The sequence below is a fragment of the Solanum lycopersicum genome, chromosome 12, assembly GCF_036512215.1.
Source record: "Solanum lycopersicum chromosome 12, SLM_r2.1".
Lineage (NCBI taxonomy): Eukaryota > Viridiplantae > Streptophyta > Magnoliopsida > Solanales > Solanaceae > Solanum > Solanum lycopersicum.
The window spans coordinates 26,913,592-27,057,770 of record NC_090811.1 but is presented as its reverse complement, the minus strand read 5'-3'; the positions used below and the strand labels follow the sequence as shown (position 1 = coordinate 27,057,770).

At 35.2% G+C, this 144,179-nt stretch overlaps 3 protein-coding genes across 3 annotated transcripts; 1 reads left to right on the top strand and 2 right to left on the bottom strand.

The window, feature by feature from the left end:
- Positions 1 to 47,513: 47,513 nt before the first annotated feature.
- Positions 47,514 to 48,381, bottom strand: LOC138340288 (uncharacterized). The gene is made up of 3 exons (XM_069292001.1): positions 48,044 to 48,381; positions 47,928 to 47,988; positions 47,514 to 47,753 (listed from the first exon to the last, which is right to left on the bottom strand). The coding sequence occupies exons 1-3, from the start codon at positions 48,379 to 48,381 to the stop codon at positions 47,514 to 47,516; spliced, it is 639 nt and encodes a 212-aa protein (XP_069148102.1).
- A 138-nt stretch (positions 48,382 to 48,519) lies between these two features.
- On the bottom strand, positions 48,520 to 113,388 carry LOC138340287 (uncharacterized). The gene is made up of 4 exons (XM_069292000.1): positions 113,308 to 113,388; positions 110,489 to 110,646; positions 49,049 to 49,438; positions 48,520 to 48,838 (listed from the first exon to the last, which is right to left on the bottom strand). Exons 1-4 carry the CDS (start codon positions 113,386 to 113,388, stop codon positions 48,520 to 48,522), a joined length of 948 nt encoding a protein of 315 aa, XP_069148101.1.
- Positions 113,389 to 119,215: 5,827 nt separating this feature from the next.
- Positions 119,216 to 124,978, top strand: LOC138340286 (uncharacterized). The gene is made up of 6 exons (XM_069291999.1): positions 119,216 to 119,794; positions 119,922 to 120,014; positions 120,637 to 121,491; positions 123,655 to 123,836; positions 124,171 to 124,252; positions 124,637 to 124,978. The coding sequence occupies exons 1-6, from the start codon at positions 119,216 to 119,218 to the stop codon at positions 124,976 to 124,978; spliced, it is 2,133 nt and encodes a 710-aa protein (XP_069148100.1).
- The last annotated feature ends 19,201 nt before the right edge of the window (positions 124,979 to 144,179 follow it).

Below are 144,179 nucleotides of genomic sequence, written 5' to 3'. Positions count from 1 at the left end.
TCTTACGAATTACCTTTCTTCCTTAAGTCAAGACATGAATGGACCCATAGGTGTTAAGCTACTACCTTTCCATTCTAAGATTGGTTCGTATGGAAACTAAAAACGAATAATCTTGGTTCTTCAATCAACTGAAGCATAACATAATGTAACCAATCCATGCCTATAATGTCATCAAAGTCTACAATTTCTAACTTTACAAGATATGTTCAGGTGACTTTGTGAGAGACTGTGAAAGGGTATTTTCTATATACTCGTCTTGCAATACTCACCTATTAGAGTAGAGACTGGGAAGGGTTCTGAGAGATTTGTTGGGTTGATATTTAGTTTGGCCTCTATATGAGGAGTTACAAAATACAAAGTAGCCTCTGGATATAGTAATTCATAAACATAAAGATCAAAGACTCGTAATGTACCACTAACTACATGAGGACAATCTTCCTTATCCTGGCGAGTCTATAGAGCGTACAACCTGTTTTGGCACTGACTGCCACCTGTACTATGTGAGTTATCCGACTGAGTGTGGTGTGTTAGCTGGTGCTGCTGAAGTTATTGATTGAGCTCTACAATTGTTAACTCCATGACCTTTCTTAGAAGTATAATTCTTCATCTTTTGAAAATACTAGCCACACCCAAAGCATTTTTCCTTTCTTGCAAGACACTCGCTCGGATGGTTCTTACCACACTTAGGTAAAGTTGGGTAGGTTTTGGTGCCATAAGCACGACCTTGCGTCTTAGATATTAATGCCCTTTCTTTCTGATCATTACAGTACTTGGAAGATGGAACGCTAAGTGATAAAGGTGCTGGATTTGAAGACTTCTCCTGAAATTGTGAGTAATTTCAACAAACCAATTTTCGTTGAGAATAGTCATAGTTGAATGTCCTAGATTTCTTATTCCCATTGGCTTGTTCCCTATTATTATCACCCTCAACCTGTTGAGAAAGAGTCATGAGCCTAGAGATGTTCATATCTTCAAGTAACATGGCAGTCCTTCGCTATGTTTTCACAAGATTGGACACCCCGTATATGAACTTGTTCATTTGAGCGCTGGAGTCACATGTGAGGAGAATGCGTGGATAGTTGGGTGAACTTGAATTCATACTCTTGGACTTTCATATAACTCTTCCTCAAATTCATAAAATTCTAAGTTTTTGCCTCTCTCAACTCTCTTAGGAAAAACTTGTTTAGAAATGTCTCATTAAAGCAATCCCAAGTGATAGGAGTTGTATTTGTACACCTATTTTACTTCTATTGAGTATCACAAATATGAGATACATACTTAATTTTGTAAGATGCTAACTCAACCCTATCATTTCCAGTAACCTGCATCACTCCAATTATCTTCTTCACCTAATCAATGAAGCTTTGGGGATCCTCACCTATTTGCTATCCTATGAACTTAGGTGTATTCATTCTAACAAAATCTTGAACTCTAGTTGCAGTTGCCTAACATTAGAATTCATATGAACTGGGGCATGCTCATTATTCTGGTTGGTCACACTCTGGGCAAACAACTGGATAGGATTTCAAAATTCAGCATTTGAAACTTCCTGATCTAGGACTTGAGGAGATGCTTTTACATTTCTCGCATACACATTCCTTCCATACACTTTATGAGGAGGCATGATCTTAAAGCGCACAATGAAGGATAAGCACGGGGAATTACATCATATTTCATGCACAATAAGAGTAACAAAGAACTTGATGTTTTTCCTATAATACTTTGTAGCCTCTCTCGCATTAGATGTGTTGCACTTCACATCTATGAATATGACTACTTAGTTTGATTTTCAGACATCCTACGACTCCAAAACCTAATGCTCTAACACCATATTTGTCAGGCCCCAAGGCTACCCCCTGGACGCAGATACAAGACCTAGGGTCACGAGTGACCCCAAGATAACCCTTCTAGCATAATCATAAGCATACTAAAGATAAACCGAGCATTTAAAACTGAACAAAATCTATATCGTATGAAAATATGAATTGATGAGGGATACCCAATTCATTGTATAAATATAAAAAACTCCAATACAAGATAGAAAAACAAAATGTATGACTAAAACTCAAAGTATGTCTGAAATAAAGCCTATACTAACTAGAAATGCTAGGACATGCCCCAACTAGGTCTAGAAAAACTAAAATTAATACTAAAAGCAATAAATATAGTCATGTCACTTGTCCTCGGAGAATGAGGACTCACAATTGATGCTACTGAAATGAACATGGAGAACCAATCTATGGGTGATCTAACAACTGAGGACATAAACCTACATCACGAGAATATGCAGCATAGAGTATGCATCAGTACTTGAAAGGTACTAAGCATGCAAGATTGAGTAAAGCTAAACAATAACATAACTGAAAAATAAACATACATCTGAACAAAGACATGACATAAGCATAGTACAACTAAAAATACTAAATTCAATGATCAAGTTTATCACATGCATGGACTAATTTCAGAACTAAACTAATAACATGGTCAATGCAATAGAATCTAACTGAACTGTAACTTAGCTTGTAATAACAAACATAAAACCACATGAGATAATTATAGAGTCCAATGTATACGTCCCATCGAAAGGACCCAATATACATGATCAAAGGTATAGAGCTGGCGTGACCACTAAAATTATGCCCACAGAGGAGACTTACTACCTACAAGGCACGTAGTTCTGGGACTTGGGGGTTTCTAACCATAGTTCACTTGGAATTAAGATTCCCATATGATTATGTAATTTAACACATTATAACTGAAATACTCTACAAATGGATAGCTCATAACTGACACACAAGATTAGAATGTCACATTTATATACTAATAATAATGCATTCAAAATCTGAGGTATGTGTATACATAAGTAAGTTTAATAACCTATCATGTATAATTCACAAACTAAAGGAACTATATAGCTAGGGTTCTTAATTTATGCATGAATCTACGCAAAATAATATAATGGAAATATAGTACGATTTAGATCATTCTAACAGATGAAACCCAATAATTTTAAAATTCAAGAAAGCCTAAGTCTAGATAATAATAAGTGATTCAAGAATCATATTGAAAACTAGGGACCTAATGTGTTAAAACAACCCACTAGTGAAATCCACATACATGGTGACGAACTGGTGGAACCTTTCTGCGTTCTGGAACTAGGGTTTGGTAGTCTCTTTTATCTTTCTACTCTCTATGTTTCTAACTTTTGATTAATGATTTGACTTATGTTGCATTAGTTATGCTTCTAGGATAAAATGATGAAAACCACGTAGTTCAGGGTTTAAATGACCAATTTTAGGGGTCCCACGAATAAGGAAAAAATCAAAATACCCATGGGTTAAAATTTGTCAGGGTCACTGATGACGTGATCGATGGGCTATCAATTGACTGATGGTCTGTGCTGGTCGAACTTCAGTCGGGTAAGAAAGCAGGTTCTAGGAAGGTGATCCATGAACAAGAACCAGAGGTCCATGACCTGACCTATAGATCGTGGTTCTGATTCTGGGTCAACACCTTGCAAAATTTTTAGGCTAAGTTATGAAAGAGGTTGCTGACACAAACAATAGACCTCTAGTGTAACATTACGGAAAAATTACATGTCAAATAAAGAGCCCAGTAAGTATGTAAGAATGCATATTGGGGATACATAGGAATTCCAATGCCCATTGTTGAGAAATATTGGGCATAGTATAGAAAATTGACTAAGGAGTATTAGCCAATTTCTATAAATACCCAAATAAGAAAAAATATTGGGCATATTAGAAAATATTGGCTTAAAGGGCGTTAGCAAATTTTTCTAAGTATTAATAATCTTTTTTTAGGAAATATACCTGCAATGAAGACCCAAAGCTGAAAAAAATACATTTCATCCAACTCACAAAAAGGTATGAGGCATCCAAGTGTCAAGCCTAGATACCATGGAACATGATCAATAAAAATGATCATGTAGATTAAGTAGTGCCTAAGAACATAGTGAGGATCCTTGGAAAATAAGTAAGAATTACCAAATGAACCATAAATTATAGTTAGTTAGGATAGTACAATCAATCCATATTCAAGTACATGTGCAAGACATGTGAAGAAGCGGCCAAAGGAGGGGACCACCCTAACCGAATTCGGTTAGGGTAGTTAGGGGGAATAACATACACAAGGGACCACTCCATGTGGGGCCTAACTTAATAACAAATTCTAGAATCTAACCTACTTCCCTATGTACTAAATAACCTAGGACCAAACGAAATAAACTAATTAGTGCACCCAACAACCTAGGACTAAACCGGGTTGCACTAACCTAGTACTAGTTGAAGAGACAACCTAGTACCTAATCTAGGATTGTCTAAAGAGTTAGTTAAGGTCCTAAAAACCTAGGGATACTTTATTAATTACCCTAGGCTACTTAATTAAATAATTTATCAACTTAATTAATTAATTTAAATGGGAAAAATAGAGATCACAAAGCAATTACCAGATTTCGGTTAAAACAAAAAAAGACAACCTAGTACCTAACCTAGGATGGTTCAAAGGATTGGTTATAATCCTAACGACTTAATGATACTTTAGTAATTATATTAGGTTACCTAATAAATTATATTAGAAATTTAATTTATTATTTTAAATGGTCACAACGAAATTCTCACAATAACCTAGTATAATTCAAGAAATATCCTAGTACTTAACCTAGAATGCTCTTAAAGGGTTGATTTTTGTTCCAAAGACATAGGGGTACTTTAGTACTTACCCTAGGTCCATAAATTATTTAAATTAAGGATTTAATTAATTAATATAAAGTCAAAAATGTTGACAAAAACCATAGTCAACACCAATTTCTAGACTTTCGAATAAGTCAACATTATCCTATGTTTAGTCAACTTAGGAGGGGCGTTTTGATAATTCATTAGTTAGTTATTAAATTAACTTATTAAACCTTAGTTGTATAATTAAATATCAGTTCCTAAACCTTAAAATCAAGATAAAAAAGGTTGATAATCACGACGCTAAAGCAGTAGGAGACAAACCGCAAGAAAATGTAGAATGCTAAAGTTATCTTAGGCAAATTCAAGGTTTTGTTCAAGGTTTCGTGCAAGGTGATCTTCGTACATTAAATTATACATAAGGTATGGGTTTCTCTCCGGGACTTCTTTCTCCAATAGAACTTTCTTTCCAACGATTCAAAGATATTGAAAACTAGGGTTGTTCGCGTGTTCTCGTCAAACTCCCTTGTCCCTAGTATCCTTTTCAACTCAATGTTGAATAGGTTAGAGATCAGGTTGTTTGTATGTGGTGCTAACTTTTCTTGACATGTATTGTTCTTGAATGATGAATATCGGCTAACTTATGAATTTGTAGTGGTGTGAAGTCAACGTTATAACATAAGTAAAGAATGGATGATGTGTTAGTTACGTCCGTAAATGTTAAGTGGTTGATGTGATTATACAGATGTTGATTTGCTGTTATTATGATGTTATGAAGGTGCTAAATTCTTCAAACGTTAATATTATGCTGTCCAATATGTCTTAAAAACGTTATCATTTAAGCCACAAACTAAGATTGGCTTAAAAAGACATCTATGAAATCACATCTTGAATCAGCCAACAAATTTTGCTAACACTATTTGATCAAAACGAATGCATGCTAATGGCTAGGAGCTTATGTAATTGATTGAAAGATTGGCTAATGGTTCATACATATTCAATTTAAATATGAACGTACGTAAAATTTGCTTATGCAAACAAAAAAGGTTATCTAGTAATATCCCAAATGATGAGGCCAATACTAATCATATGTCAATCTTGTGTAGTAAGACTATCAAATATATTATAAGCACTTTAAAAGTAATTCAATGAATCCATAACTAAGGTCATGCCATTCATTGGGAAAACTCCCAACATGCTCTAAAAGAATTAAATATGAACATATGTAACTGATTGAAAGAACTCCTCATCGTCCATAAACAATTAAACGAAGCTACTACAGTAAAGTAAAGAAGTAACATGATTTATACAATAATTAAAGGGGTCTAAATTAATTAAGTGACCAGAATGGGGTGTTAAAGGAAGTGAGACATTCTTACTTACACCTAAGCTACTATGTTAAAAAAATACTCACGATGAAGGAGTTAGAACGTGTTAGAAAAGTCTCATTAACACCAAATATGTAATGTAAGGACAATTCACATTTCATTAATGTAAGGAAAGGGATAACAACTCATGAATAGAGTAAGTAAATCTCAATATAGAAGCAAGCTTCCATAATGTTTGAGTCAACTCCAAATGATAAGAAGATAATGAAAGTGAGCAAAGCACTGATAGACTAGTTATGAGCATGTGCTTTCACATGTAAGTCTCATGAGACGAGGCTACCACTGAGGTGTATATGTAGTCTAATTAAGTCCCTAGTCATCGAAGTATGTCTAGCCAACATAGGAACTAGCTAGTGGTTTCCACCTAAGAGAGCTAGGTATGTTTCGGTTTCACTTTGGCCATTGATTCTACCTCTTTTCGGTGTGGGGAAGACACCGAATTTCATGTTTATCGCACATGATCTATGTCGTATAATGCTCACAACATGTTCTAGGTTCACTATAGCCATGAGCCACTATTTTCAGTGTTGAGTGAACACTTGAGATGGATTCGCCTTAGTCGGGAATCACCCTTTTTTGGTGTGGGGTAGACACTGGATTTCATGAGTAGCTCACATGATCTAGATTCATATTAACTAGTGAATCGCCTCTTTTCACTGTGGGGAAGACACTTGATTTCATGTTAAGCTCGCATGATATTATTCCTGATGATGTCAATTGAAAGTGAGAATGAATGATTATGATGATGGAACGTATGTTCAAAGTGAGGAATGATGAAGAGCTTAAGAATGTCAATTGCTAATATCACACTCATCAAGTATCAGCAAATAATGGGCAAAGCCAAATAAGATTGGTCTATAATGACTTTTTATATGATGCCAATAAAGGGAAGTAGAAACATAATGTAAACTAAATACCTCATACCTTCCCTAAGATGAGGTAATGAAATAGATGGAAAAGCCAATAGAGAATTGCTTATGAAATGTTAATGAATACATATTGTAAAGAATGACTCATTATAAGGTAGGGAAATCATTCCTTAATTCTTGGATTACTTACATCGATTCATTGTGGGTATGGGTCTAAAATGAATCATTGCACTTGTAAGTAAAACATAGACTAAAAGCATTATTGAACTACACAACAAGAGGAAGAAAAAGATTGAAAATAAAACTAAGTATAAAGAGGTGAGCTCTCGGGTTAGGAAGAGCAATTTTTCAAATCTTCGCCATAGTGGTTCTAAAATTAAGTTGATGATTCTAATGTATTGTAATCATATAGAAAATTAGTTGTGTGATTTTAATGAATTAAAATGAATCATATTCATACCATATTTCACAATTAACGAATTAGGAATGTCCAATGACTAGACTTTCCAGAAATGGCATGTTGATACGGAAGAGCTTTCATTGATCATGCATAGTTTTATGTGTATGTGTGAATACACCCATGCTTAGTACAAGTGGTGTACTAACCCTATACAATTTACTATTTTATAGGTGCAAGTCAGAGGACAGATTGAAGACTCTTGCAGTGGTTTGGAAATCAGCGTTCTCCAAACCATTTGGTAGGTCATCTTGATTTCGAGGATGCTACAGTTTTAGTCTAGCCTTAGTGTTAGATATAGCTAGTGGATTTGTCCCTAGAGTTTCTTTCGTATTTTCATTTCAAATCTTTGTAATAACACCATGTTTGGCAAACTATTTATGATATATTCATCTTCTATTTCGAATTGATTCTTATGATAGATGGTTGTTTCATTTTCGTAGAGCTTAGTATATGATGGAATTAAGTATTAACTATATGAAGTCTATGTAAACTTCATACTTATAAAAAGTTTTAAATTTTCCACTAAAATTAACCTTATAGATATGATGAATGCAAGAAGAGGCTTGTCTGCGACCTCTGAGAGGTCAACGACATCGATTGCGATCCAGATTCCAGAATCCGGGTCGTGACATGTAGGACGTACTGTGGGTCCTCCTAATGTTAATGGGTCCTCCTATGGTCCATGGATTTTTATCATAGGTGCCACCTGCAATACCAGATATTTGTTATCTTTTCTGTTTTTCACTATACAATTTTAGGCCTACAGTCACCCCACTAAAGTATAGCCTAAACTAGCAAAAAGTGTGGCCTTTAATAAAAGACTACAATTTTGGACTTTATGCAACAAATTTTAGGGGGTGTCCTAAAGAAGCGTAGCCTTTGACATTAGGCAACACTTTTTGAGTATCGCCATCTTTGGCTACCCTTATAAAGCGTAGCCAAAGAGGTATAAGTCCACGCATTGTTGTGATTCATTAGCGACACCTATTTTTTATTATACTACACCTAAAAGTGTTGCCTTTGCACTATTATTGGTAACACTTAAAAGTGTTTCCTTTTATAGGTCAATTACATCAACACTTATAAAGTGTAACTTTATATCTCATCTAGAGTAACACTTATTAAGTGTAAAGTTATATCTCATCTAGACCAACACATATAAAGTGTAACTTTATATCTCATCTAGAGCAACACTTATAAGTCTAACTTTAACACTACGTCGTACAACACTTTCAATTAGCATATATTAAATATATAATCAACAATTTAAATGTACAAGTGACCTAAAGCATAAAATTACCTAATAATAAAATCGAAGCTATATATTTTAAATAAAATTCGAGAAATGTCTTGTACAACAAATACTCAAAAAGTGATTACTTCAACATCTCTAATATAGATAAATTCCACAAAACCAAATCCATTCAAACATATATGACAATAGTACAAAAACTAATCATCCATCACTACAATAGATCGAGTATACTTATGGCCACAATTCGAATTCAATTGCCGGCATTTTCCTGCACATTCAAAATAAAATTATTAGTTAATGAAATAAATCATGCCTTCAATATGCTTAAATTCACAGTAAGCCAAAGGAATTCATAAAAATAAAGTTGTGGGTGCACAAAGGAGCTATGGCAGTTGAACAAGAGACTGAGGGCTGTGTTTGGACCAATTATAGTGTAATTGATGTTAGTTCCTTACTCTGATCATTTGATCTCTCCATTGCTACCTACATCGAGTGCTTGCACTCCATGTTCCTCACTTTCTTTATCCATTTCCTTTCTCTTAATTTCAGCCAACAACATAGATGTTGTGATTTCCTTGTCTTTTACTTCGAGTTTAGACACAAGGTTCTGAGACTTTTACTGTATTCATCACCCAATTAACATTTAAGAGTCAATAAAATTTAGTATTACTAAAAATATCACGACTCCTACAACGACGTGCATATCCTATATTACTATGAATTCCTCTACTTCCTCACAAATTAAACATAATTAAGCCCCACCTCTCCCTTTGTCCTACACCCTAACAAGAAATAACAACTCATAGAACCATAGAGGGGATATAGTGCATTTTTTATGGATTATACTAGAGAAATCATAAATGATTGAGTTTGGTTTCTCAAATGTGAGTAACAACATAATAAGAAATTATGGAAGTGTGAGTTGCATATACTTCCACATGCAAGGCAATAACATTCATATTCGAATACCTTAATTTTATCCATGCAATCTGAATTGACTATCATTAATTGTTTCTTGTGCATTTCCCGCTACAGAAACAGAACATGAAGTATAATTACCAAAAGGGTAAGTATTAATTTGGAACCATTATACAACCAATACTTTTTGACCAATCAACTTCAAACAAGTATTTAAAATTTATTGATACCAGTCCACTTTATATATTTGGTAAACTTAAGTAGTCTATAAATGATAGTTTTTTAAAGAAGTATTACATAGCATAAAGCATAGCATAGAGAATAATATGTCCCAGAAAACTTGCTCTATCACTGGTTCTGGACAAGAATACCGAGGTGGGTGATGATGTATATGTGTGATATGAAGAACTATTGCTTTGGAAGAAGAAATGCAAAATTAAGCTACAACTAATTGAATGCAAAATTAAGCTACAGCTAGTTAAATGCCAAATAAAGCTAGACAAACTTAAGAGGATACAATAATTAAAGCCAAAAAATGATCGTCGAGCTAATGAATTACCTCTTAAGTAGTTGAGGTGTATCACAAGGAAGTACATGAGAACGACCTTCTGGACCTAGAGGTGGGGAAGCTCGAGAGGGGTGAGGCTCCAGGGAAAAACCAAGAGCATCAAAATTGTCATCATGTGAAATTCCAGCGTGAAATAAGGTCTTGTTGTCATCTCTAACCTTATTAATCTGAAATACTACACAAATCCACAACCCACCATCAAGTATTTCTTTCTTTGCTTCCATTACGGTCCTCTATAGAGTATTAGAAGCATAAAGAGTGAATATTTTTGAATCTGAAAGTGAGAAACAATGATTCAGCAGCAGTACTGCTGTAAGAACATTATTTAGATGAACAGAATATAGCATTTAGAATTAACACTTTCACATGCCTTTAAATAACAAACAATTGCATTTTCCGGAATCTAAACAAAAAGTTGAGGAAATTAAAAGAAAACAGAGTACTAATTCAACTTGATTAGCAGAATGAAAACGAAGTACAAATTAAAGACTTTCAGAGGTAGAATGATGATGTCAAAAGCAGTAATTCTATAGATAGGCACTAGTGAAATATAAAGAAGTCGCCAAGAAGATGACTAAATTAATAGAGATAAGCAGCATTGGTGTCTCTAAAGATTCACAAATCCGAGCTACTAAAATCCTTGATGTTATTGCTAATGCCTACAAGCACACAGGGAAATTTAACAAGTCTACACTCTTCTTCCATTATGTCTACAATGTAATGGCAAAGCGATGGAGAAAATTAAGTTATACAGTCTGCAAAGGCAAAACTTTTAGTTTACCTAACTTACCTATCAAAAAATGTAACTTCAGTTGTTAGAGATTTGGAACACAACCTAGTAATTTTAGTTTACTTATTGAGATTTGACGTTAGATGATGTTGTTGGATCAGTTGATTCGGTGGAAGCCATTAATGTTGAACCTAATAGGCAATCAGTCTAATTATGTGATGTTGTTAGACCATGTGGTCCAGTTTTGAGTGTTGATGTTTAACCTAATAAGCAATAACTCCAATTAATATATGAAACAGTTTCTTGGCAAAGCAAAATTTAAATAAAATTGTAATAACAACAAACCAATTTTGAATACAAAGAAAAGTTCATGTATATTATTTCCTTTATCGAAGCTCGTCGATGGGTTGTGACGCGAGATGTATCTGCTACTTCAGGATGGAAAGTTAATTAACATTAACAATGCACATATAAGTAAAATGGCAAATACAATACATTCTATGTAGTTTTTTTAGTATCTTACCTTAGCTTTTTTGGTAACAGAAGACTCCTTTATCGTCAGAGCTTTTAGTGTGGGCAATTCCACACCAAATAAAGAACAGTATGCTTCTTTGGCATGCTCAGTCAAGCGACCAAAACCAACTGATCTCGACATTTTTACTTGTAGTCGTGATGAAAGCATCTCTTTTTCCTCAAGTGACAATTGAGTATGCAGATTATGTCTTCTAAGCTTGATTTTAGCAGCTCTTTCCGTTGGGTAATAAAGCTTCCTTAATTTGTAAAAATGACATAAACATTAACAACTTAGAAGAGAATATCTTATTCTAAACTTCTCTTAATACTCTATTATTGTAGAATTCAGCACAATATATCAATTTTTTTTATTTGCTATGTCTACTTGTTATCAAACATGTCGTGCGCCCAATAAAATGTACATCAATTACACTTTAACTTGTATTTAGGAACTAGTTTCCGGGCACGCGTTTTGCGCGTGTAACTCATGACTGTATTATTTCTTAAAAGATAATATTACTTAATAATAAAATATGTCTAATTGAGATTTCTTACTTTGTTTTACTACTAATTGTGACACTCCAATTTTCTGACCTCCAAGTGAATGCATCGAGATAATAATAATATGAGAAACTCAAAAAATAAACCATGTTTATAATTCAAAAAATAAGTTTGCAAGCTAAAAGGAAAAATAACAACTATCTAAATTAAATTTCTCGATAGTTCCATTTTATTGGTAGATTAATGCTAAAAGAAATAGTGTATGATTAACTTTGAGTGAAGGAAAACAAAATCTTTCAACTTTTTTAATGAATGTGTTTAAAGTATTGTATTAAATTTTTATCCACAAATGCTTTTAACTAATTAGTTAACTATAAATATTTAAAACAAAGATGTAAAAAGTTTTATTATTTATATTTTGAAAATCAAGATATTTATGAATAACTACTATTTTTATATAAAATTTAATTTTGTCATACATAACTTATCCACCATTAATCTAATATTATATGTTTCACCTTTTTTTTCGACAAAAAGAAAATAACAGAGTAAACATCCTATTTTATCACATTCATTCTTAAAGATTAAAATTAATGTATATGTAAAATTACAAGTACGAAGAAAAGAAAAAGAAAAGGTACACATGAGCAAGATAATTAGGCATTTCATTTTGTTTTTGTCTCTATAGTGAAACTGAAAATTTGAACATACAAAATACAAATATGAATTAGAGCAACTTGCTAATAAAACAAGAATTCAACTATATGAAGAGAGATAAAAAAAGTCTTATTATAATTCTTACTACAAATAAGTATAAAACTAACACATCAAGCTTCGATGCTTCAGAAGTTGAATTCTTGTCTATTCTCGTGACTTCATAAGGGAATCTCACAACTTTCACCTCAAATTGTGACATTATTTCATATGTTTAGAGTTCCTACACACAAGAATTATAAGAGTGGTGAATAAAAGTTCTTTTTGAAAAATTTAATTTATAGAACAAAATTATGTGAACATGAAAAGTCACATGAATGATTGTTAAAATAAATATAAAAAAGATATAGATAAAATTTAATTTTAAAGATACATGAATCTACTTTAATTTCTTGATAATTACTCATTTTTATTTTTATTTACATTTGTGTAAAAAATTTTAAAGGTCGAGATTATGAAATGAGAATAAGAAGATTATATATATATATATATATATATATATATATATATATATATATATATAAAATTTATTAGATGGACAAAATGGTAATTCAACTTTTATGTTTTCAGTTTCCTACTTATAATAATATATGATTATCTTGGAAAACAAAAGGAGAATAACAACTTAGTGATTCCGATTTTTGTCTGTTCGTGCTCTTCCCAATTGAATGTTCACACAACTTGTATTTACTACCTAACAAAGTCTTAAAAAGGAAACAAAACCTTCAATCATAGAGCAAAATGAAAATAATTAGATCTATATTTATCTATGGAGCAAAGTAAAAGGTCACTCTCAGTTAGTGATGTAAATTCACTAACACGTAAAATTGACCATTTAATGCTAAACAAAACACAAAATCTTTGGTTAAAGAAGAACAATAGATACAAAATGTAATTTTATGTTCTGATCTTACAACTCTGTTTAGAGTTACACCAACAACTATTTTAAGGTTTTGACACGTATTACAAATTTTTACGTGAAATGTCCATTGGTCAGTAATCGTGGCAAGACAACCGACAGGTGCTTGTCAAGACACATATATGTAGAAAATGGGGCTAAAATTACATATTGTGTTTGCAACATGTAGTTCCAAATAAAAATTCATGTGCATAAACAAATGGTTACATGTACAAAGCGGTTGCGCTCTCTCTTAACAATTGTAGAACCTGTTAATTTCGGATGTAGAGAAAATGTTTCCTATATCGGCAGTAGGTTGTCAATATCCAAACGAAATTGTATCTCAGTGGATATCATGGTAGTTGTAATTTGGAAAGAACAACTTTCTATTGTGATACTCTCAATCTTTTAAATGTGAAGTTCCTCATGTGCTCACCACACTCAATTGGTGTGAAAATAGACAATTTTAAAGATATACAAGCTTTTAGAAAAGTATTTTAATATTGGCTTGCTCCTCATGTCCATGCTACCTCAAACTAAAAGACAACGATAGATATATGCCTTCACTTAACAAGTAATGGACCAGGTCCCTTACTACACTAATGAATAAAATTATAAAGTTAAATGCAGTAAAATCAACACGATGATTTTACGTGGAAACCTCCTTGCTTAAGGAAGTAAAACCACGACCTGTCTCACAGGTTTTTCAATCATTTTCACTAATCTTCAAAAGTAAAAGTAAAATACGATTACAGCAAATGTGAGAAAGAGTTATCAATCTCACAGTTAAGCAATAGTCCCTATTGCTTAACAAGCCTAAGTAGAAAACTATCTACCCACTAAGTTATCCCACTTGTACAACCTAGACTTTTAACACTACACAACAATTCCTTTATCGATTGAGGAATAGTTTACAGTTTACGAACAAGAGAATGTATCCCTAAACAACTATTACGAAAAGCTCCAGAGATTGATGTTGTGGTTGGAATACTTCTTCCTTTTGTTTTCTAGCAGCCATAGCAAATGTTCTTGAAGAGGTTTCTCTCAAGTTGCAAAAACTGCCCAAAAAGGTTTAGGAATGTGCCTTTTATATAGACAGGTCACTTTCCTAAACCTCTTTGCCATTGGCTGGAAAAGTCAAACTTTCTGATGCCGTCGGGAAGTGTGCACCTATTTTCTGTACCATCTCCAGCTGGCAGTCGACTGGCTCGTCATCATGAGAACCTGGTATCTCTACTAGGTCCCTGGGTTTGTTTTATCTGTAAACTTAAGTAAGAACCTGCAAAACTCAAGTAAGAAATTGGTACCCTTACAAGGTCCCTAAGTTTGTCAAATCATCAAAACTACAAATAACATTTTCCCCCTTTTTGATGATGACAAACAACGATCTAAGATCTTCTCCAACTTTCTTCCCCCTTTTTATACTCCCCCTCACTGTACATTCCCCCTCACTGTATTTTCCTCGTCACTGAATTATCATTTAGCTACACACAGTTTTACTTCCCCCTTTTGGCATCATAAAAAAGATATGCAGTAAACCAGTGAGGTCAACATAAACACTGAACTAGATCAAAGCTATCAAGCAATCAATCAGTAAGGAAAAAGTATGCACAAAAGAAGATAATTAGAACAGCAAAGGAATAAATTAACCCTCATGCCATAATAACATTAATACATTAAAAACAAACTGAATATCCATCAACACAGTGATAAGCCACACAAAAAAATTGACACAGAGGGGGTGGTTCAACAGGCTAGGAAGAGGGGGGAGGATGAGATAGGGAGTGGATAACAAGAGTGAGTCGTGCATTGGCAACATTATTGTCCTTGATGGCCTTTTCCTGCATGGTAGTTATCTTTGCCTTCAACTCAACATTATCTTTCTCCAGAGCTTGAACCACTGAAGAACAAGGTCCCTCACTCTGTGCAGTAAGCAGTTCTGCTTTGAGTATAGCAATCTCTGCCTCTCTACCACTTAACCGCACAGTAAGATCCTCAACCTCGTGCTTAAGCTGATCTTGATCAGCAATAAGTTGGGCCATCTTGCTCTTGGGATAGCCTCTTCTTTCAATGCATTCGCACTTAACCAAGGTACTTTGGGAGATAGTCTGCTTACTGTCTTCATTTTTCCCACACTGAGAGGAATTTGAAAATGCTTGAATACCTCCGTGAGAAAGTATCCATAACCCATTCCGTGAACACCTTTTCTCTCAATGATAGTTTTGTGGATATGCTCAAGCATTAGACCAGGGAGGTTCAAGGCCTCGAAGGTGCACAACATTTCCATCACAAACAAATCAGCAGCAGTTGCTACTGTCCTCTTTTCAGTGCGAGGAAGGAGAACTTTGTTGATGAACTCAATGACCAAGTGGTACTCACTCTTCATAATTTTCTTTTAAATTCCAGCAACCTTGGTTGTGGTGTCTTAGAAATCACAGCAGCAAACTCAGGAGAGAAAGTTCTCCCCAGTACAGACCGGGTCCCCTCTCTAGGCATCCTTAGAATTTTGCTCAACACAACCTCATCTAAACATACAACAATGTTATTTACTCGTGTGAGGATGCTCCCATCATCCTTGAATTGAATATTATAGTAAAATTCGTGCACTTCTTCTTCATAGAGGATGGGGGATTTCCTGTTGATTAAGTGTAACTTAGATTGGAACTCTACCACATCGTGAAGAGACTCCATGCCAGGAAGGGTTATGATCCCCATATCAAAAATTCTTCCTGCCAAGACAGCTTGGTTTCTCAGGCTGTCAACAACTTCCTGCATGTTGACACCTTCATCTGTCCTGGCTTGGGCACCAGGTCCCACTGACCTCTTCCTTTTTCCCTCAGAACTCTTCTTTTTCTACTTTGTTTTTTCCACCCGCTTTGAAACTTTTTCCTTTTTCTTTTCTGATGCGTTTTTCTTAGTATTCTTTTCCACTTCTTCACCAGACAACTAAACCACATTAGCCTCAGGTATTCTAAAATTTGATACCTTGAACGTTCTTACACTTCTAACTACAGCAGTAGAACGTGCACTAGCTTTCAAGGCATCTGCCATCAACTTTTGGGCAGCGACCTAGTAGTAGGTCGTCTCCTAGGGGCCTCCTCTACTACCTTCTCCTTCCCTTTTCTAGATTTCTCCGCTTCTCTTCTCTGAACTATCCATTTTAAGGATTCCTCCTCGCTTTCAGAGTCAGAGGAAGAGGAAGAAGAGTACCTTCCTATATCAGGGGTTTTATCAAAAATAGGTTGAGTGGTTCTTACCTCTTCCCTCTCCAATACTTCTGTTTGTTCCGCCATTGCTTCTTCCCGCATCATAGCAAAGCTTTCAATCACCAACTCTTCACTCGCTGCCAATATGTTGGACTCAGAGGCTTTGTGCTTGGGTAGATCCCCTTCAAACATATTATCAGGCAACATGTCTTGAAACGGAACAGGTCCGGTAGGCACTGCTGAACTGTTCAGATCTATTGCATAGAAGGGATTATACGGAGGGTCTTGTTGCAATCTGGAAGGGGGATTGAGTCTGACCTGTGTAGTGGTCGGAGAGTAGAAGGCAAGAGGCTCTATTTCACTAAGAGCATCTAGCATTTATTTGGAGGAAGATGGAGGGGAAGACATGTTTTTCATACAAGAGAAAAGAAAGGTATCTTTGAAAAGTGAGGAGAAGAAGAAGAAAACAAAATTTTGCCTTTTTAGCTTTTTGCTAAAACCCTTAGTGCACAAGGAGAAAGTTAAGAGCTAGATGAGGATTTCAAAAGAAGTAAATTGGATTTTTAAAAGGCGTGAAAAGGTGTCAAGTCCGTGATTGGATGTGTCGTTTGAGAGAGAAACGATGGGACAAACGGTCAAAGTAACCGATGACTGACACGTGGCATTATCAACGGTCATAATTTTCAGTTTCAATTTAATGTATAGATGCTAACCTGGACAGGCACCAGGTACCATAACACAATTAAATTTCATTTCTCAGTTTTTCTGGTTTCTTCCCTTGCTAAGCAGGTCCTTACTGAGAGTATACCTACAAAAGGCACAAAAATGATCTTTGTTCAATATTTAAATATTCACACAAAGGATACCTGCACTGCAATTTTAGCCATCAAGGGAGTTCAACTGTTGGAAGCTAAGAGCATAACTTGGAGATCAACATGCCCAACTTCAACCAATTTCTCTCAAAATGATCCTTGCTGAGAGCCTTGGTGAAGATATCTGCAATTTGCTCCTCCTTTTGACAATATGTAATTAGAATATTTCCCTTCTCAACATTATCTCTCAAAAAATGATGTCTAACATCAATATGCTTTGTTCTCTTATAGTGGGCTGAATTCTTTCTCATACTAACAGCACTAGTATTATCACACATAAGAGGAATTGCTTTGATATGAATCCCAAAATCTTCTAAGTGTTGCCTAATCCACAGCAACTGAGAACAACAAGCTGCAGCAGCTACATATTCAGCTTCATCAGTTGAAAGAGCCACAGAGTTCTGCTTCTTGGTACCCCAAGAGATAAGTGATTATCCAAGAAAATGAGCCATTCCAGAGGTACTCTTCCTATCAACTTGATAACAAGCAAAATTAGCATTTGCAAAACCAACCAGATCAAAATTGTCACCTGCAGGATAGAAGAGAACCAGGTCCCCTATTTTCTTCAAGTATCTGAGAATACGTTTTGCAGCCTTCAGGTGTGAATCACGAGGACATGCTTGAAACCTGGCACACATAACAACACTATACGCAATATCAGGCCTGCTAGTAGTCAGATATAACAAGGATCCAACAATTCCCCTGTACATTGACTGATTCACAAGAGGATCAGATTCTTTTACTATCATCTTGGAATTTGTTCCCATAAGAGTATCAATAGGTTTAGAATCAAACATATTGAATTTCTTCAGCAGCTCCTTAATGTACTTCTCCTGGCATTTTCAAATCCCATTTGATGATTGCTTGATTTGCAGACCCAGGAAGAATGTCAATTCACCCATCATGCTCATTTCAAACTCCTTTCCCAATAAACATGAGAATTCTTCACACAAATGTTCTGAAGTAGCTCCAAAAATTATGTCATCCACATAAACTTGAATGATAAGAAATTCTTGTTGTCTTTTAAATAAGAACAAAATATTGTCTATATTGCCTCGTTTGAAACCATTCTTAAGCAGAGACTTTGACAACCTTTCATACCATGCTCTTGGAGCTTGTTTCAGACCATATAGTGCCTTATTCAATCTGAACACATGATTTGGTAGCTCTACATCTTCAAAACTAGGAGGTTGCTTTAAAAACACCTCCTCTTTGAGATCTCCAGTCAAAAATGCACTCTTCACATCCATTTGATACAGCTTGAACCCCATAAATGCAGCAAAAGCTATTAAAATTCTAATATCTTCCCTTCTGGCAACAGGTGCAAAAGTGTCATCATAGTCTATTCCTTCTTTTTGATTGTATCCTTGCACTACCAACCTGGATTTATTTCTAGTAATCACTCCATTTTCATCAAGCTTGTTTCTGAAAAACCCATCTAGTTCCTATTACTGTTCTGCCCTCAGGTTGAGGAACCAGGTACCATACCTTGCTTCTTTCAAATAGATGAAGTTCTTCTTGAATAGAATTAATCCAGTCAGAATCACCTAATGATTCTTTCACATTCTTTGGCTCAATAGATGATATGAATGCTGAGAATGCAACTAGAATTCTTGTTTTTGATCTAGTATGAATTCCAAAATTCAAAGGAGAAATGAGATTTGCAAGAGGATGTGATGAACTATGCTTCCATCCTGACCTTGGAGCAGACTGATTGAGCTGATCAGCATGTTCTTCTTCTTCAAGAGTGACATCATTTTCTAGGGAGTCTGATGTACTCTGGCTTGAATTTTGAGTTGTACCAGGTACCATATCATCCTTTTCAACCTTAGCATCCTCTTCCGGTAGACTATGATTCTCATCATCACAGTAATTTTTCAATTGTTGATCTGCATCAGCTTCACCTTCTTTAGTCTTCTTTGATTTGAACATTTTCATCACATCATTATCATCATTTGATCCATCATTATTCAAGCTTCCATCTTCATCAAATACAACATGAATGCTTTATTCAATGCATTGAATTCGTTTGTTGAATATTCTGTAAGCTTTGCTGGATTAAGAATATCCAACAAACACTCGTTCATCACTTCTAGGGTCAAATTTTCCCAGATTATCCTTTCCATTATTCAGCACGAAGCATCTGCATCCAAATGCTCTAAGGTAGCTCAGCATTGGCTTTCTGTTGTCGAGCAGCTCATATGGGGTCTTATTTAAAACACCTCTTATTAGACACCTGTTTGTAACATGACATGCTGTGTTAACAGCTTCAGCCCAGAAATTTTGAGGAAGATTTGAATCAATAATCATTGTTCTGGCAATGTTCACCAAGGTTCTGTTTTTTCTTTCCAGTAATCCATTTTGTTGAGTAGTTCTTGGAGCAGAAAAATTATGGCTCGTACCATTCTCCATGCAGAATTTATCCAGTGTTGAGTTCTCGAACTCAATAACATGATCAGAACGAATGCTGCAAATAACTTGATTCAATTTGGTTTGAATCATTTTGAAAAATATCACCAACTCTTCAGCTGTGTTTGCCTTTGACCTCAAAAATCTTGTCCAAGTGTATCTCGAGTAATCATCAACAATCACGAAAATGTACTACTTGCCATTTCTGCTTTGAACCTTTAAGGGTCCACACAAGTCCATATGGAGCAGCTCTAGTGTTCTTGATGATGTTACTTGCTTTTTGGGCTTCAAAGATGATCTGATTTTCTTTCTTTTAACACAAGATTCACAGATTTTCTTTTCAGCAAACTTCAGCTTGCCACATACATATTTTTACTTCTGTGTGCAGTGAGAATTACCTTGTTTGTAGTTAGACTCACCACAGTGCATTTCTCAGAAGTAAATTTGACCTCATTTCCTTTGTCACAGATTTGTGACACACTAAACAAGCTATACTTCAACCTATCCACATGATACACATTGTCAATTGAATCTTCAAGAGATTTTCCTACTTTGCCGACTCCAAAAATGTACCCCTTCTTTCCGTCACCAAAAGAGACACCTACTCCTTTAAGTGTATTGAGTGAGAGGAAGTTTTTTACATCACCAGTCATATGCTTTGAGCATCCACTGTCCATATACTAACATTGACTGCTGCTCCTCTCACTCACCTGCACCAAGAATCACTTGTTTAGCTTGGGAACCCATTTCAGCTTGAGTTCCCAGTAGGCAGGCAAAGGAGTTATTAGATTGTATTTAGTCCAATATGGTAGATTTTGAAGCTTTCTAACAAAGGACATAGGAGCAGGGACAGATTTTTTTCTTTGAAAATATGTAAGTTGATACATGCTTTGAAGGACCAGGTCTCTCTTTTTGTACATTTTGCCTTTCAGCATAATTAGAGAGCCTTTCACAGGAGTTTCTCCAGCTAGAACACTCACCCTTCAAATGTCCATTCTTACCACAGTGAAGACATAGCACATTGTCAGATACAATCACATACTTACTGTGAGGATTATAAGGAGGAGTGATGTTCAAACTTCCTAGTCCTTTCTTATTGAAATTACTCTGATTTGTTGCATTTGATAGTAACTTTGAGAATTTTGTCGACTTAAGGGATTTTTCAAGTTCTTCCTTAAGTTTGACAATATCCTGTTCTAGTTTGGTACTCTTTACAAGTGACAGAACAAGTTTTTTCTCAGAGTTTTTCAATTTTTCTTGAATTTCAGCTTGCAAACAATTTGATATTCCATTCAGTTTTTCAGCTTCTTCAGTAATCTGGTTCAACTAGTTCTTAAGTTCAGAGTTATTTGACTCTAGAGACACCATTCTTGAAATTTTCTCTTCAAGTTTAACTTTGTTTTAAGTCAAACTGTCAAGTTCAGCATTCATGGTGTCTCTTTTAGATGTTAACTCTATCTCAGAATTAATCATGACTTTTGCCAAAGTTCTCAATTTTTTAAGAGACTATTTATCCAAGTCCTTTTTCATACCTAGAAGAGTTACCTTATTGTCCTCTTCTTCATTTTCTTGTGTGAGCCATGAGAGCAAACATTTCATTGAATACAGTTTCCTCCTCATGTACAACAACCATGGACAGATCTTTTAGCTCATCAGAGTCTTCTGAATCACTTGAGGAATCACCCGATGCAGCAAGAGCCTTTTTGACAACCAAATGTGCAGCAACTTTTCGATCTCTCTTGCCGAGTACCAGGTCCCTTCTATTGTCTTTATCACTTCTTGGTTTTTGATGTTCCATACTTTCATTCTTGAGCAAAGGACACTCTCGTATAAAGTGCCCAGCTTTTCCACACTTGTAGCAAGTATCATCTTGAGTAGCATTTCAAGTACCATTTGTTCCTCTTTTATAAACTTTGTTTTCCTCACAATTTTTTGAAATCTGCTGACGAGATATGCCATATCATCATCACTGGAATCTTCATCTTATTTGTACTTCAGCATCAATGACTTGTCCTTCTTGGCTTCTTTCTTTGACAAATTGTAATTTCGATTCATCTCATGTGTCTTCAGATTACCAATCAAAGCATCCATAGTCAGCACCTTCAAATCCTTGGCTTCTGTAATGGGATCAACCTTGCTTTCCCAAGACTTTGGAAGAATCCGAAGAACTTTTCTGACTTGTTTGGTCATGCTTATAGGTTCACCCAGACTTCGCAGCTCATTTGTAATGGAGGACAACTTGGTGAACATGTCATGTATTGTTTCTTTTTTCTTCATTTTGAAGTTCTCATACCGTGAGGTAAGCATGTCAATCTTAGATTCCTTGACTTGTTCAGTTCCTTCATGTGCATTCTTCAAACAGTCCCAAATTTCCTTAGAGGACTCACAAGCTGACACTCTGTTGTACTCATCAGGTCCTATCCCACAGACAAGAAGAGTTTTAGCTTTGAAACCATTTTCAATCCTTTTCCTGTCAGTTTCGTCATATTTCTGTCTAGGCTTTGGAACATGAATAGTCTTCTCTCCATCCTTTTCTTCTATCGTTGGAACGAACGGTCCATCTAGTACAATATCTCATAACTCATTGTCTTCAGCCATGAGGTAATCGTGCATTTTAACTTTCCACCAACTATAGAGATGTCCATTGAAACGGGGAGGTCTTGTTGACGACTGACCTTATTCGAGGTTAAGTGGAGCTGTCATGCTAGAGCAAATATCACTTCATTGGTGTTAACCAAATAGATAGTGTCTGCTCTGATACCACTTGATAGAATATATGCCTTCACTTAACAAGTAATGGACCAGGTCCCTTACAACACTTATGAATAAAACCAGAAAGTTAAATGCAGTAAAATCAACACGATGATTTTACGTGGAAACCTCCTTGCTTAAGCGAGTAAAACCATGACCTGTCATATAGGATTTTCAATTGTTTTCACTAATCTTCAAAAGCAAAAGTAAAACACGATTACACCAAATGTGAGAAAGAGTTACCAATCTCACAGTTAACCAATAGTCCCTATTGCTTAACAAGCCTAAGTAGAAAACTATCTACCCACTAAGTTATCCGTTTTGGACAACCTAGACTTTTAACACTACACAACAATTCCTTTATAGATTGAAAAATAGTTTACAATTTATGAACAAGAGAATGTATTCCTAAACAACTATTACGAAAAGCTCCAGAGATTGCTGTTGTTGTTGGAATACTTCTGCCTTTTGTTTTCTAGCAGCCTTTGCAAATGTTCTTGAAGAGGTTTCTCTCAAGTTGCAAAAACTTGCCCAAAAATGTTTAGAAAAGTGTCTTTTATATGGACAGATCACTTTCCTAAACCTCTTTGCCATTGGCTGGAAAAGTCACACTTTCTGACGCCATCGGGAAGTGTGCATCTACTTTCTGTACCGTCTCCAGCTGGCAGCCGACTGGCTCGTCATCATGAGAGCCTGGTACCTCTACTAGGTCCCTGAGTTTTTTTTATCTTTAATACTTAAGTAAGAACCTGCAAAACTCAAGTAAGAAACTGTTACCTTTACAAGGTCCCTAAGTTTGTCAAATCATCAAAACTACAAATAACAGACAACTTCCTCACACATTTCAAACCTCAATTTACAAGACAACTCCAGAAAAACTGGCCATTTTAAATTGACAACAAGCTTAAACTATATGTAATATAATGAAATTGAAATTCTGAAAAATATGAAGGCGTAGAAGAAGAGAAATGTACAGTGACAACAAGATCTATCGAAAGAAGAACATGATTATAGACGAGCCCATAAATATTGACCACTGACTGTTGCAACGCAGTACCAGATCTTTTGAGCAACTGTAAGTCCTGGTCCCTCTAATCCAGTCCTCACTATTATAACATACATGGAAAAGGAGAAAAAACTAAAATCGAAATTATAGCAGTTGATGCAAGAAAAAATTAAACTACATTAAGTTGTCAATCTTCACATTTCAAACACAAAGTAAGACAATTGAGATTTTCAAAGACAACTCTTCCATGACAAATTGATTCTACACCATTGCTATTTTAGACTTACCAAACTATAAGACTACTACTGAAATTGTAGCAGTTAATGCAAGAAGGAAGAAATGTGATTACATCATCCTGCCAGCCATAAACACATTTACCATATAAAAAATAAATAAAAAGTCAAAATGACAACTTCTTCATTCAAACACAAATACAAAGTAAGACCAACGAGATTTTACAAGTTAATTCCAATGGGCCCTTCATCATAAACTTATGTTTATACACATGCCAACTTTAGATTTGTTGTAGTATTTGAAACTTTACTGGCTCTAGTAGCCTAGCTAATCTATTAATAATTTAAAAGATTAAGACCAAAGAGAATGATATCACTCACAGCTAGAGATCCTATCAATAAACATAAAAAATAAAAATAAAAATAATAAATGGATTACTAATCAATAATTTCAAGATTAGTTGCCATGTTATTTCAGAAAAATAATGTATTGGAGTAGACAAATGAAGATCAATTAAAAGAATAAGTCAATGTGAGGAGATGACGTTATTTGCCCACAAAATGGCTTACAACTTACTAAAGAAAGGATAAGGGGAACGAGTACAAAGTACAAGCATCTTAGATTCAGAAAAAATACAGTTTGACGCCACAAAACCAAACATGAATACTTAAAAAGGATATCTAAACTAGTATTTTGAATGTCCCTAAAGTAGAACTTAGAACCATCAAATGTATCCATAGCTTCAAACACAATCTGATACTACTACTTTCTAACATCACTGAGATACAGAAAAGGTTGGTACAATCTACTTACAGAAAAGGAGAAACAAGATTAAGCAAAGAAGGTTATCTAAACTTTTCCTCTAATGTCACTTGCACGTTCATCTCTGTATCTGAGATTCACGTGAGAATCTCCAGGAGTAGGCTTATAAACTCAGATAGAAAATCGTCAGATTAGAAATTGAACGAAAGCAACAAATTTTATTTCATATTGAAATAACATTCTTGGCTAATCCGAAACAACAGAAACAAATATCCAAACTTCTGTCAGCTAACATAATAACTAATGAATTTGATAATAGAACAAAAAGTTACACGATAGGTACATTCATTAGAGAATAGACCTTAACCAGCTGCTCTTTTACCATAACTGAAATTAGGAGGAGACGGCAATAGGGTTTTGTGCACGGTGAGTTGGGGCAAAACGTTCTTTTGAAATAGAGATTTTTCTTTTTTTATGAATTCTTTTTCAGACCAATTAGAAATTGGAGGGAAGGTTAGACATATTTGAGAGGATACAATATTTGAGTGATAATTTAAAAAAAAATTATATTTCTACACTTGTAAAGTGTTGTTTTAAGAATTACAAAAATAGCACACTTTAGAAGAATAGTCACATGTGTGAATAAGTATAACCAATTATACCATGATATGGTAACACTTATAAATATAGCATATACAACTAAAGAGCATGCTTTCAAAGTGGTTCTAATGTAATCGTTGCCAAAAAGTAAAAATTAAGGCTACGCTTGAAGAGCGTACCCAAAATATTTTAAGCAACAATTTACAAGTATTGTCCAGATTTAGTGTTTCTTTAGGCCTAAAATGGTGTAGTGTTTAGATACGGGGTGTTACATCTGTTGTACAAACATTTTCTTACTCATTTTCTCCTTGGTCCAACTAGTAGGAATGAGGCAAATTCTAACGTGCACACAGCTAGAATGAATTCTAAACGAAGTATTAACAATACATGCTTATACTATTCTGAAATTACTTATTTATTATTCATACATTATTAATTATTCATATTTTCAATATCCCTAGTTGTGAATTTAGCTACTTTTTCTTGAGAATGCACAAATCATATTATGGTTATTTCGATAAACTATGAACTTACAATTTGAAAGATGAATACCATAATCGTGAATTGAAAATCAAAAGCAAATTGCATTAATGATCTTCAAGAATTAAATTGCTAAATTGTTTGCAAAGTAATCCCAAAAGCTAAGATAAATAGTTTCCAAAAATGTCTAACCCTTAAAAACGTAAATTACTGTCATGACCGGGGAACACTCCCAGGTCATAACACAACGTACTCAAACTCTTATAGGTCTTATATAAGCCCTTACACATTATATATATATATATATATATATATATATATATAAGCAGTGTGAAATTAAAAAATTTCACAACAATAGTTCAAATCTCTTTTATAGAAAACATAATAAAGAATAAGTCTCTTGTAGTCATCTTAGACACATGAATATCTTTAGGGTCAAAGCCCATACATCATTTAAAAGGAAATACTAAAGTCTATTACAATGTTTTTTTAAAAGGAAAGCTAAAACAAAACTATGTCCTCGAATCATGTGAGGACATACCAAGATGTGCTTGAGAGAAGACTATTCCCATACTTCGCTTCTAAGATCCTCCTCACTTGCCACCTACACTTGTATAAGTAACAACTTAGGGAATTAGCACGTTTAATCTACTAAGTAGGTGAACATGCAAGAAACCCATGCCATCTTTTTTATGCTTTTTTGATCAAAACCTCATAAGAAAAGTATACGAAACACTTCCAATTCAATCTTCACATATAAGACATATTCAAGTAATCTACAATATAAAACTATCATCTTCACATATAAGACATATTCAAGTAATCCACAATATAAAACTATCATCACTTAGAAATCATATAAGCATATAAACCTCATACCAAAGGGTCTTAAGATCCCACATCTAAGTGTGGATTAATGGCCCTCATCGACAGGCGTAGTTAGGATGAAGGGACGTAGTCTTAGGGTCGTCGATTGGACTGTCTTAGGCAGTGTCAAGCCAATGTTTTGGTCCTCCTCAAGGACCCTTAAGGTTGTCCTTTGGGATTCGTGCTCAAATGTTTTAATGCTAAACACGTTATCAAGATGTTAAGAACCTCTCCTATCAATTAACTATAAACAACAGACAAACCATGCAAAGACACACTAGAACACACAAGCACGTCTAAAGGCTAACTTTCGAATGACTTGGACGTTTCACTTCCAAACTCTTCCAAATTCAGTCCTAAACCAAGTAGGAAATGAAAATAATGAAAAATCCATTTTGGCAGTTTTTGATCGACGATGGCCGACATCCGACCGTGGATCAGCCAAGGATCTGTGGGTTACCTTTGTTGTTCTGCAGTTGGCAAAATTCTCAGTCTTCACATCGACGATTTCCCCCTACGATTCATAGGTCCATTAATGCTCCATTCTGCACGTTTGTGGTTCAAGTATTGGAACTCAAATTTCTAAATCAAATGAAGGCGCTCCCATCGACAGTTTTTCACGTAATCTACTAGGCATCGGTTTTCTTCGTAGTTCCACACATACGTTAGACTTCCTTGAACCATTCACCCATGACTTTCACCTACGGCTCGTCAGATGACTGAAAGCTCCTGGTTGAGCTCGTAGGTTGCCAAGCTTTTATGGTTTCATCTACATTCAATGTCAACTGGTTCAAACTAATTTCCTGCAAAAATGAGACCAAACATCATCACATCTAATAACAAAATGGACTTAGACACACACTTCAAGTATAATCCATCATAAATACTGTAAACTCAAGGTACATCATGCCAGGATTTGATAACTAGGTAATGATGGCACTAAAATTGTCCCATCAAAATCAATATTACACGCACAATTTTATTTTAAGTGATTTTAATATGTTTTATCATTTATCACTATTTCTCAAGGAACCTTGCTTCATTACTTTCAGTATATATTATCAAAACCTACTCTTTTATCACGATTTACTAAAAAAATTACTCATTAAACATATATAAATCTAGTCGAGATCATTTATACAACAATTATTCTTAATGAAAAAAAAAACATATTACGATTGTGGAGAACATTCTTCTATTGCATGAAAAATTTAAACTATGAAAAAAACATATCATCTATTGAATACTTTTAATTTTCTTATGGAAGAGGGTTTACAAATACTTTTGGGATGAACAGACCAAAAAAGAGAACGGGTGAAAATTGTTCTAAAGTTTTGTGGTTGTATGAGGTTATATTTTATTCAGTTCAACCAATCATTGTTGTCATGTAATTCATTTATTTTTTCTAAATTATTTTCGTACGAATTGAATTGATTTGTTTGTTGATAATTTATCATCACATTGAAAATATTAATGACATATTTAATATACTGAAATTTGAACTTATTTGTAAGTCAAAACTCATAACTAAATTTCTAAACTTGTTGGATTTTTTCCTTCATGCTCCTTAACTATGTCATTTTCCTAATCATTGAACCACTCATATTTTGCTCCTTTTAAACACTGTTGGATGATTTTGATCGGCTATTGTAATTTAAATGACTTCAATTGTGTTCATATTGTAATAATTTTGATTGAAGCAATGAAAACCAATTGTGTTATAGTCTCATTTATTTTCTAATGTGTTCAAGTGACTTAGAGTAAAACACAACTATTGTTGAACATTTTCATTATCAATTGAACTACTGAGTTTTGGAACTACACATGTATCATCTATCATTACCCCTCACAAAATCTGATTCCACATCAGCCAAAAGCGTTTAAAAGAAACAAATTATGGGTGGTTCAATAATCCAATTTAAAAATATCATAGGTGAAGTACCTAAGGAAAAAACCAAACAAGTTTAGGAATCTATGTATGTATTTGGCCTATTAGAAATGTTAAAAATAAAGCTACTGCATTAGTCAAAACAAAATATTATTAAGATCGAAATATTTAGAACTAAAAGTTAATATTATTAAGCACTAACAATATATGAAGTACTAAATGATTCTTAAGTATCACCATGATAGTTTTTTTTTAGAAAATCCTTTATTTTACTTAGATTAAGTTTATATAGCGGCATTTAATTAGCATAAAATCATGCCATGTGAAATTATAAAACAAATAAAGACAAATAAAGACAAAATGAATATAAAAAGTGTTATGAATCCACTGAATGAGTTGATAGTCTATAAAGTAAGTACATGAACAACGATCCATATTCACTAGGTTTCATGAACCTTTTTAAACAATTCCGTATCTATTTAATATGATACTTAATATGATGACTTTTTGAGTGATTTCTCAACCTATAAATAGGGTTGTTCATTCACTATTGTATGATATACAGATGAGACTTACATACACTTGAATAAGAAGAAAATTCCCCTTCTTCTATCTACTTCTCTTGTCTTCTTCTCTTTATAATTATATTCTTATAGTTTGATTTTATAACACGTTATCAGCACAAGTCTCTAGCCAATTGAGAGTGAGTTTTAGTTTTTCTTTAACTCATGTTTTGGTTGATCTCGTTATGACATGAAAGGTATTATTTGCATAAAATTAGGTATGTATTTTCTAAAATATTTTTATGATTTAGAATAAAATAGTATTCAGTTACTAAAAATTATCAGGAATCGAAGACATATACTACTATTGGTTGAATATGACAGGCTATACAAAATTTCTTAAATAGAAGAAGGTATTAAATTTTAATAGCATGAGTTTGAATATTATTTTGATTGTTTTAAAAGACTCAAAGGGTAAATCATGTTGTACTTTTGTCTATTAAAGCGTTGGTTAAGGGTAAGACGATGAATTCAAGTTTCACCGCACCATAAAGGGTAATACTTCAGGTTAAAGTCCGGATGCACCATAATGAAAAATATTTGAGGATAAGACGATAGATTCAAGTTCTATCGCACCAAAAGGATAACACATCAATTTGAGTTTTGATGCACCATCAATTTGAGTTAAGATTTCCATATGATTATGTAATTTAACACATTATAACTGAAATACTCTACAACTTGATTGCTCATAGCTGACACACAAGATTAGAATGTCACATTTATATACTAATAATAATGCCTTCAAAATTTGAGGTATGTGTATACATAAGTAAGTTTAATAACCTATCACGTCTAATTCATAAACTAAAGGAACTATATAGCCAGGGTTCTTATTTTATGCATGAATCTACGGAAAATAATACAATGGAAATATAGTACGATTTCGATCATTCTAACAGATGAAACCCAATAATTCTAAAATTCAAGAAATCCTAAGTCTATATAATAATAAGTGATTCAAGAATCATATTGAAAACTGGGGACCTAATGTGTTAAAGGAACCCACTCGTGAAATCCACATACATGGTGACGAACTGGTGGAACCTTTCTGCGTTCTTAAACTAGGGTTTGGTAGCCTCTTTTATCTTTCTACTCTATATGTTTCTAGGTTTTGATTAATGATTTAACTTATGTTGCTTTAGTTATGCTTCTAGGATAAAAATGATCAAAACCATGTAGTCTAGGGTTTAAACGACCAAGTTTAGGGGTCCCATGAATAAGGAAAAAATCAAAATACCCATGAGTTAAAAGTTATCAGGGTCACAGATGACGTGATCGATGGGCTATCAATTGACTGACGGTCTTTGCAGGTCGAACTTCAGTCAGGTAAGAAAGAAGGTTCTAGGGTGGTGATCCATGAACAAGAACCAAAGGTCCGTGACCTGACCTATAGATCATGGGTCTGGCTGTGGGTCAACACCTAGCAAAATTTTTAGGCTAAGTTATTAAAGAGGTTGCTGAAACAAACCATAGACCTCTAGTGTAACATTACAGAAAAATTACATGTCTAATGAAGAGCCCAGTAAGTATGTAAGAATGCATATTGGGGATACATAGGAATTCCAATGCGCAATGTTGAGAAATATTGGGCATAATATAGAAAATTGACTAAGGAGTATTAGCCAATTTCTATAAATACCCAAATAAGAAAAAAATATTGGGCATATTAGAAAATATTCGCTTAAAGGGTGTTAGCAAATTTTTCTAAGTATTAATAATCTTGTTTAGGAAATATACCTGCAATGAAGACCCAAAGCTAAAAAAAATACATTTCATTCAACTCACAAAAAGGTATGAGGCATCCAAGTGTCAAGCCTAGATACCATGGAACATGATCAGTAAAAATGATCATGTAGATTAAGTAGTGCCTAAGGACACTTAGTGAGGATCCTTGGACAATAAGTAAGAATTCCCAAATGAACCATAAATAATAGTTAGTTAGGATAGTAGAATCAATCCATATTCAAGTACATGTGCAAGACATGTGAAGAAGCGGCCAAAAGAGGGGACCACCCTAACCGAATTCGGTAAGGGTAGTTAGGGGGAATAACATACACAAGGGACCACTCCATGTGGGGCCTAACTTAATAACCAATTCTAGACTCTAACCTACTTCCCTAAGTACTAAATAACCTAAGACCCAAAGAAATAAACTAATTAGTGCACCCAATAACCTAGGACTAAACCGGGTTGCACTAACCTAGTACTAGTTGAAGAGACAACCTAGTACCTAATCTAGAATGGTCTAAAGAGTTAGTTAAGGTCCTAAAAACCTAGGTATACTTTAGTAATTACCCTAGTCTACTTAATTAATTAATTTATGAACTTAATTAATAAATTTAAATAGGAAAAACCGAGATCACAAAGGAATTACAATATTTCGGTTCAAACAAAAAAGACAACCTAGTACCAGACCTAGGATGGTTCAAAGGATTGGTTATAATCCTAAAGACTTAAGGATACTTTAGTAATTATATTAGGTTACCTAATAAATTAAATTAGAAATTAAATTTATTATTTTAAATGGTAACAACGAAATTCTAACACTAACCTAGTATAATTAAAAAAATATCCTAGTACTTAACCTAGGATGGTCTTAAAGGGTTGATTTTGGTTCCAAAGACATAGGGGTTCTTTAGTACTTACCCTAGGTCCCTAAATTATTTAAATTAAGGTTTTAATTAATTAATATAAAGTCAAACCGTTGACCAAAACTATAGTCAACACCAATTTCTAGACTTTTGAATAAGTCAACATTATCCTATTTTTAGTCAACTTAGGAGGGGCATTTTGATAATTCATTAATTATTTTATTAAAATAACTAGTAAACCTAAGCTGTATAATTAAAGATCAGTTCCTAAACCTTAAAATCAAGATAAAAAACGTTGATAATCACGACGCTAAAGCAGTAGAAGACAGACCGCAAGAAAATGTAGAATGATAAAGTTATCTTAGGCGAATTCAAGGTTTTGTTCAAGGTTTCGTGCAAGGTGATCTTCGTAGATTAAATTCTACATAAGGTATGGGTTTCTCTCCTGGAATTCTTTCTCCAATAGAAATTTCTTTCCAACGATTCAAAGATATTGAAAACTAGGGTTGTTCGCGTGTTCTCGTTGAACTCCCTTGTCCCTAGTATCCTTTTCAACTCAATGTTGAATAGGTTAGAGATCAGGTTGTTTTTATGTGGTGCTAACTTTTCTTGACGTGTATTGTTCTTGAATGATGAATATCGGCTAACTTATGAATTTGTAGTCGTGTGAAGTCAACGTCATAAGTAAGGAATGGATGATGTGTTTGTTACGTCCGTAAATGTTAAGTGGTTGATGTGATTATACAAATGTTGATTTTCTGTTATTATTATGTTATGAAGGTGCTAAATTCTTCAAACGTTAATATTATGCTGTCCAATATGTCTTAAAAACGTTATCAATTAAGCCACAAACTATGATTGTCTTAAAAAGACATCTATGAAATCACATCTTGAATAAGCCAACAAATTGGCTAACACTACTTGATCAAAACGAATGCATGCTAATGGCTAGGAGCTTATGTAATTGATTGAAAGATTGGATAATGGTTCATACATATTCAATTTAAATATGAACATAAGTACAATTTGCTTATGCAAACAAAAATGGTTATGTAGTAATATCCCAAATGATGAGGCCAATACTAATCATATGTCAATCTTGTGTAGTAAGAGTATCAAATATATTATAAGCACTTTAAAATAATTCAATGAATCCATAACTTAGGGCATGCCATTCATTGAGACAACTCCCAACATGCTCTAAAAGAATTAACTATGAACATATGTAACCGATTGAAAGAACTCCTCATCGTCCATAAACAATGAAACGAAGCTACTACAGTAAAGTAAAGAAGTAACATGATTTATAAAATAATTAAAGGGGTCTAAATTAATTAAGTCACCAGAATGGGGTGTTAAAGGAAATGAGACATTCTTACTTACACCTAAGCTATTACGCTAAAAGAATACTCACGATGAAGGTGTTAGAACGTGTTAAAAAAGTCTCATTAACACCAAATATGTTATGTAAGGAAAATTCACATTTCATTAATGTAAGGAAAGGGATAAAAAGTCATCAATAGAGTAATTAAATCTCAATATAGAAGCAAGCTTCCATAATGTTTGAGTCAACTCCAAAAGACAAGAAGATAATGAAAGTGAGCAAAGCACTGATAGACTAGTTATGAGCATGTGCTTTCACATGTAAGTCTCATGAGACGAGGCTACCACCGAGGTGGATATGTAGTCTAATTAAGTCCCTAGTCATCGAAGTATGTCTAGCCAACATAGGAACTAGCCAGTGGTTTCCACCTAAGAGAGCTAGGTATGTTTCGGTTTCACTTTGGCCAGTGATTCCACCTCTTTTTGGTGTGGGGAAGACACTGAATTTCATGTTTCGCTTACATTATCTATGTCATATAATGCTCACGACATGTTCTAGGTTCACTATAGCCATGAGCCACTATTTTCAGTGTTGAGTGAACACTTGAGATGGATTCGCCTTAGTCGTGAATCACCCTTTTTCGGTGTGGGGTAGACAGTGGATTTCATTAGTAGCTCACATGATCTAGATTCATATTAACTGGTGAATCTCCTCTTTTTACTGTGGGGAAGACACCTGATTTCATGTTAAGCTCGCATGATCTTATTCCTAATGATGTCAATTGAAAGTGAGAACGAATGATGATGATGATGGAACGTATGTTCAAAGTGAGCAATGATGAAGAGCTTAAGAATGTCAATTGCTAATATCACACTCATCAAGTTTCAGCAAATAATGGGCAAAGCCAAATAAGATTGGTCTATAATGACTTCTTATATGATGCCAATAAAGGGAAATATAAACATAATGTAAACTAAATACCTCATACCTTCCCTAATATGAGGTAATGAAATAGATGAAAAAGCCAATAGAGAATGGCTTGTGAAATGTAAATGAATAAATAGTTCAAAGAATGACTCATTATAAGGTAGGAAAATCATTCCTTAATCCTTGGATTACTTACATCGATTCATTGTGGGTATGGGACTACAATAAATCATTGCACTTGTAAGTAAAACATAGACTAAAAGAATTATTGAACTACAAAACAAGAGGAAGAAAAAGATTGAAAATAAAACTAAGTATAAAGAGGTGAGCTCTCGGGTTAGGAAGAGCAATTTTTCAAATCTTCGCCATAGTGGTTATAAAATTAAGTTGATGATTCTAATGTATTGTAATCATATATAAAATGAGTTGTGTGATTTGAATGAATTAAAATGAATCATATTCATACCACAATTCACAACTAACGAATTAGGAAAGTCCAATGACTAGACTTTCCATAAATGGCATGTTGATACGGAAGAGCTTTCATTGATCATGCATAGTTTTATGTGTATGTGTGAATACACCCATGCTTAGTACAAGTGGTGTACTAACCCTATACAATTTACTATTTAATAGGTGCAAGTCAGAGGACAGATTGAAGACTCTTGCAGTGGTTTGGACATCAGCGTTCTCCAAACCATTTGGTAGGTCATCTTGATTTCGAGGATGCTAAAGTTTTAGTCTAGCCTTAGTTTTAGATATAACTAGTGGATTTGTCCCTAGAGTTTCTTTCGTATTTTCATTTCAAAGCTTTGTAATAACGCCATGTTTGACAAACTATTTATGATATATTCATCTTCTATTTCGAATTGATTCTTATGATAGATGGTTGTTTCATTTACGTAGAGCTTAGTATATGATGCAATTAAGTATTAACTATATGAAGTCCATGTAAATTTCATACTTATAAAAAGTTTAAATTTTTCCACAAAAATTATCCTTATAGATATGATGAATGCAAGAAGAGTCTGCGACCTCTGAGAGGTCAACGACACCGATTGCGATCCAGATTCCAGAATCCGGGTTGTGACATGTAGGACGTACTATGGGTCCTCCTAATGTTAATGGGTCCTCCTATGGTCCATGGATTTTTCTCGTGGGTGCCACCTGCAATACAAGATATTTGTTATCTTTTCTGTTTTTCACTATACAATTTTATGCCTATAGTCACCCCACTAAAGTGTAGCCTAAACTAGCAAAAAGTGTGGCCTTTAATAAAAGACTACACTTTTGGACTTTATGCAACAAATTTTAGGGGGTGTCCTAAAGAAGCGTAGCCTTTGACATTAGGCAACACTTTTTGAGTATCGCCATCTTTGGCTACCCTTATAAAGCATAGCAAGAGAGGTATAAGGCCACGCATTGTTCTGATTCATAAGCGACACCTATTTTTTATTATAATACACCTAAAAGTGTTGCATTTGCACTATAATTGGTAACACTTAAAAGTGTTGCCTTTTATAGGTCAATTACATCAACACTTATAAAGTGTAACTTTATATCTCATCTAGAGTAACACTTATTAAGTGTAATGTTTTATCTCATCCAGACCAACACATATAAAGTGTAACTTTATATCTCATCAAGAACAACATTTATAAGTGTAACTTTAAAACTACGTCGTACAACACTTTCAATTAGCATATATTAAATATATAATCAACAATTCAAATATACAAGCGACCTAAAGCACAAAATTACCTAATAATTAAATCGAAGCTATATATTTTAAATAAAATTCGAGAAATGTCTTGTACAACCAATACTCAAAAAGTGATTACTTCAACATCTCTAATATCAATAAATTCCACAAAACCAAATCCATTCAAACATATATGACAATAGTACAAAAACTAATCATCCATCACTACAATAGATTGAGTTTACTTATGGCCACAATTCGAATTCGATTGTCGGCATTTTCCTGCACATTCAAAATAAAATTACTAGTTAATGAAATAAATCATGCCTTCAATATGCTTAAATTCACAGTAAGCCAAAGGAATTCATAAAAATAAAGTTGTGGGTGCACAAAGGAGCTATGGCAGTAGAACAAGAGACTGAGGGCTGTGTTTTGACCAATTATAGTGTAATTGATGTTAGTTCCTTACTCTGATCATTTGATCTCTCCATTACTACTTACATCTAGTGCTTGCACTCTATGTTCCTCACTTTCTTTTTCCATTTCCTTTCTCTTAACTTCAGCCAACAACATAGATGTTGTGATTGACTTGTCTTTTACTTCGAGTTTAGACACAAGGTTCTGAGACTTTTACTATATTCATCACCCAATTGACATTTAACAGTCAATAAAATTTAGTAGTACTAAAAATATCACGACTCCTACAACGACGTGCATATCCTATATTACTATGAATTCCTCTACTTCCTCTCAAATTAAACATAATTAAGCCCCACCTCTCCCTTTTTCCTACACCCTAACAAGAATTAACAACTCATAGAACCATAGAGGGGATATAGTGCATTTTTTATGGATTATACTAGAGAAATCAGAAATGATTGAGGTTGGTTTCTCAAATGTGAGTTACAACATAATAAGAAATTATGGAAGTGTGAGTTGCATCTAATTCCACATGCCAGGCAATAACATTCATATTCGAATACCTCAATTTTATCCATGCAATCTGAATTGACTATCATTAATTGTTTCTTGTGCGTTTCCCGCCACTGAAACAGAACATGAAGTATAATTACCAAAAGGGTAAGTATTAATTTGGAACCATTATACAACCAATACTTTTTGACAAATCAACTTCAAACAAGTATTTAAAATTTATTGATACCAGTCCACTTTATATATTTGGTCAACTTAAGTAGTCTCTAAATGATATATTTTTTAAAGAAGTATTACATAGCATAAAGCATAGCATAGAGAATAATATGTCAAGGAAAACATGCTCTATCACACGTTCTGGACAAGAATATCGAGGTGGGTGATGATGTATATGTGCAATATGAAGAACTATTGCTTTGGAAGCAGAAATGCAAAATTAAGCTACAACTAATTGAATGAAAAATTAAGCTATAGGTAGTTAAATGCCAAATAAAGCTAGAGAAACTTAAGAGGATACAATAATTAAAGCCAAAAAATGATTGTCGAGCTAATGAATTACCTCGTAAGTGGTTGAGGTGTCTCACAAGGAAGTACATGAGAACGACCTTGTGGACCTAGAGGTGGGGAAACTCGAGAGGGCTGAGGCTTCAGGGAAAAACCAAGAGCATCAAAATTGTCATCATGTGAAATTCCAGCGTGTAATAAGGTCTTGTTGTCATCTCTAACCTTATTACTCTGAAATACTACACAAATCCACAACCCACCATCAAGTATTTCAGTCTTTGCTTCCATTACGGTCCTCAATAGAGTATTAGAATCATAAAGAGCGAATATGTTTGAATCTGAAAGTGAGAAACAATGATTCAGCAGCAGTACTGCTGTAAGAACATTATTTAGATGAACAGGATATAGCATTTAGAATTAACACTTTCACATGCCTTTAAATAGCAAATAGTTGCATTTTTCGTAATCTAAACAAAAAGTTCAGGAAATTAAAAGAAAACAAAGTACTAATTCAACTTGATAAGCAGAATGAAAACGAAGTACAAATTAAAGACTTTCAGAGGTAGAATGATGATGTCAAAAGCAGTAATTCTATAGATAGGCACTAGTGAAATATAAAGAAGTCCCCAAGAAGATGACTAAATTTATAGAGATAAGCAGCATTGGTGTCTCTAAAGATTCACAGATCCGAGCTACTAAAATCCTTGATGTTATTGCTAATACCTACAAGCACACAGGGAAATTTAACAAGTCTACACTCTTCTTCCATTATGTCTACAATGTAATGGCAAAGCGATGGAGAAAATTAAGTTATACAGTCTGCAAAGGCCAAACTTTTAGTTTACCTAACTTACCTACCGAAAAATGTAACTCCAGTTGTTATAGATTTGGAAAACAACCTAGTAATTTTAGTTTACTTATTGAGATTTGACGTTAGATGATGTTGTTGGATCAGTCGATTCAGTGGAAGCCATCAATGTTGAACCTAATAGGCAATCAGTCTAATTATGTGATGTTGTTAGACCATGTGGTCCAGTTTTGAGTGTTGATGTTTAACCTAAAAAGCATTAACTCCAATTAATATATGAAACAGTTTCTTCGCAAAGCAAAATTTAAATAAAATTGTAATAATAACAAACAAATTTTGAATACAAAGAAAAGTTCATGTATATTATTTCCTTTATCCAAGCTCGTCGGTGGGTTGTTGACGCGAGATGTATCTGCTACTTCAGGATGGAAAGCTAATTAACATTAACAATGCATATATAAGTAAAATGGCAAATACAATACATTCTAAGTAGTTTTTTTAGTATCTTAGCTTAGCTTTTTCGGTAACAGAAGACTCCTTTATCGTTAGAGCTTTTAGTGTGGCCAATTCCACACCAAAACAAGAACAGTATGCTTCTTTGGCAAGCTCAGTCAAGCGACAAAAACTGACTGATCTCGACATTTTTACTTGTAGTCGTGATGAAAGCATCTCTTTTTCCTCAAGTGACAATTGAGTATGCAGATCATGTCTTCTAAGCTAGATTTTAGCAGCTCTTTCTGTTGGGTAATAAAGCTTCCTTAATTTGTAACAATGACATAAAGATTAACAACTTAGAAGAGAATATCTTATTCTAAACTTCTCTTAATACTCTATTATAGTAGAAGTCAGCACAATATATCAATATTTTTTTATTTGCTATGTCTACTTGTTATCAGACATGTCGTGCGCCCAATAAAATGTACAGTAATTACACTTTAATGTGTATTTAGTAACTAGTTTCCGGGCACGCGCTTTGCGCGTGTAACTCATGAGTGTATTATTTCTTAAAAGATAATATTACGTAATAATAAAATATGTCTAATTGAGATTTCTTACTTTGTTTTACTACTAATTGTGACACTCCAATTTTCTGACCTCCAAGTGAATGCATCGAGATAATAATAATATGAGAAACTCAAAAAATAAACCATGTTTATAATTCAAAAAATAATTTTGCAAGCTAAAAGAAAAAATAACAACTATCTAAATTAAATTTCTCGATGGTTCCATTTTATTGGTAGATTAATGCTAAAAGAAATAGTGTATGATTAACTTTGAGTGAAGGAAAACAAAACCTTTCAACTTTTTTAATGAATGTGTTCAAAGTATTGTATTAAATTTTTATCCACAAATGCATTTAACTAATTAGTTAACTATAAATATTTAAAACTAAGATGTAAAAAGGTTTATTATTTATATTTTGAAAATCAGGATATTTATGAATAACTACTATTTTTATATAAAATTTAATTCTGTCATACATAACTTATCCACCATTAATCTAATATTATATGTTTCACCTTTTTTTTTCGACAAAAAGAAAAGAAAAGAGTAAACATCCTATTTTATCACATTCATTCTTAAAGATTAAAATTAATATATATGTAAAATTACAAGTACGAAGAAAAGAAAAAGAAAAGGTACACATGAGCAAGATAATTAGGCATTTCATTTTGTTTTTGTCTCTATAGTGAAACTGAACATTTGAGCATACAAAATACAAATATGAATTTAGAGCAACTTGCTAATAAAACAAGAATTCAACTATATGAAGAGAGATAAAAAAAAGTCTTATTATAATTCTTACTACAAATAAGTATAAAACTAACACATCAAGCTCCGATGCTTCAGTAATTGAATTCTTGTCTATTCTCGTGACTGCATAAGGGAATCTCACAAGTTTCACCTCAAATTGTAACATTATTTCACATGTTTAGAGTTCCTACACACAAGAATTGTAGGAGTGGTGAATAAAAGTTTTTCTTGAAAGAGTTAAATTTATAGAATAAAATTATGAGAACATGAAAAGTCACATGAATTATTGTTAAAATAAATATAAAAATGATAGAGATGAAATTCAATTTTAAAGATACATGAATCTACTTAAATTTCTTGATAATTACTCATTTTTATTTTTATTTACATTTGTGTTAAAAATTTGAAAGGTCCAGATTATGAAATGAGTATAAGAAGATTATATATATATATATATATATATATATATATATATATATATATATATATATATATATATATATATATATATATATATATATCTTAGAGGGACAAAATGGTAATTCAACTTTTAAGTTTTGAGTTTCCTACTTATAATAATATATGATTATCTTGGAAAACAAAAGGAGAATAAAAACTTAGTGATTCCGATTTTGTCTGTTCGTGCTCTTCCCAATTGAATCTTCAAACAACTTGTATTTACTCCCTAACAGTCTTAAAAAGGAAACAAAACCTTCAATCATAGAGCAAAATGAAAATAATTAGATCTATGTTTATCCATGGAGCAAAGTAAAAGGTCACTCTCAGTTAGTGATCTAAATTCACTAACACGTAAAATTGACCATTTAATGCTAAACAAAATACAAAAGCTTTGGTTAAAGAAGAACAATAGATACAAAATGCAATTTTATGTTCTGATCTTACAACTCTATTTAGAGTTACACCAACAACTATTTTAAGGTTTTGACACGTATTACAAATTTTTACATGAAATGTCCATTAGTCGGCAATTGTGGAAAGACAACCGAGAGGTGCTTGTCAAGACACATATATGTAGAAACTGGGGCTAAAATTACACATTGTGTTTGCAACATGTAGTTCCAAATAAAAATTCATGTGCATAAACAAATGGTTACATAAACAAAGCAGTTTTGCTCTCTCTTAACAATTGTAGAACCTGTTAATTTCGGATGTAGAGAAAATGTTTCCTATATCGGCAGAAGGTTGTCAATATCCATACGACATTGTATCTTAGTGGAGATCATAGGAGTTGTAATTTGGAAAGAACAAATTTCTAGTGTGATACTCACAATCTTTGAAAAGTGAAGTTCCTCATGTGCTCACCTCACTCAATTGGTGTGAAAATAGACAATTTTAAAGATATACAAGCTTTTAGATAAGTATTTCAATATTGGCTGGCTCCTCATGTCCATGCTACCTCAAACTAATAGACAATGATAGAATATATGCCTTCACTTAACAAGTAATGAACCAGGTCCCTTACTACACTAATGAATAAAACCAGAAAGTTAAATGCAGTAAAATCAATACGATGATTTTACGTGGAAATCTTCTTGCTTTAAAAAGTAAAACTGCGACCTGTCTCACAGGATTTTCAATCGTTTTCACTAATCTTCAAAAGTAAAAGTAAAATACGATTACATCAAATGTGAGAAAGAGTTATCAATCTCATAGTTAAGCAATATTCCCTATTGCTTAACAAGCCTAAGTAGAAAACTATCTACCCACTAAGTTATCCTACTTGGACAACCTAGACTTTTAACACTACACAACAATTCCTTTATAGATTGAGGAATATTTTACAGTTTACGAACAAGAGAATGTATTCCTAAACAACTATTACGAAAAGCTTCAGAGATTGAAGTTGTTGTTGGAATACTTCTTCCTTTTGTTTTCTAGCAGCCTTTGCAAATGTTCTAGAAGAGGTTTCTCTCAAGTTGCAAAAACTGCCCAAAAATGTTTAGGAAAGTGCCTTTTATATGGACAGGTCACTTTCCTAAACCTCTTTGCCATTGGCTAGAAAAGTCACACTTTCTGATGCCATCGGGAAGTGTGCACCTACTTTGTGTACCGTCTCCAGCTGGCAGTCGACTGGCTCGTCATCATGAGAGCCTGGTACCTCTACTAGGTCCCTGGGTTTGTTTTATCTGTAATACTCAAGTAAGAACCTGCAAAACTCAAGTAAGAAATTTGTACCTTTACAAGGTCCCTATGTTTGTCAAATCATCAAAACTACAAACAACATTTTCCCCCTTTTTGATGATGACAAACAACGATCTAAGATCTTCTCCAACTTTGTTCCCCCTTTTTATATTCCCCCTTACTGTACATTCCCCCTCACTGTATATTCCCCGTCAGTGAATTATCATTTAGCTACACACAGTTTTACTTCCCTCTTTTGGTATCATAAAAAAGATATGCACTAAACCAGTGAGGTCAACATAAACACTGAACAAGATCAAAGCTATCAAGCAATCAACCAGTAAGGAAAATGTATGCACAAAAGAAGATAATTAGAACTGCAAAGGAATAAATTAACCCTCATGCCATAATAACATTAATACATTAAAAACAGACTGAATATCCATCAACACAGTGATAAGCCACACAAAAAAATTGACACAGAGGGGGTGGTTCAACAGGCTAGGAAGAGGGGGGAGGATGAGATAGGGAGTGGATAACAAGAGTGAGTCGTGCATTGGCAGCATCATTGTCCTTGATGGCCTTTTCCTGCAGGGCAGTTATCTTCGCCTTCAACTCAGCATTCTCTTTCTCCAGAGCTTGAACCACTAAAGAACAAGGTCCCTCACTTTGTCCAGTAAGCAGTTCTGCTTTGAGTATACCAATCTCTGCCTCTCTACCACTTAAACGCAAAGTAAGCTCCTCAACCTTGTGCCTAAGCTGATCTTGATCATCAATAAGTTGGGCCATCTTGCTCTTGGGATAGCCTCTTCCTTCAATTCATTCGCACTCAACCAAGGTTCTTCTGGAGATAGTCTGCTTACTGTCCCCATTTTTCCCACACTGAGAGGAATTTGAAAATGCTTGAATACCTCCGTGAGAAAGTATCCATATCCCATTCCGTGAACACCTTTTCTCTCAATGACAGTTTTGTGGATATGCTCAAGCATTAGACTAGTGAGGTTCAGGGCCTCGAAGGTGCACAACATCTCTTTCACAAACAAATCAGTAGCAGTTTCTACAGTCCTCTTTTAAGTGCGGGGAAGGATAACTTTGTTGATGAACTCAAAGACCAACTGGTACTCACTCTTCATAATTTTCTTATAAATCCCAGCAACCTTGGTTCTGGTGTCCTAGAAATCACAGCAGCAAACTCAGGAGAGCAAGTTCTCCCCAGTACATATCGGGTCCCCTCTCTAGGCACCCTGAGGATGCTCCCATCGTCCTTGAATTGAATATTATAGCAAAATTCGCGCACTTTTTCTTCATGGAGGATGGGGGATTTCCTGTTGAACAAGTGTAACCAAGATTGTACCATATCGTGAAGAGAGTCCATGCAAGGAAGAGTTATGATCTCCATATAAAAAATTCTTCCTGCCAAGACAGCTTGGTTTCTCAAGTTGTCAACAATTTCCTGCATGTTGACACCTTCATCTTTCCTGGCTTGGGCACCAGGTCCCTGTGACCTCTTCCTTTTTCCCTCAGAACTCTTCTTTTTCTACGTTGTTTTTTCCACCCGCTTTGAAACTTTTTCCTTTTTCTTTTCTGATCTCTTTTTCTTAGTATTCTTTTCCACTTCTTCACCAGAAAACTCAACCACATTAGCCTCAGGTATTCTAAAATTTGATACCTTGAACGTTCTTGCACTTCTAACTGCAGCAGTAAAACGTGCACTAGCTTTCAAGGCATCTACCATCAACTTCTGGGCAGCGACCTAGTAGTAGGTCGTCTCCTAGGGGCCTCCTTTACTACCTTCTCCTTCCCTTTTCTAGATTTCTCCGCTTCTCTTCTCTCAACTGTCCATTTTAAGGATTCCTCCTCGCTTTCAGAGTCAAAGGAAGAGGAAGAAGAGTACCTTCCTATATCAGGGGTTTTATCAAAAATAGGTTGAGTGGTTCTTACCTCTTCCCTCTCCAATACTTCAGTTTGTTCCGCCATTGCTTCTTCCCGCATCATAGCCAAGCTTTCAATCACCAACTCTTCACTCGCTGCCAATATGTTGGACTCAGACGCTTTATGCTTGGGTAGATCCCCTTCAAATATATTGTCAGGCAACATGTCTTGAAACGGACCAAGTCCGATAGGCACTGCTGAACTGTTCAGGTCTATTGCATAGAAGGGATTATCAGGAGGGTCTTGTTGAGAACTGGAAGGGGGATTGAGTCTGGCCTATGTAGTGGTCGGAGAGTAGAAGGCAAGAGGCTCTATTTCACTAAGAGCATCTAGCATTTTTTTGGAGGAAGATGGAGGGGAAGACATGTTTTTCGTACGAGAGAAAAGAACGGTTTCTTTGAAAAGTGAGGAGAAGAAGAAAAAAACAAAATTTTGCCTTTTTAGCTTTTTGCTAAAACCCTTCGTGAACAAGAAGAAAGTTAAGAGACAGATGAAGATTTCAAAAGAAGTAAATTGGATTTTTAAAAGGCGTGAAAAGGTGTAAGGTCCGTGATTGGATGTGTCGTTTGAAAGAGAAACAATGGGACAAACGGTGAAAGTAACCGATGACTGACACGTGGCATTATCAACGGTCATAATTTTCAGTTTCAATTTAATGTATAGATGCTAACCTGGACTGGCACCAGGTACCATAACACAATTAAATTTCATTCCTCGGTTGTTCTAGTTGCTTCCCTTGCTAAGCAGGTCCTTACTAAGAGTATACCTACAAAAGGCACAAATATGATCTTTGTTCAATATTTAAATATTCACACAAAGGATACCTGCACTGCAATGTTAGCCATCAAGGAAGTTCAACTGTTGGAAGCTAAGAGCATCACTTGGAGATCAACATGCCCAACTTCAACCGATTTCTCTCAAAATGATCCTTGATGAGATCCTTGGTGAAGACATCTTCAATTTGCTCCTCCGTTTGACAATATGCAAGTAGAATATTTCCCTTCTCAACATTATCTCTCAAAAAATGATGTCTAACATCAATATGCTTTGTTCTCTTATAGTGGACAGAATTCTTTCTCATACTAACAGCACTAGTATTGTCACACATAAGAGGAATTGCCACAGAGTTCTGCTTCTTGTTACCCCAAGAGATAAGTGATTATCCAAGATAATGAGCCATTCAAGAGGTACTCTTCCTGTCAACTTGATAACCAGCAAAATCATCATCTGCAAAACCAACCAGATCAAAAGTGTCACCTGCAGGATAGAAGAGAACTAGGTCCCCTGTTTTCTTCAAGTATCTGAGAATACGTTTTGCAGACTTCAGGTGTGAATCACGAGGACATGCTTGAAACCTGGCACACATAACAACACTATACACAATATCAGGCCTTCTAGCAGTGAGATATAACAAGGATCCAATTATTCCCCTGTACATTGTCTGATTCACAAGAGGATCAGATTCTTCTACTATCATCTTGGAATTTGTTCCCATAGGAGTATCAATAGGTTTAGGATCAAACATATTGAATTTCTTCAGCAGCTCTTTAATGTACTTCTCCTGGCATATTGAAATACCATTTGATGATTGCATGATTTGCAGACCCAGGAAGAATGTCAATTCACCCATCATGCTCATTTCAAACTCCTTTCCCATTAAAGATGAGAATTCTTCACATAAATGTTCTGAAGTAGCTCCAAAAATTATGTCATCCACATAAACTTGAATGATAAAAAATTCTTGTTCTCTTTTTAATAAGAACAAAATATTGTCTATCTTGCCTTGTTTGAAACCATTTTTCAGCAGAAACTTTGACAATCTTTCATACCATGCTCTTGGAGCTTACTTCAGACCATATTGTGCCTTATTCAATCTGAACACATGATTTGGTAGCTCTACATCTTCAAAACAAGGAGGTTGCTTGACAAACACCTCCTCTTTGAGATCTCCAGTCAGAAATGCACTCTTCACATCCATTTGATACAGCTTGAACCCCATAAATGCAGCAAAAGCTATTAAAATTCTAATAGTTTCCATTCTGGCAACAGGTGCAAAAGTGTCATCATAGTCTATTCCTTCTTTTTTATTGTATCCTTGCACCACCAACCTGGATTTATTTCTAGTAATAACTCCATTTTCATCAATATTATTTCTTAAAACCCATCTAGTTCCTATTACTGTTCTGCCTTCAGGTCGAGGAACCAGGTACCATACCTTGCTTTTTTCAAACAGATGAAGTTCTTCTTGCATAGAATTAATCCAGTCTGCATCAACTAATTCTTCTTTCAAATTCTTTGGCTCAATAGATGATATGAATGCTAAGAATGCAACTAGAATTCTTGTTTTTGATCTGGTATGAATTCCAGAATTCAAAGGAGAAATGAGATTATCAAGAGGATGTGATAAACTATGCTTCCATCCTGACCTTGGAGCTGACTGATTGAGCTGATCAGCATGTTCTTCTTCTTCAAGAGTGACATCATTTTCTGGGGAGTCTTATGTACTCTGGCTTGAATTTTGAGTAGTACCAGGTACCATATCATCCTTTTCAACCTCAGCAGCCTCTTCCGGTAGACTATGATTCTGATCATCAAAGTCATTTTTCAATTGTTGATCTGCATCAGCTTCACCTCTTCAGTCTTATTTGATTTTAACATTTTCATCACATCATCATCATCATTTGATCCATCATTCTTCAAGCTTCCATCTTCATCAAATACAACATGAATGCTTTCTTCAATGCATTGAGTTTGTTTGTTGAATATTCTGTAAGCTTTGCTGGATGAAGAATATCCAACAAACACTCCTCCATCGCTTCTAGGGTCAAATATTCCCAGATCATCCTTTCCATTATTCAGCACGAAGCATCTGCATCCAAATGCTCTAAGGTATCTCAGCATCGGCTTTCTGTTGTTGAGCAGCTCATAAAGGGTTTTATTTAAAACAACTCTTATTAGACACCTGTTGGTAACATGGCATGCTGTGTTAACAGCTTCAGCCCAGAAATTTTGAGGAAGATTTGATTCAATAATCATTGTTCTAAAAATGTTCACTAAGGTTCTATTTTTTCTTTCCACTACTCCATTTTTTTGAGGAGTTCTTGGAGCAGAAAAATTATGGCTCGTACCATTCTCCATGCAGAATTTATCCAGTGTTGAGTTCTCGAACTCAGTAACATGATCAGATCGAATGCTGCAAATAACTTGATTCAATTTGGTTTGAATCATTTGAAAAATATCACCAACTCTTTAGCTGTGTCTGCTTTTGATCTCAAAAATCTTGTCCAAGTGTATCTCGAGTAATCATCAACAATCACCAAAATGTACTTCTTGCCATTTCTGCTTTGAACCTTTAAGGGTCCACACAAGTCCATATGGAGCAGCTCTAGTGTTCTTGATGATGTTACTTGCTTTTTGGGCTTCAAGGATGATCTGATTTGCTTTTCTTTAACACAAGCTTCACATATTTTATTTTCAGCAAACTTCAGCTTGGGCAGACCTCGAACCAGGTCCTTAGAAATCAATTTGTTCAATAAAGATGAGCTTACATGCCCCAACCTACGATGCCAGAGATCAGCATTCTCATTCTGAGCACTAAGACATGTTAGGTCATCTCCATGAGACGTTTCTAAGTTTGCCATATACATATTTTTACTTCTGTGTGCAGTGAGAATTACCTTGTTTGTAGTTAGACTCACCACAGTGCATTTCTCAGAAGTAAATTTGACCTCATTTCCTTTGTCACAGATTTATGACACACTAAACAAGCTGTACTTCAACCTATCCACATGATACACATTGTCAATTGAATCTTCAAGAGATTTTCCTACTTTGTCAACTCCCAAAATGTACCCCTTCTTTCCGTCACCAAAAGAGACACCTCGTCCTTGAAGTGTCTTGAGTGAGAGGAAGTTTTTTACATCACCAGTTATATGCTTAGAGCATCCACTGTCCATATACCAACATTGACTGCTGCTCCTCTCACTCACCTGCACCAAGAATCACTTGTTTAGCTTGGGAACCCATTTCAGCTTGGGTTCCCAATAGGCAGATAAAGGAGTGATTAGATTGTATTTCATCCAATATGGTAGATTTTGAAGATTTATAACAAAGGACATAGGAGCAGGGACCGATTTTTTCTTTGAAAATTTGTGAGTTTATACATGCTTTGAAGGACCAGGTCTCTCCTTTGGTACATTTTGCCTTTCAGCACAATTAGAGAGCCTTTCACAGAAGTTTCTCTAGCTAGAACACTCACCCTTCAAATGTCCATTCTTACCACAGTGAAGACTTACTGTGAGGATTATAAGGAGGAGTGATGTTCAAACTTCCTAGTCCTTTCTTATTGAAATTACTCTGATTTGTTGCATTTGACAGTAACTTTGAGAATTTTTTCCACTTAATAGATTTTTCAAGTTCTTCCTTAAGTTTGACAATATCCTGTTCTAGTTTGTTACTCTTTTCAAGCGACATACCAAGTTTCTTCTCATAGTTTTTCAATTTTTCTTGAATTTCAGCTTGCAAACCATTTGACATTCCATTCAATTTTTCAGCTTCTTCATTAATCTGGTTCAACTGGTTCTTAAGTTCAGAGTTATTTGACTCTAGAGAAACCATTCTTGACATTTTCTCTTCAAGTTTAACTTTGTTTTAAGTCAAACTGTCAAGTTCAGCATTCATGGTGTCTATTTCAGATGTTAACTCTATCACAGAATCAATTATGACTTTTGCCAAAGTTCTCAATTTTTTAAGAGACTATTTATCCAAGTCCTTTTTCATATCTAGAAGAGTTACCTGATTGTCTTCTTCTTCATCTTCTGTGTGAGCCATGAGGGCAAACATTTCATTGAATACAGTTTTCTCCTCATGTACAGCAACCATGGACACATCTTTTGGCTCATCAGGGTCTTTTGAATCACTTGAGGAATCACCCCATGCAGCAAGAGCCTTTTTGACAACCAAATCTGCAGCAGCTTTTCGATCTCTCTTGCCGAGTACCAGGTCCCTTCTATTGTCTTTATCACTTCTTGGTTTTTGATGTTCCTTGCTTTCATTCTTTAGCAAAGGACACTCTCTGATAAAGTGCCCAGATTTTCCACACTTGTATCAAGTATCATCTTGAGCAACATTTCGAGTACCATTTGTTCGTCTTTTATAAACTTTGTTTTTCCTCACAATTTTTTGAAATCTGCTGATGAGATATGCCATATCATCATCACTGGAATGTTCATCTGATTTGTACTTCAGCATCAATGTCTTGTCCTTCTTGGCTTCCTTCTTTTACAAATTGTAATTTTGATTCATCTCATGTGTCTTCAGATTACCAATCAAAGCATCCATAGTCAGCACCTTCAAATCCTTTGCTTCTGTAATGGCATCAACCTTGCTTTCCCAAGACTTTGGAAGAATCCGAAGCACTTTTCTGACTTGTTTGGTCATGCTTATAGGTTCACCCATACTTCGCAGCTCATTTGTAATGGAGGACAACTTGGTGAACATGTCATGTATTGTTTCTTCTTCCTTCATTTTGAAGTTCTCATACCGTGAGGTAAGCATGTCAATCTTAGATTCATTGACTTGTTTATTTCCTTCATGTGCAGTCTTCACACAGTCCCAAATTTCCTTAGCGGACTCACAAGCTGACACTCTATTGTACTCATCAGGTCCTATACCACTGACAAGAAGAGTTTTAGCTTTGAAACCTTTTTCAATTCGTTTTCATGTCATCTTCGTCATATTTCTGTCTAGGCTTTGGTACAAGAATAGTCTTCTCTCCATCCTTTTCTTCTATCTTTGGAACGAAGGGTCCATCTAGTACAATATCTTGTAACTCACTGTCTTCTGCCATGAGGTAATCGTGCATTTTAAATATCCACCAACTATAGAGATGTCCATTGAAACAGGGAGGTCTTGTTGACGACTGACCTTATTCGAGGTTAAGTGGAGCTGTCATTCTAGAGCAAATATCACTTCATTGGTGTTAACCAAATAGATAATGTCTGCTCTGATACCACTTGATAGAATATATGCCTTCACTTAACAAGTAATGGACCAGGTCCCTTACAATACTAATGAATAAAACCAGAAAGTTAAATGCAGTAAAATCAACACGATGATTTTACATGGAAACCTCCTTGATTAAGAGAGTAAAACCACGACCTGTCTCACAGGATTTTCAAATGTTTTCACTAATCTTCAAAAGCAAAAGTAAAACACGATTACACCAAATGTGAGAAAGAGTTACCAATCTCACTGTTAAGCAATAGTCTCTATTGCATAACAAGCCTAAGTAGAAAACTATCTACCCACAAAGTTATCCTATTCGGACAACCTAGACTTTTAACACTACACAACAATTCCTTTATAGATTGATGAATAGTTTACAGTTTACGAACAAGAGAATGTATTCCTAAACAACTATTACGAAAAGCTCCAGAGATTGATGTTGTTGTTGGAATACTTCTGCCTTTTGGTTTCTAGCAGCCTTTGCAAATGTTCTTGAAGAGGTTTCTCTCAAGTTGGAAAAAGTGCAAAAAAAATGTTTAGAAAAGTGTCTTTTATATGGACAGGTCACTTTTCTAAACCTCTTTGCCATTGGCTGGAAAAGTCACACTTTCTGACGCTATCGGGAAGTGTGCATCTACTTTCTGTACCGTCTCCAGCTGGCAGCCGACTGGCTCATCATCATGAGAGCCTGGTACCTCTACTAGGTCCCTGAGTTTGTTTTATCTGTAATACTTAAGTAAGAACCTGCAAAACTCAAGTAAGAAACTGTTACCTTTACAAGGTCCCTAAGTTTGTCAAATCATCAAAACTACAAATAACAGAAAACTTCCTCACACATTTGAAACCTCAATTTACAAGACCACTCTAGAAAACCTGGCCAACTTAAATTGACAACAAGCTTAAACTATATGTAATATCATGAAATTGAAATTGTGAAAAATATGAAGAAGTAGAAGAAGAGAAATGTACAGTGACAACAAGATCTAGCGAAAGAAGAACATGATTATAAACGAGCCCATATAAATTGACCACTGACTGTTGCAATGCTGTACCATATCTTTTGAGCAACTGTAAGTCCTGGTCCCTCTAATCCAGTCCTCACTATTATAACATACATGGAAAAGGAGAAAAAACTAAAATCGAAATTATAGCAGTTGATGCAACAAAAAATTAAACTACATTAAGTTTTCAATCTTCGCATTTCAAACACAAAGTAAGACAAATGAGATTTTCAAAGACAATTCTTCCATGACAAATTGATTCTACACCATTTCTATTTTAGACTTACAAAACTATAAGACTACTACTGAAATTGTAGCAGTTAATGCAAGAAGGAAGAAATGTGATTACATCATCTTGCCAGCCATAAACACATTTACCATATAAAAAATAAATAAAAAGTAAAACTGACAACCTCTTCATTCAAACACAAATACAAAGTAAGACCAACGAGATTTTACAAGTCAATTCCAATGGTCCCTTCATCACAAACTGATGTTTATACACATGCCAACTTTAGATTTGTTGTAGTATTTGAAACTTTACTGGCTCTAGTAGCTTAGCTAATCTATTAATAATTTAAAAGATTAAGACCAAAGAGAATAATATCACTCACAGCCAGAGATCCTATCAATAAACATAAAAGATAAAAATAAAAAGAATAAATGGATTACTAATCAATAATTTCAAGATTAGTTGCCAAGTTGATTCAGAAAAATAATGTATTGGAGTAGACAAAGGAAGCTCAATTAAAAGAATAAGTCAATGTGACGAGATGACGTTATTTGCCCACAAAATGGCTTACAACTTACTTATGAAAGGATAAGGGGAACGAGTACAAAGTACAAGCATCTTAGATTTAGAAAAAATACAGTTTGACGCCACAAAACCAAACATGAATACTTAAAAAGGATATCTAAACTAGTATTTTGAAAGTCCCTAAAGTAGAACTTAGAACCATCAAATGTATCCATAGCTTGAAACACAATCTGATAATACTACTTTCTAACATCACTGAGATACAGAAAAGGTTGGTACAATCTACTTACAGAAAAGGAGAAACAAGATTAAGTAAAGAAGTTTATCTAAACTTTTCCTCTAATCTCACTTGCACGTTCATCTCTGTATCTCAGATTCATGTGAGAATCTCCAGGAGTAGGATTATAAACTCAGATAGAAAATCGTCAGATTAGAAATTGAACGAAAGAAACAAATTTTATTTCATATTGAAATAACATTCTTGGCTAATCCGAAACAAGAGAAACAGATATCCAAACTTTTGTCAGCTAACATAATAACTGATGAATTTGATAATAGAACAAAAAGTTACATGGTAGGTACCTTCATTAGAGAAAAGACCTTAACCAGCTGCTCTTTTACCATGGCTGAAATTAGGAGGAGACGGAAATAGAGTTTCGTGTACGGTGAGTTGGGGCAAAACATTTTTTTGAAATAGAGATTTTTCTTTTTTTATGAACTCTTTTTCGGACCAATTAGAAACCGGAGGGAAAGTTAGATATATTTGAGAGGATACAATATTTGAGCGATAATTTTTAAAAAAATTATATTGCTACACTTGTAAAGTGTTGTTTTAAGAATTATAAAAATAGCACACTTTAGAAGAATAGTCACATGTGTGAATAAGTATAACCAATTATACCATGATATGGTAACACTTATAAATATAGAATATACAACTAAAGAGCATGTTTTCAAAGTGTTGCTAATGTAATCGTTGCCAAAAAGTAAAAATTAAGGCTACGCTTGAAGAGCGTACAAAAAAATATTTTAAGCAACAATTTACAAGTATTGTCTAGATTTAGTGTTGCTTTAGGCCTAAAATGGTGTAGTGTTCAGATACGGGGTGTTACATCTGTTGTACAAACATTTTCTTACTCATTTTCTCCTTGATCCTACAATTAGGAATAAGGCAAATTCTAACGTGCACACAACTAGAATGAATTCTAAACGAAGTATTAACAATACATGCTTATACTATTCTGAAATTACTTATTTATTATTTATACATTATTTATTATTCATGTTTTCAAAATCTCTAGTTGTGAATTTAGTTACTTATTCTTGAGAATGCACAAATCATATTATGGTTATTTTGATAAACTATGAACTTACAATTTGAAAGATAAATACCATAATCTTGAATTGAAAATCAAAAGCAAATTGCATTAATGAGCTTCAAGAATTAAATTGCTAAATTGTTTGCAAAGTAATCCCAAAAGCTAAGAAAAATAGTTTCCAAAAATGTCTAACCCTTAAAAACGTAAATTACTGTCATGACCGGGGAACAATCCCAGGAAGTAACACAACGTACTCAAACTCTTATAGGTCTTATACAAGCCCTTACACATTATATATATATATATATATATATTTATTTATAAGAAGAGCGAAATTAAAAAATTTCACAACAATAGTTCAAATCTCTTTTATAGAAAAAATAATAAAGAATAAGTCTCTTGTAGTCATCTTAGACACATGAATATCTTTAGGGTCAAAGCCCATACATCATCTAAAAGGAAATACTAAAGTCTATTACAATGTTTGTTTAAAAGGAAAGCTAAAACAAAACTATGTCCTCGAATCATGTGAGGACATACCAAGATGTGCTTGAGAGAAGAATATTCCCATACTTCGCTTCTAAGATCCTCCTCACTTGCCACCTACACTTGTATAAGTAACAACATAGGGAATTAGCACATTTAATCTACTAAATAGGTGAACATGCAAGAAACCCATGCCATGCTTTTTATGCTTTTTTTTATCAAAACCTCATAAGAAAAGTATAAGAAACACTTCCAATTCAATCTTCACATATAAGACATATTAAAGTAATCCACAATATAAAACTATCATCACTTAGAAATCATATAAGCATATAAACCTCATACCAAAGGTTATCCTAGGCTCCTCGCTTAAACCTTTCTCCTGGCCTCAATGAAGTCTAGAGAGTTCTATTTTGGGTCTTCATTTATGATTTTGAATAATGAACTCTAATCTAGGCTATAGTCTTATAAAGTAACTTAAAATATCCAAAAACACATAAAATAACTGCCCGATTTTATTTGAATGCTAGGTGAATTTTCCATTATACCCTCCACTTGGCCGAGAAAGTTGCAAGTGTCAGTCGACAGACCCATCAACAAGCCGTAGACAAGACAACAGGCCATCTTGGCAGGCCGTCTTTTTTGATAGAGGCCGGTCTTTAGGGGCTTAAGATCCCACATCTAAGTGTGGATTGATGGCCCTCATCGACGGGAGTAGGTAGTATGAAGGGACGTAGTCTTAGGGTCGTCGATTGGACTGTCTTAGGCAGTTTCAAGCCAATGTTTTGGTCCTCCTCAAGGACCCTTAAGGTTGTCCTTGGGAATTCGTGCTCAAATGTTTCAATTCTAAACACGTTATCAAGATGTTAAGAACCTCTCCTATCAATTAACTCGTAACAACAGACAAACCATGCAAAGACTCACTAGAACACACAAGCACGTCTAAAGGCTAACTTTCGAACGACTTGGACGTTTCACTTCCAAACTCTTCCAAATTCAACACACTGACTTCCAACACTATAATTCATTATTTTAAGACCATATAAACTCATTACACACAAGTTAGGATCTATTTTAACCTAGTTTGTTCTTAGGGTCGTTACAATTACATCTTGCATTTATAGTTCTTCAGTCCTAAACCAAGTAGGAAATGGAAATAATGAAAAATCCATTTTGGCAGTTTTTGATCGACGATGGCCGACATCCGACCGTGGATCAGCCAAGGATTTGTGGGTCACTTTTGTTTTTCCGCAGTTGGCAAAATTCTCAGTATTCACATCGATGATTTCCACCTACGATTCATAGGTCCATTCATGCTCCATTCTGCACGTTTGTGGTTCAAGTATTGGAACTCAAATTTCTAAATCAAATGAAGGCGCTCCCATCGATAGTTTGTCATGTAATCTACTAGGTATCAGATTTCTTCGTAGTTCCACACTTACGTTAGACTTTCTTGAACCATTCACCCATGACTTTCACCTACGACTCGTCAGATGAATGAGAGCTCCTAGTTGAGCTCGTAGGTTGCCAAGCTTTTATTGTTTCATCTACATTCAAAGTCAACTGGTTCAAACCAATTTCGTGCAAAAACGAGACCAAACATCAGCACATCTAATAACAAAATGGACTTAGACACACACTTCAAGTATAATCCATCATAAATACTGTAAACTCAAGGTACATCATGCCACGGTGTGATAACTAGGTAATGAGGGTATCAAAATTGTCCCATCGAAATCAATATTACACACACAATTTTATTTTAAGTGATTTTAATATGTTTTATCATTTATCACTATTTCTCAAGGAACCTTGCTTCATTACTTTCAGTATATATTATCAAAACCTACTCTTTTATCACGATTTACTAAAAAAAATTACTCATTAAACATATTTAAATCTAGTCGAGATCTTTTATACAATAAGTGTTCTTAATGAAAAAAAACATATTACGATTGTGGAGAACATTCTTCCATTGCATGAAAAGTTTATACTATGAAAAAAACATATCATCTATTGAATACTTTTAATTTTCTTATGGAAGAGGGTTTACAAGTACTTTTGGGATGAACAGAACAAGAAAGATAAGGGGTTAAAATTGTTCTGATGTTTGGTGGTTGTATGAGGTTATACTTTATTCAGTTCAACCAACCATTGTTGTCATGTGATTCATTTATTTTTTCAAAATAATTTTCGTACGAATTGAATTGATTTTTTTGTTGTTAATTTATCATCACATTGAAAATATTAATGACATATTTCATATACTGAAATTTGAACTTATTTGTAAGGCAAAACTCATAACTAAATTTCTAAACTTGTTGGATTTTTTCCTTCATGCTCCTTAACTATGTCATTTTCCTATTCAATCATTGAACCACTCACATTTTGCTCCTTTTAAACACTGTTGGATGATTTTGATCGGCTTTTGTATTTTAAATGACTTCAATTGTGTTCATATTGTAATTATTTTGATTGAAGGAATGAAAAAAAATTGTGTTATAGTCTCGTTTATTTTTTAATGTGTTCAAGTGACTTGGAGTAAAACACAACTATTGTTGAACATTTTCACTATCAATTGAACTACTGAGTTCTGGAACTACACATGTATCATCTATCATTACCCCTCACAAAATCTGATTCCACATCAGCCAAAAGCATTTAAAAGAAACAAATTATGGGTGGTTCAATAATCCAATTGAAAAATATCATAGTTGAAGTACCTAAGGAAAATACCAAACAAGTTTAGGAATCTATTTATGTATTTGGCCTATTAGAAATGTTAAAAATAAAGCTACTGCATTAGTCAAAACAGAATTATTATTAAGATCTAAATATTTAGAACTAAAAGTTAATATTATTAAGCTCAAACAATATATGAAGTACTAGTTGATTCTTAAGTATCACCATGATAGTTTTTTTTAAAAAAAAATCCGTTATTTTACTTAAATTAAGTTTATATAGCGGCATTTAATTAGCATAAAATCATGCCACATGAAATTATAAATGAAATAAAGACAAATAAAGACTAAATGAATATAAAAAGTGTTATAAATCCACTGAATGAGTGGATAGTCTATAAAGTAAGTACATGAACAACGATCCATATTCACTAGGTTTCATGAACCTTTTTGGATAATACCGTATCTATTTATTATGATACTTAATATGATGACTTTTGGAGTGATTTTTCAACCTATAAATAGGGTTGTTCATTCACTATTATATGATATACAGATGAGACTTAAATACACTTGAATAAGAAGAAAATTCCACTTCTTCTATCTACTTCTCTTGTCTTCTTCTCCTTATAATTATATTCTTATAGTTTGATTTTATAACACGTTATCAGCACGAGTCTCTAGCCAATTGAGAGTGAGTTTTAGTTTTTCTTTAACTCATGTTTTGGTTGATCTCGTTATGAGATGAAAGGTATTATTTGCATAAAATTAGGTATGTATTTTCTAAAATATTTTTATGATTTACACTAAAATAGTATTCAGTTACTAACAATTATCAGGAATCGAAGACATATACTACTATTGGTTGAATATGACAAGCTATACAAAATTTCTTAAATAGAAGAAGGTATTAAATTTTAATAGCATGAGTTTGAATATTATTTTGATTTTTCTGAAAGACTCAAAGGGTAAATCATGTTGTACTTTGGTCTATTATACCGTTGGTTAAGGGTAAGACGATGAATTCAAGTTTCATCGCACCAAAAAGGGTAAGACATCAGGTTAAAGTCCTGATGCACCATAATGAAAAATATTTGAGGATAAGACGATAGATTCAAGTTCTATCGCACCAAAAGGATAACACATCAATTTAAGTTTTGATGCACCATAATTGGGTTCAAGTCCTATAGAATTATTGCGCAACACGCCATATATGGGTAAGGCATTCAGTTTTATCTAATGCACCATAGCGATGATAAAATGATAACTAAGAAAAATAATATATTTTTTATGAAAATCCTTGAAGTTTTTCCCATTGAATTTTCTCCATTCCTTGAAAAGAATGTGGTAGTAACATATGAAAACTTTGAAATCTGATGTTGACTTGCTCCATTCTACGTATGTATGTGGTAGCAGTAAATAATTAGTCTGAAAAATGACAAATGATTAACGATATGAAAAAGGGCATGAAGAGACGGAACTATAATAGTCATCATTGTGGTAATTATAAAAGGATGAACACTATGGGTTTTCCAAATAGTCCTTCGAAATATGAAGGCAATTTTCATTATCAAAATGGTATTAAAGGACATTGGACTTGTGAATGTTGTCGACCCAATAATTTGAAAAGTTTATAAATCCTTCAACAAAAGACAAGAAGATAAAGTGATGGTACATTTGATCCTTCAAAGTGATGTTGAGGTGTATCATGGAAAAATGATGAATTTTAAAGCCATGACAATGTGCTTATAATGCAAATTTATGAAGTACATATAAATGATTAGTCCATTCTTTGAAGAGAATGTGACTTGTGATGAGTATCGTGCATGCTCGATCATTCTATAAGAGATTGTGTCAAGATGTGATAAGATCATTATGGATTGGATATATGCCACAACTCACCTCTATGGAAGGTTTGAGAAAAAATGATATATGTCAAAACTCACCTCTACGAGAGGTTTGAAAGGAAATTAATTTTATTTGGCAGAAACGGATAATCATATTGTACGTTTATATGTCACTATGGTATGTTTATTATGAACTACCGAAAGGAAAAAAGAAAGAAATAGTTCTTGCCTATAATGGTTGTGGTCATTATTGTGTGGCAATACAAATTTGTCATTGGTTATGTACCTATGGTACAACAAAAATAAAGCAAGAAAGACGTCTTGCTCATAATGATTTTGACCATGACAATAATAATATAATTTCCTCCTTGAAGGAGATGTTCACTATAGAAATGGTGTCATGCAATATGTGATAGTACAAAAAATTAATTGCAAGCTCTAACGAGTTGTGCTATTATCAGAGGAATATATTGGGGTTGTAGTAAGTCTCAAAAGAAACTTTTAAAGTTTCGGATGAATTGAAAATAAATATCGAGACTATAAATCACTACAAACGAAGAGGGTTATAGATATTTATGCAAAAGATTACCCACTTTTCCTCTTGTGTGTTGCAGACAAACATGAACATGTTGATGAAATCAGATTCGAAAGTAAATTATAAGTGTATTGAAATAAAGATTAGTTGGCATGACCGGTTGACCATTCTTCTTTAAGTGTGATACAAATGTAATTGATAATTCATGTGGATTACATGATGATGAAATAAAAGATTCTTCAAGAATTCTCATGTGTTTCTTGTTCTCTTTATAAAATGATCATTGTACCAGTTAAGATTGAGATTGTAATTCCCTAAAATTTTTGGAACATATAAAAAGGAGAATATGGGCCCGTTCACTTGCATGTGGATCATTTGCAACTCTATGATCGATGCATCTATGCGATGGTCACATGTATTTTGTTGTCAACTTACAAATTGGTTTTTTTAAGGTTGTTTGCTCGAATTGTTAAAATTCAGATCACAGTTTCAAACTATGAAATTATATTGATAATGCTGGTTGATTTAACAAAAATTGTATGCCTCCAATTATAGCTAAATCATGGTTATGAGAATAAAAATTCCAAATGAGTTTTGGTATGAGATAAGTAACATGTATCAACACATGTATGCATCAAGCCAACAAGGTTTCCTCATTAAAATTGGTTCAGGTTCAGGAACCAAATATGTTTTTTGATAAATGGTTAAATGTGTGGTTATGATCTAATTTCTCCACCATGCACAAAGATGAATTCCCAAATAAGGTTGGGATGAAGGTTAGATTTGATAACATTAGGGGGAGAGCTGATAGACAAGTGAAAATTATTTGTCAGGTTAATTATGAATCATCTAGATTCTCGCTAAATAAATATGTGAACTCAAAGTTCAAAGGATAATTCATTTGCATAATGTTGCTAATTAATTGCCAGATAAATGTATTGACCCTATGAAATAATTCAGCTGCAAATGCTCCAATGTGATGGCGGTGACTCCTGCTGCTAGGGCGTGACTCCTCCACCGACTGAGGAAGTAGTAAGACAGGGTGAGGAAGGGGAGAATGAACAAGTGCAAAATGAGGAATTGCCACCCCAACCTACCCCAGAGATGATCAATCAGGTTCTCGCTTGTCTTAGTGGGTTGTCTGATCAGTGTCAGGCACCTCTAGTGTTTTCTGCACCAACACCTCCGGTTTAAGAGGTACAACATGCAACCACTATGGCTCCTCGTATGGATGCCTCATTGGACATAGGCACGTTTCCACGTCTGACTACTGGGCCTATAATGACAAATGATTAGCATGAACTTTTCAGTAAGTTCTTGAAATTGAAACCTCCAGTCTTCAAGGGTGCTGAATCTGAGGATGCTTACGATTTTCTGGTTGACTATCATGAGCTACTACACAAGATGGGTATAGTAGAACGGTTTGGTGTTGAGTTCGTGAGTTATCAGTTTCAAGGGAACGCCAAAATGTGGTGGGGGTCACATGTTGAGTGTCAACCAACACAGGCACCACCTATTACTTGGGCCTCATTCTCTAGCTTTTTTATGGAGAAGTATATCCCCCGGACTTTGAGGGATAGGAAAAGGGATGAGTTCTTGAGCCTAGAGCAAGGTAGGATGTCGGTCAATGCATATGAGGCTAAGTTTCGTGCACTATCCAGATATGTCATCCAACTTTGTTTCAGTCCACAAGAGCGGATTCTTTGTTTTGTGAAGGGGTTGAGGTCAGAGTTGCGGATTTCAGCCTTACAGGTAGCGGCTACGGCAAAATCCTTCCAAGAAGTGGTAGATTTCGTGGTAGAGGTAGAAGGAGTGAAGCCAGATGAATTCACCATGGCATCGACATCAAAGAGATTTCGAAAGGGAGGTGAGTTTAATGGTTCTTACTCTAGAGGACAGGGTTCCGGAGGTTACTCAGTTCGACCCATTCAGTCTTCACTACAGACTGTAGTTGGGGGTCCACCTCAGACCAGTCAACACTTCTCTAAGAGACCTATGCTTGACTCTAGAGAGTGTTATGGATGTGGGGAGACTGGACATATTAGGAGGAATTGTCCCAAAAGGAGTTATAGACCCCTAATAGCTAGAGGTACAGGTGGTCATGGTAGAGGTTGTTATTCTGGAGGACGTGGTGGTCGAGGTAATGGTGGTAACCAAAACGGCCAGGGTGATGGGCAAACTGGAGCCACTACATCACAACATGGTATGGGCAAAACAAACGAAAGGGCCCATTGTTATTCTTTCCTTGGGAGATCGGAGGCGGAGACATCTGATGCTGTCATCACAGGTAATCTTCTGGTTTGTGATTGCATGGCTTCTGTATTGTTTGATCCTGGATCCACATTATCTTACGTATCTTCCTCATTTGCTAATGGTCTAAATTTACATTGTGAATTACTTGATATGCCTATTCGTGTTTCTACTCGCCCCATTTCTATACCCCCTTATAGAATGGCTCCCGCGAAGTTAAGAGAGTTAAAAGCCCAACTTCAAGAGTTGTTGAGCAAAGGCTTCATTAGACCAAGTGCATCTCCTTGGGGTGCTACGGTTTTGTTTGTAAAGAAGAAGGATGGGAGTTTTTGGATGTGCATAGACTACCGGCAGTTGAACAAGGTAACCATAAAGAACAAGTATCCTCTTCCTCGCATTGATGACTTGTTCGATCAGTTACAAGGTGCTTGTGTCTTCTCTAAGATTGACTTGATATCCGGTTATCATCAATTTAAAATACGGGCAACGGATGTGCCAAAGACTGCTTTTAGAACCAGGTATGGGCACTACGAATTTGTAGTGATGTCTTTTGGTCTTACGAATTCCCCTGGTGCGTTCATGATTCTGATGAACGAGATTTTTAAGCCATATTTGGATCTCTTTGTGATCGTATTTATTGATGATATACTGATATACTCTAAAAGTACGGAGGAACATGAGGAGCATTTGAGAATTGTATTGGAAATGTTGAGGGAGAAAAAGCATTATGCCAAGTTCTCTAAGTGTGAGTTTTGGCTAGATGCAGTGTCCTTCTTGGGGCACGTGGTTTCTAAGGATGGAGTCATGGTGGATCCTTCAAAGATGGACACAGTGAAGAATTGGGTAAGACCTACTAATGTGTCAGAAATAAGGAGCTTTGTTGGGTTAGCTAGCTACTACCGCCGATTTGTCAAGGGATTCTCTTCTATTGCTTCCCAACTGACGAACTTGACTAAGCAAAATGTTCCATTTGTATGGTCGGATGAGTGTGAGGAAAGCTTTCAGAAGCTCAAGACTCTGTTGACTACTGCACCAATTCTCACCTTGCCTGTGGAAGGTAAGAATTTCATTGTCTATTGTGATGCATCCTATTCGGGTTTGGGTGCAGTGCTAATGCAAGAGAAGAATATGATTGCTTATACTTCAAGACAATTAAAAGTGCATGAACATAATGTAATGACCTGTTTAGTCGTTTCAAGCAACAGATTTTATTTCTGGAAAAACATACTGAGGCGACGAACCCAACGACGGACCGTCATGGGCACGACGGACCGTCGTAGGGTCTCGTTTCAAAACACTTAGAAAATCTGAAATTGGGTACTGAAAATCGACTCTCTGAACTTCGTAACGGACTGGCAGGACGGACCGTCACAGATTATTCATTGGAAATTGAGTCTCTGACCCTTGCGACGACCTGCAGGACGGACCGTTGCAGGCACGACGGGCCGTCGCAGGTTGCGCAATCCCAGTCTGGGTCGGATTTCTTGATACGTTTTAAGGGACGTTTTTTACTATTCTTGCCTTAATTATAAAGTTAGTGGGTTAATGTTACTAAGTCTAATTACTTGGGGGTTAAAAGAGGTAACCTTAAGTTAATTAGTGGGTTATTATTGCCATCATTTATTCTTAATTATATACTAATTAGGGTAAAAGAAAGAGGGTTTGAATAAAGAAAATAGAAAGAACAAGAGAACGAGAGAGAGGATCGAACGAGAGGAAAAACACAAAGCTTGGGAAATTGCTTGCTTGATCACGAATCTTCGGTCGAGGTAGGTTATGGTTTTCATGCTATTCGTAGTAAACTCTTAATAGCGAATGATATGTGTTAGTAGTATTGTAAACCTTCTATATGCTTAATTGTATGCTTGCATGAATGATGAGATTATGTAATTGTGAATAAATAAGCATGATGAAGCTATTGAATCCCAAATCATGAAAAGAAACCCTAATCTACTTTGTTAATGATGATGCCTTGGTATAAAAGAAGGCTTGATGAAAGTGGTGAGATTAGGGGATCGGGTGCCACGTTCCGGTACCAGGATAGAATATATGGATCGGGTGTCACGTTCCGACACCAAGATAGTATATGGATCGGGTGCCACGTTCCGGTACCAGGATTGTATATGAGTATCGGAGTGTCACGTTCCGACACCAGGATAGTATATGGATCGGGTGCCACGTTCCGGTACCGGGATAGTATATGAGGATCAGAGTGTCACGTTCCGACACCAGGATAGTATATGGATCGGGTGCCACATTCCGGTACCAGGATAGAATATGGATCGGGTGTCATGTTCCGACACCAGGATAGTATATTGAGGAGCGGAGTGTCACGTACCGACACGAGGGGAATAAAGATAATGAGTCTTGAAAGATGATAATATATTCAAATCTAATGAACCTAATTCCCAAAGGAGTATGATGAGGAGGCGTGAGTCCTCATTGATGTGCTTGGTGTTGTAACCAAGGGTTATGGTAACTGTAAATGCTGCATGCTAAGGATATTAGTTGATTTTATGATATTATCTGGTATATACTGTTTTCTATTTTGAGTTGGCCGATGATATCTACTCAGTACCCGTGTTTTGTACTGACCCCTACTTTTATGTTTTCTTCTTGTTTATTTGTGGAGTGCAGCAAACGTGTCGTCGCCTTCGACTCAACAGTAATTCAAGCCAGTCTTACTACATCGGAAATTCAGGGTGAGCTAATGCTTCTAGCTTGGACTGGATCTTCTTCTTCAAGTCTTGATGCCTTGAACTTCCGGCACGGACTAGCTTCTTATGTATTTTTAGCTTTTAGAATACTCTTAGATTAGTCATTTGATCGTAGATGTTCTTTTGGTGATGACTTCCAGATTTTGGGGATAATAATAGTTATTGATTTTATTAATGAGTTTAAGTCTTCCGCATTACTTTATGTTGATATTATATTGAAATGTTAAGGTTTAGATTGGTTGGTTCGCTCACATAGGAGGGTAAGTGTGGGTGCCAGTCGTGGCCCGGATTTGGGTCGTGACAAACTTGGTATCAGAGCATTAGGTTCGTTGGTCTCATCTCACAAGAACAGGTCTAGTAGAGTCTTAAGGAACGGTAGGGGGACGCCTTTATTTTTCCTTGAGAGGCTATAAGACTTTAGGAAAATTTCACTCTTTCATTCTTTCTTTCGTGCTACTACTTGAGTCCAATTGGTATCTAGGTGATACGAATTGGTATCTGACCATCTTCACTCTCTTTCGCAGATGGCTAGAACTAGAGCAACGACTACGCCAACACCAACACCGGCCAGACAAGAAACAACTGAGCCAGCCACTGGGGCTGTGGCTCGAGGGAGAACAGTGGCAAGGGGCCGTGGAAGAGGTCGTGGGAGGACGTCCTCTAGGGGAAGAGGACGAGCACCTAGCCAATCTGATACTAGGGCAGTGACTCCTCCACCGACAGAGGAAGTAATAAGAGAAGGGGAGGATGGGGAAACTGAACAAGTGCAGAATGAGGGATTGCCACCCCAACCTACCCCGAAGATGATCAATCAGGTTCTCGCCTATCTCAGTGGGTTGTCTGATCAGGGTCAGGCCCCTCCAGTGTTTTCTGCACCAACACCTCCGGTTTCAGAGGTACAACATGCAGCCACTATGGCTCCTCGTATGGATGCCTCATTGGACATAGGCACATTTCCACGACTGACTACTGGGCCTATAATGACAAATGATCAGCATGAACTTTTCAGTAAGTTCTTGAAATTGAAACCTCCAGTCTTCAAAGGTGCTGAATCGGAGGATGCTTATGATTTTCTGGTTGACTGTCACGAGCTACTACACAATATGGGTATAGTAGAACGGTTTGGTGTGGAGTTTGTGACTTATCAGTTCAAGGGAACGCCAAAATGTGGTGGCGGTCACATATTGAGTGTCAACCAACAGAGGCACCACCTATGACTTGGGCCTCATTCTCTAGCTTGTTTATGGAGAAGTATATCCCCCGAACTTTGAGGGATAGGAAAAGAGATGAGTTCTTGAGCCTAGAGCAAAGTAGGATGTCGGTCAATGCATATGAGGATAAGTTTCGTGCATTATCCCGGTATGCCACCCAACTATGTTTCAGTCCACAAGAGCGGATTCGCCATTTTGTGAAGGGGTTGAGGTCAAGTTGTGGATTTCAGCCTTACAGGTAGCGGCTACGGCAAAATCCTTCCAAGAGGTTGTAGACTTCGTGATAGAGGTGGAAGGAGTGAAGCCAGATGACTTCACCACGACATCGACATCAAAAAGGTTTCAAAAGGGAGGCGAGTTTAATGGTTCTTACTCTAGAGGAAAGGGTTCGGGAAGTTACTCAGTCCGACCAATTCAGTCTTCACTACAGACTGTAGTTGGGGGTCCACCTCCGACCGGTCAACACTTCTCTAAGAGACCTATGCATGAACCCAGAGAGTGCTATGGATGTGGGGAGATTGGACATATTAAGAGATATTGTCCAAAACAGAGTTACAGACCTCCAAATGTTAGAGGTACAGGTGGTCATGGCAGAGGCCGTTATTCTGGAGGACGTGGTGGTCGAGGAATTGGTGGTCACCAAAATGGCCGAGGTGATGGGAAAACTGGAGCCACTACATCACAACATCATAGGGGCAACTGACAGATGAACGATAGGGCCCATTGTTACGCTTTCCCTGGGCGGTTTGAAGCGGAGGCGTCTGATGTTGTCATCACAGGTAATCTTCTGGTTTGTGATTGCATGGCCTCTGTATTGTTTGATCCTGGATCCACATTTTCTTATGTATCTTCCTCATTTGCTAATGGTCTAAATTTACATTGTGAATTACTTGATATGCCTATCCGTGTTTCTACTCCGGTGGGTGAGTCTGTGGTAGTTGAAAAGGTATATAGGTCTTGTTTGGTGAAATTTGTGGGGAGCAACACTTATGTAGATTTGGTTATCTTAGAAATGGATGATTTTGATGTAATTCTGGGTATGACTTGGCTTTCATCGCAATTTGCGATTTTTGATTGTAATGCTAAAACGGTGACGTTAGCCAAGCCTGGGACAGATCCGTTAGTTTGGGAGGGTGACTACACTTCCAATCCGGTGCGTATTATCTCCTTTCTTCGTGCTAAGAAAATGGTTAGTAAAGGGTGTTTAGCTTTCTTGGCACATCTCAAGGATGACACTACCCAAGTGCCTTCGATTGAGTCGGTTTTGGTAGTCAGCGAGTTTTTGGATGTGCTCCCTGCAGATCTTCCTGGTATGCCACCAGATAGGGATATTGAATTCTGTATCGATCTTGAACCAGGCACACACCCCATTTCTATACCCCCTTATAGAATGGCTCCCGCAGATTTAAGAGAGTTAAAGGCACAACTTCAAGAGTTATTGAACAAAGGCTTTATTAGACCAAGTGCATCTCCTTGGGGTGCTCCGGTTTTGTTTGTTAAGAAGAAGGATAGGAGTTTTCGAATGTGTATAGACTACAGACAACTAAACTAGGTAACCATAAAGAACAAGTATCCTCTTCCCCGCATTGATGACTTGTTCGATAAGTTACAAGGTGCTTGTGTCTTCTCTAAGATTGACTTGAGATCCGGTTATCATCAATTGAAAATACGGGCAACGGATGTGCCAAAGACTGCTTTTTGAACGAGGTATGGGCATTACGAATTTGTAGTGATGTCTTTTGGTCTAACGAATGCCCCTGCTGCGTTCATGAGCTTGATGAACGGGATTTTTAAGCCATATTTGGATCTCTTCGTGATCGTATTTATTGATGATATATTAGTATACTCAAAGAGCAAGAAGGAACATGAAGAGCATTTGAGAATGGTATTGGAAATGTTGAGGGAGAAAAAGATTTATGCCAAGTTCTCTAAGTGTGAGTTTTAGCTAGATGCAGTGTCCTTCTTGGGGCACGTGGTTTCTAAGGATGGAGTGATGGTGGATCCTTCTAAGATTGAGACAGTGAAGAATTGGGTAAGACCTACTAATGTGTCAGAAATAAGGATCTTTGTTGGATTAGCTAGCTACTACCGTCGATTTGTCAAGGGATTCTCTTCTATTGCTTCCCAATTGACGAACTTGACTAAGCAGAATGTTCCATTTGTATGGTCGGACGAATGTGATGAAAGCTTTAAGAAGCTCAAGACTTTGTTAACTACCGCACCTATCCTTACCTTGCCAATAGAGGGTAAGAACTTCATTGTTTATTGTGATGCATCCTGTTCTGGTTTGGGTGCAGTACTAATGCAAGAGAAGAGTGTGATTGCTTATGCTTCAAGGCAACTAAAGGTGCATGAACGTAACTATTCGACCCACGATTTGGAATTGGCTGCGGTGGTGTTTGCATTAAAGCAATGGAGACACTATTTATGTGGGGTTAAGTGTGTGATCTATACGGATCATCGTAGCCTACAGTATGTCTTTACTCAGAAGGATTTGAACTTGAGATAGAGGAGATGGATGGAACTACTAAAGGACTACGACATCACTATTTTGTATCATCTGAGGAAGGCGAATGTTGTAGCAGATGCTTTAAGTAGAAAGGTGGGAAGCATGGGAAGTCTAGCTCACTTGCAAGCTTCTAGACGCCCTTTGGCTAGAGAGGTTCAGACTCTAGCTAATGACTTGATGAGATTAGAAGTAAATGAGAAGGGAGGATTGTTGGCTAGTGTGGAGTCAAGATCTTCTTTTCTTGACAAGATTAAGGGAAAACAGTTTGATGACGAGAAACTAAGAAGAATCCAAGATAAGGTATTGCGAGGAGAGGCTAAGGAAGCACAAATCGATGAGGAAGGTGTTTTGAAAATAAAGGGAAGGGTATGTGTACCCCGCGTCGATGATTTTATCAACACTATTCTGACAGAGGCTCGTAGTTCAAGGTATTCTATACATCCGGGTGCAACCAAGATGTATCGTGACCTAAAACAACACTTTTGGTGGAGTAGAATGAAACGTGATATTGTTGACTTTATTGCCAAGTGTCCAAACTGTCAACAAGTAAAGTATGAACACCAAAGGCCCGGAGGAACACTTCAGAGAATGCCCATTCCGGAATGGAAGTGGGAAAGAATTGCAATGGACTTTGTAGTTGGTTTTCCAAAGACAATGGGGAAGTATGACTCCATTAGGGTGATTGTTGATAGGTTAACTAAATCTGTTCATTTCATTCCGGTAAAGGTGACTTACAATGCAGAGAAGTTAGCCAAGATCTATATCTCAAAAATCGTTCGATTACATGGGGTTCCAGTATCCATCATATAAGATAGAGGTACGCATTTTACTTCTAAGTTTTGGAAAACATTGCATGCGGAGTTGGGTACTAGGTTGGACCTTAGTACTGCGTTCCATCCTCAGACCGATGGTCAGTCTGAAAGGACGATTCAAGTGTTGGAGGATGTGCTTCGTGCATGTGTGATAGAGTTTGGTGGCCATTGAGATAGCTTCCTACCCTTAGCGGAGTTTTCATACAATAATAGCTATCACTCAAGTATTGATATGGCCCCATTTGAAGCATTGTATGGGAGGAGATGTAGATCTCCCATTGGTTGGTTTGATGCATTCGAGGTTAGACCTTGGGGTACTGACCTTTTGAGGGATTCGATAGAGAAAGTGAAGTCTATTCAAGAAAAGCTTCTAGCGGCGCAAAGTAGACAAAAAGAATATGCAGATCGAAAGGTTAGAGACTTAGAGTTCATGGAAGGTGAACAAGTCTTGTTGAAGGTTTCGCCAATGAAAGGGGTTATGCGATTTGGTAAGCGAGGTAAACTTAGCCCAAGGTATATTGGTCCATTTGAAGTACTTAAGCGAGTAGGGGAGGTGGCTTATGAGTTAGCCTTGCCTCCAGGACTGTCCGGAGTGCATCCGGTATTCCATGTGTCTATGTTGAAAAGATATCATGGGGATGGAAATTACATTATCCGTTGGGATTCAGTTTTGCTTGGTGAGAATTTGTCTTATGAGGAGGATCCTGTTGCTATTTTAGATCGAGAAGTTCGCAAGTTGAGGTCAAGAGAGATTGCATCCATCAAAGTTCAATGGAAGAATCGACCGGTTGAAGAAGCCACTTGGGAGAAGGAGGCGGATATGCGAGAAAAATACCCACATCTGTTTACAGATTCGGGTACTCCTTTTCGCCCTTGTTTTCCTTCTTGTGATCGTTCGGGGACGAACGATGGGTAAATTGGTATCTATTGTAACAACCAGTTTAGTCGTTTCGAGCAGCAGATTTTATTTCTGGAAAAATAGGCTGAGGCGACGAACCCAACGACGGACTGTCATGGGCACGACGGACCGTCGCAGTGTCTCGTTTCAAAACACTTAGAAAATCTGAAATTGGGTACTGAAAATCGACTCTCTGAACTTCGTAACTGACTGGCAGGACGGACCGTCACAGGTGTGACGGACCATCACAGATTATTCAGTGGAAATTGAGTCTCTGACCCTTGCGATGACCTGCAGGACGGACCGTCGCAGGCACGACGGGCCGTCGCAGGTTGCGCAATCCCAGTCTGGGTCGGATTTCATAATACGTTTTAAGGGACGTTTTTGACTATTCTTTACTTAATTATAAAGTTAGTGGGTTAATGTTACTAAGTCTAATTACTTGGGGTTAAAAGAGGTAACCTTAAGTTAATTAGTGGGTTATTATTGCCATCTTTTATTCTTAATTATATACTAATTAGGGTAAAAGAAAGAGGGTTTGAATAAAGAAAATCAGAAAGAACAAGAGAACGAGAGAGAGGATCGAACGAGAGGAAAAACACAAAGCTTGGGAAATTGCTTTATTGATCACGAATCTTCGGTGGAGGTAGGTTATGGTTTTCATGCTATTCGTAGTAAACTCTTAATAGCGAATGATATGTGTTAGTAGTATTGTAAACCTTCTATATTATTAATTGTATGCTTGCATGAATGATGAGATTATGTAATTGTGAATAAATAAGCATGATGAAGCTATTGAATCCCAAATCTTGAAAAGAAACCCTAATCTACTTTGTTAATGATGATGCCTTGGTATAAAAAAAGAAGGCTTGATGAACGAAAGTGGTGAGATTAGGGGATCGGGTGCCACGTTCCGGTACCAGGATAGAATATATGGATCGGGTGTCACGTTCCAACACCAGGATAGTATATGGATCGGGTGCCACGTTCCGGTACCAGGATAGTATATGAGGATCAGAGTGTCACGTTGCAACACCAGGATAGTATATGGATCGGGTGCCACGTTCCGGTACAAGGATAGTATATGAGGATCGGAGTGTCACGTTCCGACACCAGGATAGTATATGGATCGGGTGCCACGTTTCGGTACCAGGATAGAATATGGATCGGGTGTCACGTTCTGACACCAGGATAGTATATTGAGGAGCGGAGTGTCACGTACCGACACGAGGGGAATAAAGATAATGAGTCTTGAAAGATGATAATATATTCAAATCTAATGAACCTAATTCCCAAATGAGTATGATGAGGAGGCGTGAGTCCTCATTGATGTGCTTGGTGTTGTAAACAAGGGTTATGGTAACTGTAAATGCTGCATGCTAAGGATATTAGTTGATTTTATGATATTATCTGGTATATACTGTTTTCTATTTTGAGTTGGCCGATGATATCTACTCAGTACCCGTGTTTTGTACTGACCCCTACTTTTATGTTTTCTTCTTGTTTATTTGTGGAGTGCAGCAAACGTGTCGTCGCCTTCGACTCAACTGTAATTCAAGCCAGTCTTACTACACTAGAAATTCAAGGTGAGCTAATGCTTCTAGCTTGGACAGGATCTTCTTCTTCAAGTCTTGATGCCTTGAACTTCCAGCATGGACTAGCTTCTTATGTTTTTTTAGCTTTTAGAATACTCTTAGTTTAGTCATTTGATCGTAGATGTTCTTGTGGTGATGACTTCCAGATTTTGGGGATAATAATAGTTATTGATTTTATTAATGAGTTTAAGTCTTCCGCATTACTTTATGTTGATATTATATTGAAATGTTAAGGTTTAGATTGGTTGGTTCGCTCACATAGGAGGGTAAGTGTGGGTGCCAGTCGCGGCCCAGATTTGGGTCGTGACACGTAACTATCCAACTTATGATTTGGAATTGGCCGCGGTAGTGTTTGCATTAAAGCAATGGAGACACTATTTTATATGGGGTTAAGTGTGAGGTCTATACGGATCATCGTAGCCTACAGTATGTCTTTAATCAGAAAGATTTGAACTTGAGACAGAGGAGATGGATGGAACTACTGAAGGACTACGACATCACTATTTTGTATCATCCGGGGAAGGCGAATGTTGTAGCGGATGCTTTAAGTAGAAAGGCGGGAAGCATGTGAAGTCTAGCTCACTTGCAAGCTTCTAGACGCCCATTGTCTATAGAAGTTCAGATTCTGGCTAACGACCTTATGAGATTAGAAGTAAATGAGAAGGGAGGATTTTTAGCTTGTGTGGAGGCAAGATCTTCCTTCCTTGACAAGATTAAGGGAAAGCATTTTAATGATGAAAAATTTATCCGGATCTGAGATAAAGTGTTGCAAGGAGAGGTTAAAGAAGCGACAATCGATGAGGAAGGTGTTTTGAGGATTAAGGGAAGGGTATGTGTACCCCGCGTCGATGATTTGATCAACACTATTCTGATAGAGGCTCATAGTTCAAGGTATTCGATACATCTGGATGCAACCAAGATGTACCGTGACCTAATGCAACACTTTTGGTGGAGTAGAATGAAGCGTGATATTGTGGATTTTATTACCAAATATTCAAACTGTCAACAAGTAAAGTATGAACAACAAAGGCCCGAAGGAACACTTCAGAGAATGCCCATTTCTGAATGGAAGTGGGAAAGGATTGCAATGGATTTCGTGGTTGGTCTTCCAAAGACATTGGGAAAGTTTGATTCCATTTGGGTAATTGTTGATAGGTTAACTAAGTCTGCTCACTTTATTTCGGTCAAGGTGACTTACAATGCAGAGAAGTTAGCTAAACTTTACATCTTGGAAGTGGTGTGATTGCATGGGGTTCCACTCTCCATTATATCAGATAGAGGTACGCAGTTTACTTCTAAGTTTTGGAACACATTGCATGCAGAATTGGGTACTAGGTTGGACCTTAGTACTGCGTTCCATCCTAAGACCGATGGTCAGTCTGAGAGAACGATTCAAGTGTTGGAGGATATGCTTCGTGCATGTGTGATAGAGTTTGGTGGCCATTGGGATAGCTTCTTACCCTTAGCAGAGTTCTCCTACAACAATAGCTATCACTCAAGTATTGATGTGGCCCCATTTGAAGCATTGTATAGTAGGATATGTAGGTCCCCCATTGGTTGGTTTGATGCATTTGAGGTTAGACCTTGGGGTACAGACCTTTTGAGGGATTCTTTAGAGAAAGTTAAATCTATTCAAGAAACGCTTTTGGCGGCGCAAAGCCGGCAAAAAAAATATGCAGATCTAAAGGTTAGAGACTTAGAGTTCATGGAGGGTGAACAAGTCTTGTTGAAGGTTTCGCCCATGAAAGGGGTGATGCGGTTCGGTAAAAGAGGTAAACTAAGCCCAAGGTATATTGGTCCCTTTGAAGTGCTTAAGTGAGTAGGGGAGGTGGCTTACGAATTAGCCTTGCCTCCAGGGCTGTCCGGAGTACATTCGGTGTTTCATGTGTCTATGTTGAAAGGATACCATGGCGATGGAAACCACATTATCCGTTGGGATTCAGTTTTGTTTGATGAGAATTTGTCTTATGAGGAGGAACCTATTGCCATTCTAGATAGAGAAATTCGCAAGTTGAGATCAACGGAGATTGCATCCATCAAAGTTCAATGGAAGAATCGACCCGTTGAAGAAGCCACTTGGGAGAAGGAGGCAGATATGCGAGAAAGATACCCACATCTGTTTAAAGATTCAGGTACTCCTTTTTGCCACTTGTTTTCCTTCTTGTGATTGTTCGGGGACGAACGATGGGTAAATTGGTATCTATTGTAATGACCTGCTTAGTCGTTTTGAGCAGCAGATTTTATTTCTGGAAAAACACGCTGAGGCGACGGACCCCACGATGAACCGTCATGGGAACGACAGACCGTCGCAGGGTCTCGTTTCAAAACACTTAGAAAATCTGAAATTGGGTACTGAAAATCGACTCTCTGAACTTCTTAACGAAATGGCAGGACGGACCGTCACATGTGTGACAGACCGTCTCAGACTCTTTGTTGGAAATTGAGTCTCTGAACCTTGCGACGACCTGCAGGACGGATCGTCGCAGGCACGATGGGCCGTCGCAGGTTGCGTAATCCCAGTCTTGGTCAGATTTCTTATACGTTTTAGGGGACGTTTTTTACTATTCCTGCTTTAATTATAAAGTTAGTGGGTTAATGTTAATAAGTCTAATTACTTTGGGGTTAAAAGAGGTAACCTTAAGTTAATTAGTGGGTTATTATTGCAATCTTTTATTCTTAACTATATACTAATTAGGGTAAAAGAAACAGGGTTTGAATAAAGAAAATAGAAAGAACAAAGAGAAGGAAAGAGAAACGATAGAGAGAGGATCGAACGAGAGGAAAAACACAAAGTTTGGGAAATCGCTTGCTTGATCACGAATCTTCGGTGGAGGTAGGTTATGGTTTCTCTTACGATATTCGTAGTAAACTCTTAATAGAGAATGATATGTATTGATAATAATGTAAACCCTGCTATGTGCTTAATTGTATGCTTGCATGAATGTAATTATATAATTGTGATTATATAAGCATGATGAAGTTATTGAATCCCAAACCTTGCAAACCCTAATCTCTTTGTTATTTATGATGCCTTGGTATAAAAGAGGGCGTGATGAACTAAAATAATGAGATTGATGATGCCTTGGTAAGAAAGAAGGCTTGATGAATTGATAGAAGGAGATTAGGGGATCGGGTGTCACGAACCGAAACGTAGATTTAGGGGATCGGGTGTCACGAACCGACACGTAGATTTAGGGGATCCGGTGTCATGAATCGACACGTAGATTTAGGGGATCGGGTGTCATGAACCGACACGTAGATTTAGGGGATCGGGTGTCACGAACCGACACATAGATTTAGGGGATCGGGTGTCACGAACCGACACGTAGATTTAGGGGATCGGAGTGTCACGTTCCGACACATAGTAGTAGGGGATCGGAGTGTCACGTACCAACACAAGAGGATTAATGAATATGAGGGAGCGGAGTGTCACGTACCGACACAAGAGAAATAAAGATAATGAATCTTGAAAGATGTTAATATACTGAATCTAATGAACATAATTCCCAAATGAGTATGGTATGGAGGCTTGAGTACTCATGTGTGAACTTAACGGTAATTGTTAATGATATAGTACTTGCTGTTGCTACATGTTGAGTATCATAGTTGATTTTATGATATTACATAGTATATATTGATTTCTATTTTGAGTTGGCCGATGATATCTACTCAGTACCCGTGTTTTGTACTGACCCATACTTTTATGTTTTTTTCTTCTTGTTTATTTGTGGAGTGCAGCAAACGTGCCGTCATCTTCGACTCAACAGTAACTCTAGCAAGTCTTCATTACTCCGGATATCAGGGTGAGCTAATGTTTCTAGCTTGGACTGGATCTTCCTCTTCATGTCTTGATGGCTTGAAGTTCCGGCATGGACTATCTTTTGTGTATTTTTAGCTTCTTAGAAACTCTTAGATTTAGTAGTTTGAAGTAGATGTTCTTGTGATGATGACTTCCAGATTTTGGGAAATAATAGTTATTGAATTGGTTTTTATTAATGAGTTTAAGTCTTCCGCATTACATTATGTTGATATTACATTGAAATGTTAAGGTTTAGATTGGTTGGTTCGCTCACATAGGAGGGTAAGTGTGGGTGCCAGTCGTGACCCAATTTGGGTCGTGACAAACTTGGTATCAGAGCATTAGGTTCGTTGGTCTCATCACACAAGAACGAGTCTAGTAGAGTCTTGAGGAACGGTAGGGGGACGCCTTTACTTTTCTTTGAGAGGCTACAAGACTTTAGGAAAATTCCATTCTTTCTTTCTTTCGTGCTATTACTTGGATCTAATCGGTTTTGGGTCGTGACAACATGATTGCATATCCTCGAAGAACTATAGTTATGGGTTTATATAATTCCGAGGAATCCAAAATAAAATTGAATGGTTATGCAGATGTAGAATATTTATCTGATTCGCATAAAGCTCTATCTCAAGCACGCTATGTGTTTGCATGTGGAGGCATAATAATATCCTGACGATTAATGAAGCAAATGTTGCTATGCAGAAATAAAAGCCTCCATGAAGCAAGTAGAAATTGCGTCTGGTTGAGATAACTGACACACCATATTCAGGAAATGTGTGATTTTTCTTTGAAAAAGAATATATCAACCACAATGTACGAAGATTGGAGACATCATAACAAGAAATTAAGTGATGTTTTAATCTGGGGAGTAAATACGCGTTGCACTCTTTTTCCCTTGATTGAGTTTTTTTCCACTGGGTTTTCCTGGCAAGGTTTTTAATCATGCAACAAATAGTGCGTATCAAAAGATATGTGTACTCTTTTTCCTTCACTAGAATTTTTTCCCATAGGGTTTTTCCTAGTAAGGTTTTAAAGAGGCACAATATCTATGGACATCGAAGGGGGAGTGTTATAAATCCATTGAATGAGTGGATAATCCATAAAGTAAGTACATGAACAACGATCTATATTCACTAGGTTTCATGAACCTTTTTGGATAAGACCGTATCTATTTATTATGATACTTAATATGGTGACTTTTGGAGTGATTTCTCACCCTATGAATAGGGTTGTTCTTTCACTATTGTATGATATACAGATGAGACTTACATACACTTGAATAAGAAGAAAATTCCTCTTCTTCTATCTACTTCTCTTGTCTTCTTCTCTTTATAATTATATTCTTATAGTTTGATTTTATAACAAAAAGATAGATATTCTTTCCATAGATAATGAAATTATTTGATCACAAACTCGTAAAATTCAATTTATGGTCTTTAACAAATTCTTATTCATAGAAATTTTATGGGCTTCAATATATGTATTGTATGAAGAATCGTTGTTTGTTAGTTTATATCCTAAAAAGTTTAACCCGTGTTAAAGTGATATTCAAAGATTTAAAGTTTATGGGTCGAAACGACACCTTACAAACTATGTGCTCTTATTAACAGATATTCAAATGTAAATTCTTGTGTAACAATGAGTTAAATTAGAGTTACCTAAATTTGTACCTATTATAAATAAGGGTTAATGATCCCCAAATTATTTAGGGTTTTCTTTCTCACATATCATCATTAGAAAGGACAGAACAATATACCTCTTGATTTGGAAGGATCATAATCAAAAGATGGTGAATCAATATGGAGTTTATAGATTCATGTATACTTTGTATCTAGTATTATTTCCTTGATAATTTAACATGATAGATTTTGAGAAAAGATGATGGTATGTGTCTCCTAAAGTTTAATTCTACTAATTCGTATCAAGAATTTATATCACATTAAATCCTTAAGTTTATTTTTGTTATGGCATAACAAGAATTTTCTTTATTATTTTGTAATGTTTTTATGCAGTGTGCATTTTTATTAAGTGGGTTTATTAATTCTCCCAAGCTTGTTGTATGTTTTCAAAATAGGGTACTAGAGTTGAACATTCATACAATTAATATTAATTGAAGATTTTTTCATGAAGGCCATTCTACGACATAAGTTGTCATAAAAATTACATTCATTTCTTGTTAGTATTTAGTATATATATATATATATATATAAAGTTGGATCAAGAATTTTTTTGGAAAAGGATTTTTCATCCTTAAGGTGTGGTTTTAGGTTAAGGCTTATTTTAAGGAAAGTCTTTTAATGTGAAGGTTACAAAAAGACATAAATTAATGGTCTTCCTACGCCCTAATTTTATGAATACCCATCTCACATTCACTTATAATCATAGAGTCATTAGAATTCCTCAGAAGAAATTTGAAGTTTTATTGTATCAGCCCCTTGTGTAACAAATACCATACCATACTCAGGCTAAGAACCTAAGAAAGATCAGTATTAAATATCATTGATGGTTCAAGCATAACCATAATAACTATTATACATGTTAATACATTAATACCTGAGCTCAGACCATATTCTAAAAGCATTTGAAAAGACAAGTCTTGCAAAAGAAATATTTTGCATAAATGTATGCCATAGAATTGAAATCCCTTACAAAGGACAAAAGACCTAAACTGAAGTATAACTATTTGCCTATCTGTAAAGCCCTTAAGAATAATTGAGTACTGTCTATCAAGAAAGGTCCCCTCGTATTCCTTAAACGTAAGGATAAAGTACAAGAAAGTTGTAGACTTAGCCTCTGGAAATAGAGATGGGCTAACCAATAGCAGAAAATACAGAACCTAGCTAGCCCTGATCATGTCTTTGTACTAAAGCATTGTTCAAAAAAGTTGAATGGTCACCGATTGAAGGGACATAAGCACTTGCGGAATAATATTGTCTATTAAATGATAGAATGAAAAATAACAAACATATCAATATCAATAGTAGCAACCATTATAATCATAATAATGACATATGAAGTTGAAGAGATGAGGTCTTTTTGATTGCCTTAAAAGGATATTTTTTGCATCATATTTCATTTATGTATAGGATTCTAATAAACAATCATGTCAGCTGATAGAGTCTGATCTCGGCACGACTATTTGATAGATTCTATTTGATTGACAATGTGATATGAAAAATGTAAGTCAACCTTGTTAGTAGTTACACTACTTCAACAATTTGAATTTGTAGTAAGATCACTTTTAAATAAGAGAAGTGTGAAATAATCAAGAAATACATGATACTTTTGGGATAAATTTACAAAAATACACGTGTTAATTGAAGAGTTGGAGTTTTACTACAACATAAACAATTAACGATTTTAATTTCAAAAAAGAAGCTAAAGGGGCATGTAATTTGAATTAAACAAAAGAGCCTCACTTGAAGTAGAGCTTTAATTCAAGAGATTTTTAGACAATGTGGAGTTTGAAGTTAAGAAAAAATCTGTGTAGAATTATGCTTAAATAGAAAGAAAGTCATTTAGAATATTTTTGCACTTGCACAACATAAAGTACAATCGAAAAATTGAGTTTCCAAGTGCTACTAGCAGACTTAAAGATCAAATTGAAGAACAATTACAGAGTTCATACACGTTGAATATTAACTTTAAAATTTTTATGTTTTTACCGCAAACGTTTTATTTAAATATATTTAGGGAACTAGTTAGGTCTTTTAATTAGGAGTAAATTCTATTTGAGTTTTGATTAAAAATTATTTCATTAACTTTAGGAGTTTGATATATTGAGCAGACCTTTTCACTTAATTTATGGTTTAGAAGTTATTAGTTTTATTATAACTTGATTCATAGCCCGAAGCGAAATAATAATCAATCATTCAACTTTAGTTCATACGCTTTCTTTCTTTTTATCCTTTTATGCAAATTCTTTTATTTCAAAACAAATAATTGATATCTAGAGTTATTTTTCTTAAGGGACCTGTGAGTAAAGAGATGGATTCTTAAGATAGTTTTTCACGAATTTCTCCATCTGTTTTTGATAGTGAAAAATATCATTTATGAGCTATGAGAATGGAAACTTACTTGGAGACTCTTGATCTTTGGATGGTTATGAAAAAGGATTACGAAATTTATTTGCCGCCAAATATTTTCACCATAGGTCAAATCAATAGCCTTAAGGAAAAGAAAACCATAAAGTCTAAAGAGAAGGAAACTCCATTTTCTATGGTTTCAACAACTATATTAACAAGAAATATGTCTCTCACATCACCTAAAGAAATTTGAGATTACCTAAAATAGGATTATAGCATAGATAAAAGAATTCAAAGAATGCAAAAATTTAATCTAATAACAGAGTTTGAGTTGTAGAGAGTTAAAGACTCTAAGATAGTTAAAGGATACTCGGACTAATTGCTTGACATTGTTAACACGGTAAGATTACTAAGCGCTGAATTTAAAGATGCAAGAGTTGTTGAGAAAATTCATACTACAGATGTCTGTAAGATATGAAACATGTATGAATACCTTATAAAATACATAACATTTGTCCAAGATTACCATGGAAGAGTTGTTAATTTCTTTTGAGACACAAGAATAAAAACTCTTGTGAAATTATTTTTTGACAAACTCGTAAAAATTTGTATGTTTTTCAACTTATGGTCTTTGACAAGTTGTAGTTCATAGAAATTTTATGGTCTTCCATATATATGTTATGAAGAATAATTATATGTTGATTTCTATCCTTAAAAGTTTGACCAAGGTTAATGTGATATGTGAAGATTTAAAGTTAATGAATCTAAACGACACCTTACAATGTATATACTCTGATGTACATATGTTCTGATGTAATTTCAAATTTAATGATGAGTTAAACTAAAATGATCTAAAATTTTCGCTATAATAAATAAGGGTTTATGATCCCCACATCTTTAGTATTTTCTTTCTTGCATCCCATCATTAGAAAGGACATATACATCTTTCTTTGGAAGACTCACAATTAAAAGATGGAGAGTCGTTGTGGGGTTTATGAATTCATAAACATTTTGTATCTAGTTTTATGTCCTTGATGATTTGACATGATAGATATAGAGTAAAGATGATGGTTTGCGTTTTTTAAAATTCAATTCTAATAATTAATTTCAAGAGCTTATATCTAGTTAAATATTTGAGTTTATTTCAGTATGAAATAGCAAGAACGTTCGTTATAACTTACGATTTATGTGGTGTGAATGTTTATTTAGTAGGGCTATTAATTATCCTAATTATGATACATGTTTTCATAAGAGAGAACTAAAGTTGATCAATCATAAAATTTAGTATTAATTCAACATGTCATATATTAAGACCATTCTATTGCCCAAGTTGTTGTCATCAAAATTATATTCTTTTTTTGATAGTTTATAATATTAAAAAAAGTTGAATGAAGAAACTTTTTAAAAAAAGGTTTTTTCAACATTAAGGTGTAATTTTTGGTTAACGCTTTTGGAATCCCAAAGCTACAAAACAGCCTAAAAAGTGGCCTTCCTAGGAATTCAATGAAGTTCTATCCCTAGTTTTATTAATACCCATCTCACATTAACTTATGATCATAGTGTAATTTGAATTCCTCCAATGAAATTTCGAATTCTATTCTCCCAACTCCTTGTGTAATAAATTCCACACTACGCCCAAGCCAAGAACCCATGTGAGATCAATATTCAATTTCATTGATGGTACGAGCATATCCTTGGCATATAAATACACATGAAAATACATCTAAATATGAGTGCAAACCATAGTTTAAGTCATTTGAAAAGAAAAGCCTTACAAACGATTTCATAAATATAAGCCTTATAATTGAAATCGGTTGACAAAGGATACAAAGGTTTAAACTAAAACATAACTATTTGTTTATCTTATTCTATATATGAATCCTCTAAGAATAAATGAGTAATGCCAATCAAGAAAATTCCCGTGGTATACCTTAAAAACATAAGGATAAACTACAAGAAAATTATACAATAAGCCTGTAGAAACAAACAAGGGTTCATCAATAGCAGAAGATATAGAACATAGTTAGTACCTTGACATGTCAGTGTACCATAGACTACATCAATAAAAAGCGGCATGGTCCTGACAAAAGGGACGCAAGTACATGTGGAATAATATTGTATCAAAATGGAAGAATGAAACATGAAAAACATATCCATCCATATATTAATAGAAGAAACTAAAAACCATAATTATCATATATAAAGGTTAGAGATGAGGTCATTTTGAATATCTTAAGGATATTTCTTGCATCATATTTCATTTTATTATCGGAGTCTCATAATATATTTCACAGAAACCATCATGTGAGTAGATAGATTCTTATTTCTGTCAGATCAACTAAGGTGAATGCTTCTATGATGTTTTGATAACTAACAAATTTACATGAAGCATGTAAATCAATCTGGTTCAAAGATACACTGTTTGAAAAAGCAGAATTTTTAGCAAGATCACTAAAGAATTTAGAGAAGTGTAATTAAATAATAAATGCATGATACTTTTGTGATAAACTTATGACAACAAACATGTATTGATTGAATAGTTTGAGTTCGGTTACAACATAAAAGGATCAATGAGTTTGATTTGAGAAAGGAGTGTAAAGTGGCAATGAAATTGAATCAAAGAAGGAGTCTAACTTCAAATACAACTCTAAGTCAAGAGATTTAAGTCTTTGTGGAGTTTTAAGTGAAAAAAATACTCTATAAAGAGTTATGCTTAAATAGTAGCCAAGTCATTTAGAATACTCGTGCACATACAGAGCAAAAAGGGAAATAAAAAAATTGACGTTGCAAGTGCTACAAGCAGATTGAAGAAACATATTGAAAAATGAGGTATTAGGAGTTTTTCATTAAGTTGTAATGTTGATCCATAGCTAGCCCTTAACAGATGAATTAAAGAAGGATTTTCCCTAATCAATGTCATGATTCTTAACCCATGTCGACTAATATAGTTACAAGTGCTCATTATTTATACTTGTGCCTCCTTAGTACCATTTAGATCTCTTATGCTCATGCGTTCATGGATATGCCAAAGGGCTCATTTTCATAAATTTTGAGGACCGTAGTTCATAGTTCATGTCATTATGTCATAAGGTTGCATATCATCTATCATAGTTTTGCATTTATGCGAGACATATATCATATCATAATATTGTACTCAAAGAAACATATAATAGCATCATAAAACTTATATACGGAGAATTTCATAGTTCATAATTCTAGGGTTTATAACCTTCAAATTTTCAAGAATTCTTTGAGAAAACATGAAGTAACCATTGAGAATTCATTAAGATACTATTGGACTTAGTTTTCATGATAAAAATAGTTATTTTCATATTCATTCATAATTTCATGGAGGAAACTTCGTAAAACTCACGAGGGTAAGAATTTCATGAAAATAAGATACTTTTATGTTGCGACCTAAACCGTCATGGTTCAAGGATACCTCGTGCAGGATCCCAAAAACTCTTGAAATATATTGCCAATTTAAAATTTTGGGTGCAAGATAAAATATTAATAATTTGATAATTGGATCTGGGCTGACATCATCCTGCAAGATAAGAAAGAATTTTGTTATGGAGGAAGTTCTATTGCAGTATGTCTGCTATTTTAGTAAAGTCAGTGGGTGCAATACTTAAAAAACATGTATTCTTATTATTTATCCCATTTTTCATTAAAAAAATTAGATGAGTTTTACAATAAAATTGCGATGTTTGTTACACAAGAGGTTGAGAAGAAAAACCTTAAATTTCTTACGAGGAATTCAATTGACTCTAAAGCTTCGTTGAATTCGTACGAAGGACATTGATTTATGCCGTTTTGTATCCTTTACCTTCAAAGACTTTCCTTAAAAGACGACTTAGCGTAAAACTACACCTTAAAGTGAAAAAAAATCTTTTCCCACAATTTCTTGATCCAAAATTTTCTTTTATATATTATATACTAACCAAAAATGAATATAATTTTTATGACAACAACTTATTCCATAGAATGACCTTAATATACAAGATCTTCAATTAACATTGATCTTTATGAATCTTCAACTTAAGTTCCCCCGTTATGAAAACATGTAATAAAACTTGGTGGATTAATAAGTTAACTAAATCAAAATTCACACCACATAAAAACAACACAAAAGTTATAACAGAAGTTCTTATTATGTTATAACTGAAATAAACACAAACATTTAACGTGATATCAGATCTTGATACAAATTATTAGAATTGAACTTGTAGAGACACAAAAAATCATATTTTCTCAAGATCTACCTTGTTAAATCATAAAGTACATTATACTAGATAAAAAGCATACCTAAATCAAAAAACACTATATCGATTCTCCATTTTATGATTATGAGTCTTCAAAATTACGACATATCGTTGTATCATCTGCAATGATGGGATGCAAGAATGAAAACCCTACATGATTTGGGGATCATAAACCCTTATTTAAAATAGGCACACATTTAGATTGTTCTAAATCAACTCATCACTAAACAAGAAATTACATCTGAATATCATATCATATCATATATTATATTATAAGTGGGAAGTTCCAAAGTGAAAAGTTGAATTATTATGTTTCCCTTTTATTAAATTACCATTTGATTAATTATTTAATTAAATACAAATATTTTAATTACATGATAGTAAAATTAAATTTCTTAAGCTCTTTAATAATTAAATTATTTTTCTTGATTAAAACAAAATATTATCAAGTATAATATTAATTAAATATTAAAAAAATACTCCTATCATATTTATTATTAGTCTAAGTTCAAATAATTTCATATTTTGAGAAAATGAAAAGTCTCATTACAGAATCTCATAATAATGTTAAAGGAAAGCAGTTACAATTAAACTCTTCAATTTTTGCTTTTTATCTCTTTCAAAGTAGGCTCTTATTATTTTTTGTGTGAATTTGTTTTGCCAGAATTATAATAATTGCTTTTAGTGAGATCTCTAAAGTTTATTTTTCATGATATTGATGAATTACTAAATAATTGCAAGAGGTTTACTGTTAACCAGCTTGTCTGCCTTGATGCTCGAATTGCACATTTGATTCAAACAAACAAAGGTAAGTAACAATCTATTTGACATGCTACTTGCGATAAGTTTATGTAATGCAAATTTTGACTTTTTATTGAACACCATGAATGAAAAAGGAAGCAAATTAAATCATCATACTATCATGTGAAAGTACATTAAATTTTTTTCTAAAAAAACCTATATGATAGGAGTTTAAAATTTATTTTTCGATGAATACTTTTGAAATTATGACTTTGTGGTAGTTGGGGCACGAAAATCATAAGGAAAATTATTGATTATAAATTATTTATGTAGTTATCTTAATAATACCTATTCTTCATCATAATTAACCATTTATTTTTAATTCATTTGGATTATAGAATTTAGAGGTATTTTAATTTTTGTGAAATGAAAATGTTATCTTTTTCTTTTGTCACTTTGGTGTTACACTGTCAATCTCATTCTACAATTTTTGTATTTATTTCATTAATTATTAATCTCTTTGAATTCAAGAGACTACGAGGGTAAAAGTATTGAAGTGTAATCTTGACGTAAAATGCATTGTTGGCTAATAAAAGAAGAACATTTTTTATAGATAGTGCAAGTTAATTTTAAATTTCACTTAATCTGATGAAGCATTTCAAAATCTTAACCAAAATCTTATCAATACTATTATTTGTGCTCTATTTGGGGTTTTATAATAACATATACGTTTGTTCAATTTTTTTTTTGTAAATTTGTTAAATATTATACATGCATTTATTAAATTTAGGGAAAGAATGTAATATTTTGATTTTTCTCCTTCCGTCCAACAACAATTCATAGTATTTTTGGGATGTCCACCAAAATTTGTCTACTTTATGAAATCAATGTATAATTTTACACATAGTTCCTTATTTACCCTTATCATCAATTATATTTATTTCCTTATTACATTTTTAAGGCATTGTATTTATTATATTCAAATAGTGATAGAGTAAAATTAATCTTTTATATATAGTTTCTTAAGAAAGGTATAGGGTCATGAAAATAATGGATAAATGTTGTTTGATAGATGGAATAATATTTTGTATTTTGCAAAAATTTTATAATAATTGAGGGGTAATCTGCAACGCACGTTCCTCAAAACTAGTATATACATAAGAATATACACTCTGTAAGATGTCGTTTAGACCTATTAACTTTAAGTCTTAGAAGATCACTTTAACTTGGGTCAGACTTTTAAGTACATAAAGCAACATACAATTAATCTTCATACAATATATATCGAAATTCATAAAAAAATTTATGAGTTACAACTTATCAAAAAACATAAATTGAAAAACATATGGATTATTACGGGGTTGTGTTAATCTACACAACCTAAATGTTTTTTTTAACATTTCTTAAACATTACCTAAGTAAACAAAGTTGCCTAACATGTTTCAGTATGATGAGGTAAGGATAGTAAAGTAAGAACACAATAATTAATGTGGAAACATCTGACTCAGAAGATCTGTTCTTCAAACAGATTTATCCTAACTTCATTAAACATCAATGAGCCTTGACAACCATAGATATTAAAATAGCTTATGGAACCTAAGGATTAATCAACTAATTTTTGTGCTAGCATAAACCTCTAAGGTGTGTTCATAAGTCTTCAAGTTGACCTCAACATGAATACTGAGATAATATATTCAGTCAATATATAACTGAACTATCAATACATTAAAACCACAAACACCAAGAAAACTTCCTAGAACCTAGACTCTGAGATAGGACCTGTTCTTCGGTGTTCTTTGTCCAGTAGCATCTTGAAAATTCTAAATCTATTTTGCCTTTTGCTCTTTTTAGTGCGTAAATCAGTTGGATGACTTCATCTCTATTTAAACTTTTTCTTCGCTAGTCGTTCTACTTCCTCTAAGACTCTTTTCCACTTAGTAGTTGTACTTCCTCTAGGATTTTTCTACAGTTAGTGACCCAGCTTTAATTAGAGTTCTTCTTGCCATAAAATTTCTTTACCTTCAATAGTCTTGATTGAGTAGAGGTCCTTCTTGAAACAATTTCTCGTGTAGACGTTCAGCCCATTTTCCATGCATTTATTCATTCATAAAAACAAGGTTTATCCCAAAAGAAATTCCCCCTTTTGATGATGACAAACTGATGCCCATAGTATATGTACTTCTCACTTACTACTTTCACATATTAACACAAAACCATGGAACACTTGGGTAAAATAGGTTAGTTTGGATTTGGATTATAAATAAGGCATACCCTAATTTCCACCTTTTGGAATCATCGAAAATGGTTTCAAGTTAAAGAATAAGGACTAAGAATGAAAGGGTAGTAATCTTCCTACACCAAAATATGGCAATCAGGATCATAACAAGATCAACTAATATCAACAATTAAAAAGGAATATATTAATCAAAGCAGAATTAGTATACGAAGAAACAAAGCAAACCATAACACTCAACCAAAAGTTAGTAAATATCTGAAAGAAAAAAACTCAATAACAAGACTCACAAAACAACATATGAAAGCATAGAAGGTAAAAGATCAAGAACATATGAAGGGGAAAAGAGAGCATTGGAGCAGCCATCAGCTGGGTCAAGTGGCGCACAATGGCGATTGTAAAGTTCTCTCCTAGTAAAGCTCATTTTGTATAGATATTACCCGAGCTTCTAATGCTTCCTTCTTCAATCGATGTTCAACAAATATATCAAAGAGTTCATATACCTTCTCAATAAGTCTATTCTTTCACCACTAAAGAAGTGTGATAAGACATCTTACAAGTAAGGAGAACTATATGATTCACTTGACCCAACACATCCTTAGTTGTTTGAGAATCCCATACCTGAACTGGCACATTAAAATCTTCAAAAATCTTAGCCATCTAAAGCACATATGGAAAGACATGTCTATTTTCATCTTGTTCATGGCCCTGTGCATGAGTGTATTTGATTATTAGGCAAGGTAAGTCAATTTGTAAATCTATTTCCAGTAGCTCCATAAGAGTTAGATAAAAAAAGTTAGCCTTTGTCGGCCATCGTTTCCTTTGAACAATAATCTTATAAACCAAATCAAAGTAATGTTGATTCAGATTAGGCATCGATGATGAGTGAGATTGGTCTTAGAGGAGAATTTTTTAGAGATATTCAAGGCAGAAGCCCGGCTAGGCAATGGAGGCCACTAAAGCTTCACATAAACTGTTGAAAAAGAATAACCAATATTATATTCAAACAACATCAGTAGGAACCAAATGAATATGTGTATTTCTCATAGTAACAGTTAAGGACATCCCATAACTTTTTCCTTTTATAGAGAATCATGTTACCTCCGTATTGGAAAGCTTACGTTGACAGAAAGAGAGTACCAACTCTAAGCCTCAAAGGGTGGACCCACTTAGTATTTTACGAGTGCTCGAGCACTCATTAACATCGGCTCGAGTATACATATGTAAGTAGAAAAAAAGTTGTATCTTTATGAATATTAAGGAGCACCCATTGAATATAAAGTTGGCTGGAGCCTCTAGTTCTTAAAATGAAGATGTTTTTATGCCATATATAAGGGTTACAGGTGAGATCGATTCCCCGTCAAAGCACTTTTTTCCTTTTTTTCTTTCTCATGTTTTGCTATTTTACTTTGTTTTTTCTCTAACATTATCCCTTTATTTCTAAAAGTATATTGCTTCTCCTTTTCTTTCTTTTTTCTCGAACAAATCCAAATAATATACGAGATGTACATAAATATTCACACTTCAAATTGACTTTTAGTTTACAAATTCACATTATATAAAATGTTAAAATCTAAAGTAATAATCTTATTCCTCCTAATTTCTCTTTGTGTTACACCCATATAGTTTTTCATTACATTATTGTGTTGTCGCATCAAATTTATTAAGAAGTCATATATTTATTTTATTATTGGCTTAACCGAAAATCAAATCATTAAGAACCAAAATTGATAAATTGAAAAAGCGATAAAAATTCACTTATTTATTTGGTTATTGGTTTAACATTAAAAACTAAAAATCGCAATAAACTGAATTGATAGTTCATAAAATCGAACCGAACTGACCGATGCACACCCTTAGTTGAGCACCCATAGCCATAAAATTTTGGATCCGCCACTCCAAATTTGGTTGGGAAAATGACAATCTGCGGGCCTCCAAATCCAGTGACAATTGTACTTCTTTCCTGATGGAAGTGAATGATTCAATCAGAAGGGACTGATGAATTAGAGAAAAATTGGGAGAGGTAATTGGGGAAGCAACCTATTTCTTCTTTGATTTCAAAGTGGATTGGACTTTGGAAGTAGGGTTCAAAGCGATCTTTAATTTGGAGATGAAGATTACTTGACAATTTTGAAGTAATGTGTTTTCCACGCCTAACTTTAACAATAAATAGAAAGAATAATATTATCTGGAAACACTAGCAAATGCATGTGTCCTTTTACTTGCGACCAAGGAAGAATCTAGAGAGTAGATGTTTAAGGGACCCTAACAAAAAGGGACTCTGTAGGTTTAGACTCATGGTTTCACACAAATTCTCCACTGGAGGTCCTATGATTTGCGGACAAGCTTAGGAAGGGCAATTTCATTAGTATACTCTATCATAAACCTAACAAGGGTATCTTCAGGTTCAATGAAAGAGAAATCAGTAGAGGTAGTACAAAACCATTTTGACTTACAATGCTCCAGTCAGAGTGGCCCTAAAGACTGGATGCAAGTTTTAGTTAAAGGTACTACATAGAACAATTTACTGACACGATGTGAGCGATTCGATCAAGAAACCATTATAATATTAAGGAGAGACCCCACAACGATTAGGCTAGAGATCTATTAGATGAGTTTGAATTTTGGGTCTTACTAGAGGGTTTGATGAGGATGCCATTTTGTAATATGAATATAAGTATATGTAGGAGAATAATTTTGTTTGAGAGAAAAGGAAGAGGAATAGACTTTGATGAGACATGGACATCTTTTTGAAAAACAGCAAAGACTATTGTGTTTAGCAATTTTAGAAAATGGGTGTCTTTAAATGAAAGAGAAGGGAAAAAAAAGAAAATAACCACACGTTCTATGTGTATCCAGCATGTGTCACTCTTAGGGGTCGTCTGTTATAAACGTTGATATTGTATGAACTAATAACATAGCTATTAATTATACAGTCACTAGTAGTGTAGAGATTATTTTTTATCAAGTGTTTGTATGTTCCACCTAATTTTATGTTTAATTTATACCCTTGTGTTATTATGAATGTTAATTTCATGTAATTGAGTCGTAGATAACCACCGGACCAAATTTTTTTTAAAGAATTATTTATTCCATTTAAATAGTTAAATCAAATATATATATATATATATATATATATATATATATATATATATATAGATATAGATATATGAATAAATAAATTTGATATTAATTTTAAGGTATGATGTACCACTAAGATGATCATTTATGGCACAACGTATTTCTAATTTTTGTTTGGTCAAGTCTACATCTTAAACTTAACATAAATTTAAGACTACTTTAGTTGGTCATACCTAAGGTTATTTTTATTTTTATTTTTAAAAAAATAGTTCAAGTAGCTAATCGACAAATTATCTTGAATATAAAAAATCAAGAAAAAAAGGAGAAAAAATATTAGTGAAATCATTAAATTACACAAAAAAGATTTTGAGAATTTAAAAAGAAAATTTATAACCATTCCAATATAAATAAAAGGGAAATTAAATTACAAGAGAAATTTAGAAAAAATAATAAGGGGTTAGTTTAGTCATTGAGGGATCTTATTTATCCAAAGTTTAACAAACTTTTGATTAGTTATCCATCCATTTTCTAGGGATAAGATAATACCACTTATGATGGATAAGCCATTGATGTACCGTTGTTTGACGGTACTTTTAATGATTTTTCCTTAAGTTTAGTGTGTGTCTAAGGCTTTTTTTTATTAGCTTTAATGTTTTTTTCTCTTTGTTTGCAGGAAATATATCAAGAATAAAAACGCGGAAGAATTGTGCTGAAATTGCAAAAATGACTACCTACGGAGCCATGGATGGTCTGTCGACCCCTTGACGGTCCGTAGGTGGCCACCGTCGTATGAAGAAAATGCTGCTGAAGGAAGATTAGGAAATTCTGACTAAGTGTGGGGCTACGGAGGCTCTCGACGGACCGTCATGCACATCCATCATTGCTAACAGAGAGTAGTCCCAGTACCCGTCTTAAAAAGATTTTAAATTTGGAGAAACATAAGCCATCGACGGATCGTCATCCTTGTCCTTTGATGGTAATAGTGAGTTGGAGAAGAAAGAAGCTGAAAAAGATGCTAACTGTGGAACGACAAGGGGTAGGGGGCTCTACAGTCCGCCGGTCCACTCGTCGACTCAGATGCTTTTTTTGGGTAAATTTTCCTTACATAGATTTTTCTCCTTTTTTAGGACTCTATTATTATAAATACTTGTAATAACCTCATTTTTTAGGTTAGACTCTTGGTATTTTAAAGATTTATTGTTCTAGTTGTGAACTTGTGATTTTGGGAAATTATTCCATTTTTCAGAAATTGTTGATTGCAAGCTTATTGATTAATTCAAGTAATTTTTTGGGTTTCCTTCAATCTCATCAAAGTAAGTTCATGAATTCTTATCAAACTAATATGAATTGTTTGATTATTAATATGGGTAACTAAATCCATAGTTAGGGTTGTGGGAACCATGGTTAATTAACAAGGTAAAAATTAGCTAAAATAATAATCCTAGAATAGTGTCTTGCATATATAGATATTTTTTTCATTTAAAAGTCTTTTTAACGAGTGTACGCAATAGAACTCGCCTTGTTGCTATTTGCAGGACCAAGGAGGTAGAGAATAAGAAAATAATTATCAACGTAGATTTAGTATATACTATCTAATAGGCTAATGTTGATTGGTGCGAAGTAAAAACTAAGCTATACATCGATTTTGATGCGTAACATGAGGTAAAGGTAAGGTTTAGTAAAGCATACACACGTAGCCTGACCAAGGTGCGGATTGAAATTTCCTAATTGCCGGACCAAGGAATTAGGGATACATAACTTACCACTTTCCATGGAAGATAGTAGCAAAGGATTGCTATAGTTAGAATTACCGCGTTATGAACTTGTGGGGAACACTTATGCCCTAGTTACACTCATTACTTGATAAGAATCTAATCTTTAAACCTGTCACTTGTTTATTTAGAAATAACTAATTACATTTAGTGCTTAAAACTCCCTATCTGTTACTTGTTTTAAAAAAATACGTGACTAAATAGAAGTAACAATAGGTTAAAGTTAAGTCTAAATTATTTTCCTCCTGGGATTGACCCCAACCTCACAGTTGGGTTCTTTACTTGTTACAACCATTTATACTTCTTTTCAAGAAGTAAATTTGAGCATATCATCCATCTACGGATTAAATTAAATGAAGTAACCAAAAATGTATTAGATGAACTAAATTTTAATCCATGTATTATTATAGCTAATATCGCCTACCAAATAGATTTTTAAGAAGAAACATTTATACCTAACGCGTATTCCACGATTTGCTAAATTAGATGTAGTTTTATTCATTGCTTAGTATAAATCCATGAGAATTTAAGAAAATTGATAAAGACGAAAATTATATAGAATTTAATGCACTTGATAGAATAGATTATTCAACTATTCATAGATCAAATCAGTTATTAATTCGTATAGACATTGTATTCTAATCAATCATTGAGGCAGAGAAATTATTTTCATGACCCGACTCTATACCTCAGTAAGACAAGGTACTTACGACCATGAATGATCTTGGGCAAACCTTTTACTTAACATATCTGGCATATCATACGAACTATTGCGGTAACTCAAACATATGCGTAATATGAATTCAATAAGCTCCATGAGTCTGCATTACTAATATCAGAATATATCCTCTACTTTAGAATAAAAATATCGGTCTCCCAGGATATAGCCCCCAGCCACCTCAAAATAAAAACAACATAAGGAAGATTGTTGATAGTCTAAAACAATCAAGTCCCTAAAATGAGGAGGCCTCATCGAAATCTAACTGGGCGCACTTCAACTTCACTAACAACCAATTCGAGTCTGAGCACCAAAATCTAATTCATAAATAGATGGAACACATAAATATATTCTTTAGTATATGAAATGTACTATGTTATTAAGGGAGGACATTATCATAATACATAACATTAACAATGCAATGAATCAGATTTCCTAGATCATATGTATAGTTAAAGTAGTTTAGAGAAAACAGTTGCAGTCTATGACAAAATATCATGAAAATCTCCTTTGAAAGGTACATATACATATAATTGATTATTTATCAACGGTCTTTCATAATCATATACATTGAATAACATACTTAAAACGAACCATACACACCTAAAACATATTATAAAATTTTATACAATTTAGAAGTTTCTTATAACTGACATACATCATGTGAGCTCATGATGTCCCACATCTAACCTAGTTGGGAGGTCTGTCCTACACCTTAAAAGAGTATACTACCATATAATATCTATAGGGATCCACTAATCTAAGTCTCTCAAGGCTAGTAGATCAACCAAAAATGCGGTGGAACTGAATCCTACATTGGCACATAGTTTTGGGACTTGAGTTTTCTAAACCCCCATCCTCTCTGTACAAATAGTCCTCCAAAAATATCATATATACAAATAATAATCATAGGAATTAAAACTTCTTTCATCTTGAATCATATATCTAAGTTTAAATGTAATATCTTAAAATAAGATGTATTTAGGTACTAATTCACATGATGCTCTTTTTTTCATGGTTAAAATGCATAAGGGTTTGAATGACAAAAAAAATCATTCTAAGTTCGTACAATAAGGTTTCAAAATCAAAGTGAAACAATAAAAACAAGATTTTATGAAGAAATATCATAATTTATAAAAAGCCTAGCTTTTCTTCGAACAATCTTTTGAGATTCTTCCAAATTGAAATACTTTCGGCATGCTAGAGAAGGAATTCCTCTCATTGAAGTTTTACATACCTTACTAAGGAAGTTTGATGGAGAATCTTGAAAGATGAATTCTAGTCTTGATGTTTCTGATCGTAGTATTTTAGGAGTGAAAAAGTTTTAATTATGAATAAACTGATTTTGTAACTGTTTCGACTCCTTCATGGTTTTTAGGATAAAATTCCCTTAAGAAATTAATAAAAAAGATCCGGAAGTCGGGATTTTATTTGAGCGGATAGCGAGGCCTATATGTACTCCATAGCGTGGAGCTCTCACGGAGTCGCTGCTAAGCTAGAGCATTCCTAGTAAATTAGTCATAAATTTTTACTTAAAAACTGAAATCGAATTTATTCGAAGTTGACCCTTATATGAACGCATGTGAAAAACTTACCTTATATAAATGCTTTGAATTTGACTTGTGTTACAGTTCCTTATGACCCTAATTCACTTCTTATACTTTTTCAAAATTTGGTACAGCGTAACACGCCCAAAAAATGTAAGTTAAGACTCGAACCAATCTTCATTTGTGCATAAAATTGTATTAGGTGATTCTTGAATTTTCCATATTTGTGAAGTTCAATTCATTAGTGCGGAATGAATTTGGATATAAATTAAGGTCACTAGAATCCACTAGCACAAAGTTGAGTTGAAAGATTTATACCAATTAAGTTTTAATGTAAAATGCTATTTAGGTAAATTTCAAATGACCACATCTATTAGAATTTAATCATTTTGGTGGCCTTTAGCCTATAAAATTAAATCTATTTGAATCTTCTTTCCAACGCCACAATGGTCCAACAATTCGAGTTTCGAGTAAAAAGTTATGACTATTTTAGTAACCTGATATAGTGAAGTGACGAATAAGTCGATGTGGAAACATACAAGAGGGTCATATTTGTATTTTTACCTCTATGAAAAACCTAATCAAATTTCTAGACTAATTAAGGTCCAAACAAGTTGAATATGCATCTTTTAATCCAACATTCACTTCACTCTCAAACCCTAATGCAAAACCCCAAGGAATATCGAAGTAGAAGAGTTCCATTCAAGATTATTTCAATCGTTTTCAAGATTCTTCTTAAAGGTAAGCCTTCTCTAAGAATTACATTTTTTCCAACTCAAGTTCCTCTGTATAAATATGAATCACTAATTAATATTATAATTCCTAGCCATTGAGATTTCAAGAAACTAATTCAAGAAACTCAAGAAAGGTTTTCTTCATTGTTCTCCTTCAAGCTAGGGTCTCAAGGATTGCATTCAAGTTCTTCTCAAAGGTTTTTAAGAAACTTGTTCTTCCAGTTATGTAAGGCTATCATTGTATTGGACTAGTTTGTCCTTATGCCCTACATATACGTTTAAATAAGTCAAAGAGTAATCTAGTGCGTTGTCCTTAGATTTAAGTATATTTGAGATAAGTTGATTTTGAGTTCAAGAATTCCTCATTGTTTTTTAAATTCTGTTCATAATTATTGAATTTCTATATGTTATACATTGAGATTCTTGAGTCTATTCGTTCATGTCTATAGCTCAGCATGAACCCTATGAATTGAGTATTTTATAGAGGAGTAGTATCGTTTAGTTCTAAATTTTGAGTTCTATGTGCTTGAATTTTGAGTATTCAGTTTTCTATATTGTTATTGAGATATTTAGGTTTAGTTTTTCATGTGTATATTTTAGCATAAACCCTACTTTGAGTTATTAATTTTGAGTATCTTTTAAAGGCAACATTTTTGTTTTGAACTATGTATTTGAGAAAGTAAAGAGGAGTTTGAGAAGGAAGTTTTAAAACATGATTAGTTTGACAATCCAATATGCAATCAATGTGTAAGTAATATGATATGTAGATATGCCATCAATGTTTATGCAATAAGATTTTTCGAGTCATCAATGCTCAAATCAGAATATGATTTTTGATATAGTTTTGAGATTTTACAATATCAATTAAGTAAGAGTATGAGAACACTAAGTATGTCCAATGGTTTAAATTTTTTATTGGAGAAAAGAGAAAACTTTGATTATTGAATGTGTTAATGGGTTTAGAGATATTTCAGAGCAGTTACATCTTTTAAGAGGTTTGAGTAATTACCTCAAAACAGAGAAAGAGTCTGTTATATACATTTGAGCATGACTATATATATAATAGGAAGTAGTATTGAACACTGATATCGGGATAAGTTTAGACAACTCAAAATCCTCATAACCCTTGTATGGCGACATATGTATATGATCATACTTTATATATGAATCCTTAGTGCCTTCGTGAAGAGCTTAGTGGATCCACTTAGTTAAGGTGTCAAATATTATTTTTCAGATGTCGGTATTGCCTCAACATCTTTATTTAGTAGTCGAGGCTTCATAGATAGATAAAATGGAGGGGTCTTACAATATTTAGTTTTCCTTGAGATGTTTTTGCGAACTAATATACTTATGTTATTGAGTATTTTATAGACACTTTGAGTTGAGCATCTACTTTGAATTTAAATGTTCATAAAATTCTAATTTTAAGCATTTTATTGCTTGAGTATATCTTTCGTTAAGTAGTCAGCCATGCCGAGTGTCGGCTACGTCAAGGGTGTAGGCTCGACGCATGACGTAAAGAACATTAAAATATATGAAGAAGTAGGAAATCACCCGGTTAAAGTTTATATACTTAAAATGAACGATTCATATTTTAAGACTAGAGTTTCCATGTGTTACAATATCTTCCTCTTGAGATCTTTCGTCCTCGAATGAAGATTAAAGATAAAAATAAATTTTTGATTAGAGGGAACAAATATATCTTTGGATTACTTGTTCTTTACATAATAGCATAAAATGAATTTGCCAACTGTCACATCAGGGTTTACCTCCTAAACGTAACCGGCATCGTCGTCTTCTTTGAGGACTAAAACTGTCCCCTTAGTCTCATGTCATTACAATCATAGGCTGAAATTTGTGGAAAAATTTAAAATACTCTTTACATCTATTTGGAGGTTTACATAGACCTCTACATACACATAATATGTACGTATCGAGTATGAATAGACCCTTCGTATAGGAAGGTTACATAACCTTCTACTTTTATTGCACGTTCATATATTTAAAATAAACAAATAGTCTTAAAGATTGTGTCATCTCATACCATCTAAACGATCATATCATTTTTGGCATAGCCCTAAATCAAAGGTAACAAAGCCACATATTGGCTTATACGAGTCGTACACAATGAAAATGGAATGAAAATAAGAGTCTTAGAAAGATATTTGCATCGCCCTTGGAAAGTGACAACTTACCCACTTGGATGATAGAGAATATCCAAGACTTCTTCAAGTCTTCTCAAATGAGCCTTCAACGACCGGAACCTAAGTATGACACCATATGCACATATAATAACAAAACATGATAAAAAGGGATAATTAGTCAAAACATGCCATTTTACCCTTTTCAAAGTCTCATCCAAAATCAAGCAAGACATACTAATTAACAAAGCATGTTTACTAACTCAAACAAGTAATACATATCTCAACATACTCAAACCCATGGTTTACTACAACCCTATCATCAAGGAATAACATCACAAGTATGAATAAGAGTTACTCATATCATAATAAGCAAAACAACTACTCATGAATCCTTATCGAGTAAACTATGCAATCACCAAGCAGAGACCCATAATCTTACTCAATCATGTATCCTAAACAAGAAACCATAACCAATGTCCAACTTCACCTAAAATAACCTTTAAGGACATCTAACATCATATTTTAATAGTACAACCAAATTACACATTCAAGAGGATAATCATCACTATATAATATCATTTATATAGTAGCATCAACATGTTATAATCATATACATCATTATCATATACATACATAATATTAACTTCCTAAAGCTTCCATAAAGGTCAACTAGTGCAAGGAATAAGTAGAGTCCCATACCCCTACCTAGGCTAACTTAAACCTCTCAAGTCACCTTAGTTAGTTTATACTTCATTACTTTATTTTAATTTAGGGAACACTTGCCTTAACCGACATAGACAATAAGATCTAAGTGTGGAAGCCAGTGTTGTAAAACCTTACACCGATGGATGGTGGTCTATCGGACAAAGTTAAACCAAACATAAAGGTAGTTTTCTAGGTGGATCCACTAGCTTGTCTTCCTATGGTGGCAACATAGTTCAAGAACTAAGAGATAGTATATTACCTCTTGATAACAATTGGTAATGGGGCCTCCCCTTATGGGAATCCATTGAATTAGTATTCCTCTTTGGGAAGTCAACATCTCATATAGCATTATAGGGAGAATCTTCCTCTTTGGGAAGTCATCACCTCCCATTGTCAAGTTCACTCGGTGCTAAGCTAAGTCCCTTTATTGAAATATTTTAAGCCTTTAAATATCAATCATAGCTTATTTTAGGTCATAGGTTCTATCCCTTGTATAATAATTATCATCATATGTCAGTAAGAATTGCGTGATTGTATTCCTTTCATCACAATTCATATAAGTAAGGTTAACAAATTAGCATTTCATAGTATATAAAGGCACATTGATAGTCATCACCATCCTTATATCACATACTCCTTAATCAACCTCACAACATAGTCAAAACATTTCAATTCAACATCATACCACCCTATCATCCTAATATAAGGCACAATCCAATATAATATCATGACTTAACCACAATTAATCACAATTGGAAGTAAAAGTAGAGATTCCTAGGCTTAGATAGTCTCTTTCATGGTTCACCATTTAAGCCTTACCACAAAACCTCAATTCAATCGAATTTAGATGTTCAACATCATAATTCAGTAATCAACATGATAACAATACTAGAAGAGTTACTACACCATAATTCAATACCAAATCAATGCTTAAAACAAGATTACATAGGCCAATTTCCATAACCTAGATCACTTCTCAAGATTAGCATGAAAGAAAACAATTCATTCCATTTTGTTAAGGATTGGTGTAACAACATCATCTATTAGTGACCCATAAGTAAGACAATTGAATCAATCACAACCCAATTTACATCAAGATCAACCTAGTCTTAAAGGTTAAGGATCATGCTCTTTATTTTAGGTCAAATCATGACAAATTAGTATAATCAATTTAAATTAAATTTTAATACATCCATTATATCCTAAATAGATCATAAACATCTCAGTTCATAACATAAAATACGTAATTGAGTGAAACCCACTGGAAAACCCAACATTTGAAATCCATTTTGAAGGAACCCTTTGAGGAAAGAGTCTCAAAGGTGAATTAGATCCTATACCTTAACGTTTGATGAATATTCGATGGTGAAATTATCCCTTTACATACCCCAAAACCTCCCCTAGATTGTCTTCAATGCTGGCTTCCAAATAGAGAGAGAAAGAAGAGAGAAGGAAAATGTTTTATTTTTGTGAGTTGTGTTAGATTAATGCGGGTTGGGGTCTTTATATGGAGAGTTAAATTAGTTAATTAATCTTTAATTAATCCATAAATAAACCCTAAAACCATTAATTAATAAGATGAACCAATATTAAAAACATATAGAAAAACATTACCCTCACAGACGGAACCACGTCGACGGGCGGTTTGTGAGTCGATGGTTGGTCCCCCCTTCGCCCTACACAACCGTTGTCTTGGTTAGAGAATAGTGCAGGAAAAGGCTCCATCAATATGTCTAATTATGGTACGAAGGTGGGAATTGACACCCCATCGATCCATACACGAGGAGTTAATGGTTTCTCGTGGTTGCACACTTCCTGTGCAATGTTGCCTCTTACGTGCTAGGGTCCTCTTCAAAGGCCCTTGGTTGGTCCTTGGGGAGTCGTACCCGAATGATTCCACTAAGAATAATCTTTAACACTTTTTATACGTACTTCCACCTAATTTCATGGATTTCCGACTCCTAAAAGCTAGTCAAATAGGCTATGGCATGCAAGTACCCCTTAGAACTAGTTTCCTAACGTCATGGACGTTATTGGACGTTTTGGTTCTTAAACTTCCTAAATGACCTATATTCATTAAAATAGGTCTTAAAATAGTTCTTAGACCCATGGCACATATTTTAGGCTCTAAGACTCGTCTTGGATTCTCAAAGTGTTACACCAGCAATAGGAGTCTCGCAATCCACAATAAGAAATTTAGAAGCACATGCAAAAACCATAAGAACTAGCATAAACCTGAAAGACATAAACAAAATGGTGGACTTAATCTCCACTAGACTCAAGAAGAATTTAATAGGGGATATTTATAACATTCGAGGTAAAGAATCGCACACATATTTAATGATAGAAACAAACATAGATTCATAAAGTTTGAATGATATAGATTTGGACATGGGCCACACACCATCTAAAGCTACTTGACATAAGATTTGGATACCATGGGCATGAGGTAAGAATAATTCTACTATCAACACTTCTTAAATATGTTTCTCCTTTTGAATAATACCTTTCATTAGTTGTACTTGATAAACCTACCATGGGTACATGTGAATACTCTTACTCAAGTTTGAGCCTAACTGCATTCTATAACCATGGTCAAGCCTAATGGAGTCACAAGGTGCTACATGTACAATGAACATACTAATCCTATATTCTTATTTAAAAAAATAATCCAAAGAATAAAACTTATTTTAACCACACCATTCAACTACTTTTGAGTTCAAATCAAGAAGCTACTTGTGCATAATGCATTTATCCATATGTTATCAACATAATGTTCAAGCCTATAACTATAACCACTTTATATACTTCAAGGTAAATAATTCTTTTAATAGTCTGTGGCGTTCCTAATATCTTTACAAGTTGAAATTTTCAAGCATTACTAAAAAGAGACATACAAAAACTTTTCATCTAACAACTTAATACAAGAGATCGTTGATCTCAATTCACTTTTTTAACCTTAGAAAAGATTAGCATATCCCGATCTTACATATAAGATACAACTACATTGTTATCTAAAATCATCATCATTCTGTTATTAATACCATTATCGCAAAATAAGGAAGGTCCCTAAATGATCAATATGTTAGGATCTAGAATAAGAGAGACAATGTTAAATCATAACTTATACTTATCATGAATTTTAATATCATAAATGGGGAACTTGAACATATAAGTGTAATATTCATGAGTAAGTCATGAAAAGGAAGCATAAACAACACATAATGAGGCATTATAGTCCTAGACAATGTTATAACCAGTTGGCAGTAGTACCATGGGAGAACGTAAATAAGGTTTTGGACAACAAAATCAAAGGCACAAGTTGTTTTAGAAGTATTTACTAAAAACATAATTATCATATTATGATTTTCACTATTCAAAAAGAATATATCACGAGTACATAGGAATGAACATATTTAAAAATCAACATGCATCGGGAGTTGTATATCACATAGGTATGTTTCATGGGTTAATGGAGAATATCAAGATCATTGTCCTTTAGATATTTCATTCAATAATATAATCTTAGCATGGGCAGAATGTGTATTAAGTGCATGAGTATGGTTGATTACAAAAACTATGACACAATAGATGAGGAGAGTACCATAATGGTTTTCAATCTAAATAATATTGTATAGTATAAATGATTTTTATATCATCATAAATCATTTTGAAATGTATTGCAATATGATTCATAAGATTTGATGTGCTAAATTTTTTTGTCATGACCCGGATTCTTGAATCCGAATCGAGACCGGCGTCATTGACCTCTCAGAAGTCGCAGATAAGCCTCTTCTTGCATTAATATGGTTAATTTTGGCAGAAAATTTAAAACATTTTATAAGTATGAAGTGTACATAGACTTCATATATTTGATACTTAATTGCATCATACACTAATCTCAATGTAAATGAAACAACCATCTATCATAAGAATCAATTCGAAACAAAATATAAATATATCATAAATACGTTTGCCAAAAATGGCCTTACTACAAAATGCTTTGAAATAAACTATGAAGGAAACACTAGGGACAATATCCACTAGCTTTGTCTATATCTAACGCCACACTAAGCTTTAGCATCCTCAAAATCAAGAGGACCTACCAAATGGTCTGGAGAAACGCTGAAGTCCAAACCGCTGCAAGTGTCGTCAATCTATCCTCTAACGTGCACCTATAAAAATAGTGAATTGCATAGGATTATTACACTACTTGTACTTAGTATGGGTGTGTGCACACATACACATAAAGCTATGCATGATCAATGAAAGCTCTTCCTAAGCAACATGCCTTTTTTTGAAAGTCCAGTTAATAGACTTTTCAAAATCGTTAGTTGTGAATTGTGGTATGAATATGATGTTTTTTAATGCATTCAAAGAAAACAACTAATTTTCTATATGATAACAAGATATTAGTATCATAAACATAGTTTTAGAAACACTCGGTCGAGTATTTGAAAATTTGATTGCCCGAACCCGGAGCTCCACTTTGGGGACTTAGTTTTTTTTCCTGTCTATTTATTCCTTTTGTTGTGTAGTTAAATAATTCTGTTGGTCCTATGTTTTACTTAAATTTGTAATGATTTATTTTAGTCCCATACCCATAATTAATCGATGTAAGTAATCCAAGGTCTAAGGAATGATATTCCTTCCTTATTGTGAGTCATTCTTTATACTATGTATTCATTGACATTTCATAAGCCATTCTATATTGTTTATCCCATCTTTTTCATTACTTTCATCTTAGGAAAGTTGTGAGGTATTTAGTTAACATTATGTTTCTACTTTCCTTTGTTGACATCATATTAGAAGTCATTATAGGCCAATCTTAATTGGCATTGCCCATTATTTGCTGAAACTTTATTACTGTGATATTGACAATTGACATTTTTAAGATCTTTTTCATTGCTAACTTTGAACGTACGTTCCATCATCATCATCATTCGTTCTCACTTTTATAGTGACGTCATTGGAAATAAGATCATACGAGCTTAACATGAAATCTAGTGTCTTCCCCGCACTGAAAAGAGGTGATTCACCAGTTAAAATGAATCTAGATCATGTGAGTTACTAATGAAATCTCGTGTCTTCCCCACACCGTAAAGGGGTGATTCCCGTCTAAGGCGAATCCATCTCAAGTGTTCACTCCACACCAAAAGGAGTGGTTCACGGCTATAGTGAACTAAGAACATGTCGTGAGCATTAACCGACAAAGTTCATGTGAGATAAACATGAAATCTGGTGTCTTCCCCACATTGAAAAGAGGTGGAATCGCTGTCTAAAGTGAAACCGAAACATACCTGGCTCTCTTAGGTGGAAACTACTATCTAGTTCCTACATTTGTTAGACATAGTTCAAAGACTAGAGACTTTATAAGACTACTTATCAACCTCGGTAGTAGCCTCGTCTCATGAGACTTTACACGTGCAAGCACATTTCTCATAACTAGTCTATCGGTGCTGTTCTTACTTTCATCATCTTCTTTATATTTTATAGTAGACTCAAGCATTATAGAAGCTTGATTCTATATTGAGTTTTACTTACTTATTTTTTGACTTTTCATCCTTAATTTACATTGATGAAATGTGAATTGTCCTTACATATCATCCTTACTTTACATTGATGAAATGCGAATTGTCTTTATATATCATCCTAGGTGTTAATGAGACTAGTCTCACACATTCTAACACCTTCATTCGTGAGTATTCTTTTAACATAGTAGCTTAGGTGTAAGTTAGACTTGTCTCACTTTTTTTAGCACCCCATTCTTGACACTTAATTAATTTAGACCCCTTTAATGATGTTGTAACTGATGTTACTTCCTTACTTTAGTATAGTAGCTTCATTTCACCGTTTATGGACGATGAACACTTCTCTCAATGAGTTACATATGTTCATAGTTCATTATTTTAGAGCATGTAGGGAGTTTTCCCAATGAATGGCATACGCTTGGTTATGGATTCATTGAATTACATTAGAAGTTCTTATAATATCATTTGATACTCTAACTACACAAGATTGACATATGATTAGTATTGGTCTCAACATTTGGATATTAAACTACATGAAACATTTTTGTTAGAATAAGCCAATTTTAAATAAAATTGAATAAGTATGAACCATTAGCCAATATTCCAATAATTTACATAAACTCATATCCATTTGCATGCATCATTTTTGACAAAACAGTGTTACCTAATTTGTTGGCATAAGATAAGCAATTCATTCAAGATGTTATTTCATAGATGTATTTTAAGACAATCTTAGTTTATGTCTTTTAATATTTGATAAACTTAGAATCTTCATAACATAACAATAACAACAAGGCAACATTCGGCCAAAACACAAAAGTCACGTAACACATCACGGACGTAACTAAGCATATCATTGGTTGTTAATTTACATGATAATATTAACTTTAGATGACTACAAGTTCATAGGTTCATTTGATATTCATAATTCAAGAACACTACATGTTAAGAAATGCCAGAACCAAATACCAAAAACATGGTCTCTAACCTATTCATCATTGAATCGAAAAGGATACTAGGGACAAGGGAGTTTGATGAGAATACGGGAACAACCCTAGTTATCAAGATATTTGAATCTTTCAAAAGAAAGTTCTTGTGGATAAATAAGTCCAGGAGAGAAACCCATACCTTAAGAATAAATTAATCTACGAAGACCACCTTGAACGAAAACTTGATGAAACCTTGAGATCGCCTAGAACGTCTATGAACTTTCTGCCTCTTTCTTTTGTTTGTTTTAGCGTTGTGTTCTTTGAGTGATTGATCGTGATTTTTAGGTTTAGGAACTGATATTGAATCATTCACTTAAGGATTAATTATATATTTAAATAAATTAATTAATTAATTACTAAAAAGCCCCTCCTAGATTGACTAGAAATAGGAAACACAACACTTAGTATAATCTGAAATATTCCCTAAGAATTTCGTTTTTCCCCTTTAAATTAATTAATTAAATGGATAATTTAATTAATTAAGAGACCTAGGGTAATTACAGAAGTACCCCTAAATCATTGGAAAAATAATTAAACCTTTTGGACTATCCTAGGTTAAGTATTAGGAAGTTTCTTGAATTATACTGGGTTAGTGTAAGGATTTCGTTTTGACCATTTAAGCTAATTAATTAAATTAATAATTTCATTATTTAGGCGACCTAATGTAATTAATAAAGTAACTTGAAGTCGTTAGGATCATAATCAATCCATTGAGATATCCTTGGTTATGTACTAGGTTGTCTTTTTCTTGTTTTAACCGAAATCTGGAAATTGCTTTGTGATTTCGGTTTTTACCCTCTAAATAAATTATTTAAGATTCTAAATTAATTAATTAAGTAGCCTAGGGTAATTACTAAAGTATCCCTAGGTTTTTAGGACCTTAACTAACTCTTTAGACCATCCTAGGTTAGGTAGTAGGTTGCCTCTTATACTAGTACTAGGTTAGTGTTAACCCAGTTTAGTCCTAGGTTGTCGGGTGCACTAGTTGATCCATTTCGGTTAGTCCTAGGTTAGTTAGCTAGTTAGGACAATTTGTTAGTACCTATAATTATGTAGGAAGTTAGTCCCCACATGGATTGCTCCCTTGTGCACGTTTTTCTCCTTAACTACCCTAATTGGATCCAGTTAGGGTGGTCCCCTCTTTTGGCCACTTCTTCACATGTTTTACAGGGTTGGTTGTACTTTACTAAATAACTATTATATATGGTTCATTTGAGAATTTGTACTTATTTCCCATCGATCCTCACTCTGTCCTTGGGCACTTCTTTATCTACATGATCATTTTAATTAATCATGTGCCATGGTATCTAGGCTTGATACTTGGATGCCTTATACTTTTTATGAGTTGGATGATATAAATTTTTTTAGCTTAGGGTCTTCATTGCAGATACATTTCCTAAACAAGCTTATTAATACTTAGAAAAATTGTCTAACACCCTTTAAGCCAATATTTTCTAATATGCCCAATATTTTTCTTATTTGGGTATTTTGTAGAAACTTGGTAATACCCCCTTAGACAATTTTCTATGCTATGCCCAATATTTCTCAATATTGGACATTGGAATGCCTATGTATCCCCAATATGCATTCTTACAGACTTACTGGGCTCTTCATTAGACATGTAATTTTTTCGGGATGTTACATTCTCCTTATCATCTCCTTCTTAGATCAAGGCTGAAACTTTATGTTTGTGGGCCCATTCTATATCCACTTAAATATTTAATAATATAAAGATGGATACTTAACTTATCGAGACATATAGTAGCTTTATTATAGGATATTCCTTTTAAAGATACTACTCTAAATCTGTTCTAACTTCTATACTCATGATCATATAACTTAAACTTTTACTAGAAAACATAACAAGTTAACCTACCACCTCATGATATAATCTTTCTTGCTATTTTATTGACATCACACCTCTAAGTTCTTATCCCTCTAAATAAATATAGAATGAGGCATATTTCTAAATATTTCATTCAACATTTATATACTCAAACATACTAACTAAAATACATAACTCTAAATAATTATAGAATATTATGCAACCGCATATTACATTGGGTTCACTTCTACATCCTAACTCTTAAGGATCTCTTTTATCTACTTAGTCATCATCATTTTCTAATCTACAGGTCACACCTACATTATACTTGCACCATCACATATATTAAAAAGTCATAACATTAAATTGTTATGCATGTTTTTTCAAGCCTATTTGATCAAACCTGTCATGCTCCAAGGCTACCCCATTGATGTACCGCGATACCTAGAATCACGAGTGACCGCAAGATAACCTTGTGTCAGACATATATCAACCATACTAATAATAACTGAATATGAGATACTATGCGGAAGCTAAAACAAGAGATAAGTGAAAGATAGCCAATACCCAATACTGATATGAACATATATAAAACTACTAAGATTTCATCGATATCAACACTCACTCAAATCTAAACCTAAATCTAATAAAAGGTCCGGAAAACATTTACAGACTAGAGTTACTGGAACATCACCAAACTAACTTTAGTAAAACTTAAAACTGAAATAAAAGACTAAATATGAAAGACATGTCTATTGTCTTTGAAGTATGAAAATTCACCACTGAAGCTGCTGAATGCAGATTGAGAATCAATCTATGCGTGATCTGGATGTTGAATACCCCTTAACCTACATCATGTTGGATGTACAAAGAGTATGCATAAGTACTTAAAATGTAATGAGCATGCAAGATATAGATAATAATTGTACAAGGAATAAAAGTTGAACAAATTTAATTAAGCAATAACATATTCTTAACGTAAACACTGTAACTAAAATATAACTAAAAACTAAGGTAAATGCAATAGCCAAGTATCAATCATGAATTTAATATGTTGAGGCTGAATACTGAAGTATAACTGAAAACTTAGTCAAATGTACTAGAGTCTGACTGTGGGAACTACTATTCATCGACATAAAACCACATGAGCTTAATCTAGAGTTTGATGTATACGCCTCAACGAGAGGGCCCAATATACCTTGCTAGGGGTATAAAGGCATAACTAGAGTGATCATTAAATCTGATGCCCAAAAGATTGTACTAATAAACGTACAAGGCATACAATTCTAGGACTATGAGAGTACGTTGAACCCTAGTCCAACTTGATGCTAAGCTTACTCCTAACTGGAAATGTGCATGACACAACATAACTGAAATACTGGTAGCTTAATAATATGACATGCGAATTTGAGAATGCAATATTAAGTTACTAAAAATGAAACATTCAAAACTCGCGTATATATATCTGTTTAACTGACCTACTAAGTGTAATTCATGAACTAAGAGAACTTACACAACTAGGTTATTGAGTTTCATGCAAGGAACTAAGAAACGATTTCAAGAAAATGTGATAATCTGATTAAGAATACTATAACAAGTAAATCACAGCCAATATCTAAGGTTTTAGATACCCTAGGTCTAAGATAGATATAGATAATAAAAAAATCTGACTTAATTTAAGGGACCTAGTGGATGAAAGGAACCCACTAGTGAAATCCCACATACTCGGTGACTATATTTAAGGAGAAATCCTTTCACTTATGGGATGGAATTGAAGAAAAGCTTTTGCATTGACAAGTTTGGTCGAGGTTTCCCTTTCTTTTGTTCTATGTTTTGATGATTTTGGAGAATGAGGATTCTGGGCAAGTTTGACTAAGTTATTATACTTAGACGGAGTAAAACAACATAGTTTAGGCATTAAAAGACGTAGTTTAAAGGCTCCAATGCATAGGAAAAAAATACCTTAATGACCTTAAATTAAAAGAAAATGATGGAAATCCACGGAGGTACCTACGGACCGTTTATTAACCTACCGACCATAGGTCGGGATCATTGGTCAAGTCTGCCCCGACATGGCTTCATTAAAATGAGAATAATTTCTAGATGGTACTTTAGCAAACTCGGTGATGTTGGAAAGATGATTTAATTATCTATAATTTTGTTGGTCAAGGTCCACCTAATTGCTTTTATTCTAAAAGTTATGACCGTTTGAAGTCGACTCAACAACAATTTCCCTCTAAGTGGATGCTGACCCTCACCTACGGTTTATAAGTCCAACCACATACTTTACTCGTCAACCTTGGGTGGGATTATATACTATAAATATTTGGGCCATAACAGTTGAACCCCACCTTTGGTATGTGTAGGGTTCAGCTCGTACGGGCATCAGTTTTTTGAAAACTATGATCTTTCTTCATTTTAAGAGACGAGGTTTTATATTATCTCCCCTTTAGGAACATTCATCTTTGGAACATTCATAGGTGAGACCTTTAGGAAAACCCAATCATCAATTTGGGTACCCGAGTATATACCCTAGAAGAAATGGTATTCTCAAATCCTCTATTAATGTCTTTCCACTTCCAAGTAAAAACATGGATTTCTTGTAGTAAGCCACCGCACTTATGATGTTCGGCTTTCACTTGTTGGCAATTTGGACACTTAGCAACAAATTCCGCTATATCTTTTTTCAAACCTTCCCACAAAAATACTTCCCTAAAGTCATGGTACATTTTTGTCGACTCAGATGAATAGAGTAACTGGACCCATTGGCTTCCTCAAGGATTAGTTTGCTCAAGCCATCTACATTAGAAACACACAACCTTCCTTGATACCTCAAGACACCATCCTCCCTTAAGGAGAACCACTCATTAAGCTTACCAAGAACCGATTTCTTCAACTCCATCAATGATTGATAAAGGTGTTGTTTGGACTTCACCTCAACTAGCAAAGTGACTCAGAGTTATAATAGAGCATAAAACCACTAATCGGAGAATCTTCAAACCTCACACCCAATCTAGACAACCTATGAACAACTTCAACTGGGTATTTATTGACTTTACCTATATGAGACACACTACCCATGGATAACTGACTTAGAGTATCCGCAACCACATTGCCTTGCCGGGGTGATAGAGAACACTCATGTCATAATCTTTTAACAAATCTAACCAATTTCTTTGTCGGAGATTCAACTTCTTTTGAGTAAACACAAATTGGAGACTCTTATGGTCGGTATATACATGAACATGGACACCATCAAAGTAATGCCTCCATATTTTTATATGAAAATACCCAGGTCGCTAATTCAAGATCATGAGTTGGGTAGTTTCTCTTATGAACCTTAAGTTGCGTAGAAGCATAGGCTACCTCCTTCCCATGTTGCATAACTACATACCCTAAACCCACTCGGGATTCATCACAACTCACAATGAAACCAATTGTACCCTCCAGTAATGTCAACAACAAAGGGGAAATAAGCCTATCTATCAGTATTTAGAAGCTTCTCTCACATGCCTCCGGCCACTCAAATTTCATACTCTTTTGGGTCAAAGTATTCAAGAGAGATACAATGGACGTAAAAACATCCACAAACGTCTAATAATAACCCGCTAGACCCAAGAAACTCCTAATGTTGGTTGGAGTGAATGCTCTAGGCCAATTTTTCATAGCCTCGGTTTTTTTTTGGATCAACCTCAACTGCGTCACTAGAGATGACATGACCAAGAAATGCCACCGACCTTAACCAAAAATCACATTTGCTATACTTGGAAACTAATTGATTCTCCTTATGCACTTGCAACACCACGCTCAAATGGATCATTTGATCACACTCATTTTTCAAATATAGCAAGATGTCGTTAATGAAGAAAATGAAAAATGAATCTAGGTAACATCGAAAAACCCTATCCATGAGATCTACAAATGCCGCCAGGGAATTTGTGAGACCAAAGGAACTACTAAGAATTCATAGTGACCATATCTAGTCCGAAATACCATTTTTGGTATATCCTCACCTCTCACCCTAAGTTGGTGATACCCCAACCTCAAGTCGCTCTTCAAAAAGTAGCTTGCCCCTTGGAATTGGTTAAACAAGTTGTCAATCCGAGAGAGAGGATACTTATTGTTAATAGTGAATTTATGAAGTTTGTGATAATCAATGCACATTCTAAGGGGTCCATCATTCTTCTTTACAAACAAAACTGGAGCACCCTATCAAGAAATACTAGGTCTAATGAAGCCTTTGTCTAGTATATCCTTGAGTTGAGCCTTAAACTTTTTCAATTCGTCAGTAGCCATCCAGTAAGGAGGAATTGAAATGGGATTTGTATCTGGTAACGAGTCTATACCAAAATCAATTTCCCGTTCGAGAGGAATACCAGGAAGGTCATTAGAAAATACCTTTAAAAATTCCCTCACTACGGGGACTGACTCAATGGTAGAAATTTTAGAGTCTAAATCTTGGACTCTTACTATATGATATAAAAACCCTTTAGAGATAATTTTTCATGCTTTCAAACGATACATGATACGGACTCTAGGGATATAGTTTCTCCCCTTCCACTCTAAAATGGGCTCCTTTGTAAAGTTAAACTTCACCACCCTCGTTCTACAATCTATAGAGGCAAAGCAAGCATGCAACCAATCCATACCGAAAATGATATCAAAATAAAATTTATCAATTTCTACTAGTTCAACATAATAAACCCCATTGGGCATCATTATAGGACAATTTATTTACACCCTTTTTGCAACAATCGATTCACCTACCGGGTAGATGTTACAAAATGTTCTTGCAAGATATCGGGTAAAATGTAAAACTTTTTAGATTTTATAGAAGTAACAAATGATAAGGTAGAACCAGGATCAAGTAAGGCATATATATCAATAGAGAAGACTTTCAATATACCAGTCACCATGTCGGGAGAAGTCTCTTGCTCACCCGTATAGCGGAGAGCATAGAAGCGGTTCTTCTTCTGAGCCTCATTGAACCACTTGCTTGAGATTTACCACTAATCTGGTCTTAACTCCTCACATTAGGGCAACCCATAACCTTGTGCCCACTTTTACCACAACCAAAACAATCATCCGTTCCCTTAAGACAATCACCATAGTGCTTCTTGCCACACTTTCCACAAGTTGGCTTCCTGGTTGGTTAACTAGTATCCCTTCCATTAGACTTAGGATTAAACACCTCATCCCTAGCCATAGGGAACTTGGAAACTTGATTAGAATCCCTCTTATTAAACCTAGGCTTGTCTTGTATATGAAGACTTCCCTTTGAAGAACCACCATCAAAAGATCATGCCCTCATGGAATCTTTACTCTTTCTCTTAGCCCTTGCTTCCTATACATGTTTAGCATTAACCATCAAACAAGAAATGTTCATATTTTCATATAGAATAGACGAATGACACTCCTCTTGCAAATCATCGGAAACCCCCATCACAAAATGACTTATTTCATCCCTAGGATCAGAAACCAAAGAAGGAGCATATTTTTACAATTTAGTGAATGTCAAGGACTATTGAAGCACACTCATACCTCCTTGGCGAAGGTTGATGAACTTTGCACACTTTAGCTTCCCTCTTCTCCCTAGGAAAGAATCGATCGAGAAAAGCCTTCTTAAACACTTTCCAAGTTATGGGTCCACCTCTTAAAGTCCTGTTATCCCTCCATTGGATGTACTGTGCTTGAGACACATCTTTATGTTTATAAGTGGCTAATTCGTGCTTACTAGTAGACAACCCCATAGCATAGAGGATCTTGTAGATTTCATCAATAAAATGTTGGGGGTCTTCTTCAACATTAGACCCATAAAAAGTAGGAGGATTCATCCTAGTGAAATCCCTTAGATGGGAGCCCATGGTAGAAACTTGTTGATGAGCTCAGGTACAACCTCCCGATTAGCTTGGGCCGTCATTAGCTTGGTCTTGAGTAGAGGAGCCTTGTTCTTGGTTAGTAATAGCTTGGGCCATTTGGAAGAGAGCTAACCTTATGTTCTCATCAGTCAAAGGAGGAGGATTGGCCGGATCTTGGTCATCATTCACATCTTCCTCAAGAGGAGGAACTTGATCACCACGGGGAGGAACTTCCGCATTGACAATCTCTTCTTCTAGTCTTCGTGTTGCATTTCTTCGAGTATTCTTTGCCTATAATCACAATAAGAGTATTACATGCAAAATCACATAGAGTGAACACTGTAAAGGTGCGATATTGGACTTCCAAGAAAGTGAGAGTTTCCTAAGCATATCATAGATTCCTATTCATAAGTTTTGTGTTCTTCACAATTATGAATACAAACTTATATATACATGGTTGAGAGTGACATTTACTCAAATATATTTAACCACATGGATCTGATTCGAAGTTTGTCACATGCGGGAATACCCCTTAGATGTAACCGACGTCTTCATCCTCTTTGAGGACTAAGACTAGACTCTTACCTTACATCATTACATTCTTAGGTCAAATTTAGTGTAAAATTTAAAACATTTCACTACTTCTACTCAGAGGTTTACATAGAACTCTACGTACACATAGACTATATGTATCAAGTATACATAGGCTCTTCATATAGGATGATTACTTAGTCTTCTTCTTTTATTGCGCATAAGTACATAAAAGATAACATAGTTTAAAATTAGTCGTCTCATCTCATAACCATCTAATAAGAGTATATCAAATTATCGTATCCCATACATCAATGAAACAACACCACATATAGGTTATACAACATTTAATATCCAAATGAAAAGGAAATAAACATAATAGTATTAATACAAAAAACAACATCATGGCTTGATAGTGGCAACATCCTCGGAAAGTGAGGAGCTACCCTACTTGGATGATCAAGAAATCCAAGTCTTATTCAATGTCGTCTCCCAAATCCCTTCAATTACCGGAACCTAAAATGTTGTGGAAAAGGAAGAAATGGGTTAGTACACCATATGTACTATGTATGAAACCATATGCACACATACTTTGAAAACATGAATAATGGACATTTCATTAAGTACACAATTTTCTTGAAAACCTTTATGAACATTCAACTCGACTATACCAACCAATAGGACATGTTCATTAGGTCATAGGCATGTACATCACAAGAACAACAACATCAAGTCTAGTGAAGTCAACATGCATAACATATAGTGAATACATAACCAAGTAATTCAATCATCAAGTTGTAATAGTAGCAAGCTGAATAAGAGTGCATTTTAACATAACTAAAGAAAGACAATTACCCATGAACCCCTATCAAGTCAACAAGTGCAATGACCAAGCAAAATCCCATACCTTACTCAATAAAGTAAATCAACAAGAATCATGACTAACATCCTATTTCACATATGATAACATTTAAGAGTACATAACATCATACTTAAACAATATAGACCAACACATATCCATAAGTTACACCAAACAACATATAGTATCAACAATGTGCAAGTTCATCATATGCATATCATATACCATCATAGACATATTCATACATAAGAACATCCTCCTAAGACTTCCTTAAAGTCTAACTAGTGCAATGTTTAGGTAGAATCCCATACCACTACCTAGACTATGTTAAACCCCTTAAGACTCCCTTCAAGTCTAACCGACATAGACCACATGAGCTAATGTGGATTCCGGTGTCATGGAAACTTGCGTCGAAAGAAGGTGGACTACTTTCCAAGGTAGTACCAAAACATGAACATAGCAACTATGTGGATCCACTAGCTATTAATCCTATGTGGGCAACATAGTTCAAGAACTAGGAGATATAGTTGGGGTCTTCTTTATAATACATGCATTGTAGTCTCCAATATAAAGAGTACATTAGTGATCCTATTTCTCTCATATTTCTTCGTGGGGAAAGGGGGCAAAAAGAAAATAAAAAGAGTTCTGTAAAAAGGGAGGAAGTAATTTTGTTAGAGTTTATTTTTGTTTTTGGTTGTGGATTCCAGCAACAAGTTTGCATAAAAATAGGGAAGATTGTAATATATATATATATATTAAACACTTCAAGTAGGTAGAGAGGATTGCGGATTTTAGTTCAGTTCCTCTGTTCTAGTTCACTGCCGCATTCCTTACAAGCTCAATGGGGATCGATATTTTGTTCGAGTGTGCTATTCTTTGATGGTGTTTGTGGTCGTGTTGAAGTAACTGTCCGTTTAGCGTTTTTAGTCCCAATTCGCTGCCCGGAAAAGGTAACATTATTATTACTGTTTTCTTGTTTTCTTTATCAAATAAAAATGTGTCTTGTTTTTGAGTTATTTATTCTCTTGGCAGGATATTTAATGTGGTTTAATGTTGGTGAAATACTCTAAGTGCGGTCAAGGTTTCTCTCTAGTTATTGTTCGTTGCTTTGATTCAAAATTAATTTAAGTTTCTTCCTTTTTTTATCTTATTTGGCTTATTACTTGGCTTTTTTGTTATTATTTGAGACCAATCTTTTATGATATGTGAAATCTAGTTTTAAGGTCATTTATGTTTAAATCATCTCGATGTCAAGATTTTGAATGGTAGTCTAATGTACTATATGTAACACTTCGAAAATTCAAGATGTGTTCTAGAGCCTAACATAAGTGTCATAGAGTTTAGACACTGTTTTAAGGTAAATTTTGATGAATACAATTCATTTAGGAAATCGAGACACCAAAACGTCAAAGAAAATCCATGACGTTCGGAAACTAGTTCAATGAGGTGCTATTGTGCCTTAGCCTATTTGATTAGCTTTTAGAAGTAGTAAAATGATGAAAATTAGTGTCAAGATGTCTAACATGTGTTTAATTTGATTCATAATCAAAACATCCACGTACGAGTCCCCAAGGACCAACCAAGGGCCCTTGAGGAGGACCCTTACAAGAGTTGGCAAAAGCCGTCAAGCGAAATGTCACCATTGGATGTCACAGACGGGCCGTTGGTGCATCGATGAAGATTCTATACCACTCGTCGATAGACTATTAACCAAAATCTTGAAAGGATCATTTTGAATAGTCTCTGAATCTTAGGGACGGATGTTGAGCACATAGGGAACAGTAGTCGTCGATTGACCAACGATCCGTCGATCGTGGTCTCGTCGGTGTGGCCTGTGCGTTACTGAACGTTTTGACTTATTTCAATTAAATAGTTGACTTATTTCAGAAGTTTCATTAGGGGTTAGGTAAGTTCTAATTAAGTAAATTAACCCCCTATATAAAGTTATAACCTAACTAAACTAATCTAAACTCTCACAATTCACAAAACAAAACTCTCTTCCTTCTCTCTTCTTTCTCTTTCTAGTGAAGAACACCATTGAATACCAAGCTAGGGGAGGGTTTAAGGTCTGAAATGATTTAAGTTTCACCATCAAACTTCATCAATTAGTAATCTATGAGATCTTTTTCACCTTTGAGACCTCTTTTTTCAAACGGTTCCATCAAATTAATTTCAAAAGTTAAGTTTTCAAGTGGGTTTCATCAAATCTCAAAAATTATTTTATGAATTGATATTTTAAGATTAATTTTGTATATTATGAATATATTAACATGTAATTAAACTTAATTATGATATATCATGATGGATTTGCCTAGTTTGTGGAAGATGACCCTTACCACTTAACCCTAGGTTATGATCTTGATATGAAATATATTGTATTGATTCAATTGACTTGGTTATTGGTTTAATTACTACTTGATGATGTTTTAATTCTAACCATTAATTAATTAGGGTGATTTATATTCCTTTAATATTAGTTCTTGAGAAGTGATCTAGGCCATGAAGTATGTTGTGAATTGACCTAAGTATAATATCTTAACCTATGAACTAGTATTGAATTTTGATGTAGTGATTCTTTTATCCTTGTTATTATGTTGGTAATTGAATTATTATGATTTTATACACTAATTGGATATAATTAAGGTTTGATAGTAAGACCTTCATGATAAATTAGGAATGATACTTGGTAAGTCTTGTGATCCATATCCTTTATTTCAACTCATGGTTAATTCTTATTAAGTATGCCTTGTGTTAGGATTGATAGGGTGGTTGATATTCCGTGGTTTTACCATACTTTCAATGCTTTTTCCATAAGTATAGTGTGTGTCTAAGTCCTTTTTGTATTGGTTTTAATATAGTTTTCTCTTTGTTTGCAGGAAATCTGTCCCAAAGGAGAACGTGAGAGAATTGTGCTGCAAATTACAAAACTGAAGACCTATGGAGCCATCAATGCTCTGTCATGACCTCGAAGGTCCCTAGGTGGCTACTATTGTACGAAGAAAAAGGCTGCTAAAGGAAGTTGGGGAATTCTCACTAAGTGTGGGGTTACAAAGGCTCTTAACGGACAATCATAGCCATGACTGACCATCCTGAACATCTGTCAATGTTAACAGAAAGTAGCCCCAGTACCCATCTTCAAATGATTCGAAGTATGGAAGAACATAAGCCACCGACGTACCATTGTGCATGCAACAGACCGTCATCCATGTCCGTCGATGGTAACAGAAAGTTGGTGAAGAAAGAAACTATAAAAGGAAGTTATGTATGGAACAACGGAGGACCTTGACGGTCCGTTGCTCTAATCGTCGACTGAGACATGTTTTTTGGCAGATTTTCCTCACATGGATTTCCCTTTTAATCCTTGTAAAACCTCATTTTTGGGGTTATACTCTTGTTTATTTTTCTAGTATTGGTTTTAGACACATGGATATTTCTTAGTTTTATTGCTCTAAGTATTGGATTTTGGGATTTTGGGGAAATTACTTGATTTTCCTTAATCATTTGTTGCAAGTTTTTGATTAATTTAAGTAATTTTCTTGATTTTCTTCAATCTCATTAAAGTAAGTGCATGAATTCTTATCTAATTAATATGAACTGTGTGATTATTAACATGGGTAAATAAACTCCATAACTAGGGTTGTGGGAACCATGGGTAAATAACAACGTAAAACCTAGCTAAAATAACAATTCTCGAATAGTTTCTTGCATGTATTAATAATTCTTTAGTTTAGAAATTTTTTAACGAGTGCCTGCCCTATTGCTAATTACTGGACCAAGGAGGTAGATAATAAGAACATAATTATCAATGTAAATTTTGTATAGACTATCTAATAAGATAGTGTTGGTTGGTGCAAAGTAACAACTAAGACAAACATCGATTATAATGCTTAATATGAGTTAAGGTAAAGTTTAGTAAAGCATACACACGTAACCGGACGAAGGTGCGGAGTGAAATTTCCTAGTTGTAGGACTAAGAATTTGGGATACATAAGTTACCACTTTCCATGAAAGATACTTGGAAAGGATTGTTATACCTAGAATTACCGAGTTATACACTTGTGTGGAACACTTAAATCCTAGTTACTCTCATTACTTGATAAAAATCAAATCCTTGAACTTGTAACTTATTTACTTAGATATAGCAAATTATATTTATTGCTTAAAATTCCCTTTTTTGTTACTTATTTCTTGGAAAGGACTTGACTAAATAAAAATAATTGTAGGTTAAAGTTAAGTCTAAATCATTTTCCTCGAAGGATCGACCCCAACCTAATAGTTGGGTTCTTTACTTGAAAAGACCGTTTTTACTTTTTTCGAGAAGTAAATTTGAGCGTATCAAATTTTGGCGCCGCTTCCGGGGAAAGTTGCTTTTAGATTAACTTTAAGCTTATCACCAAAGTTTAGACAACATTTTCCTGATTTTACTTTTTCTTTTTGTTTTTAACTCTGTAAGATCTATCTTTCGTGTATGCAAAGTACTTTAAGTAAGGGAGAACCAATACTCTCAATCGACCCCACACTAGAGTGTACACTGCGCAGAATGAATTGAAAAATTTGTGTATTCTCGATGATGATCACAACCCGGAACATCCATCACCGGTTGATGCTCATGATCAATTATTAGCTAAAAAATCATTGGGATGGTTAAATACGGAGGGAACCTCCCGTTCCATGCCCTCAAGAGTATTATAGGGGATGTGATAATATTAATAACTCTAATGGGCCACTTCTCTTTCCTCCTCTACCACATGGCCATACTTTCATGTAATTAGTAGTCTGATGCAAATGCTCACCTTCAGAGGTTTATTTTCGGAGCTAGCTTCTGATGATCCACATGCTCACATCGTCAAGGGGAGGTCAATGTGTAAGAGTTGTGTAGGGAGGACTTATTTTAATATGGACGTAATTGAGTTGAGAGTGTTTCCTCTTTCACTGATGGGAGAGTCCATTATATGGTTTACCAAGCTACCCTATAACTCAATCTACACTAGGAATCAATTGAGGGATGTATTCTTAGCACGTTACTACCCGATGTTTAAGAAGCTAAATCACAAAGATAGGGTGAACAGTTTTGTGGCATTACCATGATAATAAGTCATTAGTTCTTGTGACAGGTTCATTTCGTTCTTGAAAACTGTCCCCAATCACCAAATCGATGATGGGTCATTGAAAGAGTACTTCTATCGGGGATAAGATGATAATAATAAAGCAGTACTAAATACGGTAGCAGGTGGTTCTTATGGAGAATGTCCTTATGCTTAGATTGCTGAGAAGTTGGAAAAAATCTCCCAAAATAATAAAGCTTGGAGCAATAGGAAGTAAGATACTGGGAGAAACACTTTTGCAGTGCAATCCACACACAACCTAGTCACAAATTAGATTTTGGGAATAAATGGATCAAATGAGAAATGAGCTTGGGTTGGTGTTGAAACACATCAATAGGGGTGCAGAAAAGGTAAATGTGGTGAAATACTTCTCTAAACCACCACCGCCGACTAATGAGTACTACTATGAGGAGGACCCTTATGTGGTAAATGAGCAGACAGGGGGTTTCCAACCAAACGCGCAAGGATCCAATCAGGATATTTGGAGCCAAGGTCAAGGAAATCAATGTCGGAACTATGGTAATTACAACTGATAATGTTATTATGTCAAAGATGAAAATTACAAATGCGATATAAACTTCAATCGGGGTAACTATAGTAACAGAAATGATAGGAGTGGGCCTATGTTCCACCTCAAAATCATGAAGTTGCTCCTAGGGATGGTGGAGGTAGTATGGCGCGAGTTAAGGATATGTTCTAGACAATTATGAGGAGTTTTGATGCTAGTGATGAGCACAATAGAGAGTTGAGGAGTGACTTAGCGGGCACTGGGCAAAAATTTGATGCACATGCAATCTCGATAAATCACCTTGAGTTACAAATGGACCAATTTTCTTCGACTGTGAACCCACGCCTACTAGGCACGCTTCCTAACAATATTGTCCAAAATCCGAAAACTGATGGACATTGTATGGAAGTAACAACTCGAGGTGGTAGGCAAACCATTGAACCACCGATGTTGTCTGGTGTAGAAAATTTGATAAGAGGCGATGATGAGGTAGTGGAGGTTAGTGGTGAGTTAGAAGACAATACGAGGAAAGAAGATGAGGTACCCCAAAAGGTGACCCTAATTCCTAGACCACCACAAAGGTTAGTGAAAAAGATTAAGGATGGTAAATACCGACATTTTATCGCTATGATAAAATAGTTTTCCATCAATGACCCTTTGATAGAAGCTCTTGAACAAATGTCGGTTATGCCAAGTTGATGAAATATATGGACACTAAGAAAATATTGGTAAGTTTACAAGATGATGATAGAATGCAGCATTGTAGTGCTATTACTACAAGGTCTCTAGTGTAAAAGAAAAAAGATCCGGGCGTCTTCACTATTCCATGTACAATCAACCTATTACACTTTGCGAAAGCATTATGTGATCAAATCTATTGCCACTTTCTGTTTACAAAAAGTTGGGTTTGGCTGACCAAAAGCCCACTGCGATGCGGCTATTGATGGTCGATAGAATGGTGAAGAGGCCTACTGGGGTACTCCATGATGTGTTAGTAAAGGAGGAGTCATTCATATTTCCGTCCGATTTTGTGGTTCTAGATTGTGAGGTTGATTTTAAGGTGCCTATTATTCTAGGGAGGCCATTCCTTGCTACGGGTAGAGACTTGATTGATATGGATAAAGGGTAAATGAAATTTCGATTGAAAATAAAGAAGTGTCTTTAAACGTTCGTAGGTCCATGAGGCAGAGCGGTGAGATACAATCGGTATCTGTCATATCTTACAGGGTTGAAAAGTCTTCTGAGGTACAAATAGAAGAGAGACTGGGTATAGAAGCACTAAAGGTACTGATTATGAATTTTGCTTGTGATTGTATTGAAGTGTATGGGTCATTGGTTGCGGCACATGATTGAGGTGATATTCGGTTTAAACCAAAGAAGTTGGAGTAAGATATGAAACATCCCGAGTCTCCACCTGTGAAAACATATATAGAGGAGGCTCCAAAAGTTGAACTTACGGCTCTACCACCTCATATGAGGTATGTATTCTTGCAAAAAGGTTACACTTTGTCTGTAATTATTGCATAAGATTTGAATGTGTATCAAGTTGAGAGTTTGGTGGAGGTGTTAAAAGGTTCAAAAGAGGTATTGGGTGGACTATTAGGGACATTATTGGTATCCCTCACAGGATTTGTTCACATAAAATTAATCTCATGCCAGATCATACGCCAGGTATTGAGCACTAGAGACGTTTAAATCCACCTATGCAAGAGGGGGTGCAGAAGGAAATCATACAGTGGTTTGATACTGGATTGATATATCCAATCATCAACAGTAGTTTTGTATGCCATGTTCAGTGTGTACCTATAAAAGTGGGAATGACTGTGGTCCCCAATGATAAAAAATGAGATTGTTCCAATGAGGCCGGTGAATGGATGGAGGGCATATATGGATTACCGGATATCAAATGCATGGACCGAGAAGTATCATTTTCCTATTCCCTTCATAGATCAGATGTTAGATACACTTGCAGGGAAGGGGTGGTCGTTTTTTCTTGATGGTTATTCAGGTGTTAATCAGATTTCTATTGCACCAAAAGATCAAAAGAAAACCACCATCACTTGTCCTTATGGGACCTTCACGTTCAACAGAATGTCGTTTTGGTTATGTAATGCACCAACCATTTTTCAGAGATGGATGATGTCAACATTATGTGATATGATGGAGGACACTATTGAGGTGTTTATGGATGATTTTTCAGTGGTTGGTGACTCCTGTAAGCGGTGTTTGAGTCATTTGCCTGAGGTTCTTAAGAGGTGTGAAGATTGCAACCTTGTTCTAAATTGGAAAAAATGTCACTTCATGGTGAAAGAAGGTATTGTATTGGGTTATCGTATTTCAGAGAAGGGTATAGAGGTTGATCAAGGTAAAGTTGAGGTGATAGAGAGACTTCTTCCACCTATCTCTGTAAAAGGTTTGAGAAGTTTTCGTGGGCATGTAGGCTTTTACCTAAGGTTCATCAAGGATTTTTTCAAAGATTTCACATCCTTTGTTCAATTTACTCAAGAAAGTGTGTAAGTTTCATTTTGATGAATCTTGTCTTAAGGCATTTTGTTTGTTAAAGGAAAAGTTGGTGTCTGCACCTATCATCATTTCTGCGGATTGGAGCAAGACTTTTGAGGTGATTTGTGATGCGAGTGGAGTCACTCTTGGTGTGGTATTGGGACAAAGAAGAAACAAAATCCTTCATACCATTTACTATGCTAGTAAATCCTTTAATGAAGCCCAAAAGAACTACACCGTGATAGAACAAGAGCTCATTTTAGTAGTCTTAGTTTCGCGAAATTTTGCTCATATCTTCTTGACCGAGGGTTATAGTGCATACTGGTCATTATGCTTTTACATATTTGATTGAAAAAAAGGATATGAAACCGAGGTTGATTTTATGGGTATTACTATTGCAAGAATTTGACTTTTAGGTGAAAGATTACAGAGGGAGCTAAAATCAAGTTGCAGATCAATTGTCCTGATTAGAAGATGAAGTAATAAGGGAGTTAGGTGAAAAGGATGAGATTGATGATACTTTACCTGATGAGCATGTATTGGCTGCCTCCCAAGACTTGATTCCATGGTTCGCAGAGTTTGCGAATTATCTGGCTGTTATATAATCCTACCAGACTTGTCCTTTCATCAAAGAAAAAAATTCATGCATGATGTGAAGAAATTATTTTGGGATGAGACATACTTATACAAGAGTTTTGCTAATGGGCTTATTCGGCATTGTGTGCAGGAAGTTGAGATGTTAAGTGTTTTGGAGGCATGCCATTCTTCGCCTATAGGTGTGCATTATAGTGGTATTCAGAATGCTTACAAGATCTTACAATGTGGCTAGTATTGGACAAACCATCCACAAATATGATCATGAGTTCGCCAAGGCATGTGATAGATGCCAAATATATGTTGGCATTTCGCAAAAGCAAGAGCTCCCTCCAAATCCCATTCTTGTGATTGAGTTGTTTGATGTGTGGATCATTGACTTAATGGGACCTTTTGTGAGTTCTCATGGGATGAAGTACATTCTTGTGGCAATAAATTATGTGTCTAAATGGGTAGAAGATATTGCACTCGCGAATAATGAAGTGAAGAGTGTAACTATGTTCTTGAAAACAACATATTTTCCAGATTTGGAACCCCAAGGGATATTATTAGTGATTGTGGATCTCACTTTTTGCAACAAGCTATTTAAGGTATTATTGGAAAAATATGGGGTTGTCCATAAGGTTGCAACTCCTTACCATCCTCAAACAAGTGGGCAAGTTGAGGTGTTAAACAGGGAGATTGAGAAAATTTTGTCAAAAATGGTGAATGCTAGTAGAACAGATTGGTCAAGGAGGCTTAATGACTCTCTTTGGTCCTATCGGATAACATATAAGACTCCCGTAGGTATATCCCCTTACCAACTTGTATATTGGAAGACTTGTCACTTACCGGTTGACTTAGAGCATAAAGCCATGTGGGCAATGAAAAATTTGAAAATGGATTTGAATGAGGCTGCGGAACAGAGGTTAAACGGGTTGAATGAGCTTGATGAATTTTACGTGAAAGCATATGAAATCTCAGACCTCTACAAAGAAAAAAAAAAGAAGTACCATGACCAAATTATTCAAAAGCAAAATTTTGGTGTTGGGGATTTGGTTCTTTTATTCAATTCTAGGTTGAGATTGTTTTCGGGCAAACTCAAGTCCAAATGAACTAGTCCCTACTTGATCACCAAAATATTCCCTCATGGCGCGGTTGAGTTGGAGAACAATGAGGGTGTGTGATTTAAGGTGAACGAATAGCAAATAAAAATCTATCTAGGGCATGCTGAAACGGTGAATGAAGTGATTGAGGCATACCATCTTGATGAAGTCTGAGTAAACAAGAGTCCTCCATCGTTCCGTAACGTTAGATCAAGCGCTGATTGGGGGGCAATCCAATATGTATTCTTTAGCCAACTATAGGTCTTTTGTTATTTTCTAGGAATAGTAGTATTATTTTTGCTTTATTTATTTAATGTTCCGTCTGACGGCTCTTTTCTTTTTCGTTAGTAGTTTTTGCCAAAGCATAGATAAGGGTACGTGTCCAAAAAGTGTCCGAAAGTACAAAAATATTAACTTAATGGGTGTTAAATATGCAGGTATGAGATCACCAGAAATCTGCAGAAAATTGGTCTGTTGCACCCATAGACGGAACCATCGATGGACCGTCGCTTGAATCTGTCATGCCAAGGTATGTCTTTAAAATTTTCAAAGTTAGGGAACCCTCGACGGACCTCCATGACGGACCGTCGACCATGTTATGGTCCATCAACAGGGAATCATCGCGTCTTTACCCTCCGACACGACTTGACCTGTCCAGTTGAATATTAAAAGTTTGAATCTTTAAAGTTCCCACCTCTTCACATAACCCCTCATAACCGTTTCTCTTCTCATTTACTACCATTTCTCCCCCACTTTATCACTATTAATCCCAATTCCCTCTCCATCTTCTGATTTCCCATATTTTTCCTAACTTCCCACAGTCCCTTTCTCTCCCAAATTCTCCCATTTTCTTCAATTCCTTTGCCGGTCGATGTTCGTGGTGGTTATTATCGTTCTTCAATTACTAGATTTCATACTCTTATTCCTCTACTACAATTTTCAGGTATGTTGTTCCGATCCGCTAAGATTAACTCTTGTTAATATTCCTGATTATTGTGATGTCTAACTGTTTGGGTACTTAATTTTGGACCATGTTGCATGCTAAAACATCCACACAAATGTCCTATGTCGCTTAGAACACATAAATTGAAAGGGATAGGGGTGTACTGTAAAAACAATAGAGTGTGTTTGCATGATTGTGTTCCTGATCTAGGGTTTGATAGGATGTTGAAAATGCATGCTAAAACTAGGAAAATTCATGCCCTTCGAATGATGAGATTCTAGGTAAATGTTTAGTAAACTTAGTCTTTTAAGAATACTTCAAATTAGTATGATAAGGTATCAATGTTTGGCTGGAAAACTATGTTCCCTGAAGGTCAGTACGGGACCCCATCGACAAACCATCGTTGGGGTCCGCAACCCTACCTTGTCGAGTTTACTCTAAGTGCCCCTTGACGGACCACTTTACTGGACTATCATCCCTTCAATGGTCCATCCTGCATAACCGTCGACTGTGTAAGAACCTTTGCTTATGATTTTTTATAAAACTAATCTAACTATCTGTCTACGAACCCTTATGACACACCATCGTCCCTTCATAGGTACATCCTGCACAACCGTCAACAATGTCAGAACCTTTATTTCTAACGTTTTAAAAATTTATTCATTGTATCTTGATGGACCCTTATGACGGACCCTCGTCCCTTCGACGGTTCATCCAAACCAACCGTCGCCACTGTCTGAACCTTTGCTTATGATGTTTTTAAAATTAATTCTAAGTGTCCCTTGACGGACCCCCATGATGGACCATCGTGCCTCTGATTGACCATCGATGGGTTGGTCCTGCACTCTGTACTTCTGCAATATCAGTTCTTTTTTATGGTTTGTTGCTTCAACTAGCACTAACTACTTCTCTCTGCAGGTAGAAATGGCACCTAAACACGATCGTGTCTACTCACGAGGGCGTTCCAAGTCAGTCTCCCCATCAAACCTGCTTTATCATAGGCTCAGATGATAAGAGTACCCAAAGTATGTGCCACATGGCACCCACACTCCTATCCCCGCTTCCCTCTCCATTAGAGCCACACCCACGAGGGTGGAGTCTGGCATAATCACTTCCTCCCATCTGACAAGGACCGCATACTGACCGGCACAGCTTCTGGGTTGGCTGCATAGTCTGAGGGAGCATCAGGCTCCTTGGCGGCATCCAATTATGAGGAATCTGCTAGCTCTGTGGAGGCTTCCAGCTCTGAGGAGGCTTTTTTTTCTGCCTTTTTTAACGAGGTTACTAATGTTTACTCTACTTCTGCACCCCAGACTGGCGTCCCCGCTCCAAATGCTGATCAGCCGACCCGGTGGTTTGTCGAGGGGCTGTACTAAATCTTCCTTAATGTCAAGATGCCCAATGACAAGGGGGTCACTACCTAAACCCTGACACCTGAGAGGCGGGTCCTCAAGGGGAGTCTTCCCACTATGCCGGACATCCATGATTTATTCACCCGACATCGGCTTGAGTGGACGTATCGAGATGTACCTTTACAGTGAAGAGATTGTCTGAGAGTTCTACGCCTCCTATGTGGAGACTCTCCAATATAAGCTAGATAGGTTGGCAGCCCTCGCCAAACATGCTCCTTTGTATTACGTCCGAGTCCGCAGCAAGTCAGTTGACATTTCCTTGCCGGCCATCCGTAGGTTTATCTATGGCGCTGATGTTGATGCTACCTACATATCTCTCACCGCCGAGTTTGACTATCGGTGGAAGTTAATTAAAGATGTTCGGTTCTAATTTGAGCCAGAGTTAGAGAGAAAACCAAGAGATATATTCCAAAGTACCTTTGCATCGATGGTGAGGCTGCCGATTTTGTGTTGGACTCCAAAGGAAGTATCAAGAAGGCTAATCTCACCTTCACAACCACGTTTTTTTCGTTACTAGTCTGACACTACATTTCCCCCAATGCAGTTGACAACATTATCATTTGGGATTGTGTGATACTGATGGTAGTGATGATTGCGGGGTTCGAAGTAGACTTCACATGGCTACTACATGCGGTGATGCACGGAGGGCCTTCATGGACACTACTACTTACCCCTTCCCGTGCATGTTTTTTGCTTTGTGCAGGATAGCAGGAGTGCTCGTGTGGCACATTGATGTGCTTAGACCCCGTTTATCATAGTAGATATTGGCCTTATTCGGGATAAGGCCAATGAGTCATCTCCCGACCGAGGGCTCTGTTCGGAGGTGCAACCACTTGGTGAGAACCTAGCGGCAACGGTAGAGCAATCCCAATCAGCTAACTTGACTACATTTGAGCCTACAGACACCACTCCGGCCGAGTCTACCCCGGGTGGTAGAACTGCTCCTAGCTCCTCCCCCTCGACTTCGTCTGTTACTCTGGTCCCGCTTACTAGGATCAAAAAACTTGAGGCCCAAATGGCCACACTTCTGCACCACATTACGCCTTGGATTCGGAGGTCTATTGTTGAGGCAGAGCATCCTTAGAGAGGAAGATTGCCCAGCACACTGAGCGGAAGGTCTTGGAGGTCCACCAGTTCTTGGACGCGTTTGAGCTGCGGGTTCTTTCCAAACCAACACCTACAGTGGATGTGATGTATCTTCAAGCTATTGTAGAGAGTCTAAGAGCATACTTAGATACTATAATAGAGGCTCGAGTGCTAGAGTCTGAGGCCTCTTAGGCAAAGCCCGCTGAGGACACAGTGTTGGATGCCTTGTTCTCCGCTGCCACAATGCCACCACCTCCCAAACGACATTGTGCAAAGAGGCACAAAGGTAGAGATAAGAAGGAGTCTAGGGCGCGAAAGAAGGAGTGCCATGAATTGGAGGATACGAGGAGAGACTTACTTATTTATGAGGAGGCCCGTTAGTAGAGGGCTATAGAGTTGGCCGCTAGGGCGTCTTGCTCCAGAGTTGTTGAGGCTGAGAGGAGCAGTAATGATGGTGTTGTTTTTGATGAGGAAACTACTGTGGGTGTTCCCATTACAGAGGGAGCGGGTTTCGGGTAACCAGACCCGCCAGCTTGCTGATCATCGACACTCTGCACCTCAGGTTTGCTTCACCTACCACCCTATTTTATGTACTTTTATGCATTAGGGACAATTACATGTCTTCTTTCTGGGGTGGGGTAAATGGAAAGTTAGTTCTAGGGTGAAGTCTGAGTATCCCAACTCACGATCCTCTCTTGAGGTTTTCTTGCCTGCGTTCTTTTTCCCCAACAGACTAGTTACATTATTATTGAACCGGCATGTTCATATCTTTTTACATAGTATAGAAATGGAATCTGAAGTATGATGGCGAAACAAAATATATCCTGATTTAAAGAAAATGTTACATGACTAGGAACAGTAACTGATAAATTTTTGGCTCTAAGCATGACATAGTTATACATCCCTGCATGACCCTAAATCTAAAACTCGAACTATGTTTCTCATTATTTGGTAGAGTAATGAGATGTCAAGTGAGTGTAAGGAAAATTTGAATATTCCACCATTGGTACTAAGCTAGAAATTCCCTGGTTAGTCTTGCTACAAGTAAGTCGTAATAGACAATTAGAAAAGGATCATAGGCCCTTGTTCAATATATCCAATCGTTAGTCTAAATAATAGAAAACTGAATGAAATTAATTCCTTCTTGATCAAAATGATCTAAGTTTAAAATAGACCTTTCATTTTCACCCCAACTGATCTTTTATGGGAATAATGTGTTGTCCCTGCTCCCTCCTTGGACATGTGCACCTCATCTTATGTCAAATGCATAAGTTTAGGGTGGCTAATGCGGAAAACAACCTTGTCGTGGCCCTGACCTATCCTTGGATATTGTTTACCTTGACTAATGGTAAAGCAATGAGTTGAGGGTGGGTATTTTGAAGAATATTCCGGAAAATGGGGTTGAAAGAATAAAAATAGAGAAAGAACAAAAGGAAAGTGACTCAAGAAAAGTTTAAAGGTAAGTGAAAAATTTGGAAATTTAAATATACAAGAGAAGTGAAAAGAAACTTACACAAAAGGAAAAAGAACGGAGAATAGCAAGGTGACAGAAAATTGAGAAAGAGGGCGGAATAAAATGATAAGTAGGTAGGACTCTTATCTTTTATGTCAAGGAGGGAAACAAGTAATTAAAACATACCCAAATGTACCCTACCTCAACCTGAGCCTAAGTTTCAATTAATAAAGTCCTATCGTGATCCTAAGAGTGCATTATGTTAAACCTAAAGTAGTGAAAATAAGGGCAGGCATATGGCAACAAGTATAAATAAAATGAGAAAATGTTATGAGAGTGAGTGATGAAAACAAATCCTTATAGCAAAACTGAAATCATTGTGTAAAAAATGAGGATGTTGTTTTCAAGTGAGGAAACTTGTTGCAATATCGGAAAATTGGTACCTTAGTTGAGGTCAAGAGGATACATGTCGGTGTCTGGTGAGTCTGTGTCATGGTCTAATTTACATGATCAAGTCTAATATCTATAGCATGCATAAATCAATTTGAAGATAATCGGAATTGATAGTCAGATTATTGTAAAAAGCTAAAATAAGGATACTCTTGTACAAAGATATTATGGTGAGTCATAGTGCGTCGCTTGAGGACAAACAATGAATTTAAATTGAGGATGTTGATGTATCATGGTTTCGCGGTACTTCCAATGCTTTTTCCTTATGTTTAGTGTGTATATAACGCCTTTTCTATTGGTTTCTATGTAGTTTTCTCTTTGTTTGGAAGAAATCTATGTAGAAGGAGAACATGGGAAAACTGTGCTGAAAAATTGCAAAAGTGAGGACCTACGGGGCCATTAATGGTCCGTAGGTCGCCAGCGTCGTAGGAAGAAAAAGGCTGCTAAAGAAAGTTGGGGAATTTTTACTAAGTGTGGGGCTACGAAGGCTCTCGACGGACTGTCATAACCATGACGGATCGTCCTGCAAATTTGTCAATGTTAATAGAAAGTAGCCCCTGTACCCATCATCAAAAGATTCTAAGTATGTAAGCCATCGATGGACTGTTGGCACACAAAGGACCGCCATCCAAGTATGTCGATGCTAATAGAAAGTTGGTGAAGAAAGCAGCAGAAAAAAGAAGTTAAGTATGGAACGACGGAGGGCCTCGACGGTCCGTTGTGACCTCAACGGTGCGTAGCTCAAGGCATCGACTCTAATGCGTTTTTTGCAGATTTTGTACTTGTAAAAACCTAATTTTTTGGGTTAAGACTCTTGATTATGTTTCTAATATTGGTGTTAGACGATTTGGATATTTTTTAGTTTTATTCTTCTTAGTGTTCACTTTTGGGATTTTAGGGAAATAACTTGATTTTTTGGAATCTTTTGTTGCATGTTTTTGATTAAATCAAGTAATTTTCTGGATTTTCATCATTCTCATCAAAGTAAGTGCATGAATTCTTATCTAATTAATATGAATTGTTTAAGTATTAACATGGGTAACGAAACTTCATAACTAAGGTTGTGGTAACCATTGGTAAATAACAAGGTAAAACCTAACTAAAATAACAATTCTCGAATAGTGTCTTGCATGTATTGATAATTCTTTTGTTTAGAAGTCTTTTTAATGAGTGCACACATTAGAACTCGTCTTATTGCTTTTGCCAGACCAAGGAGGTAGATAATAATAAAATAATTATCAACATATATATACTATACACTATATAATAGGCTAGTGTCGGTTGGTGCGAAGTAACACCTAGGTCAAACATCGATTATGATTCTTAATACGATGTAAAGGTAAGGTTTAGTAATGCATACACACGTAGACGCACCAAGGTGCGGAGTGAAATTCTGTAGTTGCAGGACCAAGGAATTAGGGATACATAACTTACCACTTTACATGAAAGATACTAGGAAAGGACTGTTATAAGTAGATTTACTGAGTTATAAAATTGTGGGGAACACTTAAGACATAGTTACTCTCAAAACTTAATAAAAAACAAATCTTTGAACTTGTCACTTATTTATTTAGAAATAGCTAATTACATTTATTGCTTAAAATTCCCCTTTTTTGTTACTTGTTTCTTTGAAAGGACTTGACAAAATAGTCATAGGTTAAAGTTAACTCTAAATCATTTTCCTCGTGAGATTGACCCAACCCTAATAGTTGGGTTCTTTACTTGATACGACCGCTTATACTTCTTTTCGAGAAGTAAATTTGAGTGTATCAGTGGTATGATGTTAAATTGAAATATCTCTACTATGGTTGTGGGGTGTTGGCTAAGATGTAAATGTTATAAGGATGGTGAATGATTTATCAATGTACCTTTAATGATATGAAAATGTTAATGTGCTAACCTAACTTATATGAATTTTAATGAAAGGATTATACTCATGCAATTCTTATTGAGCTATAATGATGATGATTATAATACAAGGGTTAGACCCTATGACCTAAAATAAGCTATCACGATTAATAAAGACAAGAAAGACATTTCAAAAGGGACTCTAGCTTAAAACCGAGTGAACTAGAGTGAGGAGTGTCCCTTCCCACATAGGAAGGTACGATTAATAATTTAATCTTGAGACTCGAGACTATAATTCATCTAGAATAAAGAGGGTTCCAATCATGTTGACCAATGTACACACACACTACTTCATATGCATGTTACAAGTAGTATAGGTCATGGTGTCTAAATGAAAAGTAGTTCTTATTTTCACTAGTGTCTACTACTATGCATGTTAAGACGATGTTTATGAAAGTATGATATGTGTTTCCATCGCTAGGATGACTTGATAGGTATTCTAGTATGGACAAGGGTATGAGACTTTGTCTATGCATTGCACATGTGTACCTTTATAGGATAGTTCTAGTTTTGGTTTCTATATGTATGAATAAGATGTATGAACATGTGTGACATTAATGTGCTATGTGAAACGTTTGCTCACATATATGTATACACACACAAGAATGATGATCAAGTTAATATAGGAGCCTTGAAAGGTGTGCTCTAGTGTATCCTAAACTATATAGTGCTAATACATATGTTATGTCCATGTGAAAGGATCTTCTGACATGATTTAGGTTGATGAACTTTCATCTATGACCTATGAGCTAAGTATATGAAGGGATGACTATCCTAAGAATATATTTTATATAGTAATGTGAATGAAGGCTTTCCAATAAAGGGAACTTATCTTAGCACCCAGTGAACTTGAATATGAGTGTGTATTTCCAATATGGAAAGAAAGGTCTACCATAAATCTCATGAGGTGGATAATCACAATGCCTCAACAGGAATAAATAGGGCTTCCATAAGTGAATAACCATAATGGACCACCTTGGCATAAAAAGGATTTTCATATGTACCTCAATGTTTAGCACCACTAATCTTAGATGATGCTCCGAAGTGGTTAGTAGAAGGAGTTCCAATTGAAAAGAAAGATATGAACGTAGTTTTCAGATACTAGTTCAGGTTTATCATCAGCACAATCATGCAATCCCACAATGAGTTGATCCTTCTCCTTCCTAAGAGGGCTTGTCTAGGTACATCATAGAGAAAACTAGAATAAATTTGGGGATCATCATTGCCTTAGAGATCCATACGCGTTTAAAGCAATACCGAACCTCTGTCCCTTTCATGGTATTGATTACTGAGCTATCCAAAAAGGGATCGGGTACCTCGAGATGGGAAGAAAAATGTGGAAGTGATGCCCACATCGTGTACTAATATCACGAGGATCGAAGCCGAGTACCTTAAGGATCAACCAGAATGGAAAGGAGAAACCTCAGTGGAGCCACTAAATACATGATCATCACTTATAGAGGCATTTTTACCTACTCAGTCCCCTGGTCCTTCAGGTATACCTATTACCATTGGTACTTTTGTTGATGCTCCATGTTCTTATACTATTGCACTACCTTCTAGACATACTGTTGTTTCTACTGCTTCCCGAACCCCACTCACCCAGGCTTCCCTACTCCAGAATTAACATCCGCCCTTTTTTCTAATAATCGGTCCACTAGTTCTAGAAGGCTCTGCTCTAGTATGATTCATACTAACCTAGGTTATATGATGACATCTTTGATCATTACCATTGATGCCCTAGAGACCAAGATAGCAGTGTGTGAGCACAACCAAGGTGCCACAGAGGAGGTGATGACTTTCAAAGCCTCCATTGCTGAGCTTAGAAAACATGTGGACTATCTAATATCCACCGATATATCTATGGTTTTTGTAACAAAGGAGATTCAAGGTATGACCTAGATACCTTACAATAAGACCAGAGAAGAGTATAGAACAAAGAAGGCAGCCAATCATAAATCAGAAGCAGAGGCAGACAAGGAAATTCTCGAGGAATATGTTGATGCTGCATTTAGAAACATGAGTGAGACTGAAGAACTTTTGATAGATGTTGTTGTGCAGGATTCCTTGGAAAATGCACTTTTTTGGATCGTGTGGATCTTTTCCTTCTAGTGTCACTCCAGGAACCAATGTCTAGACTGACGGAGTGAGCACTTAGCCAGGATACTCTCTTTTACCTCCCAGTCTATCTTTCTGTAGATTATGTTTTGGATAATATTATTTGAATTTGAGGACAAACAACTTTTTAATTGTTGTAGGTGAGGCCCACCTTGCGTGCGACTATTTTTTATTTGATCTTCTGTTTAGATATTTGGGTTGTTCTATTTTGAATTGACTTTTATACTAGTTTTGCGGATGTTTTATCTTGTGTCTCTCTTTTGTTTAAAATTGCAATAATTTTGCCCCGTTTGAAATCTTTTCTTGTTTTTCCCACCTCTTCTATGTACTTTAAATATCACTGATATTACAAAAATTCAAGTCTTAGTTTGATCAATACTGATGACTTAAATAGTGCTTCTAAAGGAACGAACATGAATGTACGACTACAATGAGGCAAATGATGTTTACTAAACAATATGTGATCTCTTTGAATCTTGTTGTGATTAGCCAATTGTATAATCGTGTTTCCTCTAATAAACATTGCACACTTGCAAAAGTGTGGAGTCTTGTTTGTTTCTGGTGTTGATGCTTTGTGTGCTAAGCTTACCGTAAACCATGTATGATGATACTTAATATTTTCTCCGTTAGTACGGTCGACTAAGTGACCTGAACTAATGATATGATCTTAGACTCGTTGAAAGAGTGTAAAACAAAATTTGACATATACCTCTTTTGTGGCTACCTTGTGAGTGCGTGAACCTCTTATGCCCTCGAGCCTGACATTTGTTTGAATTAAACTTCATGAAAGCAAGGACCTCACTTAATACTCTATTAATAATTCCCTTTATTTTTGGGTGATTGAATAGACAACTTAGGCCAAAAGCTTAAGTCGGGGGTGTGGAGAAAAGATAATGAAAGTAAAAGAGTGAAAAAAATACTCTACCTTAAACCATGGTGTTGACAAAAATGGAAAGAGAAAAATACATGAAAAGAACGAAAAAGAGGAAGTCATAAAATAAAGTATGCAAATACGAAAAAGAAATGGGGTTTTCCCATCAATCCATGAAAAGTGAATAAAGGGATGATTTATGAGCACTAGAGAAAATAATGAATGAAGGAGAAAGAAAGTGTTATGAGCACTACATTTCATGAAGATAAAATTCATTGAGCCTAGATGACCATACATTTACACTCGGCCCCATTACAAGCCTTGAAAAGATGTTTTTGATCTTGAGTGAGCTAAAACAAAGCTCGATTGGTAAATATGGGCAAACCTATGGGTTAATTCATGCATTGTGTTCATCCTTGTGAGTGTGAGCGTTAAAATTGATTCCGGAAATTTAAATTGGATACCATTGTGTGTGAATATGGAATCATTTTTTATGTGAGGGTATATTATTGTTTGAGCTTGAACTTTTATTTGAAGAAAGTACTGTGAGACTGAAAATATATGATAATGGTGTGCCACAACTTGAGTCTTTGAGTGCACATTTGATCCTTGCATGAGTAAGTTGCGTTTTGTTTTGTGCATTATTGAATAAGGCTTGTGTAGCACTATTTGAGACATTCATTTTGAATTTATAAACTAGAGTTTTACTTGAGGCCAAGCAAAAATTTAGGTTGGTACTATTGATGAGTCCACAATTTGGATTCATTTAGGGCTCTATTTTGATAGGTTTAATGTCCTTAAATACCTAGTCTAAAAAATGATAAAATAACTTGTGTTTTGGGTATATACACTTGGAGACAAACCATGTACCCAATCAACAATAAATAAACAAAGGCACCTGAAAAGACGAAGAAGTGAAGACCTGAGGATCGTTGAATCCATTTAGCTTGTTTGCAGAAGGTCCCATCATTGCCTTTTGTTCAAGTAAGTTGAGCCCTGAAGGAAAGGATCAAATAGGCGAAGAAAAGGATCAAGTTCCAAAAATTAGTAATGTGTCTCCAAATAACCCAAAACATGAAGATGTTTTGAGCTAGCACAAGATGACGATGAAGCTACCGAAGAGCGAATCGCTGTGTTGATCGGTGATCCATACTAAATGCATCGAGTGGTATGTCGTAGCATAACTTCTTGAAAACAATAAGTACATATTATTATGTTTAGATTAGAATCATTTTTCATAGTATTGAAAAATAATTTCTATACTTTGCTTTTAATTTTGAGTTCTAAGTTTCGAAAGTGTTTTGAAGAACTTGATGATTCAAAGGGTTTCATCTCCAAGAATTCGGGATAGGATATTTTTTATTCTTCAATCTTTTATCAAGACTTAAATCTTCAAACCCATTTGAATGTAAGCTTATTTTGGTATAAAATTCTATATCTTAAAAATATCTAGCTAAAACCCCAAATCTTGGGGTGTGATTATCTGAATGTCGGTAGATTATCTGTTAGGTCTTGCTTGTTGATGATTTTATTGTTGATTAAATATGATTTAGTTAAGTAGTTGTGTTGGAAAATTAATCAAAATTTTAGTTTAAAATTCAATTTCACCTTTCTGTTTTTGCTTTGCTTGACAGAGGTCGTAAAAATAACATTACTAAATTGATAACAGGTGGAATTGGGTCGACATGAGTTATAGCTCGAGAGAGTGAACTCTAGTCCTTATTCCACACACTCAACTTGAGAGTGTGAGTGGGATGAGGGAGAGGATGTTCTTCATGCAGCAAGTGGGTGTCCAAGAGGAATCCATTTTTATTGGGGTAAGTTGTTCGATAGAAAGCTTATCCCCACTATAGTCTAGCATAGTCAAAAATATTCAACTAATTTATTATCAAAAGCATGTACCCAATAATTTAGTATATCCTTTATTCCTATGGAATCCCAAGAATCATGTTTCCCATTAGTCTCTCTTATAGTTTTTAATGTTTTTAGCTATAAATTTTGATAACCCCCCCCCCCCACTAATATTTGATGCTTGTATCACCCCTTAAGATTTAATATGTTTTTACTGGATAATGTTTTTAGCAATCAATAATGAGAACTTAATTTTATTTTAATATTAATTTAGAAAACCACTCCTTGTGGAAACGATCCCTACCGTTGGTTGGGTTACTATACTATTTTATGATTGTAAACACTTGCATTGGAAATTGTGTCTTGATTACACAAATGTAACGTAGGGTGAATGCACATAACTTTCTAATCGTTCAGTTAGCTTGTCTTTGGAAAAAGTCAAGCCCAGATCTAAAGTACCCTTCATGTATCTCAAGATCAAGTTCACTACCTACCAATGTTCTTTACTAGAAGATGTCATGTATCTACTCACAGCATTAAAAATTTGTGAAATATCAATAGTAGTGTGGATAGTGACATACATACTACCAACAAAAATCAAATGCATAACATGATTAACGTTATCAATAACACTTCATCCAATTTTAAGTTTCAATGATCGTTAGTCAACATATCGCACAACTATATGAGTTGGGGTCAAATCCCACAAGGGTCCGTACGCATTGAGAATCAATCAAAAATTAAGAATATGGTCGAATCAATCATAGGAATAGACAGTATTAAATTGAAACGTACTTCAAATAAGGGGGTGACACGAATGTAAAATGGGGTTTTAGTTTAGAATTATCAACTACAACATCAACAAACAATACAAAATATAATGAGATGGGTTCCTAGAATGTGATTTGATTATAGGATAATATAGATAGATTGGTAATTCCAACTATTAGACAACAATTGTACATCATGTCCATTTAAAAAATAATGTGGAATAACAGATAAACGTTATTTTGCCTAATTTATCCCGAATCAAGTTTATTTCTCTCAAACATCAAGTATTATGTAAAATAAGAACAACTTGCACTTTAGTCCATTAACTCTCTCAAGCTAAATGTGTTGAAAAGGGTTTACGATCATTATCTTTAGCTAAACCATGAAATCCAATATTCACAGACCATCAATTAATAAAAAATTTTGAAACCTCTCTCTCGAGCAAGTCAAAAAGTCTTTTCTTCTTTATCTTAGCTAAATTCAAGTCTTTTTACGAATTAGTGTCCATGATTTTTTCCTCAATCCATATACTTGGAAATCGTGGGTTTGACATAACTTATTACCACATATTTAACATTTGAAGGCACCAAATCATTGTAAGTAAGACCTAAATGAGTTATAATCTCGGACTCATCAACACCCCAACTCACATTTTTTCTGGTCATTAAGTAAAATTCATGTTCAGCTGCCCAAAAAGGATGCCTCAATACGCGCTACACATGACTCAATCATGAATGCTCCCAACAAGACTCAATCTACTCATGCAAGGATCAATTGTGAACTTAAAGGTTCAAGTTGTGACTCCCCATTACCAACGATCCTCAAATTTACAATACATTAATTAAATGCAAGTTCAAGTTCAACAAAGTTTCTCACACAAAGAATGAATCCATATAAACATACTATTCTTCAACAATTTAATGCTTCCGAAATCACAAACAACTTTCACGCTCACAAAGATTAATATACACAATGAATTATTTCACCCGTAAGTTTGCCCTTAGTTCCCAATCAACATTTGATTTACCTAATTCAAGATAAAAAAATATGTTTCTAAGATTTGTAACGGGGCTAAGTGTTATGCATTGGTCATTTAGGCTCAATTCATGTTTTCCTCATGAAATGTTGTATGAACTTCACTCAAAATCATTTTCTTCAACATTCATACCCATGTTCAAAAGTCACCCCACTATTCACTTTCCGTGGAATACCAGACACCCAATATATTTTGTAACTTTATTTCACAAAATTTTTTATTTTTTTCCTTTTTCCTTTTTCTTTTCTTTTTGTCTATATTCATTTATTTCTTTTTTGTATGGAGGGGTTTCCATCTTTTTCAAAACCATTGGTAATGGGTAATTTCATCATACTTCATGATTTACATTATATTTTCACCACACCCCCAACTTAGGCACTTGTCGTATTGCCTAAGCTGGATATTCAAATATCATGAGGATAAAGGGTGAAGGGTTAAAAAAAGGTCACAATTGCATCAAATTTCTTCCTAGATAAGGGTACGGCTTAGAGGTGTTCAAGAAAAGCTCACACACTCACAAGGCAAGCCCAACAAAAATGTATAATGTCAAATTATTCCATTCCTTAAAACTGTTGCCTATGATCTTTTCAAGAGATTGCATCACTTATTCAACCAGACAAACCACACAAATTGTAGGTTTCATAACACATTGTTTATGGTAAGCTCATCAAACAAGGCATTGACACCAATATCAAACAAGACTCTACATTTTCTCTAGTGTGCAATGTTAATCATAAAAGTCTTTATTTGATAACCAACTAGTCACAATTAGAATAAAAAATTTCACATATTTCCATTGCAACTTCACTTGGCCTCTTCGTGTCCGCACATTAATTTTTGTTTGAGTGAGAGCACTATTCAAGTCATCGATATTGATGAAAACCAATATTCAAATATTCACAAGAACAAGCACATTGAAACACAATCAAGAGGTGGAACAATTTTTCTCAAAAAAAGGATAAAAAAAATTACATTTAAGATAAAGAGCTACAAGCTCAAACAAAAAAAAGTGCTAAAACACAATTTATATCACATAACCCAAAACAAAAAGATAAATACAAGAGTTAGGTATGGAAAGACATCACCTCTCGGCAAAGAATGAGCAATATTTCCTATAATGCAATAAAAACATCCAATAATCAATTAAAGATGACAGAGAGGGAGGTAAAGAGAAGTCCTACCTAAAGAGTCACTCCATTTGTCGAGGCATCACTGCCCAGTGTCACATTAGCAGTACAAGATGTACTAGAATCAGCCATGGTGATTTCTCTCAATGATGTCTAGAGGGCAGTCTCGAACATTGCATCCTCAGGGTCAACCATATAATAATAAAAACAACATCTATCTCCCGAAGCTATAGTGTCATCCATTTGTGTATCTTTGGTCGTAGTAGTAGGAGTATCAGATATAGCTTGATTAACCTCTATCTCAACTGCCTAAAATATTGAGGTGAAGTCTGCAGACCTGAGATAGTGTACATCCTTCCTCATATCTGCCACCTTAAGTATCAAAGCAGTCAACTCGAAAAACTCCTTATGTTGACGCTCACAAGTCATAACCCTCATAGTAAATTTATCAATAGAAGTCTGGAGGGGGTCATGCAACATGGTGGTCTAATTCATCCATGGGACACTAATCTCTGATTGGGTAGCCCTAACATTAGCTAAATGGGACATGTGTCCCATACTCAAGACCATAGCTTGACTAATCCTCGCAGGATAGAAAGAGGTAGAAGCACCAGGAACGTGGTAGAAAGAAGTAGGAGAAGGTGTACCTAAAGTTTTGGACGCCGGAGTAGTTAGGAAAACCTTTGTAGAAATATCCTCTAAATCAATCTCCAGGGATGTGTCCATAAGATCCACTCTTCTCCTGTCTGCCACCTTCCGAGTGTTAGCGATCTATATGCGTTAGATGTGGTAGTGACCTTAAATTATTTCGTGTCATCATCAGAAACACCACCACGATGACACATCTATGTGATAAAGACCAAGAAAGGAAGGGAAGTGTGGATGTGCTTGGCTCTCATTGCCATATCCCGCTCTATATTGAGTCTCATGTCAATATTCTTCCTAGATATTATTGACCAAGGGAGGCCTCATTAGGGTGTCGTATGATGGACACGTTCTCGGATGACATGATGGTTTGCTGATAAAGCCAAACCATAACAAAGCAAAAATATTCAATTAATTCTTCTTAATGAGGACCCTTTCCTTAATCTATCTCTGGATTATATCAGAAGTCAACGGTGCAAGCTAGACCTTGAAGTTAACTAAGGATTGAGTCATAGGAAAGTAAAATATTAACGTGATCTCTATTGCACCCGACATCCTTCCCCCAGACCATTATAGACTCACGCTCTGAAGGCACTTGCCTTGTTCTTCCCCTTCGGCACCATATTTTTGTACGATGTATAAAACTCTTGGACCCATGTAGGAATTTAGCGGCCTCATGGCCTAGTGAACTGCTCAAAATAGTGGAAATGGATGGTCTCCCTCATTTTGGATTATCTTCCCTCTAGGCCCTCTATGGATAACAGTTTCTCTTTTGAATCTTGATGAAGCCCATTAACTTTCAATTTGTTACTTATCCGCGTAGGAGCAACTACTGGTGGCACTGGGATCATAGGTGGTGTCGGAGCTGGCACTATAGCTGCTGCTCGGGCTCTCACTGAGTGTGAACAAGATCAAGCACGAATCTCTTCTACCTATACCTCAGTTGATGGTCATTATCTTTCTCGGAGACGCATTTTGGGAGTCCAGGGACTCTCCCTCTCTATCGGAGTTCTGCTTCGAAACTTCATTCATAGGATTCTTTCCCATGACCTTGCCTCTTTTTTGAGGCTCCGTTCTTTCCTTTTTAGAAGGGTTAACTCGTCCTTAATTTATATCTATGCACCATACACTTTTATGGGATTTCATGTTGACGTTAGTCCTAGACAAATCTGCAAAAACATAATCGATAGTGAGAAAAAGTTAAAACAAGGTTGGAGAAAAACATTGCAGAAAGACTCTCTTACACAGTTAGCTAGTCGGCGAATCACTTTTGTCACATCTGGGGAGCACCCCATAGACGTAACTGGTGTTTTTGTCCTCCTTGAGGACTAATACTATCCTCCTAGCTTACATCATTACATTCATAGGTTGAAATGCGGAAAATTTAAAACTTTTCTTCTATCTGTCATGACGTTTACATAGACCTAATACATACACATAACATAGTCATATCGAGTAAACATAGACCCTTCGTAGAAGAAGATTACTTAGTCTTCTACTTTTAATGCACATATTTATATATAAGATATAACATAGTCTTAAAACCGGATGTCTCATCTCATAACTATCTAAACAAGAGTATAACAATTATTCATAACCCATACATCAGTACCATATAAGCAACATATAGTCTATACAATGTTTAGTACTCAAATAAAATGAAATGAACATATTTTCTTTAAGAGTAATCAATATCTGAAGCTAGAAAATGGCATTGTCCTCGAAGTAGTGACGACCTACCCAACTTGGAGAGTGAGAATCCAAGTCTTCTTTCAAATGTCGTCACAACCCTTCTACGGCTTGAACCTATAATGTTGAGGAAAAAGGGAGAAAATTGGGTTGGGGTTAACATGTCACTTGTACTAAGTATGATATTATATTCACATACAACATAAAATCATGATAAAAAGGGACATTTCGTTAAAGTATGCAGTTTACTACTAAAAGAATTATGCTAATTCAAGACGACCATACCAATCAATAAGATATATTCATTAAGTCAAGATAATCTTCATCATAAGACCAACAATGCTAAGTATAGTCAAGCTAACATATATATCACATAATTGAGCACATAGTCAAGACAACTCTATCCTCAAGCTATAATATTGACGAGTGTGTATAAGAGTTGCTATCATCATGATCAAAGTAAGACTATTACTTATGAAACCTCATTAAGTCAACTAGTGCAATGACTATGTAGACACCCATAACCTTACTCAATCAAGTAAACCCAAAAAGAACCATAACAATGTCCAACTCCATGTAGCATATCATTTACAGTACATATCATCCTACTCTAGCAATAGAAACTAAACACATATTCATAAGTGAAACCAATCATCATACATTATCATGAATATGAAAGATCATGATATACTTATTATGTACAATTATAAGAATATACATATATAAGAACATCCTCCTAATACTTCCCTCAAGTCTAACTAGTGCAATGTTTAGGTAGAATATCATACCCCTATGTAGACTAAGCTAAACCCTGTTGTTCACCCAAGTTAGAGTTCATTCATTTATTTTATTTTATATTGTGGGAACATCTTGGCTTAACTGAAATAGACCACATGAGCTAATGTGGAATCCGGTGTCATGGAACCCTACACTGAAGGAAGGTGGAGTACTTTCCAAGGTATTACCAAAACATGAACATAACATCTAGGTAGATCCACTAGCTAGTATTTCTATGGGGGCAACATAGTTCAAGAACTAGGAATATAGTTAGGATCCACTTTATGCCACATGCGTTGTATTCTCCAATCTCATGAGTACATTAGTGATCCTACCTTCCCTATATGGAAAGGGACACTCCTCACTCTGGTTCACTAGGTGCTAAGTTAGAGTCCGTTTTGGAAATGTCTTTAATGCCTTTATTAATCATCATAGCTTAATGTAGACCATAGGGTATACCCTTGTATAATAATCATCATCATTATAGCTCAATAACAATTGCATGAGTTTTTTCCTTTCATTACAATTCATTCATGTGAGGTTAACACATTTATATAGTTACATCATAGTAAGGCACATTGGTAAGTTATCACCATTCTTATAACATTTACATCTTAGCCAACAACTCACAATCCATAGTTAAAGGCATTTAAATTCAACATCATATTAACCTTATGACGCTTAATATAACTTATACTTTAATACAATACCATCACTTAATCACAAGTAATCATAATTGAAGTAAAGTATAGAGATCATAAGACTTAGTCACTATCCTTCACAATGCAATCATCAAGGTCTTATCATAAACCATCCTATTCAACCCAAAAATTGTAAAATACCATAAAACAATATTAATCAACATAATATCATGTCCAATTGAATCATTACATAATAATTCATCACTAGTTCATAGCCTATTATTAGAGACTTAGATCAAGTTCATAATCTTCATCACAACCTAGGTCAATTACTCGAGAACTAGCATAATTGTATTACAATATATCACAATATACTAATAATTAGCATAATACAAACATAGGATAGTCATTCACACAATAACGAAACCAATTGAGTCAATAATATATAATTCAATTCAGGATCACAACCTAGGTTTAAGGGGAAAAGGTCATCATCCACAAACTTTGACAATGCATCAAGAGATATAATAATGTACCACAATACATGTTAATCTAATCACAATAACAAAGAGAAATCATAAGCAAAACAATTCACAAGCTTAATTTCGTATTGAAAATAAACCCACTTGAATTTAATATTTTTAAAGTCAATTTGGAGGAGCCTTTTGGAGAAAGAGATCCAAAAGGTGAAAGGAATCTCATACCCTAATAATTGATGAATTTTTATGGAGAATGTTGATCCTTTGAATCCGTAGAACTCACCTCTAGATTGGTCTTCAATGGGGTTTTTTTGGAGGAGAGAAAGAAGAGAGAAGGAAGAGCAATCTGGGGTTTGGAAATTATGAGGGTTAGGTTAGTTTAATTAGGTTAGGGTATTTATATAGGTCATTAAATAACTTTAATTAGACCTCCCTTTAACCTAACTAATTAAATAACCACTTAATAAATTAATTTGACTTACCTTAAAACGTGAAGGGAAAAGCAGTCTTGACAATTGATACTCGACCTATGCTACGTTTGGCAACAACTGTCAAGTTGGTCCGTCGTTTTGGTCAAGAAGTGTCCCAAATTTGCTGCCCACAAATTTTTCTAAGTTTCCATCGATGGTGGCCTTCGTCACCCCATCGGTTACACCACACCTCATCGATGGCCTTTGTTGGTGACATTATCCCTTGATAACTTTTAGCCACTATTGCAAGGTTCCTCCTCAGGGGCCCTTGGTTTTTCCTTGGTGAGTGGTACCCAAATGTTTCGATTATAAACTAAATCTAATACATGTTAGACACCCTTCAACAAAAATTAATCATTTTTCAACTCCTAAAACTTAGTTAAATAGGCTAATGCACACTAGAACCTCTTGAACTAGTTTCCGGACGTTATGGATGTTCCTTGACATTTTGATTCTAATGCTTCCTAAATGACTCAAATACTTTATAGTTGACCTTAAAACGGGGTTAAAACTCGTAGATGCTCATGTTAGGCTATAGATAAGGCTTTAGACTTCTAGAGCATTAGGATAGTCTCAAAATTTTCCAGAAATATTAGCATGTCGACGATGGGATGTGCCTTTATGCAAATTGCCGAAAACATTCGGTGAGCAAGACAAGCCCGCCAAAATATACAATGCATTTTTAAGGGTTGGGGGAAAAAAGGGAGATAAAAATGACAATTGGCGAGCATCTGAGTGCAATTTGTGAACTCGGGCTTCTCGCCGAATGTTATAACACAAAAATTCAAACTTTGCTTGATGTGAAAGACGATTAGGGGGGATTTGGCAAACCACTAAGTGGTTCGGCGAGCTCGGCTCAGCTCTTCAAATGACCTAACATACCTAATCTCAACCCTAACTTCAGAAATACAACCCTGCAGCCCCAAAAAACCAAATAAAACAATGAACTCATTCAATTAGACTTAGAGCAACGCTACACATGATCCTAGGATACTTAGACTTCTACAAGTTTAACAAAATCTATCAATTTAATGACTTTGGCCTTTAGGAATCACGTTAATCGCTCCATCATTTCTCTAAGTGCATCATTTACACAAATGTTGGATTCTTAGACATCACCTGACTTGACCCAACAAGAAAATATCATAACCAAATAATGTTGATCAAACATAAGCATGAGAATTTCCATAAATCAACATTAAATAATTTTAGGCGAGATCACCAAATTAAGTTATTGAAATAAGCATACAATAATAGAAACAATTAAGCCAGAGAGGCCTAGCACACTTCACAAATATCAACACAAATCTAAATGAATAAAATCTCTAGATATGAGTTCAAGGCTTCGAAAACCAACCTTAGAAGCAAAATAAATGAGTTGAAATGCTAGGCCACAATGGTATCAAATTACAAATACACAATGGATTACTAATGAGTGGTAGAAACACAAAAATATAGAAAATATAGTATGGGTGCAAGTTTGGGAAATCCAAAAGTAAGGGAATCTGAATGGTTTTTGACTTTTAAACTTTTGGACCTTAAAACCATATAGTTCTCGCCCGTTCGGCGACGGCGGCATTAATTTTTCTCATCCCCCCATTCGGCGACACACCAAGTGAGACATTACCTCGTCGAGTGCTACATGACCTTCAGTTAGTAAGGGCCCAAACGGCGGTCAAATTAATGGTTGACGACCTGCTTGACAACACGCTGATTTGCTCATGGGCATACGAAGTTTTATAGACTCCAGCTTTAGAATTTCTTGAGTGCAACAACGGTCCAAGTTGGGATCACTGACCTCTTTGGTGAGTCGCCAAGTAGAAATTTGGGTCGCCAACCTGTACTTTTTAACAAATTCTACAGTTTAACATACAAAATTATCACACGATTTTTCTATAAAATAAATCTATAAAACTTTGTTTGCCTCCCATTATTCTCCTTAGTTAACATTGTTGCATGGTGCAAGTCTCCACTTAGATTTCATTATTGGGGTTTTCCACATTCTCATTAGTAAACCCTTTTCTATGCTTTGGATAGAGACTAGACAACACCTTGTCCATTTGGGACTCTACAAGATCAGTGAACATGGAATAAGAGGTTGTCATCTAATTCATCATCAAGAAATTCTCTCTTTATCTTTTTTAACACTCTTTCGTGTTCCATGACATTGGGATAAATAAGTAAGATGTTCTGATCATCCTGTCTACCCTCATATTTCATTGGAAATTCTATGCTTGTGAGGGGAAACGTATTTGTTGTTCTTTTTGTACATTGCCTTCAATTTATTGACTTTCTTGGCCAAAATATCCAGCTGAGTCAGTTATGTATCAAGTTTTTGATATTTTCCTATCTGCTTGTTGGTCTTAACCATTCCATCAAAGAGTTCAATTGTTGTTTCATATGGTAGTATAATTACTCCACCCGAAGAGAGTTCTTCATTGCTATACAGCGAGTTTATGGTATTTTTAATATATTTCACTTAAATGTTGTGTGTGTCTAGGGACATTTTGTATAAAAACTAATTAATATTGTGCTATATTTGTAGGAAATACACTTGGACGAGATTTAGAGAGATAAGAACTGAAAGTTTGCAGAAGGACCCATCTACACACGTGACCTATAGATCGTAGGTCAACTCATGCTCCGTAGGTTGGTGTCGAAAATGGAGAATCAAGGAATTCTTTACCAAGTGTGGAACCACGGAAGCCATCGACGGACTATAGGTAGACCTACGGGCCTTCCTTCACCTCTTTCATTTGTATAAGAAGTTTGATTTCGAACACATGATGAAAAATTTTAAGAATGGATCCACGAGATGGGACCCACAAACCGTAGGTCGACCCACGGTCAATTCTGTGTCTTTGTCATTTCCATATTAAAATTGATGTTTCCTAGCTTCTAGAAAGTTGTCTA

What these genes read in the sequence shown, in the direction of transcription:
- LOC138340287 (XM_069292000.1), bottom strand. Translation starts at nt 113,388, where the DNA reads ATGGTGACATTTCGCTTGACGGCTTTTGCCAACTCTTGTAAGGGTCCT. An exon ending in TTGACTGATGAGAACATAAG is followed by an intron (nt 49,439 to 110,488) that starts GTTAGCTCTCTT and finishes TCTTCTTGTCAG; the next exon opens with TGGTATAGGACCTGATGAGT. An exon ending in ATGAATCAAAATTACAATTT is followed by an intron (nt 48,839 to 49,048) that starts GTAAAAGAAGGA and finishes GCACTTTATCAG; the next exon opens with AGAGTGTCCTTTGCTAAAGA.
- LOC138340286 (XM_069291999.1), top strand. Translation starts at nt 119,216, where the DNA reads ATGAGGCCGGTGAATGGATGGAGGGCATATATGGATTACCGGATATCA. An exon ending in ATTTTGGTGTTGGGGATTTG is followed by an intron (nt 121,492 to 123,654) that starts GTTCTTTTATTC and finishes TTGGCTGCATAG; the next exon opens with TCTGAGGGAGCATCAGGCTC. An exon ending in GGTGGAAGTTAATTAAAGAT is followed by an intron (nt 124,253 to 124,636) that starts GTTCGGTTCTAA and finishes TGATGTGCTTAG; the next exon opens with ACCCCGTTTATCATAGTAGA.
- LOC138340288 (XM_069292001.1), bottom strand. Translation starts at nt 48,381, where the DNA reads ATGGTTTCTCTAGAGTCAAATAACTCTGAACTTAAGAACCAGTTGAAC. An exon ending in CACAGTAAGTCTTCACTGTG is followed by an intron (nt 47,989 to 48,043) that starts GTAAGAATGGAC and finishes CTTCTGTGAAAG; the next exon opens with GCTCTCTAATTGTGCTGAAA. An exon ending in GACCTGGTCCTTCAAAGCAT is followed by an intron (nt 47,754 to 47,927) that starts GTATAAACTCAC and finishes TTCTTGGTGCAG; the next exon opens with GTGAGTGAGAGGAGCAGCAG.